This window comes from Oryctolagus cuniculus, chromosome X (genome assembly GCF_051225735.1).
Source record: "Oryctolagus cuniculus isolate XC-2025 breed Fujian yellow rabbit chromosome X, ASM5122573v1, whole genome shotgun sequence".
In the NCBI taxonomy this organism is placed as follows: domain Eukaryota; kingdom Metazoa; phylum Chordata; class Mammalia; order Lagomorpha; family Leporidae; genus Oryctolagus; species Oryctolagus cuniculus.
In genome coordinates this window covers 123,673,576-123,817,754 of record NC_142888.1, presented here as the reverse complement: position 1 = coordinate 123,817,754, position 144,179 = coordinate 123,673,576, and the positions used below count along the sequence as shown (strand labels likewise).

Sequence of the window (144,179 nt, the reverse complement as noted above, 5' to 3'; positions counted from 1 at the left end):
ATGTACATGGATTAATTGCTGGGCTTTCTATTATGTTGCAGTATTCTATATGTCAGCTTTTATAGCAGTACCATGCTATTTTAATTACTATAGCTTTGCACATATAAATTTTAGAATAATTTTCACTAGATCTATAAAAATCTTGGTGGAATTTGACAGATATTGTGATCAATATGTATGTCACATTTCTTAGAATTGTCTTCTTTACTGTTCAGTCTTCCAATCATTGAACATGCATGTCTTCTATATATTTAGATATTTGTCCATTAATGTTACACAACTTTAAAACGATAGACTGTGTGCATGATTTATTATACTTATACCTACAGATTTCACTTTGGACTGCTGTAACTGCTGCACCAAAAGCCTGACCTTGGAAATAATTACTCAGCAAAATACAGTTAGTTTTTTTTAAGAGTCTACATCTTTATAGCATAGTCTGTTCCACCCCCAACAGTACTTACATATGATGGTTTTTTGCATTACACTTTGTTCGTAAGTTTATTCTCATATTTACATTTTGAGTAAGTTTTTTTCCCATGTATTCACCAACTGATTTTGCTCATAATTAGGAAAGATTTTTAATTTCACATTATTTGTGACTAGCCACTTTGCTTCATATTTTCAAATACTAGAAATATCTCTTGGTTGATAGAATATTTTACTTATGTATGTGTTATAATTTTAGGTGAAGCTACACACAGTGTCATTACACGCTGTACAATAAGATAGTAAACATGGTAGAATGCATTCTTTTTTTTTTTTTTTTACTTTTTAAAAAAATTTATTTGACAGGTAGTGTCATAGACAGTGTGAGCAAGAGACAGAGAGAAAGGTCTTCTGTTGGTTCACCCCCCAAATGGCCACCACAGCCAATGCCACGCCAATCTGAAGCCAGGAGCCAGGAGCTTCTTCCGGGCTACAGCAGAGAGCGGGACTGGAAAAGGAACAACCGGGACTAGAACCAGCACCCGTATAGGATGCTGGCAGTGCAGGTGGAGGATTAACCAAGTGAGCCATGGCTCTGGCCTCAAGTAGAACACATTCTTATTTTGTATTGATAAACCAGAACCTCCTACCTCTTTTTCATTGATCTTTCAAATCTTAAGTACTCATCACTATTCAAAAATCTTGAGTTCTCAAAGTATGTTTAGAGGTACTTTGCTACCAGGTGATCCAAGATTGCCAGCACATCCACTGAAACACAGGGAATGAAGAGCATAGTTTTATGTTACTTCATAAGAATAGTTACACTTCTTGGTAGGGATGTAAAAATGTTGCAAATAAAAAATTAATCTTGTCATAAGTCAATTTTTGTTAAATTATATGAAGTATAATTTTATGGGGCCACTGCTGTGGCACAGTAGGTTAATCCTCCACCTGTGCTGCCAGCATCCCATATGGGTGCTGGTTCTAGTCCTGGCTGCCCCTCTTCCAACCCATCTCTGCTATGGCCTGGGAAATCAGTGGAAGATGGCCCAAGTCCTTGGGCCCCTACATCCACATGGCAGACCAGGAAGAGGCTCCAGGCTCCTGGCTTTGGATTGGCACAGCTCTGGCCATTGTGGCCATCTGGCCATCTGGACTGTGAACCAGTGGATGGAAGACCTTCCTCTCTGTCTCTCCCTCTCACTGTCTGTAACTTTACCTCTCAAATAAATAAACAAAATCTTTTTTAAAAAAGGGAGTATAATTTTAGTTGTTTCTGTTACTTAATGGTAAAATTATGTTCATGTATTGCCTTATCTGATCCTCATGGCAAATCTGTGAGGTTAAATTAGTAATTTTTATGCCATAGGTTTGCTTCAAAGGTCATATGAGGAAGCTCTTATGAAAGTACACCACTTGGCTAGCTAAGCATGTAAATGCTTGTTGTTATTTTCATCATTATTATTGAGATTGATAATGCTAATTGGAAGTCTTATTAACATTTTAACAGCGACTTTATATTACATGACTTTGCTAATATTCTACAGTAAATCACTATTTGAAAATTTATTTTTCTGTTGATTTTTAAATAACTAAAATGTAATTTCTCAGCCTATCTAATGAGATGAGGCTTAGTTTTTTAATGACAAATTTATTATCTTGTGCAAATGCTCCACTCTGCATCTCATCTATATACTATTAACTGCTTTTCATGCATATCATTTGCAGATTTTTTATGTTCAAATGAGCACATAAACACATTCAAGTGTATTACCACGTTTGTTTATGTTTTATAGAAATGTAGGATCATACTGTTTGCATTACTATGCTCACTCTGTATTCTAAACTCCTATCAGGAACTTCATTAAAGAAAATATGTATAGATACATATGTGAATATTTTCATTTTCTCCTCTAAAAGTATAAAATCTTGGCTACAATACTATGGAACTTAAATGGCCTTTTTGAGAACCTTTATGGTTTCTCAAGTTTAGTGTATATAAGAATTTTCTGGAAACCTTATCAAACTAAGTACTCTCTCTAGTGAACTTTTTTGTGAAGAATTTTTAAAGATCTATTTATTTATTTGAAAGTCAGGAATGCATAGAGAGATGGTAAGACAGGGGTGGGGGGAGGTATCTTTGATCTGCTAGTTCACTGTCAAGATAACTATAACAACATGGAATGTACAAGGCCAAAGCCAAGGATCAGGATCTTCATCTGGGTCTTCCACATGAGTGTGGGGAGCCAAGCACCTTGGCCATCTTTGGCTGCTTTCCCTGGCCATTAGCAGGGTGCTGGATGGGAAGTGCAACAGCCAGGACATGAACTGACACCCATATGGGATGCCTATGTTGCAGGTAGCAACTTTACCCACTATGCCACAGTGCTGGCCCCTGTTGTAAACATTTTTAACATTTCCTTTTTCATCTACTTGAAAAGTGGAAAGGAAAGGAGAGAGAGAATTCCATATGCTGTGACATCTGCACATCGGATGTAATAATCCCTTCTTTTTATAATAATATTTTTTGAAAAAAATATTGCTTATATGGAATACAGGGTATCACTTGGCTTATTGCTTTGATTTTGGTTCTAGGTAAACCAAGAAATGTAACCTTTGAGTGGTTTCTTTTGCTTTAATCAGTGTCAGCCATATCTATAAAGTGATACAGTGGTCTAGTGTGCTGCAATTCATAGGGGTAGAATTGTGACTTTGTGGTGAATGTGTGCTTTCTAGGGTGTGTATCTTGAGTCCTGAGAGAATTGAGTGCTGTTAACACTAGGAATTGTGTTAGGGTCATGTCCTTGGCACTCAGGGACACAAAAGGGCACTGCTTGTCCCTCTGGCAAGCCTGAGTCTTACTGCTCCTTGGGGAACCAATAACTGTGGTTCTTGGGCTTTGTGATGTTGGTGACCTTTCCACAGTGCTGCGGGGAGAGCAGTGGGGAATTCTAGTCACTCCAATATAGGATGTGGTGGTCCCAAGCAGCAGCTTTACCTGCTGTGCCACACACCTGCCCTAGGATTCATTTCTTCTTAATTTTTTTTAAAAAATATATTCACCTGATAAGAATATTTCTACAATTTTTAAATCAATAACATATCATGATATTATGATTCTTTAATTGAAAATATGTGTTATAACCTCTGAGTAGTGAAATTAGTCATTTTGTTAACAACTTTTAAAAATGAAATGTTATGAGCATTTTGCACAGCGGTACAGATGCAGCTTGAGACAGCCATATCCTGTATTGAAGTGCCTGATTTTGAGTTCTGGCTCCATTTCTGATCCGTTTCCTGCTGATGTCATCCTTAAGAGGCAGCAGGTGATGGCTTAAGTACTTGGGACCGAGTCACCCATATGGAAGACTCAGATTGAGTTTTTAGCTTGTGGATTCAGCTTTGCCCAGTATTGGCTGTTGCAGACATTTAATGAATCCCATGATTTTATATCTTTTGAAAATAAGTAATCAAATCATTGTCTTGTTCATTGTTATATTTAGGATACTTACCAAAGCAAATGCAATGAATTTGGGGGGAGAAACCATCTTTATAAAATGTGGATACACATATTCCTTCTTCTATGATCTAGGTAATGTTTAGATGTGTTTCCCAAAGTCTCATGTGTTTGAAACTTAGTCCTCAGAGTGAAAATGTTGGGGCGTGCTTTAAGAGATGGGGCCCATGGCTGGCGCCACGGCTCACTAGGCTAATCCTCTGCCTGCGGCACTGGCACCTGGGTTCTAGTCCAGGTTGGGGTGCCGGTTCTGTCCCAGTTGCACCTCTTCCAGTCCAGCTCTCTGCTGTGGCCTGGGAAGGCAGTAGAGGATCACCTAAGTCCTTGGGCCCTGCACCTGCATGGGAGACCAGGAGGAAGCACCTGGCTCCTGGCTTCGGATCAGTGCAGCGCACCGGCCGTGGCGGCCATTTGGGGTATGAACCAATGGAAGGAAGACCTTTCTCTCTGTGTGTGTCTCTCTCTCACTGTCTAACTCTGCCTGTCAAAAAAGAGAGAGAGAGAGATGGGGCCCATTCATTAAGATCCTTTTAAGAGATGGGACCTAGTCATGAGGTCCTTAGGTTATTCAGGAAGCTGACCTTGTAAAGGATTAGGGTGACTAGCGATACCACTGAATTCTTTTTTTTTTTTTTTTTGACAGGCAGAGTTAGACAGTCAGTGAGAGAGAGAGACAGAGAGAAAGGTCTTCCTTCCATTGGTTCACCCCACAAATGGCCGCTATGGCCAGCCCACTGCGCCAATCTGACGCCAGGAGCCAGGTGCTTCCTCCTGGTCTACCATGCAGTTGCAGAGCCCAAGCGCTTGGGCAATCCTCAACCGCCTTCCCAGACCACAGCAGAGAGCTAGACTGGAAGAGGAACAACCAGGACAGAATCCGGCGCCCCGACCAGGACTAGAACCCAGGGTACCAGCTCCACGGGTGGAGGATTAGCCTAGTGAGCCGTGGCCCTGGCCCCATTGAATTCTTAAGAGAACAGGTCATTTATAAGCGCTGTGCCATAGCGGGTAAAGCCACTGCCTGCAATGCTGGCATCCCTTTGAGACCCGGCTGCTCCACTTTTGATTCAGCTCTCCTCTGTGGCCCAGAAAAGCACTAGAAGATGGTTAGAGTCCTTGGGCCTCTGCAACCACGTTCGAGACAAGGAAGAGACTCCTGCTTCCTGGCTTCAGATCGGTTCAGCTCCTGCCATTGTGGCTATCTGGAGAGTGAATGAGCAGATGGAAGACTCTCTGCCGCTGCCTCACTGTAACTTCTCTCTCTCTTTCTCTCTCTCTGCTCTGTAACTCTGCCTTTCAAATAAATAAGTAAATCTTTAAAAAACAGTGAATATGATTGCTGGGTTACCCTATGTCTCCCTGTTTGACAATGTGATCTCTCTCTCTTGCACATTTTCCTGCCATGTGCCATGGGTTCCTTATGAGTGCCAAGCTGATGCCAGTATCCTACACTTGAATCTCTAGAACTGTGAGCTAAATATACCTCTGGAAACCAGATTAATAAGACTTTTCAATTTATTCAAAGTACTAGTATTTTTATAGACAAATAATTTGATTCCAAATATGGTATGTCAATAATTGAATAAATAAAAGTGCACTAGATGTGGAATTACATTTTGTGTTGATATTACTGGTTTTCTTTCATTGCTGTTCCTCAGGTTAGAAAGCAGTACCATATATGTGGATTATTGAGCCTTCTCAACAGTCATAAAATTAGTAGTACTTGTTATGATAGGATTGTATGAGGATCAACCAAAAAAAACAAGTAGATTAAGCTCTGTATAAAATATGTCAGTGAACATTAACTAAATGTAAGTCATTTACCACCTTTTTTAAAAGGCACAGAGATGTGTGACTTGTAAACATAAGAGACTTGTTTACAATCTCATATTGAAAGACTAGTCATATTAGTTCATTTAAGCTGATACAAAACACTATGACCTGCATGGCTTCATAACAAATTTATTTCTCATTATTCTGAAGACTGAGAATTTCAAGATCCAAGTGCCAGAACCTTAGGAGGATTCTGATTCCAGGTTCATTGACAGTATTGACATAAACTCACATAGTAGAAATGAGAAATCCCTCTGTGTTGTCCTTTATAATGACATAAATGCCAATCATAGGTTTCTGTGCTCATGACCTAATCACATCCCAAAGGCTCCACCTCATAATACCCTTGCCTTGGTGGCTAGGATTCAACTTGAGAATCCTAGGAGGACCAACATTCAGACCAACACACTGGCATGATTTAAAAAAACACACACAGAAAATGTTTTCTTCGTACTAATTTGTCTTTTAAGGTAAAGGTAATTTGTTCTCAATCTTGACAGTGGAACTATACACAGATGCATAATAAAAATAATTCATTTAGAGGTTCACTTCACTCTTAATGCTAACTGCATTTAATGATTTTAAATGTATAAATAAGCATAGTAGCAACCAATTTTTCTTATGTATAAAATAATGCAATATATATACTAAGAAGTCATCATAGGATATATATTCAAATGCATTGTTTTACAGTTTTTCATTTATTTTGCTTATTTGAAAGAGTAGGGGAGAGAGAATACATGTGTGAGATAGAAATGTTCTGTCTTAAAAGAATTCTAGGTAGATGTTATTTTTGTTTATGTATTAGATTCAGATTTTTTCCCCCAGTTTTTTAAAAGTGTTTGATTGGCATCAATTGTGGGTTTAGGTTTTCCCTGAAGATAGGAAAGGTATCCCATGACAGCAGCCTGATGAGTTTCCTGTGCACAGGTAAGTAATCTAGACAGCCCCTTTGTGAGAGTTATACTTTCCTCCTATTCTAAAGATCCTTTGCTTCTATCTCTGGGACTACTTTTCAATATGATAATATTGAGAATAAGCATTTTCTTACAATCTGCTTAAATTTTGAACTAAGTATGCGTACTTTAATAAGTCTGTATAAGGATGTAAATATTATGCAATTCCCACTAGAAAGAACAATGTGGGGATCATGAGCGATCTGTATAACCAAGACCCTTCTTTATGAATAGTCATGCACCACACCCATATGTTCACATGTAGATATTTTTTATTTCCTTTATGAACATAGCTGCAGAGTGCACACATATTTTCTAAATTGTTATTCGTAAGAAAAATATTATTCTGGCCATCCCTCTAGGTCAATTTGTGTATCTGATTTAAACTGAGAATATACTTTGATTTAATTTTTCAACTATTAAATTTACCCAAGAGTGTATTGTTTGTATTTTTGAATCTCTGAAGTTTCTGGAGTAATTTAGCTGATACTATATGATGATTTCCATCTTACTGTTGCTTTTTTAAAACTTATATTTAATGAATATAAATTTCCAAAGTACAGCTTATGGATTACAATGGCTCGCCCCCCATAACGTCCATCCCACCGGCAACCCTCCCCTTTCCCGCTCCCTCTCCCCTTCCATTCACATCAAGATTCATTTGCAATTCTCTTTATATACAAAAGATCAGTTTAGCATACATTAAGTAAATATTTCAATAGTTTGCACCCACCAGAAACACAAAGTGAAAAATACTGTTTGAGTACTAGTTACAGCATTAAACCACAATGTACAGCACGTTAAGGACAGAGATCCTACATGAGGAGTAAGTGCACAGTGACTCCTGTTGTTGACTTAACAAATTGACACTCTTGTTTATGGCATCAGTAATCACCCTAGGCTCTTGCCATGAGCTGCCAAGGCTATGGAAGCCCCCTGAGTTCACTGACTCTGATCATATTTAGACAAGGCCATGGTCAAAGTGGAAGTTCTCTGCTCCCTTCAGAGAAAGATACCTCCTTTGATGACCTGTTCTTTTCACTGGGATCTCACTCGTGGAGATCTTTCATTTAGGTCATTTTTTTGTTTTTGCCAGAGGGTCTTGGCTTTCCATGCGTGAAATACTCTCATGGGCTTTTCAGCTGGATCTGCATGTCTTAAGGGCTGATTCTGAGGCCAGAGTGCTGTTTAAGACATCTGCCATTCTATGAGTCTGCGGTGTATCTTGCTTCCCATGTTGGATCGTTCTCTCCCTTTTGGATTCTATCAGTTACTATTAGCAGACACTACTCTTGTTTATGTGATCCCTTTGGCTCTTAGTCCTATCATTATGATCAATTGTGAACAGAAATTGATCACTTGGACTAGTAAGATGGCACTGGTACATGCCACTTTGATCGGATTGAATTGGAATCCCCTGGTATGTATCTAACTCTACCGTTTGGGGCAAGTCAGCTTGAGCATGTCCCAAATTGCGCATCTCTTCCCTCTCTTATTCCTGCTCTTATATTTAACAGCGATCACTTTTCAGTTAAGTTTCAACACTTAAGAATAACTGTGTATTGATTACAGTATTCAACCAAAAGTATTAAGTAGAACAAACAAACAAAAATACTAAGAGGGATAACGTATTATTTTGTTCAACAGGGCAATGGCCGATCAAGTCACCATTTCTCATAGTATTCATTTCACTTTAACAGGTTTCCTTTTTGGTGCTCAGTTAGTTGTCACCGATCAGGGAGAACATATGGTATTTGTCCCTTTGGGACTGGCTTATTTCACTCAGCATAATGTTTTCCAAATTCCTAACAGGGATCACTTTTCAGTTAAAATTTAAACACCTAAGAATAATTGTGTGTTAATTATAGAGTTCAACCAATGGTACTAGAACAAAAAAAATACTAAAATGGATAAAGTATTACATTGTACATCAACAGTCAGGACAAGAGCTGATCAAGTCACTGTTTCTCATAGTGTCCATTTCACTTCAACAGGTTTCCCCTTTGGTGCTCTGTTGTCACCAATCAGGGAGAATATATGATATTTGTCCCTTTGGGACTGGCTTATTTCACTCAGCGTAATGTTTTCCAGATTCCTCCATCTTGTTGCAAATGACCAGGTTTCACTGTTTTTGACTGCTGTATAGTATTCAATAGAGTCCATGTCCCATAATTTCTTTATCCAGTCTACTGTTGATGGGCATTTAGTTTGATTCCATATCTTAGCTATTGTAAATTGAGCTGCAGTAAACATTAATGTGCAGACAGCACTTTTGTTTGCCAATTTAATTTCCTTTGGGTAAATTCCAAGGAGTAGTATAGCTGGGTTGTATGGTAGGATTATATTCAGGTTTCTGAGGAATATGCAGGCTGACTTCCATAGTGACTTTACCAGTTTGCATTCCCACCAACAGTGGGTTAGTTTCCCTTTTTCCCCACATCCTCTCCAGCTCTATTGTTGGTGGATTTCTGAATGTGAGCCATTCTAACCAGGGTGAGGTGAAACCTCATTGTGGTTTTGATTTGCATTTCCCTGATTGCTAGTGATCTTGAACATTTTTTCATGTGCCTGTTGGCCATTTGGATTTCCTCTTTTGAAAAATGTCTATTGAGGTCCTTGGCTCATCTCTTAAGTGGGATGTTTGTTTTGATGTTGTGGAGTTTCTTGATTTATTTGTAGATTCTGGTTATTAGACCTTTATCTGTTGCATAATTTGCAAATATTTTTTCCCATTCTGTTGGTTGCCTCTTCACTTTCCTGACTGTTTATTTTGCAGTACAGAAACTTCTCAATTTGATGCAATCCCAAATGTTAATTTTGGCTTTGACTGCCTGTGCTTCTGGGGTCTTTTCCAGGAAGTCTTTGCCGGTATCTATATGCAGGGTTTCTCAAATGCTCTCTAATAATTTGATGGTGTCGGGTTGTAGATTTAAGTCCTTAATCCATGTTGAATGAATTTTTTTGTAAGGTAAAAGGTAGGGGTCTTGCTTCATGATTCTGCACTTGGAAATCCAGTTTCCCAGCACCATTTATTGAATAGACTGTCCTTACTCCAGGGATTCGTTTTGGATCCTTGATCACATATAAGAAGGCTGTAGATGTTTGGATTGATTTCTGGTGTTTCAGTTCTGTTCCATTGGTCTATCCATCTGTTTCTGTACCAGTATCATGCTGTTTTGATAACAACTGCCCTGTGGTATGTCCTGAAATCTGGTATTGTGATGCCTCCGGCTTTGTTTTTGTGGTGCAAGATTGCTTTAGCTATTCGAGGTCTCCTGTGTCTCCATATGAATTTCAGCATCATTTTTTCCAGATCTGAGAAAAAGCTCTTCGGTATCTTGATTGGTATTGCATTGAATGTATAAATTGCTTTTTGGAGAATGGACATTTTGATGACATTCATCCTTCCAATCCATGAGCATGGAAGATTTTTCCATTTCTTGGTATCCTCTTCTATTTCTTTCTTTAAGGTTTTGTAATTTTCATCGTAGAGATCTTTAACTTCCTTGGTTAAGTTTATTCCAAGGTATTTGATTATTTTTGTAGCTATTGTGAATGGTATGGATCTTAGAAGTTCTTCCTCAGCCATGGCATTGCCTGTGTATACAAAGGCTGTTGATTTTTGTGCATTGATTTTATATCCTGCTACTTTGCCAAACTCTTCTATGAGTTCCAATAGTCTCTTAGTAGAGTTCTTTGGGTCCCCTAAATAAAGAATCATATCATCTGCAAAGAGGGATAGTTTGAGTTCTTCCTTCCCAATTTGTATCCCTTTAATTTCTTTTTCTTGCCTAATAGCTCTGGCTAGAACTTCCAGAACTATATTGAATAGCAGAGGTGAGAGTGGGCATCCCTGTCTGGTAGCAGATCTCAGTGGAAATGCTTCCAACTTTTCCCCATTCAATAGGATGTTGGCTGTGGGTTTTTCATAGATTGCTTTGATTGTATTGAGGAATGTTCCTTCCAAACCCAGTTTGCTTAGAGTTTTCATCATGAATGGGTGTTGTGTTTTATCAAATGTTTTCTCTGCATCTATTGAGATAATCATATGGTTTTTCTTCTGCAGTCTATTAAGGTGGTGTATCACATTGATTGTTTTGCGCACATTGAACCATCCCTGCATACCAAGGATAAATCCCACTTGGTCTGGGTTTTTTTTTTTTTTTTGACAGGCAGAGTGGACAGTGAGAGAGAGAGACAGAGAGAAAGGTTTTCCTTTTGCTGTTGGTTCACCCTCCAATGGCCGCCATGGCTGGCATGCTGCGGCCAGCGCTCCGCGCTGATCCAAAGGCAGGAGCCAGGTGCTTCTCCTGTTCTCCCATGGGGTGCAGGGTCCAAGCACTTGGGGCATCCTAAAAATTTCTGATACAGGTTGTTTTCATGTGTAGTTCAGAGACAGTTCAGACGCCTAACATTCTATGAAAGCCCAACTTTTCTTCCTTTCCACCCACCAAATTATTCTTCTCAGAAGTGTTGAAAGATATTTTCTTTATTGGCTTCTCCATGTCCATTAATGTGGTGTTTCACATTGATTGTTTTGTGCACATTGAACCATCCATGCATACCAGGGATAAATCCCAGCTAGTCTGGATGGATGATCTTTCTCATGTGTTGTTGCATTCTATTGGCCAGAATTTTATTGAGGATTTTTGCACCTATGTTCATCAGGGATATTGGTCTGTAATTCTCTTTCAATGCTGCATCTTTTTCCCGCTTAGGAATTAAAGTGATACTGGCTTCATTTGGGAGGACTCCCTCTTTTTCGATTGTTCTGAATAGTTTGAGAAGAATTGGAGTTAGTTCTTTTTTAAATGTCTCGTAGAATTTAGCAGTGAATCCATCTGGCCCTGGGTTTTTCTTCATTTGGAGGGCCTTTATTACTGTTTCAATTTCTGTCTCAGTTATGGGTCTGTGTAGGTTTTTTATGTCTTCCTGGTTCAATTTATGTAGGTTGCATGTGTCCAGGAATCTATCCATTTCTGATAGGTTTCCCTGTTTGCTGGTATACTAGTCCTTGTAGTAATTTCTGATGATTCTTTTTATTTCTGTGGTGTCTGTTGTTACGTTTACTTTGCCATCTCTGATTTTATTGATTTGGGTCTTTTCTTTTTTCAGTTAGTTGGGCCAATGGCGTGTCAATTTTGTTTATTTTTTCAAAAAACCAGCTCCTCATTTGGCTGATTTTTTGTAACTTTTTTTTGATTCAATCCTGTTGATTTCTTCTCTGATTTTAATTATTTCTCTTCTCCTACTAGATTTGGGTCTGGTTTGGTGCTGATTTTCTAGATCCTTGAGATGCATTGAAAGCTCATTTATTTGGTGCCTTTCCAATTTCTTGATGTAGGCACCTATTGATATAAACTTTCCTCTTAACACTGCTTTTGCTGTATCCCATAAGTTTTGGTATGTTGTGCTGCTATCCTCATTTACTTCCAGAAAGTTTTTATTTCTCTTTTAATTTCTTCTATTACCCATTGTTCATTCAGGAGCATGTTGTTCAATCTCCATGTGTTTGCATATTCTCTAGGGATTCCTGAGTTGCTAATTTCCAACTTCATTCCTTTATGGTCTGAGAAGCTGCATGGTATGATTCTAATTCTTTTGAATTTGCTGAGGCTTGCTTTATGGCCTAGTATGTGGTCAATCTTAGAGAAGGTTCCATGTACTGCTGAGAAGAATGTGAAGTCTTTAGCTGTAGGATATAAAGTTCTGTATATATCTGTTAGATCCATTTGGGCTATAGTGTCATTTAAATCTACTGTCTCCTTGTTGATCTTCTGTCCTGTTGATCTGTCTATTTCTGAGAGTGGAGTATTGACGTCCCCCAGTACTATTGTATTGGTGTCTAAGTCTCCTTTTAAGTCCCTTATCAAGTCTTTTAAATAAACCGGTTCCCTGTAATTAGGTGCATATACATTGATAATCATTATATCTTCCTATTGAATTGATCCCTTAATCATTTTATAGCGTCCTTCTGTCTCTCCTCACAGTTTTTGTGGTAAAGTTTATGTTGTCCGATATTAAGATGGCTACACCTGCTCTTTTTTCATTTCTGTTGGCATGGTATATCTTTTTCCAGCCTTTCACTTTCAGTCTGTATGGATCTTTGTTGGAAATTTGTGTTTCTTGTAAGTAGTAAATAAATGGGTTTTGTTCCTTAACCCAATCAGCCAATCGGTGTCTTTTAACTGGACAGTTCAGGCCATTAACATTCAATGTGATTATTGATAAGTAATAACTTTGCCCTGCCATTTGCCAAAGATATTTTCTAATATATGTTTTGAACTTCCTGTGATCTTTTGCTCTGAGTTTTCCTTCCTTTACCTTCTCTCATACTGATGGCTGTGTTTCTGTTTCTGTGTGCAACACTTCTTTAAGCATCTTTTGCAGGGCTGGACAAGTGGCAACAAATGCTTTCAATTTCTGTTTGCTGTGAAAGGTCTTTATTTCACCTTCATTCACAAATGATAGCTTTGCAGGATAGAATATTCTGGGCTGGCAGTTTTTCTCTCTTAGTACCTGGGCTATATCTCGCCATTCCCTCCTAGCTTGTAGGGTTTCTGATGAGAAGTCAGCTGTGAGTCTGATTGGAGATCCTCTGAGAGTAATCTGACATTTCTCTCTTGCACATTTTAGGATATTTTCTTTATGTTTCACTGTGGTGAGTTTAATTACAACGTGTCATGGTGAGGATCTCTTTTGGTCATGTTTACTAGGGGTTCTATGAGCTTCCTGTACTAGGATGTCTCTGTCCTTCTCCAAACCTGGGAAATTTTCTGTTAGTATCTCACTAAAAAGGCCTTCTAATCCTTTCTCTCTCTCCACGCCTTCAGGAACTCCTAGAATCCGAATGTTGGTTTTTTTAATAGTATCCTTTAGATTCCCAATAATATTTTTTAGATTTCTAATTTCCTCTTTTCTTTGGTTTGACTGTATATTTCCCTGTTCTCTGTTATCTAAGTCTGATATTCTCTATTCTGCTTCACCCATTCTGTTTTTAAGGCTCTCTAATGTGTTTGTCATTTGATCTATTGAATTCTTCATTTCATTACGATTTCTCATCACTATCACAGTTTCATGTTCTACTAGTTGTTTCATTTCATTTTGATTCCTCCTTAATATTTCATTTTTGCGAGAGAGATTTTCTATCTTGTCCATTAAGGATTTCTGTAGTTCCAGAATTTGTTTTTGAGTACTTCTTAAATTTCTTATCAGTTTTTTGAGATCCGCTTCTTGCATTTCTTCTGTCTCATCATCTTCATAATCTTGAATTGGGGTGTCTGTTTCATTTGGGTGCATCATAGTGTCTTCCTTGTTCTTGTTGCCTTGGTTTCTGCATTTGTTTGGCATATTGGAGATATTCTTTGCTTTCTTCGGTGTGGTGTTTTTTCTCATTATACTGTGACTCTAGATTAAGTGGACTGTCTGCTTTTGATGGATCCTTAGAGGCTGTGATGGGTGTGGCCAGAGAGCTCTGTTTGGTTCTTCAGGGTTAAGGTTGTGCCAAAGGTGACTCACCCAGATTGTTCTCTCGCTCACACTCTCTCTTTTTTTTTTTTGGACTCAGAAGGGAAGTAATTCCTCACAGCTGAGTGGAATTGAGGGTAGTTGATATATGAAATCTGGCCCCTGTGGGTATTTGTCTGCTTACCCCTGGGACCACACAAAGAGTTTATGCAGCCCTCAGTGTGGTCTCAAATTTCTCTGCAGTCTCACCAGGTTGCCCAGGTTACCGAGTTTGTGTACTTGGTGAGTTCTCTGGCCCCCCCCTCATATTTTCACAGTCTTAGTTCGTTAGCTCCGCACTTTCACTAGGTCTTAACCTCCTGTTATTTCTCCCCACCAGAGTCAGGTTTTTCTGCTTGGCTAATGGCGGGCACTGCTTTACATATGTAAAATGGTGCCTGCTCTTTGTGTTGCTTGGCTTTCTAAGGTGAGTGGAGAGAGAGGCTAATGTCCGTGCCAGTTCCTCTTATTTATTCGTTTTTCTCTCTCCTTCAGTCAGCCTGGTGAACTTTCCACAGCGGGGCTTCAGGCCTCAGTTCCCTGTAGGCTCTTTCTGCCTTTCCCCGCCAATGTCTCGGGTTACCGAGGTTTTTGTCTCACCTCCCCTTCCAGCGCTGTTGCGCAGACTCTGCAGCTCGGCTCCCGCGGCTTGGCTCCCGTGGTGGGTGACCTTGCTCTCCCTGTAGGTCCTCTGTGTCACAGCCACTAGATCCGGAAGAGTTTCCTCTGCAATTTTTTCCTGAGCCTTTTCCTGAGGCTACAGTAACTCCACTTTTATTAAACTATCTTTTCCCGGACTATCGGTGCGTGCCCTCACTATTCCGCCATCTTGGCTCTGCCCTTACTGTTGCTTTTGACCATTATTCTTTCTATTTTTTTATTTTTTTATACTTTACCTTGATAACCCTTGCCACAGTGTGCTTATATGTAAGTTGCACAGCAATACCTCATTTGATGCAATAACGTTACTTCAGTTGTATCCATGTTATTTAAAGATACTTTGTAAAGACTTTTTTTTTTTCAATATTCGTTGTTACCATACAGGAAGATGAGCATGAAGCATTGATTAGATTATTTTTATTCTATTGAAAATTTTTATGTTCATAATTAGATTCAAACTAGTCTTATGTAAGCAATATTTTCTATTTCATAGGATTCTTACCCAAATCACACAGATAATATGTGAAGGAAAATTTTTTCTTAAAACACTAACTTCTCTGCCTTAGTAGGAAATAAGCTTTAAATCAATAGGTATAATCATTATGATCATTGTTATTTTGCATAATCAAAGTACATTTTTCTTCAGGTCTATGTATGAGGCAAATTGTAGAGAACTGTTAGAGTCAGATACAAATGCTTAAATGTTTAAATGTTTAAATCTTTCATAAACAGTTAAAGCTTATAAGCCTAAATAGTCAAATGAGGAAAAATATATATTAAATAATGCAATGGACTCTTCTCACAAATTCCCATTCCATGCTTCGAAGACTTAAAAAATGTTAAACCTCTCTCATGCCTAAGAATACACATCATCATACAGTGGCACACAGAGAAAACTTTCAATAAGCATTTGTAGACTTCATTAATATGTACTTATATACATTTACATATTTTCATATATACAAATTTGATTGAATTTTGATTCTTTTTGTCACCAAGCAACCATCAAAACATGTATGTTGTTCTACAAATGTGTAGTTAAATAATGGGTAGTAAGAATTACTCAAAGTGACCCCCTTTTTCTTCACTTTCACTTTCTGTCATTTACCATGGACAATAATCATATGAAAATATCAATTTGTGTGGCTGGACTGTGGCATTGCGGGTTAAGCCTTGGCTTGTAGCACATGCATCCTATGTGGGTGTTGATTCAATTCTGGCTGTTCCACTTCCTATCCAGCTTCCTGCTAGTGAGCCTAGAAAAGCAGCAGAGAATGACCCAAGGGCCTGGGTCCCTGCACTCATGTGGGAAAGCCAGAGGAAGCTTCTGGCTCCTGGATTCAGCCTGGCCCAGCCCTGGTCCATGTGGCCATTTGGGGAGTGAACCAGCAAATGAAAGGTCTCTCCTTTCTCTGTAATTGTTCCTTTAGAATAAATAAATAAATAAATCTTTAAAAAAGGGGGGGAAAATAGGAGATGGAGGAGGAAGAAGTGTAGGAGTGTGGGCAGGAGGGAGGGTAGGGTGGGAAGAATCATTGTGTTCCTAATGCACTATTTGTATACCTTAAATAAAAGGTTTCTAGGTAAAAAAAAATAACTAAATAAATATCAATTTGCAGTTCTAAATTGTTCCCTGTTCTGAGTACCATGGTGGAATCTCACGCTATCCCACTGAAAAGCTGGATTATCCCTTTATCGAGCATATCCACACCATACTCATAATCACTGTCCTCCGTTTGGTCTCCAAGTTTCTGTTTTGATTATCAGATGACTTTCCTTTTATTGCAATAACCTTTATTCCATTTAATAATGGACCCAAAGCACCAGAGTAGTGTTGCTGGACATTTGTTTATTCCAAAAAGAAGCTAAAAGTGGTTTCTTTAAGGATTATCTCCCATCATCTCATCACAGGTGAATACAGCACAGCAAGACATTTTAAGAGACTGTATTCATACACTTTCTATGAGTATGTTTTTATATTTTTCATTATTACTGTTGCTGATATCTTACTGTGCCTGACTTGTGAGCTAAATTTTATCATAGATTTGTTTTTGTAGGGAAAATATAGTATATATAGAGAGAATTTGGTACTCTCCATGGTTTCAGGCATCCACTGGAGGAGTTGGAATTTATCCCTTGTAGGTAGGGTTAACAACTATATTTGTGTGATGGTAGGTAGGTAAATAGGCTCTAAGTAGGAAATCAGTGCTTTGTAAATGGAAGTGATTTACTAACAAGTAGATGTAATGCTTGTTTCTCTCTAGTTTGAATTCCTGAAGTATTTTTAAGTGTGCTTCCTCATTTCAATCTTTATGCCTAAACCGAAAGGTAGAATAAAAAGTTGTATCCAATTATTGAATTTATTGTTATTGTTAAATTAGATTGCATAAAAACTGGAAGCATCCCACCTGACAGGTAAGTCAGCCATAAATAGATCCTTGTTGATATTGATGGTAATCTTAAGTATGTTTTCTCTTATAGTAAAGAAGAATGGGAAGTAATATATTCTTGTTTTATACACATTTTCTATTTGGCTAAAACAGTCTTAAAGTACATATTAATATTTCAGCAGAGATAATAACATGGTTAAGGTATCTAATGAAATGTAATAACATTTGTCACACATTACACTTTTAACTGCCTGTGTGGTTGTCTTTCAACAGTACTTTTTGTGCCAGTAAATCTTGTTTACTACAACCAGCTTATATTTTCAGATGACCTTTAACAGAACATTGTCAAGTGAAAAAGGAAAAAATGTCATTGAGATGGCTAAGGAAGTGAAATATAAGTGAAATAGAGTGAAATAGAGAAGAACCATATTTCCCCTTTTTGATATATATTTTTTAAAGGTTTATTTATTTATTTGAAAGAGTTACACAGAGAGAGGAGAGAGAGACAGAGAGCGAGAGAGAGTGTCTGTCTTCCATCCGCTGGTTTACTCCCCATTTGGCCACAATGGCCGGAGCTGCGCCGATCCAAAGCCAAGAGCCAGGAGCTTCTTCTAGGTCTCCCACGTGGGTTAAGGGGCCCAAGGACTTGGGCCATCTTCAACTGCTTTCCTAGGCCATAGCAGAGAGCTGTATTGAAAATGGAGCAGCTGGGTCTCAAACTGGTGCCCATATAGGATGCTAGTGCTTCAGGTCAGGGCGTTAACCTGCATTGCCACAGCGCCAGCCCCCTTTCTGATATAGTGATATATGCCTGTTCATTGAAACCTATTTCATATTCCTCAAATAAGGGCTTTAATATTTTATTCATTTAATTAATGCTGCCAAGTACATTTAATTTGTGGCAATACAGTTTTTCTTGATGTGAATGGTTGCATTTTATTTTGCTATTGCATATGATTATTACTATTTATAAGAAAATTGAAAACTGTTGTGTATTTTTAGTCTTCCTACATCAATAAAATAGATGAGTTGCAAATTCTTTTTCTATTACTATTTTTATAGAAAAGAAACAAGCAATCACTTCTAGGCCTTTTGGCTAAGATCAAGTGTAATATTCATTCTTCTCATGGTTCCGGTGCTGTGGTGTAGCTGGTGAAGCTGCTGCCTGCAGTGTCGGCATCCCATATGGGCGCTGGTTTGAGTCCCGGCTGCTCCACTTCCAATCCAGCTCTCTGCTATGGCCTGAGAAAACAGTAGAAGATGGTCCAAGTCCTTGGCCCCTTCACCTGTGTGAGAGCTCTGCAAGAACCAGTGGATAGAAGACCTCTCTCTCTCTCTTTGCCTCTCTTCTCTCTGTGTGTAACTCTGACTTTCAAGTAAAGTAAATATTTGTTCTTCTCAGAAAATAAACCAGGATTTTTTTTTGGTGGAAAAGAAACCAGCATATTTTTGGTAATGTGATTGTTTAGAAATAGAATATCATTTTTTAAAGATTTATTTATTTATTTGAAAGTCAGAGTTATACAGAGAGAAGAGAGGCAGAGAGAGAGAGAGAGGTCTTCCATCCAATGGTTCACTCTCCAGATGGCCGCAACAGCCGGAGCTGCGCCGATCCAAAGCCAGGAGCCAGGAGCTTCTTCCGGGTCTCCCACGTGGGTACAGGAGCCCAAGCACTTGGGCATCTTCTACTGCTATCCCGGGCCATAGCAGAGAGCTGGACAGGAAGTGGAGCAGCCGGATCTCGAACGGGTGCCCATATAGGATGCCGGTGCTTCAGGCCAGGGCGTTAACCCACTTCGCCACAGCGCCGGCCCCAAATCTTTACTTAATATATACTGAATTGATCTTCTGTATATAAAGATAATTGAAAATGAATCTTGATGTGAATGGAATGGGAGAGGGAGCGGGAGATGGGAGGGATGTGAGTGGGAGGGAAATTATGGGGAGGTGTCGCTCCCCCTCTTCGTGGAGGAACGACACAGGACCCTGCGCTGTTCTTTTGTCTGCTCGGCCCTCCCCGGGTTTGCTGCTGGTTCTTCCCGGGTGGGCTACCGTCCCTCCACCTCCGTGGAAGTGCGGTTCCCCCTAGCCACTTTCCCCACTTCCGCGGGGGAGCGGCACACCACCGGCCGGCTCTCTCGGGGGCTGCTCAGATGTTCCTCAGGTGTTCCTGGTGCATGTTGTCTCTCTCCTCCTTTATAGTCCTCTTCCACCAATCCCAACTCTGCTACCCACACGCCGAGTATGCTGCTCTCCTCCAATCAGGAGCAGGTCCTGCTGTTTATTGGTTGAACTGGAGGCAGCTGTGTAGAAGCTGTTTCCTCCTCTCCCAGCGCCATATTGTGGGAGAGCAGATGCATAGAATAAGTCTTAATTCCAGTAACTTAGTCTAGTCCGAGTTGCTCCCAGTTGCTCCCCACAGGGAGGGGGAAGCCATTGTAATTCATTAACTGTACTTTGAAAATTTATATTTACTAAATAAAAAAGAAACAAAAAAAAAAGAAAAAAATGTTGCAAAGTTTTTAACCCCCCCCAAAAAAGAAATAGAATATCATGATGTAACATATATTGTCTATATTACTAGGAAGCTATTCAAAATATGAAAAAATTCTCCTAATTTTGGTCCTTTTATCTTCAGGCAAATTGTAGGTAATGACAAAATAATTATATAGATTTTTGGTGTTTTAAAAAGGTTACATGGCATATTCCTTTCAAAAGCATTTAACACAGTGCCTTGAATATAAATAATAATGCATAAATTTTCACGTTTACTATTGTCATTAAAATGGTTCTTAACATTAATAGCTAGTATTAACTTCTTATCACTGACTGGGAAACTCAGGGCTAGTGCTTTTAAGAGCCCACCACATAGTAGTACGCATAGTTTAAGTTTCTTTAAATAAAATTTCTCTTTCTTATGGTGAGTATAAGGCATTATTAGGTACCTTTGGACAGTGGCAACTTTTTAAAAATTGTAATGTTTTACTTTTTTTGACTTTTATTAAGAAGTACATTTTCTGAGGTACATTGTTTTAATGTATTTTTTCTCCCAATTTAAAAATGGAAAATATTAGTAGTTTATTCTAAGAAACAAATACTTTGTATACTAATTACCTCAAAACCCACTTGAAAGTAATATTGTCAAAATAGTGCTATATTTTCCTACAGATTATTTTCAGTGAATAAAGAGCCCCCAAAATGGTGGGTGTCATTCTGACTTTTGTGCACATATTGAATCATGGTTCACATGCAGCTTCCTGTCACGTCATATCAATACCCTCTAGGTAATCCCTAAATACATAAGAGCACTCAGTTTCTGGGCTGAATGTTTTGAAATATAATACTTAAAAATCAGATGGAAATTATTTACTTTATAATAAGAAGTTTTTTTTCTAAAACAATTTATTTTTTGTCTAGTACCACCAAATTACCTGTTCTCTTATTTTGTCTTCTGTTGTTGAACTGATGTCAAACCTTCTGTATTATTTTTAATCTTTAAAATTTAACTTTTAACTGGCAAGTAGTTATAAGTATTCATTGGGCACAATGTGATGTTTTGACATATATGTACACTGTGGAAACATTAAATCTAATTAACATATCCATTATCTCATACACTTACTTGTTGGGTTGAGAACATTTGCAATTTACCTTCTTAACAATTTTGATATACACAGGACAGTATTGTTAATTGTGGTCAACATGCTGTGCACTACATCTCAAAGCTACTCCTTCTGTGTAGTTGAAATTTTGTACCCCTTGACCAAAATCTTTTCATCACCTGCCCTCTTTTGGTCAAGCCCCCAGTAACCACATCCTATTCTCTACTTCTGTGAGGTTAAGTTTTTAAAATTTCATATATAAGGGAGATCATGTGGTATTTTCCTTCTGTGTCTGGCTTACTTTGCTCCTCCAGGTCCCCAATGTTGTCACAAATGAAAGAGTTTCCTTCATTTTAAAGACTGAATAGTACTCCAGTTTGCACATACACAATATTTTATTTATTCATTTATTCCTGGTGGACATTTAAGTTGATTCTGTGTCTTCACTGTAGTGAATAGTGCTGCAATGAACATGGGAGTATATATGTCTCTTTGACATACTAATTTCAGTTACTTTAGATATAGACCCCAAAATGGGTTTATATATAATTGAAGTTAAGTGTTGAAATTATGTGCTTACAAAATGGGATCATACAGAATAGTTTTGTAATATTCCATGGATATCTCCTCTGAGACACAGGACTTTTGAAGTTTCTGTTAGATTCCTATACTTTTTTTCCATTCAGAATTCATTATGTTGAAGGGAACAAAGTAGGGATGTTATTTAATTTCTCTGTCAAAAAAGGATTAACAGCATTTTAATTAGCCATTTACTCAGTTATCTCTGATTCTTTGAACTTATCTCTTACTATCTCAATATTATCTGTTTAGAACTACTTTATCGTGTTTCAAAATTTTTCAGTTAATCATTTGGGTTAATTATATTATGATGTTTGGCTTTTATGTATTGATTTTCTACATTGGCTTTTTTTTACAACAAAGAAAGCTTTCTTAGTGCACAAAAACAATATACTTGAACACTGGAAACAGTACTCAACATATACCTTCTATTCTGAAATTTTTCATTTCGCACTTTTTACAAATATGGAGATTTCTAATCATTCTCCATGCTGAAATGTATGTACATACACATGGGTAAAAACGCATGTTTAAAATGCATTTTGAACTGAAAGATTTGGCTCTGAAATAAAGGATATTGAATAGTATCTATAATAACTACAGTATAAATCACCTAAAAATTATCATTACTCATATATGTTATAAGGAAAAGTGTAATATATCTGTCCTCAAGAAGCAAGAGTGTCAACTTGTTAAGTCAACAACAAGAGTCACTGTGCACTTATTCCTCATGTAGGATCTCTGTCCTTAGTGTGTTGTTCAATGTGAATTAATGCTATAACTAGTATCCAAGCAGTATTTTTTTTTGACCAGCAGAGTGGACAGTGAGAGAGAGAGAGAGAAAGGTCTTCCTTTTGCTGTTGGTTCACCCTGCAATGGCCGCCGCGGCCAGTGCACTGCGGCCGGCGCACCGCGCTGATCCGATGGCAGGAGCCAGGTACTTATCCTGGTCTCCCATGGGGTGCAGGGCCCAAGGACTTGGGCCATCCTCCACTGCAGAGAGCTGGCCTGGAAGAGGGGCAACCGGGACAGAATCTAGCGCCCCGACCGGGACTAGAACCCGGTGTGCTGGCGCCGCAAGGTGGAGGATTAGCCTAGTGAGAAGCGGCGCTGGCTATCCAAGCAGTATTTTACACTTTATGTTCTGTGTGGGTGCAAACTGTTGAAATCTTTACTTAATATATACTAAATTGATCTTCTGTATATAAAGATAATTGAAAATGAATCTTGATGTGAATGGAAGGGGAGAGGGAGCAGGAGATGGGAGGGTTGCGGGTGGGAGGAAAGTTATTGGGGGGGGGAAGCCATTGTAATCCATAAGCTGTACTTTGGAAATTCATATTTGCTAAATAAAAGTAAAAAAAATAAAATACACTTTGTGTGTGTGTGTCACAGAATGTTTAAAAATCACTGCTGAAGTTCAAAACACATGGAGACAGTTCTCTTTATTTCATATATCACTCATTGAGATTTATTTTCATAAAGGAAGATTTATTTTTCATCTATTTTAACATTTTGTCTCATTTTAATTATTGTTTGTTTCCTCAAGGTCAAAAGCACATATTTGTATTCACAATACTTAAGTATTTATTTATTTGAAAGGTAAAATGACAGAGGGAAAGAGGAAGGGAGGGAGATGGGGAAAGAGAGAGAACTAGAGAGAGAGAATCTGGCATTCAATGGTTCAGTCCCCAAATGCCTCCAACAGCTGGGGTGGTCCAAGCTGAAGCCAGACACTAAGAACTCATCCAGGTCTCCCATGTGGGAAAAACCCAAAGTACTTGAATCACCATCTGCTGCCTCCTGTGTGCATTAACTGCATTAACACTGTATCTACCCTCAAAATATCCACCCTCAAAATAAGAAGTGTACTTTCACTGAGTACCTAATCAATACCTGTGTCACCCCTCCCCTATCAAACTATAAAATAATCCTCACAAAATTTCTCATAACTCCTCACTCAATTCTTACTCCAACTCCAGAAGTAATCATTGTTTTAATTTTTTCCTATCAGATTAGTTCTTATTGGTCTAGAATTTCATGTAAATGGGATAATGTGTATGTGCTGTTTTGTGGAAGGCTTTTTTCATCCATTAGCATAGTGCTTTTGAGATCTATCCAGTTATATCCAGTTGCTGAATCAAATTTCCTTATATTATTTAATCCATTCTCCTATAGAGAAATTACTGGATTATTCCTGGATTGGAAATATTAAATATAAAGCTATTATTGATGATAATAAGCAAATATGTTTGTGGATTTAGATTTTCATTTCTCTTGGGTAAATGTTTTTGGGATGGAAAGGTTTACTTAGAGGACAGTATATGTTTAGTTTAATGAAAAATTGACAAATTTTTCCAAAGTACTAGAACTCTTTACAATGACAGTAGCAATGTGTGCTAGTTCACCAACATTGGTAATTTTTTCCAGATGTCTAATGATATTTACTTATCAATATCCTCCTTTTTTTACTGAAGTATGTTACATATAATAAAATTCATCAATTTAGGTGTACTTAGATGAACGTTGGTAATCACATAGAGCATGGATAGTCAAGATATGGAAGAGTTCTTTCATTCTAAAAGCTTCATTGTGTTTCCTTGCACTCAATCTGCTGTCCCAGACAATCAGTGAAATTTGCCACAGTAATTTTACCTTTCATAGCATTTCAGGTAAATGGAATCGGTTCTGTCTTACCTTTGACAGTTAGCATGAGACATTTGACATTCATTATTGTTCTCACATTTATCAATTGTTTGTTACTTTCTATTGCTGAATTGTGCTCTATGGTGTGATATACTACAAATTGTTTATTCAGTTAGTGACATTCTGCTTGCCTGAACTTTGGAGCTACTGTAAATAATATTACCATGATAATTAAGATATACATTTTGGTATGGGTATATATTTTCATTTCTCCTGTCCAAACATATAAGACTAGAATTGCTGGATATATTATATATGTAGGTATAACTTAAAAGATATTACTTTACTGGTTTCAGTGTTGCTAGACAATTTTGCCTTCACACCAATGATGAATGAGAGATTTATTTTGCCCACAAATTCACCAACATTGGTAAAGTTAGACCAGTTTTCCTATTTTATTGTTTAAACAGTGATAACACATTGCAATTTTCACTTATCCTTGTTTACTAGTAGTGTTAAACAGCTTCTAATTTTGACAGATATATTTTTTTTCTTTTTTGAAGTGCCTGAAGTTGCTTTGCTAATCCATTTATTGAGTTGTCTGTCTTATTATTATTAACTTCCATGAGTTTATTATACTCATAAAATCCATGACTGTATATGCATTTTGGAAAATTTTTCCCAAATTTGTGGCTTGCAATTTTGTTTCCTTAATGTTATGGTTTTTATTTTTATTTTTTTTGGCAGGCAGAGTGGACAGTGAGAGAGAGAGACAGAAAGGTCTTCCTTTTCCGTTGGTTCACCCCCCAATGGCCGCTGTGGCCGGCACACCGCGCTGATCTGAAGCCAGGAGCCAGGTGCTTCCTCCTGGTCTCCCATGCGGGTGCAGGGCCCAAACACTTGGGCCATCCTCCACTGCACTCCCGGGCCACAGCAGAGAGCTGGCCTGGAAGAGGAGCAACCGGGACAGAATCCAGCGCCCCGACCAGGACTAGGACCCTGGGTGCCAGCACCGCAGGTTGAGGATTAGCCTATTGAGCTGCAGCGCCAGCCCTTAATGTTATCTTTTAAATATCAGTTTTTATCTTCAAAAAGTCTGTGTCTTCAAAATTTTCCTTTTGTTTCTAACTATAGGTATTCGATTTAAGAAATCTTTCAGTATCACAAAGAATTTGGAGTCTTATTTTTTTTAAAATTTAATAATGATCCTTCTTACAGTTAGCTTCATCATCCATTTTTTGTTAACTGTTCAGTGGCTATAATATGAGCTAAATATAAGAGACTATGTAATTTCCATTGAATTTTCCTGACAAAGGTCAATTGGTGTAATGGTTTTATTTTGAAACTCTTTTAATTCCAATTATCAGTATTTCTATCCTTTCAACAATACCACTTTTTTTTTTTTTTTGACAGGCAGAGTGGACAGTGAGAGAGACAGAGAGAAAGGTCTTCTTTTTGCCATTGGTTCACCCTCCAATGGCCGCCGCGGCTGGCGCACCGCGCTGATCCGATGGCAGGTCTCCCATGGGGTGCAGGGCCCAAGCACTTGGGCCATCCTCCACTGCACTCCCTGGCCACAGCAGAGAGCTGGCCTGGAAGAGGGGCAACCGGGACTAGAACCCAGTGTGCTGGCGCCGCAAGGTGGAGGATTAGCCTAGTGAGCCGCAGCGCCGGCTCCACATTGTTTTTTTATCCTGTTGCTTTATGGTAAGTCTTAATAGTAATTTTTATAGTATGTAATATAGATTTTTAAAGTTTTATTTTTTTGGATATTTTAGGTAATCTGAGTCCTCTATCTAGATGACATTTGTTTTCTTTCTTTTTTATATATTCAAAGTGTGCAATATGTTTTGTTATACATAGTGTAATAGTTGCCACATTCAAGTTAATTAACATCTAATCATTTATCAGTACCATTTGTGTGTGTGGTAAAAACACCTAAGTCTATTTTCTTAGCAAATTTTGAGTATACAAACAAAATTATAACTGCAGTCCTCATTTTTTATGTTAGAACTCTGGACTTATTTATCCTATATATCTGCAGCTTTATACACTTAGACCTACATCTCTCCATCGCTCACCCAACTCCCAAGTTTGAGTAACAACCATATTGTTCTCTTTCTACATATTCAACTTTTTAACGATTCCACTATAAATGAAAGCACACAGTATTTGTGTGTGTGTGTGTGGCTTATTTCACCTAGCATATTGTCACAAACAGCTGTACCTCCTTTTTTAGACTGAATGGTATTCCTGTGGGAGTGTGTGGGTGTGTGTTTATTTCAGTTTCGTTATTCATTCTTCTATAGACAGACACTTCAACTGTTTTCATATCTTGGCTCTTGTAAAGAATGCAATAAACATGAGAATGTAGACATCTCTATGAAGTTCTGATTTAACTTACTTCCAATAGATAGCCAAGAAGAGGGATTGCTAAGTTGTATCCACAGAACTCAATTCAACCTGAAAATTTATTCCAAAAAGCTTGTTAGGAATTTGATTGGGTTACATTAAATCTATATGGCAATTGAAATGAATTGGCACAGCCTACACCAGGAACATGCATTTGACTCCCAAGTGTTTCAAAAATAAAACTTAAAAAAAAAATCAGATGATGAAGCAAATAGAATATAATGAAAAATACAAAAGTCAATTTGGGTAAAGAGTATATGGTTTGGGGGCCAGTGCTGAGGCATAGCGGGGTAAATTAGCCCTGGCCCACAGTGCTGGCATCCCATATGGGCAACGGTTCAAGTCCCGGCTGCTCCATTTCCAATCCAGCTCTCTGCTATGGCCTGGGAAAGCAGTAGAAGATGGCCCAAGTCCTTGGGCTTCTGCACCAGCATGGGAGACCCAGATGAAGCTCCTGGGTCCTGGCTTCAGATGGATCCAGCTCTAGCCATTGTGGCCATCTGGGGAGTGAATCAGCAGGTGGAAGATTCTCTCTCTCTCTCTCTCTCTCTCTCTCTGCCTCTTCCTCTCTGTAACTCTGCCTTTTAAATAAATAAAAATCTATGAAAAGATATAAAATGAATGAATTGGCCTCTTAACAATATTGAGTCTTCCAATTCAAGAATATGACATTTTTTTTTTTAACAGGCAGAGTGGACAGTGAGAGAGAGAGACAGAGAGAAAGGTCTTCCTTTGCCGTTGGTTCACCCTCCAATGGCCACCGCGGCTGGTGCGATATGGCCGGCGCACTGCGCTGATCCGATGGCAGGAGCCAGGAGCCAGGTGCTTTTCCTGGTCTCCCATGGGGTGCAGGGCCCAAGGACTTGGGCCATCCTTCACTGCACTTCCCTGGCCACAGCAGAGAGCTGGCCTGGAAGAGGGGCAACCGGGACAGAATCCGGCGCCCCGACCGGGACTAGAACCCGGTGTGCTGGCGCCGCAAGGCGGAGGATTAGCCTAGTGAGCTGCGGCGCCAGCCTGAATATGACATATTCTTTCAGTAATGTAATGTTATCTTTCCTTTGAAGTATTTTGTAGTCTTCAGTTTTAAGTATTTCACATTTTAATTTAATCCACTCCTTAATACTTTAATTATTGTGCTATTGTGAAAGAAGTTTAATTTCATATTGTAATTATTTTATATTATATAGTAATACAGTTGATTTTAGTGAACATGTATTTTGCCACCTTGCTATATTCATTTATTAATCCTAGTAACCTTATAGTCACCTAGATCTAACATAATGCCATCTATGAATAGTTTTACTTCTGTTTTCTGGATATGTTTTCTTTTATTCTTTCTTTTTCCTTTATATATTATTTAGGATCTCCAATGCAATAATAAATATTCTTGATAGTCAATATTCTAGATTCATTCTCCGTCTTAAGTAGGAAAAAATTAACACTATACAATTGAATATAATTATAGGTTTTTCATGGATATCCTTAACAATACTGAAAATATATTGTAATATTTGTAGTGTTCTGTTTATTTTAATCATGAAAAATTCTGCAATTTGCTCAAGTGCTTTTTCAACATCTGTTGAAATGTTCCTATTTACTTTTCCCTTTCCGTTAATTTCATAATATGATATAATAAGCTGATTGACTTTTGCAATTTTAAACCAATCTTGTGAATTAGAGAAATAATACTCTGTATAATACTATTTCCTCCTCCTCTTTTTGTTGTTATATGGGTTATATATACATTACAAACTCAACAGTGGATTGCCATAATGAATATATAATTTTATATCTATAATAACCTTTAAAAAATAAGTATAAAAAAGATACACTTACTGAGTTACCATATGCTGTAACTGACTTATTCATAAAAGTTTGCTTTCACTAATCTCCTTTTTGCTTTATTTCCAATTATTAATTTTTTATGTTCTATGCTTTTTAATATAAATTCTAAAGATAAAATTTTGTAGAATTTTAGAAATGTTTATATATTTGAAATGGAGAGATGGAAGGAGGGAAGAGATACTGAAAGAGACAGACAGATCAAATGCCCACAATAGCCAGGACTGACAGAGGATGAAGCCAGGGTCCAGGAAGTACATCTAGGTCTCCCTTATAGGTAGCAGAGACCCAATTTTAAAAATAAATTTAGAGAAGGAAAAAGAGGAAATACGTGTTTTTAATCTATGATTGAAAAATTGCTTTTATCAATACTCTTTTCTTTCATGTAAATTTGAATGAGCATCAGAGGCCCATTCTTTCAATTTGAAAAACTTTTACAGGGTTTCTTGTAAGGTGGGTTAGTTAGCAACAAGTTCAATTTAAAAAGAAATATTGCACAGATGATGAGATAATGTCTCCAAACTCCATCTCTCCACTAAGGGCAGCGGGGGGCGGGGGAGTCTTTACAATTTGGTTTGCAATTCAACCCCGAGACACCTAGTTACCAAGATCTTCCTACAAATAAAATTATTAAAGACAGAGAATTTCACGCTTTAGTGCACACCCTCTAACTGTCCCATGAACTTTTCTTGTGTTTGAATGACTCTGGACAGCAAAACAATCAACTGTCTTACCCCTTTATATGAGTAATTTTTTGTACATTTTATTGGGAAGTTGTTTTGATCTCTGGATAAGCAAACTGAGGAATTTCTTGGGGTTCTGAGTTGTCATGAGGATAATTTGAGGGTACTTTTGGGAGAAAAGGCCTTATAGGGCACAAAATTCACTGTACGTTGATATATGTAGCTTATTTTTTTACTAAAATGTCATCTTAAAAATATCTATAAAAGTCAGATTTTTTAGCTGTGTGGAAATGGCCCTTTTTTAAAAAAAATTATTTAAGTTGTATGAGTTTCATATATTACATATATACAGATTTAGGAACAGTGATACTTCCCATCCTACCCTCCCTCCCACCCATGCTCCAACCTTTCTTCCTCCTCCATCTCTCATTCTCACTCTTAATTTTTGCAGGATCTACTTTCAGTTTATTTAATAATCATAAAGTTAACCCTTTATACTAAGAGTTCAGTAAACGGTATGAAGAAAAAGAAACTGTTCCTCAACAGAAGAGGCAAGGGCTGTAAATGATCAATGAATTAACAATTTATTCATTTCACTCCAATACATTACAGTTTAGGCATTCAATTAGTTACCTTGGATCAGGGAAAACACGGTATCTGTCTTTTTGGCAGTGGCTTTTTTCACAAAGTATAATGGTTTTCATTTACATCTATTTTGTTGTAAAAGACAGGATTTTGTTTTTTTTATAGCCCAGTAGTATTCCATAGTACATATACACTATAATTTCTTTATCCACTTAATAGCTAATGGACATCTGTATTGATTCCATATCTGAGCTATTATGAATTGAGCTGCAATGAACATGTCAGTACAGATAACTTTTTCATATACTGATTTTATTTCCTTTGGGTAAATTCACAGGAATGGAATGGCCAGATCATATGGTAGGTCTATATTCAGATTTCTAGGGTATCTTCCGACTATCTTTCACAGTGGCTACACTAGTTTACATACCTACCAACAGTGGAATTAGCATAAATTTTCCCCACATCCTCACCAGCATTTGTTGTTTGTTGATTTCTGTATGAGAGCCATTCTGACTGGGGTGTGGTGAAACACTGTGGTTTTGAATTGCATTTCCCTGGTGGCTAGTGCTCCTGAGCATTTTTTTCAAGTGTCTGTTGGCCATTTGAATTTCCTCTTTTGAAAAATGCCTGTTCAAGGCCTTTGCCCATCTCTTAACTGTTTTGTTGTTGTTGTTGTTGTTGAAGTTAAATTTCTTGATCTCTTTATACATTCTGGATATTAACCATTTATCACTTGCATAGTTTCAAATATTTTCTCCCCTACTAGCAGTTGCCTCTTCACTTTGCTGAGTGTTTCTTTTGCTGTGCAGAAGCTTCTCAGCTTGAAGTAATCTCATTTGTCAACTTTTGTTTTGATTGAATGTGCTTTTGGTGTTTTCCAAGAAGTTTTTGCTTATGCCAATGTCTTGCAGAGTTTCTCCAATATTTTCTAGTAATTTTATGATATCAGGTCATAGATTTAGGTCTTTGATCCATTTTGAGTGGATTGTTGTGTAAGGGGCAAGGTAAGGGACTAGATTTATACTTCTACATGCAGAAATCCACTATTCCCAGCACCATTTGTTGAAGACTGTCCTTGCTCTAGGAATTGATTTTTTTAACTTTTATTTAATTAATATAAATTTCCAAAGTACAGCTTATGGATTACAATGGCTTCCCCCCCATAACGTCCCTCCCACCCACAACCCTCCCCTTTCCCGCTCCCTCTCCCATTCCATTCACATCAAGATTCATTTTCAATTATCTTTATATACAGAAGATCAGTTTAGCATATATTAAGTACAGATTTCAACAGTTTGCGCCCACATAGAAACACAAAAGTGAAAAATACTGTTTGAGTACTAGTTATAGCATTGAATCACAATGTACAGCACATTAAGCACAGAGATCCTACATGAGGAGTAAGTACACAGTGACTCCTGGTGTTGACTTAACAAATTGACACTCTTGTTTATGGCATCAGTAATCACCCTAGGCTCTTGTCATGCGTTGCCAAGGCTATGGAAGCCTTTTGAGTTCACCGACTCTGATCATATTTAGACAAGGTTGTAGTCAGAGTGGAAGTTCTCTCCTCCCTTCAGAGAAAGATACCTCCTTCTTTGATGACCTGTTCTTTCCACTGGGATCTCACTCGCGGAGATCTTTCATTTATTTGTTGTTGTTGTTGTTTTTTTTTTTTTTTTTTTTTTTTTTTTTTTTTTTTTTGCCAGAGTGTCTTGGCTTTCCATGCCTGAAATACTCTCATGGGCTTTTCAGCCAGATCCACATGCCTTAAGGGCTGATTCTGAGGCCAGAATGCTGTTTAGGACATCTGCCATTCTATGAGTCTGCTATGTATCTCACTTCCCATGTTGGATCGTTCTCTCCCTTTTGGATTCTATTAGTTAGTATTAGCAGACACTAGTCTTGTTTATGTGATCCCTTTGGTTCTTAGTCCTATCATTATGATCAATTGTGAACAGAAATTGATCACTGGGACTAGTGAGATGGCATTGGTACATGCCACTTTGATGGGATTGAATTGGAATCCCCTGGTATGTTTCTAACTCTACTGTTTGGGGCAAGTCAGCTTGAGCATGTCCCGAATTGCACATCTCTTCCCTCTCTTATTCCCACTCATATTTAACAGCGATCACTTTTCAGTTAAGTTTCAACGCTTAAGAATAACTGTGTATTGATTACAGTATTAAACCCAAAGTACTAAGTAGAACAAACAAACAAAAATACTAAGAGGGATAATGTATTAAGTTGTTCATCAACATTCAGGGCAAGGGCTGATCAAGTCACCGTTTCTCATAGTGCTCATTTCACTTTAACAGGTTTCCTTTTTGGTGCTTGGTTAGTTGTCACTGATCAGGGAGAACATATGATATTTGTCCCTTTGGGACTGGCTTATTTCACTCAGCATAATGTTTTAGGAATTGATTTTATCACCTTTGTCAGAGATAAGTTGGTTGTAGATACATGGATTGATTTTGGAGTTTATCTTCTGTTCCTTTGGTCTACAAGTCTGTTTTTGTGCCAGAACCAGTGCTGCACAGTATGTCTTGAAATCTAGTATTATGATGACTAATGTTGCCCTCTCCCCACCACTGACACCATTACTGCTGAAAAGATGGCATTCTGAATCAGCCAGTTGCTGGCACATGCACAAAGGCTTTTGTAGCTGCCACCCAAGCCCAAAATTGTACGCACCCTTTCTCAGCCGGGCAGCAGTTGCCATTGTGGGGAAGATGGGGTGAGATGAACATGCCCCTTTCACTTCCACTGTGCCTGCGGGTAACTGCTAACCCCTAGGGCTCCAGACTGGACTCACACCATGCTCTCCCTGTGGCTATATCACCACTGGTTGCTGCAGTTTGGTCTCACCGCTGTCTCCAAGCTGTTGCCTGCTTTGGCTCTCATCTGCTTTAATTTTGTGTTGTCTTCATGTTTGTTTTGTATGTCCACACTTTTCACACAGTTCCGTGGCATTTCTCTTCCTTATGTAGAATTTCAAGTGTGGTTGTCCCTCTAATTCTCACCCTGAGAGTGCATTTCCCACACATTTTTGTTTGTTTGTTTTTTAGTTTTTATTCTTTATCTGTAGCCTAGGGGAGTACCTTTTTCTCTATTCTGCCATCTTGGAATCCCCAGCCTTAAGTTTTTTAGGTCATGGCTCTTATTAGGAGTTGACTTTTGCAAACACAGTTGAGCTGTTTGGAAAGGGAGAAGTGTGATTTGGAACAATTGTGTAGGTCTTAGGTACACAGCCCTGAGACATACAGAAGATGCAACATGCAAGATCTAGGCTTGGAGGGTTCCTAGATGCACTGTTTGAAGGCAAAGCATCCTGGAAATTATTCTAGGATTCTCCCAGGTTACAGGTGTTGCTAAATTTAAAATAAAACTTAATATCAGCTTTTACAGTGCCTTCTATTTCATTGTTTTCTTTTTTAAACTTACTACAATGGTAGAGAAGTCTTTTGTTGAAATGATTTTGATGACTTCTTTTCTATTTTGTTTATAAAAGGAAAAATATACAAACTTCTGATATTGTGAGCCTGGGAAAGTTGCATTAAGATGTGCATTCCCTTGCTTGGTCTCTAGTAAATGTTTAATTACTGGGAAAATATTCTTATTGTGATGTTAGTATAAAGAGAACAGATTTGATATAATTCATAGCTGCAATTCTAATAATAAAGTGATAGTTGATTCTACCTTCCCTCCATCCACCTTAGTTTGTTCATTTTTAGAAAAAAGATGAGATAACATTTTTAAAATTTACATTATATTCAAAGGCATAATGCTATACAAAATAGAGTTCAACAGGTAAAAAATAAAAAGACCATACTTCTGCAGGAATATAAATATTCAAATAAAAAGATGACCATTTCATTCATACAGTAATTTTAGGATAGTAACAGATCATTATAACTATAGTGCTGTAAAATTCTTAACAATTTGGCAAAACGTATGGCAAAGCTTGAAGAAACACTGTATTTGCAGCACAAACACATGCATGTTTTCTTTTTGATTTTTAAAAAAACTTACTCCCAGATATAAGGGAGATCCTGTGGAATTTGTCTTTGTTTGTCTAGCTTATTTCACTTAGAATGATATCTTCTAGTTGCAACCACTTTAAAATGCAAATAGTTGAATTTCATTCTTTTTTATATATATGTACAATATACATATCACATGTATTCTTTATCCATTCATACAATGGTGGACATTAGGATTGGTTCCATATTTTGGCTATTTGAACAGTGTTGCTATAAACACAGTTGTGCAGGTATGTCTTTGATGCAGTGTGTTCACAGATCATATGGCAAGTCTATTTATAATTTTCTAAGAAATCCCCAGTCTGTTTTCCACAGTGACTGCACTAATTTATAGTCCCAGCAACAGTGTGTAAGTGTTCTCCTTTGTACACATCCTCCGCAGCATTTGTTACTCTCCGTGTTTTGAATTTTAGCCGTTTTGACAGCTATGAAGTGATATCTTATTGTGGTTTTGATTTGCATTTCCCTGAAGGCTAGTGATCCTGAGCATTTTTTTCATATATTTGTTGGTCATGTGTATTTTTTTCAACCTGAAAATATTTATTTTACTAAGAAATACGAACAGGACAAAACACTTTACAAATCTTACAAATTTCTGAAAATTTAACAATCCTCAAAAATTTTTTAACTATTATTTAGTAAATATAAATTTCCAAAGTACAGTTTATGGATTACAATGGCTCCCCCCCCCATAAATTCCCTCCCACTCTCACCCCTCCCATCTCCCGCTCCCTCTCCCATTCCATTTACATCAAGATTCATTTTCAATTCTCTTTATATACAGAAGATTGATTTAGTATATATTAAGTAAAGATTTCATCAGTTTGCACCCATACAGAAACACAAAGTGTAAAATACTGTTTCAGTACTAGTTATAGCATTACTTCACATTGGACAACACATTAAGGACAGATCCCACATGAGGAGTAAGTACACAGTGACTCCTGTTGTTGTCTTAACAATTTGACACTCTTGTTTATGGCGTCAGTAATCTCCCTAGGCTCTAGTCATGTGTTGCCAAGGCTATGGAAGCCTTTTGAGTTCGCCGACTTCAGTCTTATTCTGACAGGGTCATAGTCAAAGTAGATGTTCTCTCCTCCCTTCAGAGAAAGGTACCTCCTTCGTTGATGGCCCTGTTCTTTCAACTGCGATCTCACTTGCAGAGATCTTTCATTTAGGTTTTTTCTTTCTTGCCAGAGTGTCTTGAATTTCCATGCCTAAAATACTCTCATGGGCTCTTCGGCCACATCCGAATGCCTTAAGGGCTGATTCTGAGGCCAGAGTGCTCTTTAGGACATCTGCCATTCTATGAGTCTACTGTGTATCTCGCTTCCCATGTTGGATAGTTCTCTCCCTTTTGGATTCTATCAGTTAGTATTAGCAGACACTAGTCTTGTTTGTGTGATCCCTTTGACTCTTAGACCTATCAGTGTGATCAATTGTGAACTGAAACTGATCACTTGGACTAGTTAGATGGCATTGGTACATGCCACCTTGATGGGATTGTATTGGAATCCCCTAGCACATTTCTAACTCCACCATTTGGGGCAAGTCCAATTGAGCATGTCCCAAATTGTACATCTCCTCCCTCTCTTATTCCCACTCTTATATTTAACAGGGATCACTTTTCAGTTAAATTTAAACAGCTAAGAATAATTGTGTGTTAATTACAGAGTTCAACCAATAGTACTAGAACAAAAAATACTAAAAGGGACAAAGTATAACATTATACATCAACAGTCAGGACAATGTCTGATCAAGTCATCGTTTCTCATAGTGTCCATTTCACTTCAACAGGTTTCCCCTTTGGTGCTCTGTTAGTTGTCACCGATCAGGGAGAACATATGATATTTGTCCCTTTGGGACTGGCTTAATTCACTCAGCTGCTGTACAGTATTCTATAGAGTCCGTATCACATAATTTCTTTATCCAGTCTACTGTTGATGGGCATTTGGGTTGGTTCCAGGTCTTAGCTATTGTGAATTGAGCTGCAATAAACATTAATGTGCAGACAGCTTTTGTGTTTGCCAATTTAATTTCCTTGGGTAAATTCCAAGGAGTGGGATGGCTGGGTTGTATGGTAGGGTTATCTTCAGGTTTCTGAGGAATCTCCAGACTGACTTCCATAGTGGCTTAACCAATTTGCAAATTTGCATTCCCCCCAACAGTGAGTTAGTGTCCCTTTTTCCCCACCCACATCCTCGCCAGCATCTGTTGTTGGTAGATTTCTGAATGTGAACCATTCTAACTGGGGTGAGGTGAATCCTCATTGTGGTTTTGATTTTCATTTCCCTGATTGCTAGTGATATTGAACATTTTTTCATGTGTCTGTTGGCCATTTGGATTTCCTCTTTTGAAATATGTTTACTGAGTTTCTTGGACCATCTCTTAAGTGGATTGTTTGTTTTGATGTTGTGGAGTTTCTTGATTTCTTTGTAGATTCTGGTTATCAGCCCTTTATCCGTTGCATAGTTTGCAAACATTTTTTCCCATTCTGTCGGTTGCATCTTCATTTTCCTGTTTTTTTTTTTTTACTTTTTTTATTTTTTTAATTTTTTGAAAGGCAGAGTGGACAGTGACAGAGAGAAAGACAGAGAGAAAGGTGTTTCACCCTCCAGTGGCCGCCACGGCCGGCGCGCTGCGGCTGGCACACCGCGCTGATCCGATGGCAGGAGCCAGGAGCCAGGTGCTTTTCCTGGTCTCCCATGGGGTGCAGGGCCCAAGCACCTGGGCCATCCTCCACTGCACTCCCTGGCCACAGTAGAGAGCTGGCCTGGAAGAGGGGCAACCGGGACAGAATCCGGCGCCCCAACCGGGACTAGAACCCGGTGGGCCGGCGCCGCTAGGCGGAGGATTAGCCTAGTGAGCCGCGGCGCCGGCCATTTTCCTGACTGTTTTTTTGCAGTATAGAAACTTCTCAATTTGATGCAATCCCAAATGTTAATTTTGGCTTTGACTGCCTGTGCTTCTGGGGTCTTTTCCAAGAAGTCTTTGCCGGTATCTATATCTTGCAGGGTTTCTCCAATGTTCTCTAATAATTTGATGGTGTCGGGTCGTAGATTTAAGTCTTTAATCCATGTTGAATGAATTTTTGTGTAATGTGATAGGTAGGGGTCTTGCTTCATGATTCTGTAGGTGGAAATCCAATTTCCCAGCACCATTTATTGAATAGACTGTCCTTACTCCAGTGATTCGTTTTGGATCCTTGATCATATATAAGTTGGCTGTAGATATTTGGATTGATTTCTGGTGTTTCTATTCTATTCCATTGGTCTATCCATCTGTTTCTGTACCAGTATCATGCTGTTTTGATAACAACTGCCCTGTAGTATGTCCTGAAATCTGGTATTGTGATGCCTCCGGCTTTGTTTTTGTGGTACAAGATTGCTTTAGCTATTCGAGGTCTCCTGTGTCTCCATATGAATTTCAGCATCATTTTTTCCAGATCTGAGAAAAAGCTCTTCGGTATCTTGATTGGTATTGCATTGAATCTGTAAATTGCTTTTGGGAGAATGGACATTTTGATGATATTGATTCTTCCAATCCATGAGCATGGAAGATTTTTCCATTTTTTGGTATCCTCTTCTATTTCTTTCTTTAAGGTTTTGTAATTTTCATCGTAGAGATCTTTAACTTCCTTGGTTAAGTTTATTCCAAGGTATTTGATTGTTTTTGTAGCTATTGTGAATGGGATGGATCTTAGAAGTTCTTCCTCAGCCATGGCATTGCCTGTGTATACAAAGGCTGTTGATTTTTGTGCATTGATTTTATATCCTGCTACTTTGCCAAACTCTTCTATGAGTTCCAATAGTCTCTTAGTAGAGTTCTTTGGGTCCCCTAAATAAAGAATCATATCATCTGCAAAGAGGGATAGTTTGAGTTCTTCCTTCCCAATTTGTATCCCTTTAATTTCTTTTTCTTGCCTAATAGCTCTGGCTAGAACCTCCAGAACTATATTGAATAGCAGTGGTGAGAGTGGACATCCCTGTCTGGTACCAGATATCAGTGGAAATGCTTCCAACTTTTCCCCATTCAATAGTATGTTGGCCGTGGGTTTTTCATAGATTGCTTTGATTGTATTGAGGAATGTTCCTTCCAAACCCAGTTTGCTTAGAGTTTTCATCATGAATGGGTGTTGTATTTTATCAAATGTTTTCTCTGCATCTATTGAGATAATCATATGGTTTTTCTTCTGCAGTCTATTAAGGTGGTGTATCACATTGATTGTTTTGTGCACATTGAGCCATCCCTGCATACCAAGGATAAATCCCACTTGGTCTGTTTTTTTTTTTTTTTTTTTTTGACAGGCAGAGTGGACAGTGAGAGAGAGAGACAGAGAGAAAGGTTTTCCTTTTGCTGTTGGTTCACCCTCCAATGGCCGCCACGGCTGGCATGCTGCAGCCAGCGCACCACGCTGATCCAAAGGCAGGAGCCAGGTGCTTCTCCTGTTCTCCCATGGGGCGCAGGGTCCAAGCACTTGGGGCATCCTAAAAATTTCTGATACAGGTTGTTTTCATGTGTAGTTTAGAGACAGTTCAGATGCCTAACATTCTATGAAAGCCCAACTTTTCTTCCTTTCCACCCTCCAAATTATTCTTCTCAGAAGTGTTGAAAGATATTTTCTTTACTGGCTTCTCCATGTTACTGCTTAATTTGATATATTTCATTTTCTGCTTACACAGTAGCCCATCCAAACTCATAGTCCTTACTGACCAGGAATACCCAGTTTGACTCCATTTCTCTCAATTTATATCCAGCTCTGAGCTGCATATTCTTTCACTGCGAGTTTAAAGTTTGAATGTGCTTCCTTAACTTCTGAGCCTCTTTTTGGCCATGTTCAATCATGTGACTTAGACTTTTATTATATACTTCCCAGGAATTGCATCCATGCTGTGACATCATTTCCAGATTCTCAATTTGAATTTTGTGGTGCTCTTAACTGCTCCATAGAATGTTTACACATCCTTGCCACACATTAATGTCAGAGGATGGTGCTGGAAGTTCATATTGTTTCATACTGAGTAGTTCAATGGGTTGACGAGAAGCCTATCTTTCAAACTCATTTCTCAGTATGTCTGTTTCAAAATTACAATAATCCAGGGCTGTCAGATAGTTCAGGTAGTTTTTAGTGAGTCAGTATCAGCTAGTTAACTCCTCCACCAGGGCTGCAGCCGCTTCCCACACACCAGGCACTTCATAATCTTTATCAAAATGTGGTAGCACATCCAACACAGTCTCTCTGGCTACCAAGCCAATGCCTACAATTCTGGGGCACTTGGGTTCACCTTATATTTCTTTTGATAACCGTCTATTGTGGTACTTTGTCAATTTCTTAGCTGCAGTGATTGTTTTATTTCTTGAGTTTTTTGAGTCGCTGTTACATTCTGGATATTAATCATTTGGCAGATAGGTAGCTTGTAAATATTATTTCCATTTATGTTGGAGGTCTGTTCATTCTATTGTTTTTTTTTTCTTTTGCTGTGCATAAACTTTGGAGTTCAGCATAATTACATTTGTGTGGTTTTGCTTTCATTGCCTGTGCTTTGGTGGTCTTATCCTATAAGTCATAACCTACACCAATATCTTGAACTATTTCCCGACATTTTGTTTCAGCAACTTCATAGTCTCAATTCTTAAATTTAAGTCTTTGATCTATCATGAGTTGATTTTTGTGTATGATGAGAGGTAGGAATCTAATTTCATTGTTCTACATGTATACACTCAGTTATGCCAGCAGCATTTATTAGAGATATTACCTTTTCTCCAGTATATGGTCTGGACACTTTCGTCAAGAATCAGTTGCTATATGTATGTGGATCAATTTCTGGACAATCTATCCTGTTCCATTGATTTTTGTGACATTTGCCATTACCATACTGTTTTAATTTCCATAGCTTTGTGGTATGCTTTTAACTTAAGTATTGTGATTCCTCAGGTTTGATTTTTTTGTTGTTGTTGTTGCTCAGGATTGCTTTGGGCCTGTTGTGATTCCATATAAATTTTAGAAATTTTCTAATTCTGTAAAGAATATCATTGATACCTTTATAGCATTTGCATTGAATCTGTGGAGTGCTTTAGATAGTATAGACATTTTAATGATATTAATTCTTCCAATCCATGAGCAAGGAATATTTTTGCATTTTTTGTGTCCTTTATGATTTCTTTCATCAGTGTTTTATCATGTCCAATATGCAGATCTTTCACTTATTTTTTAAATTTATTTCTAAATGTTTGATATTTGTGGGTATTGTGAAAGGAATTTCTATTTTGATTTCTCTTTCAGTGAGTTCATCATTTTTGCAGAAAAAAAAAAAAACCTTTTTTTGTGTATTGATTTTGTAACCTGCAACCTTACTGAATTGGTTTATCAGTTTTAACAGCTTTTTGGTGGAGTGTTTATGTTTTCCACATACAATATCATGTCATCTGCAATCATGGATATTTTGTCTTCCTCCTTTGCAATTTTGATGGCCTTCATTTATTTCTCCTCCCTAATTGTTTTTGCTAATAACAAGTTCACTTTTTGTTTATCTGAGAATATTTTTGTTTTGTCTTCATTGTCACACTCTAGACATAAAGAATCCTGGTTAACACTATTATTGTGATTTTGTTTCTATTAATGCTTTAATATTACCATCCCATTGCCTCTGGTCATCTTTGTTTCTGATTAGAAGAAAGCTCTTACTCTTTTTTTTAAAGATTTTTATTTATTTATTTGATAGGTAGAGAGAGACAGACAGAGAGAAAGGTCTTCCTTCCGTTGGTTCACTCTCCAAATGGCCGCAGCGGCCGGAGCTGCGCCAGTGCAAAGCCAGGAGCCAGGTGCTTCTTCCTGGTCTCCCATGCAGGTGCAGAGGCCCAAGAACTTGGGCCATCCTCCACTGCCCTCCTGGGCCACAGCAGAGAGCTGGACCGGAAGAAGAGCAACCGGGACTAGAACCAGTGCCCATATGGAATGCTGGAGCCACAGGCGGATGATTAACCTAGTGCCCCATGGTACCGGCCCCGAAAGCTCTTACTTTTAAAAGAATTTATGCATGAGGAGTCATTTCTCTGGCGTTTTTTATAATTTTCTTTTTTGTTAATGTATTTTTATATGTTTACTATGATGTCAAAATTTGAATTTCTATGCTTTTATAATATTTATAGTTAAAAAATGGTAGATGGTTAAATGTATTTCACCTGTACATAACAAAGATATGGAATTGAAGTATGTATCCACCAACTGATGACTGGATAAAGAAAATGTGGTGTATATATATGCAATGGAATATTACTAAGTCATAAAACAGAATGAAATTCTGCCATTTAAAAGAAAGTGTATCAAACTGGCGATCATTATGCTAAATGAAGTAGGCCAGACACAGCAAGACAATTCCCACATGTTTTCTATCATATGTAGAAGTTAATAGAGAGAGTATAAAAATTTTTGGGCTAATTTTTGACAGTATTTCTTTGAATAATTTTTTCGCTCTGTGTTTTGTATCTTTTTTTCCAGTATTCTGATTAAATATGTGTTGATATACATGGCAGCCTTCAATTTCGGATTGCAGAATTTGTCTTTTTCAGTGTGGAATGAGAGTAGATGAGAAATGTTCATAGCTTGCCCCTCCCCAGTTATATAATTTATCACTTGAGTGAGAGATAAGAGGAGAGAAGATCCTGTTGCCATGGTCACAGCTGCCAGAAATGGAGTTTTCGTCAAGATGAGCCAGGAAGGAGAGAAAAGTGAGTCAGGGCTCAAGCCACACATACTCTTGCTGTTCTTACCAAGTAAGGTTTCTGGAATAAATTTTCTTCATTTTGTATATTTCCTTAGGACAGCTTCTAGAGATTTTAAAAATAATTTTTACTATAATCATCTCTGAGCAGTGAGTTTGAAAAGCTCCTCGTGCTGTCATTGGCAGAATTGCAACCTTCCCATTACTCCTGGTTTTCTGGGATTCTGGTTATTCTTAGATATGACTCTTGCATTTGGGCATTAACATAACTTCCTTCAATTATCTGGGTTTTATGGGGAATGTTTAAATATAATTCATACATTATATTATTAAAAGAATGTCTAATCTCAATTTATGTTGTTGCTTAAGTGCTATTTTTCCTCCTTTTTGCCATTTCACTGAAGTTAGTTATCACTATGTTGTTTAATATAGTCTGGGATATAAAAAATAAGTAAGTATGTTAATGTTCACATTGGAGCTAACACTTTTACTGTTATGCTTGTAGGCATACCATAGATTCTTTAGGTTTCTCGTTATGTTAAAACATTTATAGCTATACAAAAAAGTAGCCAGTTATTTATCAAGGTGAATTCTAGTGTCCATTTTGTGCTGAGTGAGAATTTAGATTCTAGTAGTAGTCAGTCTTTTTATCAATGTAAATTCTTAGACTTTATTATCTATGTAGTCCATTGAATTTGTCTATTATAATTCATTGTCAGTATCTATCTGCAGGAGATTGGTTCCAGGAAACCCCTTGGATGCAAACATCTGTGGATACTCAAGTCCTTTGTAAAAACATGATGTAGTGTACCTATACACATCTTTTCATGTACTTTAGATCATCACAATAGGGTTTATAATACAAAATAAGATGTAAATGTTGTGTAAATAATTGTTATACTTTAGGAAATGACAACAAGGAAAAAGTTTATACATGTTCAGGATAGTACAGTACTAATTTTTTTCAATCTGTGGTTTGTTGAGTTCATGGATGGAGAAACTATGGATACAAAGGGCCAATGAAATTTGATAGAGTTGTCTTTGTCTTATCTTTCCAACAGCTCTGATGTGATAACAGCAGTCACTATTTCATATCACTATTTTAGATACAGAATTCCAAATCTGATATAAATATGCAGAGCAAAGTGCCTGACCTTTTATGTAAACAGTATGTAATTAGACCTGCGGCTATTATTTCTGTGATTAATACCCATTTCTATTTCTGTTATCGATGAACTTGAAATTCGTGTGATTAAATACTGTTGGTATGTCATGACAAAGGCCTTGCTCAGTTTTTTTTTCTTACTTTGGGCATATATTCTAATAAATATTTTGTTTGAAAAAGAAAACATAATTACTATTGCTAAAATTGATGTTGGGCCTGGCATTGTGGTACAACTGCAACATGCTAGGCTGCTGCTTGCCACACCACCATCCTATATTGGAATGCCCATTTGATTCCGAACTGGATGCTCTGCTCCTGATTGAGCTTCCTGCTATTGTGCCTGGGAAGGCAGTGGATGATGGAACAAGAACTTGGGCTCTGTGAGTCGTAGTTTTTTTTTTATTATTGTTATTATAGGTCTCTTGAAATTGTTTTACCAAATATTTACTATACCCCCATATTCTTGTGAATAACCAAAACTTCAAGATCAAAAAAGATTGTTCTTTCACCTGCATTCCACTTCCTACCATTCCATCCCTTTATTTGAGGCCAGAGTTACTTGGGAATTTCAAATATAATATTTGAAGTTTCAAGTATTTGACTTATTATTGATAACTAACTTCAGGGTTTTAAATGAGAGTGCTGATAGAACTATAATTTGCTGTGAGGTAAGTTCTACCAAGTAAATGCAAACATTACCAATAAATGTAACTAGTCAAGTCTAGATTCTACTGTTCTAATAGTATTATTATGTGTATGGTGGTTGAAAGTTAATGAAAACTGTTTTTTTTTTTTTACTTTTTGACACATTTGAATCATAAATAAATTGAGAATGTAAATATATTCCCTGAGTAATAAATGATTGTGGGGATTGAGGCAATCAAAATAAAAACCCAAAGAAAATGGCTCATACTTTATTCTATTTTACTTACTACTCTTTTAGTAATATAGGGTAATGTTTTATTTATTGAGATAGAATGCCATTTTATTTAAATTACTCAAATATTCTTGTTTGATTTTCTAATGTTGAACTCATCTGTTAGAAACTGTCTGAATATGTTGTAAATTAAGATTGTATGTGCTGGGGCTGGAGGCCAGTGCTGTGGCATAGTGGTTAAAGCCACTGCCTGCAGTGCTGGCATCCCATATGGGCACTGGTTCGAGTCTCTGATGCTCCACGCCTGGGAAAGCAGTAGAAGATGCCCAAGTCCTTGGGCCCCTGCACCCATAAGGGAGAGCCAGAAGAAGCCCCTGGCTCCTGGCTTCGGATTGGCCCACCACTGGCAGTTGCAGTCATTTGGGGAATAAACCAGCGGGTGGAAGACCTCTCTGCCTCTCTGCCTCTGCCTCTCTGTAACTCTACCTTGTAAATAACTAAGTAAATCATAAACAAAAAAGATTGCAGGTGCTAATTATTTCTAATTAATACCAGGTTTATTTGGCAACACCTAACCATCAGTATATTATTTTATTACCACCATCAGTTTAGCTTTAAAATACCATCTCAGCTGAATTCATTTTGAGAAGATTCATGGAACTATACGCATGCTTTCTGCATTTTTTGGTGTGTATGTTACATTTCAACAGAATTAAAACAGCCAAACAAGCAGCTCCCTCACCCACCCCCGCCCTGAAAAAAAAAAGTATCTACTAGAGTTTTGTAGACCCAATATCAATTCTTTTTTTATCTACAGGTTACTTGAGTTATTTCAGTCCTATAAAAATAGAGACTTAAGGGGCTGGGGATGGTGGCGTAGCTGGTGAAGCTGCCACCTGCAGTGCCGGCAGCCCATATGGGTGCTGGTTCAAGACCCAGCTGCTCTACTTCCAATCCAGCTCTGCTATGGCCTGGGAAGGCAGTAGAGGATGGCCCAAGCCCTTGAGCCCCTGCTCCTGCGTGGGAGACCTGGAAGAAGCCCCTGGCTCCTGGCTTCGGATCTGCGCCACTCCGGCCGTTGCGGCCAATTAAGGAGTGAGGCAGTGGATGGAAGACCTCTCTCCCTCTGCCTCTCCTCTCTCTGTGGAACTCTGACTTTCAAATAAAGTAAGTAAATCATTTTTAAAAATAGAGACTGACAATAAATTTACTTTATCAAGTCTACAATAGTATCCTATTGTATTGATTATAGCTTCATTATAAAGTTTAGATAAATCAACCACATTACAATATATGGTCTTATAATCTCCACAGGGATATGAACCAGGTTGAAAAGATATTTTCTTTCACTGGTAAATATTCTTGTTTTTTTAAAATATCGAGAAATCATATATTTCTGTTTAGAAATCATATATTCTTTTTTAGAAATCATATATTCTTTGTTTAAAGGCTTAATTAGATAAATATAGCCATTATAATTATGTATACTGATGATTAATTTTGATGAAAAATATGTGTATTATATTCTTTTGCATATAAATTGACATTTTAGAATCAATTACTTGTTTAAGATCCTATAGTAAATGGTTTTCATTTCTGAAGAAATTCATATTGTCTAATAAAAATTAAAATCAGAAGTAAAGGATTGGTCTAATCATGAAGACACTTGTTGGGACACCCATGCCTCATATCAGAGTGACTATGTTCAAATCTTAGCTGTACTCCCCATTCTAGCTTCCAGCTAATGCAGACTCTAAGAAGCAGCAGTTGATGACTCAAGTAGTTGGGTTCCTGCCATTTATTTGGGAAACCTGAATTGAATTCCTGGTTCCTGGCTTTGGCCTGGCCCAGCCTCAGCCAATGTGTGCTTTGGGGAGTGAACCAGTAAATGAGGGAGCACGCTTTTTCTCTCCTCTCTCTCCTTTTTCTCCCTTCCTCTCTCCTCTCTCATCTTCTCCTCTCTTTCTCTCAAATAAATTTTAAAATTAGCTAGTTGTTTCTAATCCTAAACTAGTTAAGTAAAGATATATAAAAATTAATGAACTCTCAGAAGTGGTTCCTCTTAAAAAACACACACACACACACATCTTTGTTTCAACCAATGTCAAGTCTCCTGTGTGCTTTTTTTTTTTTTTTTTTTTTTTTTACAGGCAGAGTTAGACAGTGAGACAGAGGGGAGACAGAGAGAAAGGTCTTCCTTCTATTGGTTCACCCCCCAAATGGCTGCTACGGCCCGCGCGCTGCACTGATCCGAAGCCAGGAGCTAAGTGCTTCCTCCTGGTCTACCATGCGGTTGCAGGGCCTAAGCACTTGGGCCATCCTCCACTGCCTTCCCGGGCCACAGCAGAGAGCTGGACTGGAAGAGAAACAACTGGGACAGAACCGGTGCCTCTATTGGGACTAGAACCCAGTGTGCCAGCACCACAGGTGGAGGATTAGCCAAGTGAGCCGCGGCGCCGGCCCTCCTGTGTGTTTTTTTTATGCTTAAACATATATACAGATATAGTTCATGGACTCAATAGGTATTTATAGAATGGATGGTATACACACACATATATTGTAGTGATATATAGATAAGCAGAATACTTGGTGTCAGTTTTTTCTTTTTGGTTTTAACTAGCAAAATATTACAATATACAAACATAGAATATTGATAAATGTTAATTTAAGGAACTAAGAATTACTGAAAATACTTATTTCAAAGTGAGTATATGGCATCTAAATAGGAAATCAATATTGTTGTGAATGTTTTGTAAAGAATTGAAGTATTACTAGTAATAGTTTTTCTGTGGATTTTGAATTTCTTAAAGTATTTTCACGTTCAATAACTTGTTTATTCCTCATGACAAATCTGCAAAATGGAATTAAAAATGGTGTGCACACCTTAAATACATTGTAGTGAGTTAATAAGATAAGCCACATGCTGTAAGTAATCTGTCATGTAAACAAGCATCAAATATATCTAAGTCATGATTATTAGAGATATGAAGAATAGCTACTATTCCTAAATGTACGAAATATTGAGGTTTTAACTTACTAGATTACTTTATTAACTGTTCTATACCAAGAGAGTACCCTAAGTTTATTTTTATGTGTTAATTTATTTGATTTCAATTTAATAATTCATATAAATTTTCTCAACCTCATGCATGACAGGACAACTATATGAAAAATTAAAAATTAATATATAAATCCAAAGAAAACATTCATTTAAGCAATTTTAACTGTCTTATTGATATAATTTAACAGCACATTGAAACACAGTAACATTTGCTACTGAAATTTTTTGGAATGCAGTTCTAAATATGTTTTTCATAATAGATTGGCCATAACTTCAGTGGTGTGGTTTGGATACAGTTTATGTTCCCTCAAAAAAATAATGTGTTGGAAATTCCGCCCCCCCCCCCCAACATTTAGAGATGAACAAGTAGTGGAACGTTAAGAGATTGGACATCCTCAAGGTAATTAGATCATTGCGGGAGCTGCCTTCAGCAGGAATTAATGTTCTCATGGGATTCTGGTTAGCTCTCATGAAACTGGATCTATCTATCTATCTATCTATCTAATATATATAGGCTGATCTCTAAATCGCTCTGGCTTCCTGTAGCACCATGTGATCTCTTACATGAACATACCTACTGTTGTGAAGCCATCTGCCATGAGACCCTCACCAGAGCTGAGCAACAGCTAGAACAATGCTGTTGGTGGACCTCCAGAGTCCTGAGGTGAATAAACCTCTCTTCTTTATACATGACCTAGCCTCATGTATTTTGTTAGAGCAAAAGAAATGATCTTAAACACTCAGTGTATCTGTAAAGCAAAAAAAGGATTAAAAACATGTTTGTGCTTTTAAAAATATATACATATATTCTTTTAAAATACAGCTCTAATCCATTCATTAGAGCTTACCCTTATAATGAATTTGAGGTTGGCATTTTCTTCCAGAATACCTGATGTGCATAACAGACCATAGGGATCAATTCTGGGTCACTGATAATGTAATTACTTCCTTTAAGTTGTTCATTAAGTATGACTATCCTAAGGGACCTATGAACTGACAAGCTCACAACTTCATACCAATCCTGTTTTTTTTTTTAATTCTGATTGACAGTTCAGTCATCTACATCACACTTTTCTTTTAAACTAATGAATCTTTTTTTGTTGTCGATCATCTATCTTGTCCGTGCACCCACCCTCACAGAGTGTAAGTTCCAAGAAATGAGTATTATTTTCTGTTTTGTTCACAGATAATGCTACATTTGTAAACTGTAGCACCTGTCACATTAAAGGTTCTCATTAAGTAATTGCTAAATGAAAAAAAAAAAAACAATCTAAACTATAGGCAAACAGTTACATTGCTCACAATTATCTTAGTGGGCACACAGATTCTAAATAAGAATGTATTCTCATAGCCATTGAATTAGTTGTCATAATAATATAACCTTTATGCTTCTAAGTAGCTTTTTATTTACACAAGTATTTCCTATGTGTTAAATAAGGATTTGATCCTTCCATCAAACATCTGGCTTGATAAAATCATTTCCACACTACTTCACCAGGGCATAAACATTTCATAGATGTTAATGTTTTCATTATTGTTCTTATTGCAGCTATCGTTATTACTAAGAATAGTTATTTCCTTCTTTTTTAAAACTAATCATACTACATTTATTCTAGTTATTTCCTTCTTGATCCTAGATGGAAACTATGTGTTTGAAGAGTGGAAATGTTTAGGCACACAAAGCATATGAGCAGATGATGTTTTCTTTCATATTTTAAAATATGGATATTAATACTAAAAAAAATCCTTTCACATCTTACCTGAGGAAATAATTGATGTATAAATTGAAAAATTTAGTCACTTGTTCCAACAATGAATTCATTCCATAATTTTTCCAATATCTGTATTAAACTAGTGTTCTCTCTCTGTGAATAAAACAGATAGTACTCATACATACAAATAAAATCTATATAATGTTCCCATGATTTTTATCAATTTTGCAACAACAGCCTCTTTTTTTTACAAATTATATTAATGCATTCTTATGAAAAGTAGTTACTTCTTGGGCATATTTTCTTGGACATCCCATTAGGTCATATATTTTAGTGTCTTGTGTTTTAAAAATTCAGCTCTCAAATTCATTAGAAGACATGATTAAAAAAACGTTATGATTGATGTCCTTGTAAGGAGAAGGAAATTTTGACACAGACACAAGTAAAAGAGAGCTATGAAAATATAGAGGAAGCCATCTCTTGAGCTTCCTGTACCTGGAAGTCTGTGTCCATTTCAAGACTTGGAAGTTTCAGCTATCTTATTATATACATCCCCAATGCTTTTTTCCTTAAATTTTCCCTCAGTTATCTCTATAATATGAATATATGTTCACTTAATGGTGACTTGTGTCTCAAAGTCTTCATTCTTTTTATTTCATTGTTTTTGGCAGACTGGGTTATTTCAAAAAGCTTGTTCTCAAGATCAGAAATTCTTTCTGCCTGGTCTATTTTGTATTGAAGCTCTCAATTGTACCTTTTCTTTCATTAATTTAAGTTTTCAACTCCTAAATTTCTGATTACTTCTTCATAATATGCATTCTTTTCCTCATTTCCTTGAATTGTTCATCTGTATTCTCCTACATCTAATCGGATTTCCTTGGAATAACTATTTTGAATTAGGTTTCAGGCATTTCATAGATTGCCTTCAAAATCAGGACCGATTTCTTGATAATTATTATGTTCCTTTGGAGGTAAATGTTTCCTTGTTTCATAATGTTTCCTGTGTCCTTCCAATGATGTCTGCACTTCTAGCTAACAGTTGCCATTTCCTTATGGAATATGTTTTCTTGGAAAAGAATTTTTCATTTAGGTGTATTGTGGTGTGCTTGTTAAATAGTTACTTTTCCTTTGGTTCTCATTTAGCCCAGAAATGTAGCCTTCATGTTCTTTCTTCAAGTGTAATCAGTATCAGCCATATCTATGAATGTCATGGATGTCTGGTCTGCAGCAATTCAGGGAAATATTGATATAACCTTATAATGGGGGTGGTCTTCCAAAGGTGTATGTCCTCTGGCTCCAAGTTGAATGTCAATCACATTGGGATTTTTGATGAGAACAGTGATGTTTGTGGTACTGTGGGACACAGGGAACTCCACCAAGTGCGTGAATGTGGGTGACATCAGGGTTTGTGGCAATGACAGCTATGACCAACTCTGGAACTACGGGATGTATATGGGTCCTTCTCCAGGTCCTTCTAGGTGGATATGGGTGGTTCCAGAGCATATACGACAAAAAAACCACAGTCCCAGCAATAGGGGATATGGTGTGGATTTTACCAAGGTCCTATGGAGAAAGCACAGATTATTCTGGGGATTTTGTATGGGCAGGTGCAGTTCCGGAGTAGTCAAATGCAGATAGGGCCTTCTCCAGGGCGTAAGCACAAGTGACTCTGGGACCATCCCCATGTCCCACAGGGTGGGGACAGGTTATCTATGGGATTTTGCAATGACAACTATGGACCTGTAGCAGTGTAATGTAGAAAGAGATATCCCCAGATCCCATGGTGTAATGCGTATTTCCATGTTAATTATAGGTCCTGAACTTTTCTTGAAACAAGTACATAGTGTGAATTCATACAGTTGCATGTTGCCTCCACATCCATTTTGAATACAAATTTACATATTTCATACTGAAGCAGGGCTGTCACCCTTTGCACTTTCCAGTTCTGCACCATACACCCAAGTGTCTCAGGCTGGGGCTGGAGATAAGATAAGCATCTCTCCCACTCCACAGACTGGGCTCCTTATTTTCCTGCTGCTTCCTTTAAAGGGACCATTCAGGCATTTTTCCATAAAGTTAAAGTCCTTCACAACTGCTAGTTGTCCCCCTCCCTCTCCCCCTCCCTCTCCCCCTCCCTCTCCCCTCCCTCTCCCCCTCCCTCTCTCCCTACCTCTCTCTCTCCCTCTCTCCCTCTCCCTCCCTGTCCCTCCCTCCCTCTCCCCACCCCTCCAACCTCAGCATTTTTAATCCTATCAGGCATGACTTGGTGACAGAGGACCTGTCCTCTTGACTCCTTGTACTGTCTTTGCTCAGTATCTGTAAGTAATAATCACTGAATTTAGTTCTATTGTGATGGTATATCAAATTTTTGCCTTCCATATGTGGAACCAGGAGTTAACTCGGGCTGTGTTTTCCCCAGGACAATTGGGGAACACAGCATCAGGCTCATAGTCCCAGAGTGACAGTCAAACAACACAAACTGGACATGTATCAGAACAGTACTGGTAGAGCCACTGCCAGTATAAATAAGCTTTATTTTTGAAGAACCCCTGGTCACAGATTGAACAACTAGATGTTAGGTCATCAGCTAGATAAAAGCAATAACTTGTGAATAGCACACTGTACATATCCATGTCCATCTCCTCTTTATTTCCCATTATGGAAAGGTTGCTTACTGCTTTGGTACTGGAACCCCATTTTAGATAGATAATCTCAAAACAATGCACTGTAATTCATATTTTTTTCTTGTATTTTTATTTCTTTTATCCTTTTACTTTCTACATATTTGTTTTTGTAATGTACGGACTAAATAGTTATTTTCAAATGTATTTTTGTCTATTCTAAAAATATACTCAGTATTCTCAACATTTATCATTTGACTATTTTACCATGTAGATACTGTTTTTACAGTTTGAATATATCTTATCATCACAATGAAGACAGATTCCACAGAAGGGAAATACCCTGATCTCCCAAGAAGCACAGCTCAGTCAACTGCTTTTCCCTTGAGTCCTGCAGTAATTCATTTCTGTTGTGAAATGTAGGTATTCAGTAAGTGTGATTCAAGGAACTTTAACACCAGCTGTTCCAAATTGTCACATGAGAGCATGACTCATTAGAATAACTTTTGGTTTTAAGTAAAGCCATTCAGAAATTAAATTTCAGCCTACCTGTTAGGCAGACTTTCTCACCATCTGCACAAACTTGGGCATGTGCTTATGCACCTGTGTGTAAATATATTAATATTCTAATTTTAAAGTACCAAATACAATTCTTAATTGTGCATTTTATATGAAAATGTACATCATAATTCATTATGTGTCTGTAAAACATACATTAACAACTTGATCATTGTGAGAAACATCTAAATTAGAAATCATAAGAGTCGAGGCTGGCGCTGTGGCACACAGTGGGGTTAACTCCCTGGCCTGAAGCACCAGCATCTCATATGGGCACCGGTTCTAGTCCCAGCTGCTCCTCTTCCAATCCAGCTCTCTGCTATGGCCTGAGAAAGCAGTAGAAGATGTCCCGCATCCATGGGCCCCTGCACCCACGTGGAAGACCTGGAAGAATCTCCTGGCTCCTAGCTTCGGATCAGCACAGCTCCAACCATTGTGGCCATCTGAGGAGTGAACCAGCAGATGGAAGACCTCTCTGTCTCTACCTCTCTAACTCTGTCTTTCAAATAAATAAAATAAATCTTTTTTTAAAAAAAGAAATAATAAGAGAATCTCCCAAACCAAATGTCTGACAATTCTCATGCAGAAACCTGAAGCTGAGGTTTCATTAACTTTGCAGAAGACATAAATAACTGTTCCATGTTTTTAAAAAATATTCACATAGGCATATATTTACATAGTGTTTGGACCAGAATTTAAAAATTGGATCTTGCAATATACTCACACATTCTTCAATTTCCTTTTATCACATAGCAATACATCAGATATTTATAGACTTTTTCATATCTTAGTTTATATTCATGCATTCTAAAATCCTGACTTTTAACTCCTAAGGGAAGAGTTTTAGTATATGTTCTGAGTTCTGTATTTTTATGTTTTCCTTCTGCCTAATATAAACATGGCCTAATGCTATTAACCCGATCAGTTTTTTTAAAAGATTTCATTTATTTCTTTGAGAGGTGGAGTTACAGAGAGAGAGAGAGACAGAGAGAAAGGTCTTCCATCCACTGGCACATGACACAAATGGCCACAATGGCTGGAGCTGGGCAATCTGAAGCCAGGAGCCAGGAGCTTCTTCCAAGTCTCCTATGTGGGTGCAGGGCCCAAGCCTTCTTCTATTACTTTCCCAGGCCACAAACAGAGAGCTGGATGAGAAAAGAAGCAGCCTGGACACAAATGGGTGTCCATATGGGATGCAGGTGCCACAGGCAGAGGCTTAGCCTACTATGCCCCAGCGCTGGCCCCAACCCAATTAGTTTTGTTACTTACATCTTTGGAAACTCAATGCAGAGGATCCTATGGTATTTTAATTGTTACAGCTTGAAAATGCAAAATTTAGAATTATTCCTGCAAAAAGTTTTATTTCTTCAATTCGGTCATCTCATTATTCTTTGAGATCATTATCAGCGTTCATTCCTGAAATTTACTTAAGTATCCCATTGTGATTGCTATCATCAATATTAAAATTTGAATAAAATATTTATTTTTACAAGAAATTTCTGCACATATATATATATGACTCCGATTATGTAAGCTTTTTATAGTGCTCAGAAAGATGTTTTGGTCTTTCCCTCTATATTGAACATTGTTTGATCAATGTGTGCAAGGTTTTTACACATTTTCTCTTTCTACTGTAAATGGAATCATGTAAAATTGGTCTTTTGGCTATCACTGGCATAGCATAGATTTCTTATGTTTATGTTTATGTTTTCTGTCTGCTGAAACTGCTTTTTCTAATTCTTTTCATTTTCCAAATGCTTTTTCAATTGTCTTGAAATGAGCAATATCTACTTTTAGTATATTTAAATATAAAAATTAAAACATATAATTTCATTATAATCAGTTAAGTGCTTTCTATTGCAGACCCAAACCAACCAATCAACACTGGTTTGGGGTGTTTTAGGCACTGTGCCCTATCCCTCCAATTGGCACTTGGTCTTTTAGACCTATGATGTTCCTGTATTTTCAGGTGCATTAGTGCCCCATAAGGTGTTTAAATAGACTATGCTGAAACTTCTTCAGCCATGGATTTCAGTAGTATCCACCACAAGTCCAAACATATATTGTGCTATCAAGAGCAGTAAATTAATACTGTGGGTTAATCTTGTATCTTAAAAATGTTTATTCAAGTCCTTTTATACTACTTCATAATTACTTTCAAGTTGCTTTTGAATAGGAAACCAGCATGCTATATTCATTCAAAGCAAATCTTGTGATATAAGTTATCACTTAGGATTTTATGTTGGTTTTCATTACAAAGGTATTTTCATGTACAATTATTTCTCTTAGTCCACAATAAACTGTAACATGAAACTTAAATGCTATAAATCAAAAATTGCCTAGCCTGTCTTGTTTGAAATAAAATAGCAATAAATTGCCAATATTTATTTTTCTCTATGAAAAATTTGTAATTTATGTATTGCATATGAAAAGTATTTAAATATTCCTTTTTTAAGTCATCACTAGATATTTTATGGTACTTATTTGGCTGATATGTTTTTATGGAATATCATTTCATGATAATATATCTGTAAGTAGTTCTACATTTTAGTAACTTTTTTCATATATTATAAACTAATTTTATCTTTGAAATAAATTGGATGTGATTAGGAAAGAAGTCTGCCAACACATGTTTTTCCTAAGAATTGGAAGCTTGGAAACTTAAAAAAATTGTTTCTTTAGAAAATATCCAAATCGTTAAGAGCAGCAGATGTACTGTAGGACTGAAAATATTTTAATGCAGTTGACTTGAAAGAAGTAAATATTATAATATACAGAGAGCTCTTACAAAAGGATAAGAAACAAACCTTCTCCCCCAGATGAAAAATATGCCAAGATTCTTTGACTAAACTCAAAGAGGAGTAAAAACAAATTTCTGATAAGAAAAATTTGAAAATCAGATTCTCTAGGAGTTAGGGGAATTCAAATGGATTAACAGGGAAATATCACTTTTCACTCATTTTCGTGACTCTAGTAACTATAACCACAACACCAACTGCTGCTGAGGATGAAAGGAAAATTGTCTTGTTAAAATACTGTTGCTATAAAAGTGAAGTTTTTATATATTTAACTTTTTTACAGTTTATGTTTACAAAACAGTTGAGACAATCATACAAGTTTCTTTTGCACATAGTTTCAGTTGTTAATACCATCTAAAATTGGCTGGTGAGTGTTAAAATTAATGAAATAATATTGATATATTATGCTTTACTAATGTCTATAATTTACTTGGATTTCCTTAGATTGAAGTTAATGTTATTTTCCTTTTCCAGAACCCCAACCAAAAAAATTACATTTAGTGTCAATATCTCGTTTAGTTCCTCTTGATGTTCCAGTTCCTCACACTTTTGTTATTTCTGGCAACCTTGATAGTCTTGAGTAATAATGATAATTTATTTTGTAGAATGATGCTTGACTGTCATTTCTGTGTTTTTTCCCCAAGTTTACACTACTGTCTTAGGCCATTCAAACTGTTACAAGCATAAACAGACTACCTGTCTTCTCTCAAAGTTCTGGAGGCTGGACATCAAAGATCAGGGTGCTGGAATATTTGGAATCTCACCAGGGCTTGCTTCCTTGATCATAGTCTGCCATCTTCTCTGTTTTAATTCACGTGAAGGAAGGAACAAGGGAGTTCTCTGGGGTCTCTCTTGTAAGGTCACTAATCCTATCCTAATCTCCCAAAGGCCTTCCTCCTTATACTATCAAATTGGCAATTAATATTTCTTTCTTTTCTTTTCTTTTCTTTTTCTTTTTTTTTTTTTTTTTTGACAGGCAGAGTTAGATAGCGAGAGAGAGAGACAGAGAGAAAGGTCTTCCCTCTGTTGGTTCACCCCCCAAATGGCTGATATGGTCGGCGCTGCGCCGATCCGAAGCCAGGAACCAGGTGCTTCCTCCTGGTCTCCCATGCAGTTGTAGGGCCCAAGCACTTGGGCCATCCTCCACTGCCCTCCCGGGCCACAGCAGAGAGCTGGACTGGAAGCGGAGCAACTGGGACAGAACTGGCTCCCCAACCGGGACTAGAACCCGGTGTGCCGGTGCCTAGTGAGCTGCAGTGCCGGCCGGCAATTAATGTTTCAACATATGAAGTGGGAGTAGAGCAAACTGGGTTTATAGCTTTTGAGATGGATCACAAAGAGTGCCATTTTCACCATATATTACAAGTACAATACTATCAACTGGATTCATGACTAACCACCTGATTGAAAGAAATTATGCAGCTCCTTTTTAAAGAAACATTAATTATTTGGAATTGTTCTGGGACAATAAGCTTTTTCTCCTTTATTAATTTATTCATTCAGTTATTTGTGTCTGTGTGGACACCTGGATAATTATTTTATACACTGGTTTATAATATAATGCTATATAATTTAGTTGCCTAGAGTGTTTAAAATTTGGTCATTGGAAAGTCTCAGTTGTCTCCTGTTCCCTTTTGGCACACCTTGTTAATATGGAATTTGGCACTGTAAGATGCTCTAGATTCATCTTGTTATTTCATGCCCTAGTCCTACAATGAGCTATGTTTTTCAGAGAACACTGAGTCCTTTATTTTAGAATGATATCAGAAACCAAATCTCAATGCTAGTTGTGCTTGTTGCTACTGAGGCGTCTTTTCTTTTAGACATTCTACACTGACAGATTAAAGAAATATGGGTGTATATACTAATGCATATATGTACACTTGCCAATAAATATTTTAAATGTAACCAGTCATATCATTATTAAGCAAAACATTGATTCTTTTTTTTTTTGACAGGCAGAGTGGACAGTGAGAGAGAGAGACAGAGAGAAAGGTCTTCCTTTTGCCGTTGGTTCACCCTCCAATGGCCGCCACGGCTGGCACGCTACGGCTGGCGCACCACGCTGATCCAAAGGCAGGAGCCAGGTGCTTCTCCTGGTCTCCTGTGGGGTGCACGGCCCAAGCACTTGGGCCATCCTCCACTGCTTCCCGGGCCACAGCAGAGAGCTGGCCTGGAAGAGGGGCAACCGGGAAAGAATCCAGCACCCCGACAGGGACTAGAACCCGGTGTGCCGGTGCCGCTAGGTGGAGGATTAGCCTAGTGAGCCGCGCGCCGGCCAGAACGTTAATTCTTTTTTTTTTTTAACTTTTATTTAATGAATATAAATTTCCAAAGTACGATTTATGGATTACAATGGCTTCCCCCCCATACCGTCCCTCCCACCCACAACCCTCCCCTTTCCCACTCCCTCTCCCCTTCCATTCACATCAAGATTCATTTTCGATTATCTTAATATACAGAAGATCAGCTTAGTATATATTAAGTAAGGATTTCAACAGTTTGCTCCCACACAGAAACATAAAGTGAAAAATAATAGATGATTTTTTTTAATGATGATGAAATCAGATCAGACCTATTGTCATGTTTAATCCCAGTGAGAGTCAAGTTGGGAGTTGATAATTTCTTTCTTTCTTTCTTTTTTTTTTTTTTTTTTTTTTTTACAGAGGATCAGTTTAGTATACATTAAGTAGAGATTTCAACAGTTTGCACCCCCATAGAAACACAAAGTGAAATATATTGTTTGAGTACTCGTTATAGCATTAAATCTCAATGCACAGCACATTAAGGACAGTGATCCTACATGAGGGGTAAGTGCACAGTGACTCCTGTTGTTGACTTTACCAATTGACACTCCTGTCTATGGCATCAGTAATCTCCCTATGCTCCAGTCATGAGTTTCCAAGGCTATGGAAGCCCTCTGAGTTCTCCGATTCTTATCTTGTTTAGACAAGGTCATAGTCAAAGTGGAGGTTCTCTCCTCCCTTCAGAGAAAGGTACCTCCTTCTTTGAAGACCTGCAGAACGTTAATTCTTACTGAGGTCTCAAACCCTATTAACTACATGGGTCACATTAGTCCTTCTCCTCACTTACCTGTTAGTTTTCCCTATAGCAGTGAGAAACCTGGTTTGATTCTAATATGTATGTATAGCAGTATCAGGATTGTCTGACCATTCTCCCAAAGAAAATAACATTATCAACCATATCAGGTTTATGTGTAATTCCTTTCACTGGTAGTCATTTAATTCCATTTTTTAAAGGCAGGAACTTTTACCATGAGGCCTTCAGTGAAGTCTTTTCCAAAAAATAATATAGAGAGATCCAGTAGTCACAGTCTAGATTCTTTCCTAGTATCTTTAACCTCATAAATGGTTAAGAAAATTTCAAATAGAAATTAATATGATTTATGCAAATGCATTTATAGAACATGAAATCATGTTGTCCTTACCTAAACAATTATGTTCCCATGTGGTATTCATTTGATAAAATTATCTTCACAGCTTTTGTTTCACTGGACAATTTGAAATAGCAGTATAAATCTTAATTAGAATTTCAGGAGATAATTCACACAATGATTTTCTTAAAAGTAAGGTAACATTCCATAAATGTTTATAATTGCTTCTGGTTGTTAATAAGACCCAATGCAGGGGTTATATCCTTTTGATAGAATTGATGTTTGGTGATACTAATTGATTTGCTTACTCTGCATGACATTTGATTCTGTTTCTTAAAATTATATTGTTTGTTAAATTTGTTTCATTGTAAAATATGCCAGCGTATTAACATGAAACAGTTCAAATACACATGATGGAACCTGCTTTGAACAGCATATGAAACAGTGTATGCAGTTTTTACTTCCCTACCCTGTTTCATGATCAGTTATTGAAAGATTAACCAGACATGCATTATAAGGTCTTTTAGTAACTGTACAAAAATGGTAGGGTGGGATTTTTTTTTCCTGGAGAGACGGATAGGTTTCAGAAACTTTTCTAGTTTTCTTCAAGCAGGACCTGGAGAATTCCTCATAAGATCACTCACTTGTACAAAGGTCAGTGCTGTGGCATTTGACACATAACGGTTACCTTTACATCTCATTTATTCCAGAAACAACTCTCAATTCTGGAACACCTACGTATTATTTTTATAATAGTAGCTGCATAATAGTTAACCTCTAGTACATCAATTATTCATCATTCTTCTTTATTTTCAGAGATTCTCCTGAATTTCTCCTCTAAACATTTTACAAATTTAATTTGTCATCACCTTTTAAAACTACCCTAAAATATTCATTGATAATAAATTTCATTTCTATAAAAACTTAAATTTACCATAAGGATTTAGCATGTGGTCAAATTAGGATCTTCCCTGGGCCGGCGCCATGGCTCATTTGGCTAATCCTCCACCTGCAGCACCGGCACCCCAGGGTTCTCAGTCCCGGTTGCTCCTCTTCCAGTCCAGCTCTCTGCTGTGGCCCGGGAGAGCAGAGGAGGATGGCCCAAGTGCTTGGGTCCCTGCACCTGCATGGGAGACCAGGAGGAAGTACTCAGCTCCTGGCTTTGAATTGGCACAGCGCCGGCTGTAGCGGCCATTGGGGGAGTGAACCAATGGAAGGAAGACCTTTCTCTCTGTGTCTCTCTGTCTATAACTCTCACTCTCTGCACTAACTCTGCCTGGCCAAAAAAAAAAAAAAATAGGATCTTCCCTGGCCCAAGTCCATGGGCCCTTGCACCCATGTGGGAGCCCCAGAAGAAACTCTTGGCTCCTGGCTTTGGATCAGCACAGCTTTGGCCATTGCGGCCAAATGGGGAGTGAATCAGCAGATGGAAGAAATCTTTCTCTGCCTTTCCTTCTCTGTGTAACTCTGACTTTCAAATAAATAAATCTTAAAAGAAGAAACAAATTAGGATCTTCCCATTCAGGATCAGATCATGTGTTACAATCCTTTATTCAGATTGGTTTTCTATATGTAGGGTCTTTTTAGTCCTGTAAAGTTTATTCCCAGGTACTGTATTTTTTTTCTCCTGTTTGTTGACTGTTCAGAATACAGTTGCTATTTCTGTTGTATTTTTTTTGTTGCTATTGAATTGGTGATACCCCATTATTAACACCATTTGCAGGATTCTGATGTCTATACTTGCTCATGTGCTGGTATTTTGGAATGATAAATATAAAATTGTGAGTAACCAACATACCTCCTGCTTTAAAAATTATTTGCTAATTATAAAATAAGCTATTATGTGATATCTCTCTCTTCTCTGACCACCATACTAAATATCTTACGATTATCATCTTTCGGTGATTTTTTTCTTGAATTATTTAGGTTAGCAAAAACAATGGCAGAGTTTAAATATTATAAAGCTAAAACCAGGACTCATGAAATATCATTGTCAGATTCAACGTGTGCTACACAAAGCATAAAAATTAGACAACGAAGACCTTGCTTTTAGCTCTGTGATCTATTCTCACTTGGCTTTTCCTATGTATTTGATTCAGCTCTAGGATTTCAGCTGTTAGAGTCACTGTTTTGAGTGTTTTGCTGTGAGCTTCTGCCTGGTGCCCAAGCAGCCTTTCGATGCCTAAACACACTAGCAGCCTTTTAGTACAAAGTACAGCAGTTTAACAATAGGAATTAAGCTAATTAGAAGAGTTAACTTGTATCCTGTTAGATAAGAGTTTAGGTTTTAAATAGGAAAGCAATATGCTATCTAGAAGTGTATTCTGTTGGAGGAAGTGAATATTGTGTGAAGATAGCTGTGAGTATTTCTATGCTGATTTTCAATTTCATGCATGCTGCCTTTTTCAAAACACCAAATGAACTTGGCAGCAGTAACACTAATATTGATGTCTCAGGTCTGTTAGGATTAAGAGAGATAATTCACCTAAAAATATTTAGCACTCTACCTCAGAGCTAAGTGTATTCCAGCCCTTGGTAACCACAACTCTACTCTATTTCTATGAGTTCTTATTGTTTTTTTTTAGATTCCACATATCAATGACATCATGCAGCACTTATCTTTCTGTGCATGACTGATTTCGTTTAACATAATCCTTGAGGTTCATCTTTGTTGTGGCAAGTGACAGGGTTTCCTTCTTTTTATGGCAAAATAGTAGTCTATATGTATATACAGGAGTACTTCAAAATGATCATGGAGGGGCCGGTGCTGGAGCGTAGTGGGTAAAGCTGCTGTTGGCAGTGCCAGCATCCCATATGGGCACTGGTTCAAGTCCTGGATGCTCTACTTCTGATCCAGCTCTCGGCTATGGCCTGGGAAAGCAGTAGAAGATGGTCCAAGTCCTTGGGCCCCTACACCCCACATGGGAGACCTGAAAGAAGCTCCTGGATACTGGCTTGGGATTGGCACAGCTCCAGCCATTGTAGCCATCTGGGGAGTGAACAGCAAATGGAAGACCTCTCTCTCTCTGCCTCTGCCTCTCTGTAACTTTGCCTTTCAAACAAGTAAATAAATCTTTAAAAAAAGTTCATGAAAAGTTGAAATAAAAAATAAATTTATTGGAGAGAAAGCATAAGTACTATTTGAATGGCAAATTAGATACTGTAAGAGATTATGTGAGTTGTTTAATGATCATGCAACAAGTATCTGAACTTCCCTTTCCTTAAAAATAATTTTCTTCATTGGTTATGTTAAATGATAAAGTAACAGTGTCTTATCTCAGCCTAAGTAGTTGATGGATGCAAAAAAGTAAAGCGAAAAATATTAATGATTGTAGCCCTTAGTAGCTCCTTTCTGTCACCTTTCCTTCACCATAGCAGGCAACCTCATTAATCCCTTTCCAGAACATGTTTCCTTCTTTTCAACATACATATTTACTTAACAGCTTCACAGTATCCTTTCAAATATAGTCTCTTGTAGCTTTAAACTGCACATTAATTTTCTATATGATTCTTACTGGTGTATTGCCAATGTATTAATTTTTTAGGTTTTCAAGGTTTTTCATTATTTCAAATTGATTTTTTGTGTTATGTGGTTCTGTGCATTTTATCACAGGTTCAGAAGCATGTGATTCCCATCATATTCAAGATATAGAGTAGTATTCCATCATGTATATAAACCACATATTTATCCAGTCATCTGTTGATGGACATCTAGGTTGATTATCAGCTATAAAAGGAGCAAAATGCTGACTTTTGTGACAAAGTGAATTCAATTGGAAATCATTATGCTAAGTGAAATAAGCATTAAGACTCCAAAAGACATCATGTTTACTCTGATTTGTGGTAACTAAGATGTACAGTACAGAAAATTTAATGCATATGAGTAACATTGATATCTTGGGATTTGATTATTGTTTATAGCCCTTATCTATACTCCTCCTGAACAGTGGTCTTTATGCATTTGACTTGTTGAATTATTTATTTAGCAGATCATTAAGCCTTTGACTATAAAGTAAATTTAAAGTATATCTTTTAAAAGAAAGAAAGATGGAAGAAGTGAGCCAAACAGGAAGGGATGGAGGTAAGTATTATATTCTTAGAATCGAATCTATGGACTACATGAAATCTGTTTTCTTTGTAATAATAGAAAAGAAAAACATACAGATTAGTTCTATCATTGCAATGATACTTCATGCTGCCCTATAATAGCCATAGCCAACTCCCTCCATCACTACCTCTACCACCTGTAAGCCACTAATCTGTTCTCCCCCTCTATAATTTTGCCATTTCAGTGATGTTATCTCAATAAAATGATATATAATATAACCTTATAAGATTAGCTTCTACCAAGTGTCTGCTAATAATAGTAGATAAAATTAAAAAGGAGAGAATGATCCAACATGGGAAGCAGGCCACACAGCAGACTTATAGAATGACAAATGTGCTAAACAGCACTCTGGCCTCAGAATCAGCCCTTAAGTCATTCAAATCTGGCTAAAAAGCCCATGAGAGCATTTTAGTCATGGAAAGCCAAGACACTGTAGCAAAAAATGACTTACATGAAAGATCTCTGCGAGTGAGATCCCGGTGGAAAGAATGGGCCACCAAAGAAAGAGGTGCCTTTCTCTGAAGGCAGGAGAGAACTTCCACTTTGATTATGAATTTGTCTAAATAATGTCAGAGTTTGTGGACTCAAGAGGCTTCCATAGCCTTAGCAGCTCATGACAAAAGCCTTGGGTGATCACTGACATCATAAATAAGAGTGTCAGTTGTTAAACCAACAGGAGTCAGTGTGCATTTGCTCCCCATGTAGGACCTCTGTCCTTAATGTATTGTATTATGAGAATTAACAGTAAAATTAGTCTTCAAATAGTACTTTATACTTTGTGTTTCTGTGTGGGTGCAAACTGTTGAAATCTTAGTATAAAGTTGATCTGTATATAAAGATAATTAAAAATGAACATTAAGAATAGGATGGGAGAGGGAGTAGGAGGTGGGATGGTTTGGGGGTAGTAGAGCGGATATGGGGAGAAGAACCATTATAATTTAAAAGTTGTGCTTATGAAATTTTATTTATTAAATAAAAGCTTTCTATTAAAAAAAGAGATTAGCTTCTTCACACTGCACAATTACCTCCATATCCACCAAAGTTGTTGTATCAGTATTTTGTTCATTTTTTAAAAAGTTAATGGACAAAAAGCATGTATTTGTGTATAGCATGACATTTTAAAAAAATGTGTCCAGGTACACACATTTGGCATTGTAGTTAAGACATTGTTTAGGACACCTATTTCCCACATCAGAGTTCCTATGTTTGAACTCTCTGCTCTGTCTAATGATTCCAGCTTCCTGCTAATGCAAATTGTGTGAGGCAGCAATAATGGCTACAGTGATTTTGGTCCCTACCACCTGTATGAAAGATTGGATTGAGTTCCTGGCATCTGGCCACAGTCTGGCCTCCAATTCCGCCATTGCAGTCATTTGGGAAGTCAATCAGTGGATGGGACAGCCCTCTCTCTTGCTCTCTTTCTGTCTTCCACCCTCCCTCCTTTTCCCTCCTTCCCTCCCTTACTCCCTCCCTCTCAAAAAATAAATATGTATCCACTGTGGAAAGACTAAATAAAGCTATATAGCATATGTGTTATCAAACATATTTTTGTGGTGAGAGCACTTTAACTCTTATTGATGATCAAGAATCCGGTAGGTTGGCATTAGCTATAGTCATCATGTTTACACAATAGTTCTTTTAAACTTATTCTTCCTACCTAATTGATATTTCATATCCTTTGACCAACATCTCCCTCTCCCTGACCCCAGCCCCAGTAACTACCTTTATATTCTATTTCTGTGAGTTCAACATTTTAAATTCCATATGTCAATGAGATCATGAAGCTTATGTCTTAAAAGCTAAGCTAATTTTGTGGCCAAAAAAATTGAAATAAATGTATATATGTAGTATTTGATATGCTTGTAAAAATGTATGTTATGAAAAAACTGCATGGATTTTAAATATTTTTCACCAAAATAAATCATTTCTTTTTTAAAAAAATTTATTTTATTTATTTGAAAAGCAGAACATCAGAGAGATAAGGAGACAAGAGAAAGCAATCTTCACATCATCCATGGATTCACTCCCCAAATGGCTGCGATGGCCAGAGCTGGACCAAGGCAAAGCCAGGAGCCTGGAACTCCGACTGGGTCTTCTACTTGGGTAGCAGGGACCAAAATTCTTGAGCCAGCTTCCACTGCTTTTCCAGACACATTAGCAAGGAATTGGATCAGAAGTAATTGGGGCTCATACTGGTGCTCTGATATGGGATGCTGGCATCAGAAGTGGCAACTTAACCCAGTACACCACAGCATTGGCCTCTTTTATTTAATTAATCAATTATTTTTAAATCAATCTTCTAATTCCATTTTTCTATGAGCTTTTTAAGGTATCTGAATATTTCATATATTCTTCATCCATTCATGTATTAATATACTCTTAGGTTGACTTCACATGTTAACTGTTATGAATAGTGCTACTGATTAGTTTGAGTTTTCTTATGTCTTTCGATGTTAACCTCATATTGAATGAGCATGGGAATGCGAATAGCTACTTGACATGCTGATTTCATTTTATGTGAATATATACATAGTAGGGGGATTGCTAGATAATATTGTAGTTCTATTTTTTTTATTTTTTGAGGTACTGCCATAGAATTTTCCATAATTTACATTTCCACTAACAGTTTACAAGAGATCCCTTTTCCCAATATCTTTCCCAACACTACTGTATTTTTTCATTTTTAAATAGCACCCTAACAATTATGGGACAATATCTCATTGTTGTTTCAATTTTCATTTCTCTGATTATTTGTGATGTTGAGTATTTTTTCATAAACATTATGGCCATTTATATGTCTTCTTTTGAGAACTAATTTATTTTTTATTTAAAAATTTAAAGATGTAGTTATTTATTGGAAAAGCGAAGTGACGGGGTTGGGGACAGACAGAAAGTTGTCTTTATCTGCTGGCTCACTTCCCAAATGACTACAAAGGCCAGGACTGGAACTCTATCTGCATCTCCCATGCAAGTGACAGTGGCCCATGCACTGGCACCTTCACGTTGTCTCCCAGGATGCATTAGCTGGAAGTTAGCAGATTGTAAGTGAAGTAGCTGGGATATGAACTAGCACTCAAATATGGGATGCAGGCATCCCAAGCAACGGCTTAACTTGCTGCACCATAATAGAGCATCTTTTTGCCCAGTTTTAAATTGAGTTATTTGACTTCTTGCTGTTGATTATTTTGAGTTCCTTATGCATTCTGGATTTTACTCCCTTTCAAATGCATAAAGGTACTGCAAAATGTTCGTGGAACAAAGAATAAAAATAAGTTTACCTTTGAAAAAAATTTGAAATCCATGCATATGGGGGATTTTCAAAATGTTCTTGAAAAAACTACACATAGATTTCAAATTTTGTACCAATATAAGTTTTTTTTTTCAAATCCCATTTTACATAAGCATTTGAAGTGCCTTCATGTGGTTTTTACATTTTCTCCCATTTCTTATATTGTCTTCTCACTCTGTTGAGTGTTTACTTTGCAATATAGAAGCTCTTCAGTTTGATGTAATCTTACTAGTCTTTTTATTATAATAGTGAGCTTTGGTGATCATATGCAAAACATCATTGCACAGCAAAATAGCATCACATTTTCCCCCTGTGTTTTCCTCTAGTTTTACCGTTTCAGATCTTATCTTTTAGTCTTTAATCCACTTTGAGTTGATTCTTATACATAGTGTTATTTCCATTTTGTTTCTGGGTAATGTCCCATGGAATTAATAGATCAGTTATTTATTCATTAACCTGTTGAAGGACATTTTGGTTATTTACAGTTTGAGATTGATATAAATAACACTGCTAAGTACATTCATGTCCAGGTCTTTGTGTGAATATGTTTTTGACTTGTTGGGAAAGGGATAAGAATGCAATTGGTTGGTCACATAGTTGGTACCTGTTCAGTTGTGTTAAGAAATTACCTTTATGTTTTACAGAGTGGCTATGGCCTTTTACATTATTTTAACCTTTTAAAAATATAATTGACCATTTAAAGGAAAAAATGGTAACAATGTTTAAAGTATATAAAATCCGTAGCACAAGGCTAAAAGAGAAGAAATAGAAGTACACTGTTTTAAGATTCTTATACTGTATTAAAGTAATATTATATTATTTAAATATAGATTGTGATTAAAGCTCTTTATTATAAACCTTAATAACTCACCCTATATCAATATAGAAATACAAGAGAAAAATTTTTACAAATTTTTGAGAACAATTTATAAGCATTTACAAAACTTTTTAACATTTTACTGAAGTATAGTATACATATCAAGAAATGCACATAAGTGTTCAGATAAGCTGTTTTTGTCCTCTCATCACACTCACAACCAACACCTAAATTAGGAACAAAACATTACTGGTAGTCCAAGAGTCCTCACTATTCTGCCCTCCAATTCCATAAATTTTGATATATTATGTTTTCATTTATAGGAATATTTTATTTTCTTTTTGATTTATGCTCTAATCCACTATTTGTTCAGGAGCATGTCATTCAGTTTTCCATATATTTGTATAATTTCTAGAGTTTCTTTTGTTGTTAATTTTCAGCTTCATTCTACTGTGGTCAGAAAAGGCACATGATAGGATTTCAATGTTTTTGAATTTGTTGAAAATTGTTTTATGGCCTACTGTACAGTTCCATGCACTAATAAAAAGAATGTGTATTCTGCAACTGTGAGATAAAATGTTCTGTAAATTTCTATTAGATCCGTTTGGTCTTTAGTATAGATTTGATCTGTTAATTTTTTGTTGATTATTTTGGTATTGTTTGTCCATTGATGAAAGTGGGGTGTTGAGGTTCCCCATTATTATCTATTTGGAGAATATGTCTTTTTCTTTAGAATCATTAACATTTGTTTTATGAAACACAACCTTGACATTTGATGTATATACATTTCCTATAGTCACATCTTATTGAATTGATCTCTTAATCATTACATACTGACATACTGACCTTCTTTATCTCTTTAGCTGTTTTTGTCTTAAAGTCTTATTTTGTCTTATATGAGTAAACTACTCCTGCTCACTTTTTATTTCCATTTGCATGGAATATCTTTATCAATCCCTTCATTTTCAATCAGTGTATTTATTTTTGTGAAATGTGTTTCTTTTTTAAAAAGAGTGTTAATTGTTAAATTAAGAACAAGAGTCACTGTGTGAACTCCCCATGCAAGACCTCTGTCCATAATGAGTTGTATTATAAGAGTTAACTGTAAAACTAGTTCTCAAATAGTTTTTGTGTGTGTGCATGTGTGTGCAAATTGTTGAAATCTCTACTTAGTATAGAGTTGTTCTTCTGTGTACAAAATTAATTGAAAATGAATCTTAATGGAGACTGGGACTGGGAAGGGGAGAGGGAGGAGAAGAGGTGGGAGTGTGGGTGGGAGGGCAGATATGTTGTGAAGAATAACTATATTCCTAAAGTTGTACTTAAGAAATTTGTATTCATTAAAATAAATAAATTAATTAACAGGAAAAGAATTATTTATGCTATTTGAAAGGCAAAGTTACAGACAAGGGGAGAGAGGGAGGGAGAGAGAAGGCGAGAGAGAAAGAGATCTTCTGTTTGCTGGTTCACTCCCCAAATGGCTTCTATGGCTGTGGCTGGGCCAGGCTGAAGCAAGGAGCCAGTAGCTTCTTCCAGATCTCCATCATGGTTGCAGGGGTCCAAGTACTTGCACCATCCTCCACTTCTTTCCCAGGCACATTAGCAGGGAGCTGGATCACAAGTGAAGCAGGCAAGGCTCTAACCAGTGCCCATATGGGATGCCGGAGTCACAGGCGGCAGTTTAATCCACTGCACCACAGCGCCAGCCCTGAAATGTGTTTCTTATAGGCAGCATACATATAGATCCTCTTTTTTATCCATTCAGCCAGTCTGTATGTTTTAATTGGAGAATTTAGTCCATTTACATTCAAGGTTATTATTGGTTAAGTAATGACTTGGTTCTGCCATTTTTTCATAAATATTTTTATTGTTTAATTTGAGTCTCCTTTGTTCTTCTTCTGAGAGATTTTTTGCCATTACAATCTTTGAGGATGCTTATTGTGTCTCTATGTTTCTGTGTGTAGCACACCCTTATGTATCATATGTAAGACTGGCCAGTTCATGACAAATTCTTTTAATTTTTGCTTATCTTGGAAGATATTTATTGCATCTTCATTTATGAATGAGCACTTCACTGGGTAAACTATGCTGGATTGGCAGGTTTATTTTCTTTTTTCAGTATTTCATCTATATTGCTCCATTCTCTCCTAACCTGTGGGCTTTCTATTGAGAAATATGCTGTCAATTTGATGTCAGTTCTTTTAAAGTTGATCTGGCATTTCTTTCATCAAATTTTAGGATATTCTTTTTGTGTTTTACTTGTGAAATTTTGACTATAATGCATCAATACTGAGAAACTTTTCTGATAATGCCTATTTGGCTTTCCATGTGCTTCCTGTATTTGGTTACCTTTCTCCAAATTGGGGAAATTTTATGCTATTATTTCACTGAATAGATTTTCTAAGCCATTCTTTTTTCCATGCCTTCAGGAACTCCTAAACTTGTATATTTGGTCATGTGATGGTATTCCTTAGATTCCAAACACTGTTTTAATTCTTTCTAATTTCTTCTTCTGCTCTTCCTCCTCCTCCCTCCTCCTTCCTTCCTCCTTCCTCCTTTCTCCTTCCTCCTCCTCCTCTTCCTTCCTCTTCCTTCCTGACTGAGATAGTTCAAAAGACCTGGCTTCTAGATCAGATATTCTTTCTCCTGCCTCAGCAAATCTATTGGTAAGACTTTCCACTGTATTTTTTATTGGACTTATATTTCTATTTATTTTTTTTTCAGTATCTGTATCTCTTTGGAGAATTTCTCCTCCATGTCATGTATTGGTTTCCTTATTTCATTTAACAGTTCCTCTGTTTTTTAAGTAGGCCATATAGAAATCAGTGTAGTTTTACTTCTTCCTTTCTAATTTGTGTGCCTTTTCCCCTGCATTATTGTGCTGGCTACAGCTCCCAGAACTACATCAAATATAATAGGTGGAATTGAATTGCCTTTCCCTATTCCTGATTTCAGAGGGAGAAAATTCTTTTCCAATTAAGTATGATGTTAGCTACTTTTTAAAAATGTATTTGTTTAAAAGGCGAAGCAACAGAGAAAGAGGAAAAAACAGAGATATCTTAAAACTATTGGTCCACTCCCCAAATGGACACAACAGCCAGGGCTGGGCCAGGCTGAAGACAGGAGCCAGGAATTCCATACTTGTAACTCACATAGGTAACAGGGTCCCAGCAATTGAGCCTACATCCATTATCTTCCCAGGCACATAAGCAGGAAGCTGGATCAGAAATGGAGTAGCCAGGACTTGAACCAGAACTCTGATATGGCATGCCAATTAATGTAGGATGCAGCAGCTTAGCCTGCTGTGCCACAATGTTGGCTCCAGCATCAGTTTTTTGCAGATAGACTATATCAGTTTGGGAAAGTTTCTCTCCATTTTTAGTTTTTTCCTGAGAGGTTTTCAATGAATGAGTTTTTGAATAATACTAAAATGTTTTTTGCAATAGTTGCTATGAGTATATCAATTATACCATAATTATAAAAATCAGTTTTATCATTAACATGGTGAATTACTTACATTTATTGGCTTTCTATTTTTTAATTTATTTGTCAGGCAAATTCAGAAACAGACAACTAGAAAGAGAGCTCTCATTTGCCTTTTCATTCCCCCAAATGCCTGCAACAACCCAGCAGCTGGGAACTTAATCCATATTTCCTGTATGAGTGACAGGAACCGAATTACCTGAGTCATCACCATAGCCTCTCATGGCCTGTACTAGCAGGAAGCTAGAAACAGTCATGAGTAGAACCCAGGCACTCTGACATGAGTGTCCTAACCAGCATCTTGCCTACTAGGTTAAACACCTCCCCCTATTTATTGATTCTCTAACATTGATCTAGCCTTTCATAGATAGAATAAACACTACTTCTTTAAGATATAGAATTCTGTTTTTACATTTTATTGTGTTTACCAACATTTTGTTGAAGATTTTTGCATCTAACTTCATGAAGGATTTTGGTCTGAAGTTACTTTTTTTGTGTGCTTATTTTTTTTTAATTTAATTTATTCCCATCTTCTTGAAAGACAGAGTGACAGAGATACAGACAGGTGTTCCATCTGCTGGTTCACTTCCCAGTGCCGGCAACATCCTTGAGGCCAGACCAAATCCAGGAACATGAAACTCCATCTAGGTCTCTTTCATGGGTGGGATGGGTTCAAGCACTTGAGCCATCATCCAGTGCCTCCAAGGATCCATTACTAGGAAGTTGCATCAGAGCAGAGTAGGCTGGAGTCGAATCAGCACTCTGGTATGAAATGTGAGTGTCCCAAGTGACACCTTAATTCACTGCGGGACAACAACCACCCACTTCGTATGGTTTCAGTGACAAGGCACTAGGTTTGTATAAAGAATTGGGAAGTAATCCCAATTCTAATTTTTGAAAAAGATAATATAAAATTGGTATCAATTATTTTTTAAATGGTTTGTAGAAATTTTTTAGGGAAACTCTCTGGACTTAACACATTTTGTTTTGAAATCCTTTTAGTTAAAAATCTAATTTTTCTAATATTTATTTAAGGTGTCTAGAGTATTTCATCTTGGTTAGCTTTTGTTTGTGTGTTTTGGTGATATTATCCATTTTGTAAAATTTATGAATTAATATGTTCAGACTATTCTGTTATTATCCTATGGATGCCTGTAAGATCTACAGTGATATCTCTTTTTTTTTTTTAATTTTTTTCCAAACAACATGTTTATAAAGCAGCTATGTACTGAGCATTTACAAGTATCATATCTCATTTCTATATTCACAAGGCATTAAGTTCAATTTAATCTACTCTTCAAATTCAATTTTTTATTCTGGAAAAAAGAGAAAGTTAATCCAAAGCTTAAAGGAATATAGAAGAATGCTAAATGTTCCCTTAGCTTCATGCTTTTGCAGATACAGGTAGGTCAAAACCTCATATATAGGGAGAATTAAGAATTCTTTTGAAAAAAATTACCTTTTCTTAATTTCTATGAATTTTAAAACTCAACTATAAAACATTCAGTCTTTTGGGGTTAATTAATTGCTTACATTTGTTTTCCTTCTTAAAAAGTAAATATTCCCTGGAAGAGTAAGGATGATACCATTTATTTATAGTACAAAAGCTAACTTTCCAGTAGAAGTGTTTAATTGTGTGTGTGTGTGTAGTGGAAGGATACACACACACACACACACACACACACACATAGGGACAAATAATTCACACTGTGATGACTCTGTAATCTGTAGATTTGTGTGGGGAAAAGAGTAGCCAAAGGAGAATGGAGAAGAACAACAGGAGGAGAAGGCGTTTGCTTCATTCTTGACATTGGTAAGTTGTATCTTCTCTCCTTTTTTGCCAATCTTGCTGAAGATTTTCCAATTAAATTGATTTCTCATAGAAAAAGCTTTTTCTTTCACTGATTTTTCCTACTGTTTTCCTACTTTGAATTTCCTTTACATATGTGCCTGTCTTTATTATTTCCTTTTTTAAAATTTGGATTTATATTGCTCTTATTTTTCTAGTTCTTGAGGCAGGAACTTAGGTTTTGTGTATTTATGATCTTTCCTCTTTTGATGCATGTAGTGCTATAAGTTTCCCTCTTGGCACTGTTTTATCTATGTTGCATATATTTTGATGTGTTGTGTTTCCACTTTCATTCAGTTCTATGTATTTTTTTTAACCTTTATTTAATGAATATAAATTTCCAAAGTACATCTTATGGATTACAATGGCTTTCCCTCCCCATAACTTCCCTCCCACCCACAACCCTCCCCTTTCCCACTCCCTCTCCCCTTCCATTCACATCAAGATTCATTTTCGATTCTCTTTATATACAGAAGATCAGTTTAGCATATATTAAGTAAAGATTTCAACAGTTTGCACCCACATAGAGACATAAAGTGAAAACTACTGTTTGAGTACTAGTTATAGCATTAAATCATAATGTACAGCACATTAAGGACAGAGATCCTACATGAGGAGTAAGTGCACCGTGACTCCTGTTGTTGACTTAACAAATTGGCACTCTTGTTTATGGCATCAGTAATCACCCTAGGCTCTATGTATTTTTATAAATTTATTTTGAGACTTTCTTTTTTGTCCATGCATTTTTAGGAGCGTGTTTTTTAATTCCTACACATGTACAAAATGATTTTCTTACTATTTAATTGTAATAGGTTTCTAGTTTGATTCTACTATGACTAGAGAATACAGTATGTACAATTTTAGTTTTTAAAATATATTGAGGTTTATGGCCCAAGATATTGTCCATCCTAGTGAAAGTTCCATATGATGCTGAAAATAAAAATATGTTTTACTATTGTGAGGTGGTATGTTCTATATATGTCAGTTAGATCCTGTTGGCTTATTATAATAAATAATAATCAGTAAATTCATCCAAGCACAGGCCCAAACAAACCACATTTCAGCCACCTTGCTGACAGTGCTCCTTATCCTTCATTCACTGAGTCTTGTCATTTAGACATGGGTTGTTCATCTCTTCATGTATGTGAGTCTCGCATGAGGAATTCTGATGTACTGGACTATGAGCTCAGCCATGGTAGCCCTGTTCTACTTCAGATTCAAATATATAGTTTTCTCTCAAGGACAGTAACCTAATAGTGGGGATTGGTATTGTTTCTATGTGTTTACCAAGATATTTTCATAAATATATGCCCTGGAGAGGCAGATGAAGTAAACAGGTTCTTGCTGTTTTACTTCATTCAATCGCAAGGACATGAAAATGATAATGGCTTCTTGCACATTTAGGGAAGCTTTTGAATTTTGAATATTTTCTTTTTCCCACTATTGCACAAGTTCACAAAATTTAGTGTTTGTGTTCAATTGTTCCAATCTTATCCACTATGGTCTTAGTGCTAAAAATGTCATCACAGTGTTGCATATCCTGCTGCATAATATTCTTGCTGAAATAAATACATACTGATCTCTGTTACATATAGAGAATAGTTTAATAAAAATAGACATCATAATAGAATTTTTAAAATTCACCTATTTTACATAACTGTGCAATGAGTATATCCCAGAATTTTTTAAGGTTGTACATTTTAAAATTTGAACTTTCAATCCATGTGAAATGCATGTAAGTGTACATGATGGAGTAGAAAATGCAACATATTTCCTCACACATACAAGTTATCAAAAGTCAAAAGCTCTTTCAATATTTGACCCAATTCCACATTCTCTTTCAGTGTATAGCTTCCTAATTTATTTAGTGTATTGTGAATAGTCTTGATTAATATTCATTTCAATGACTTGTTTAAAGGTACAAAATAATTTATTAATTTATATGAACTTTCAAATTCTTAAGTTTCCTCAATAAGTTACATTTTTATTTTAATATTTTAGTTAATATTTTTATTTTATTTTTAATTAATTTTAACAGATTCACTATGATTTGTAGATCCAAGTCTAAGAACATAATGATATTCCCTTCTTCCCTCCCTCCTAGCCTCCTTCCTTCCATTTTCACCCTATTTGTCACTGAAATATACTTATAATATTTAATCATGTACATCTCTCAGGATATAAATACTTCTTACCCAAAAGAGCCAATCCACTAAAACTCTTCATAATATTATTTCTAAGTATTTTTTTGATTTTTCAATGTTTTTTCTTACCATTATCTCTTACTGTTATAGCCAATGATCACTTGTGAGTTCTTGATTTTTCTTTATTTCACTAAGCCTATCTTAAAGAACTTTCTTAGGTATTTTCATAAAGTAGAAGTTCCTGAGTTTTCCAGATAACCATATCATTTACATTTAATGCCCTATAGATTAAAATGAATAGAGAGACTATATTGCTACAGTAAGCCATAATATAATTAATTAGCTGACAAGGATCATTAGACAGCCACCCTAGAGTCAACCATCATCCTTATTCTCAATTCCCATTCAACTTTCACTTTCTTCCTTTTCTCTTGCTATATGTAATCTTCTTTGAAACTTCAGTTCATTCACTTTATTATGAAGCTTTACCCTTATTTTTGTGTGTTGCATTTTTTTTAATGTTTGAATACTATTGAACATTTCACTCTGTGTAGTTACCACAGTTTTATCACCTGTGCTCCTGGTGGACATTTGGACTGTTTCCAGGTTTCTACTCTTAGGACAAGTGCTTCTATAAGCAGTCTTATACATGTTGTCTGTTGTACATGCATAAGAGTTTTGCATGGGTCTTTCTTCTGATTGAAATAATAGGCCATATCATTTCCCACTACACTAAGTTACCCTTTCACTAATATTGTGCATTCAAATTTTGGCCACAGTGGGTGTCATAGTGTTTTATATGTTTGCCAACAAATGGAAGTAGTCTGTATCACTTTGAGGTCTTGATTTGTTGTTCTCTGATCACTAATGATGTGGAATAACTCTAATAGTTTTCTTGTTACTGATACAAAGAACAAATGTTTTGCCATTAAAAAATTTGTTATAGGTTTTAGCAGATATGAGTCAGTTTTCTTCTTTTCCTATTTTTTTTGCTTTCAAACTTTTATTTAATGAATATAAATTTCCAAAGTACAGTTTATGGATTACAATGGCTTCCCCCCCATAACATCCCTCCCACCCACAACCCTCCCCTTTCCCACTCCCTCTCCCCTTCCATTCACATCAAGATTCATTTTCAATTCTCTTTATATACAGAAGATCAGTTTAGCATACATTAAGTAAAGATTTCAACAGTTTGCTCCCACACAGAAACATAAAGTGAAAAATACTGTTTGAGTACTAGTTATAGCATTAAATCTCAATGTATAGCACACTAAGGACAAAGATCCTACATGAGGAGTAAGTACACAGTGACTCCTGTTGTTGACTTAACAAATTGACACTCTTGTTTATGGCCTCACTAATCACCCTAGGCTCTTGTCATGAGCTGCCAAGGCTATGGAAGCCCCCTGAGTTCACTGACTCTGATCATTTTTAGACAAGGCCATGGTCAAAGTGGAAGTTCTCTCCTCCCTTCAGAGAAAGGTACCGCCTTCTTTGATGACCCATTCTTTCCACTGGGATCTCACTCGCAGAGATCTTTCATTTAGGTTTTTTTTTTCCCCCAGAGTGTCTTGGCTTTCCATGCCTGAAATACTCTCATGGGCCTCTCAGCCGGATCCGCATGCCTTAAGGGCTGATTCTGAGGCCAGAGTGCTGTTTAGGACATCTGCCATTCTATGGGTCTGCTGTGTATCTCACTTCCCATGTTGGATCATTCTCTCCCTTTTTGATTCTATCAGCTAATATTTGCAGACACTGGTCTTGTTTATGTGATCACTTTGGTTCTTAGTCCTATCATTATGATCAATTGTGAACAGAAATTGATCACTGGGCCTATTGAGATGCCATTGGTACATGCTACCTTGATGGGATTGAATTGGAATCCCCTGGTATGTTTCTAACTCTACCGTTTGAGGTAAGTCAGCTTGAGCATGTCCCGAATTGCACATCTCTTCCCTCTCTTATTCCCACTCTTACATTTAACAGCCATCACTTTTCAGTTAAGTTTCAGCACTTAAGAAGAATTGTGTATTGATTACAGTATTCAACCAAAAGTATTAAGTAGAACAAACAAACAAAAATACTAAGAGGGATAACATATCAAGTTGCTCATCAACAGTCAGGGTGAGGGCTGATCAAGTCACCATTTCTCATAGTGTTCATTTCATTTTAACAGGTTTCCTTTTTGGTGCTCAGTTAGTTGTCACCGACCAGGGAGAACATATGATATTTGTCCCTTTGAGACTGGCTTATTTCACTCAGCATAATGTTTTCCAAATTCCTAACAGGGATCACTTTTCAGTTAAAATTTAAACACGTAAGAATAATTGTGTGTTAATTACAGAGTTCAACCAATGGTACTAGAACAAAAAAAATACTAAAATGGATGAAGTATTACATTGTACATCAACCGTCAGGACAAGAGCTGATCAAGTCACTGTTTCTCATAGTGTCCATTTCATTTCAACAAGTTTCCCCCTTGGTGCTCAGTTAGTAGTCGCGGATCCGGGAGAACATATGATATTTGTCCCTTTGGGACTGGCTCAATTCACTCAGCATGATGTTTTCCAAATTCCTCCATCTTGTTGCAAATGACTGTTTGTTTTGATCTTGTGGAGTTTCTTGATCTCTTTGTAGATTCTGGTTATTAACCCTTTATCTGTTGCATAGTTTGCAAATATTCTTTCCCATTCTGTCGGTTGTCTCTTCACTCTCCTGACTGTTTTCCTATTTTTTAAGAGTGTTAGAAGAAAGGCATCCTTTTATATATATCTTTTATTATAAGAGTTCTATTTTAATTACCTACCTTACCTGGGCTAACAGCCATGCCCTGTCCTGCTCAATATTGCAAAAACTCAAGGCTTTGTCATCAGTTTAAATATTTATTTATTTATTTGGAAGAGCTACAAAGAGGTAGAGAGAGAGAAGAGAGAGAATGAGAATCTTCTATCCACCTGTTCACTCTCCAGATGGCCGCAACAACTGGAACGGTGATAATACGAAGCCGGGAGCCAGGAGTCCCCCCGGGGTCTCCCATGCAGGTGCAGGGGCCCAAAGAGTTGCGCCATCTTCTACTCCTTTCCCATGCCATAGCAGAGAGCTGGAATGGATGTGGAGCATCCGGGACTCGAACTGGCACCCACATGGGATGCCGGCACCGCAGTCAGAAGCTTCACCCACTATGCCACAGCGCTGGTCCTGACTTTATGGTCTTGATCATAGTATGGACCCAGTCACCATCCACTGCTTCATCTCCATTTGCACTCTATTAGTTTTTCCTTCATTATTATAGATCTTTATTAAGAACTCAGCACTACAGTCAAAAAATTTCATTATATTTTATCTCATTTCTAATTGTGTAGAAGAAGAGTAGATTTTTAGGGCATCTCTACTACTTATTCTCAAATTTTTAAAGTTTTTTTAAATTATTTTATTTGAAAGAGTTACATAGAAAGAGGAGAGGCAGAGAGAGAGAGAGAGAGAGAGAGAGAAAGAGAGAGAGAGAGAGAGAGAGAGATCTTTTATCCAATCATTCATTCCCCAATTGGCCGCAACGGCCAGAGCTGAGCTGATCCGAAGCCAGGAGCCAGAAGCTTCCCCCGGGTCTCCCACAAGGATGCAGGGGCCCAAGGACTTTGGCCATCCTCTACTGCTTTTCCAGGCCACAGCAAAGAGCTGGGTAGGAAGTAGAGCAGCCAGGTCTCGAACCAGCACCCATATGGGATGCCGGTGCTTCAGGCCAGGGTGTTAACCCACTGTACCACAGCGCCAGCCCCTATTCTCAAATTTTAATCTGAGTAGAAATCACCTGAGGATCTGGTTAAAAATGCAGATTCTAATTAAATATAGCTGAAATAGAACCCAAAATTATAGATTTTTAGTAAATTCTCGTTGGATGCCTCCGATATTAATCCCTGAATCACACTATAAGCAGCAAGCTCTACCTTAAATATTATAGTACTGGAAACAGGATTCTAACATTTCCCTGGAAGCAGCATGAAACCCAAATTCTTTGAATAGATTTGGAATAAAAAGACAGCAGTTTAACTAACAAGATTTACTCAATGTTGTTACATACTGGCATATTGGTAAGTAATTTTTTAAATAGGAAATTGGCCAGCGCCGCGGCTCACTAGGCTAATCCTCTGCCTAGCGGCGCCGGCACACCGGGTTCTAGTCCTGGTCGGGGTGCCGGATTCTGTCCTGGTTGCCCCTCTTCCAGGCCAGCCCTCTGCTGTGGCCAGGGAGTGCAGTGGAGGATGGCCCAGGTGCTTGGGCCCTGCACCCCATGGGAGACCAGGAAAAGCACCTGGCTCCTGGCTCCTGCCATCGGATCAGCGCGGTGCGCTGGCCGCAGCGCGCCGGCCGTGGCGGCCATTGGAGGGTGAACCAACGGCAAAGGAAGACCTTTCTCTCTGTCTCTCTCTCTCACTGTCCACTCTGCCTGTCAAAAAAAAAAAAAAAGATTAAATAGGAAATTAACATATTATAGGTAAGTATGTATTGTTGGACACAAGATTAAAATTTTGATATATAAATGGCCTACATTGCTCTGATAACTCAATTTGCAAAAATATTTTGATATATGTTGGCTCATAGGATCCCCACAACAAACCTTGGAGGCAGTTAAAACAATGCCCTCCCTTGTCAAGGGATCTTTTGAGGTTTAAATGAGATGATGCTCATAGAAACATTTAGACATTTTCTGACATGGAAGTAATCATTCAGAAAAGGTTATATTTTTTGTGTTCTTGTTATTATACTGTGTGTATATTTGTTTTTCACATCATAAAGTGAACCTTGCTAGAAATTAACTGTCATGCATAATGTGACAGGTCTGAGCTTAATCACTGCCTTAGGATAGCTTGGTTTGCTTTTCTTTTCAAAATATTTTCCACTATTTTTATTTCAAAAGTGGTATTTCCTCATCCTAGTTAGAAAAATTACAAAAATAAAGTACAATTGAGTAATCTCCCTTCATGTTTCATTCCTGTTGCTTGACAAGATTCCCTAAAATACTAATAGCATTCACATAAACATCTGTGGGCAGTTTTTTGGCTCAAGTACAAGGGGTCTTCAATTGGTTCATAGCAAATCAATATTCTGAAAAAAATATTGGTCCTGCCCTCAAAAATTTTTTGAACAAAAGCGCACTTATCTTTTAATTCCATTTTCCATGAACTTTTTTGAAGTACCCACCTACTTATCAACACATGTGCATATTTACATCAGGGACGTTTTTGGGAGTTGCTGCCTTGTATAAAAAACTAGATCTACTAAAGCAGATTGTTGCCATTATAATCCATAAGCTGTACTTTGGAAATTCATATTCATTAAATAAAAGTTAAAATAAAAGAAGCTTCTTATTGTCACATCATGGACATCTAATAGGTCAACAGATATTCTTTGTTTCATGTTTTCATATTCCTCTTTAATTCCAATAGATAATATTTGGCTGGCTTTTTAAAGTGAGGGCTCCATATTCTCAAATGTGCAAATATCTAACTTTATCAGTGAGATTTCTGTAAAATTCGGAGCCAATGCTAGGTTATAATATTACAACAGCACTTAGAATCTGGCATGACAAATACTACTTAATTCTTTTGTGTTGTACTTCTTTAATAATACAACTGTTTTTAAGATCCATGTATTTCTCAAATTATCAAAAAATTCATATTTAATATGATACATGAGATTTGATTTGCATCAAAGCCCAGTGATAGGGGCAAGAGAAGGGCAGTAGATGGGGTATAAAATAAATACTTAATCATGAATTGGTAATCATGATAGCTGGGAGATGAGAAAAATTGTAACTCTGCTTTTATACACTTTGACATTGTCCATGTCATCAAATTAAAACATACAGATTTGGCCTCTATGTACCACTTTAAAAGCTGCTTTGGAGTATTTTTCTTATTTTTTTAAATTTTATTTCAGGTATACAAATTTCATATATACAGATTTAGGAAAATAGTGGTCGTTCCCACTCTATCCTCCATGCTGCCACACTCCCATTCTTCTTCCTCTTTCCTCACCTATTCACTCTCTTAATTTTTATAATGAGATATATTCAGTTTACTTTATACTTATAAGATTAACTCTATACCAAGTAAAGAATTCAGCAAATAGTAAAAAGAAAAAACACTGTTCCTCAAGAGTAGAGACAAGGGATATAAACAATCTTCAAAGCTCAAAATGTCAATTTCATTTCTATACATTGCATTTTTCATACTCTATTAGTTACCACAAATCAGGGAAAACATATAGAATTTGTCTTTTTTGGATTGGCTTATTTCACTAAGTACAATGATTTCCAGTTGCATCCATTTTGTTGCAAAAGAAAGGATTTCAATTTTGTTTATGGCTGATTAGTATTCCATTGTGTATGTGTGTGTGAGTGTGTGTGTGTGTATACTTACAAATATATGTCATAATTTGTCCAGTCATCAGTTGTTGGACAAATGGGTCAATTTCATATCTTAGGTATTATAAATTGACCTGCATTGAACATAGGGATACACATAACCCTTTCATGCTGATTCCATTTCACTTGGGTAAATTTGCAGAAGTAGGATGGTTGGATAATATGGTGGTTCTATATTCAGATTTCTGAGGTATCTGCATACTGTCTTCCACAATGGCTATGCCAGTTTATATTCTCATCAGCAGTGGAATAGGGTACCTTCATCCCCACATCCTCGCCAGTTTTTATTGATATCTGTATGGGAGCCATTTTAACTGGGATGAGATGATATCTCATTGTGGTTTTGATTAGCATTTCCCTGACGGCTAGTGATCCTGAGCATTTTTTTAAGTGTCTGTTGGACATTCGAATTTCCTTCCTAGCAAAAATGCTTGTTCAAGTCCTTTGCCTGTTTCTTAACTGCGTTGTTTGTTTTATTGTTGTTGAGTTTCTTGAACTCTTTATAGATTCTAGATATTAACCCTTTATCAGTTTTCCCATGCTGTCACTGCCTCTTCACTTTGCTGAGTATTTCCTTTGCAGTGCAGAAGCCTCTCAGTTTGATGTAATCCCATTTGTCCATTTTGGCTTTGATTGCCTATGCTTCTGGGGTCTTTTCCAAAGTCTCTGTCTATGCCAGTGTCTTGCAGAGTTTCCCCAAAGTTCTCTAGTAATTTGATGGTATCAGATTGCAGATTTATATCCTTGATACATTTTGAGCTGATTTTAATGTAAGATGGGAGTTTTGTTTCTTACTTCTGCACCCAGAGATCCAATATTCTCAGCATCATTTGTTGAAGAGACTGTCCATTCTCCACGGATTAATTTTAGCTCCTTTGTCAAAGATTAGGTGGTTGTAGATGCATGAACTGATTTCTGGAGTTTCTATTCTGTTCCAATCTGCCTATTTTGGTGCCAGTACCAAGCTATTTTTATTATTATAACTTCCCTGTAGTATATCTTGAAATTTGGTATTGTGATGCCTCTGGCTTTGTTTTTGTTGTACAAAATTGCTTTAGCTATTCAGGGTCACTTGCATTTCTATTAGAGTTTTAGCCTCATTTTTTCTAGATATGTCAAGAATGTCATTGGTATTTTCATTGGGATAACATGGAATTAGTGAATTGTTTTTAGTAGTACAGACATTTTGACATTACTAATTCATCCAATCCATGAACATGGAAGATTTTTTCATCTTTTGTATCTTCTATTTTTTGTGAATATTTTGCAGTTTTCATCATAGAGATTTTAACATCTTTGGTTAAGGGTATCTAAGGTATTTAATTTTTTTCTATAGCTATTTTTTAAAGATTTTTATTTATTTGAGAGGTAGATTTACAGACAGTGAGAGGGAGAGACAGAGCGAAAGGTCTTCCTTCCATTGGTTCACTCCCCAGATGGCCACAACAGCGGGAGCTGCATTGGTCTGAAGCCAAGAGCCAGGTGCTTCCTCCCAGTCTCCCATGTGGATGCATGGGCCCAAGCACTTGGGCCATATTCCACTGCTTTCCCAGGCCAAAGCAGAGAGCTGGACTGGAAGAGGAGCAGCTGAGACTGAACCGACGCCCATTGTGAAATTCACACATGATCAGATTATGCGACAATACAGGACAATGCCAACAAGCTATGTGTCCTGAAGCTTTTTTGCGTATCTGGGTACCAGGTTTGACCTCAAAAGATGGCTGCTGTACACTTTTTGCAACTGGTTTGATATCACATTGCAGCTCCAACTTCTCATCCTGAGAACACTTAAGTGTTTTCTGCAGGTCCATTTTATACAACTTGAAAGACCTAAAACTTTCTGGTTGCCACAAGCATATCTTTCTTTTCTGCTCACCCAATAAACAGCTGTGCCCTACTGTGATAGATTTTCCAAACAAAATACCTGGAGCAGCAGTTTAGCAAAATATGCCTTCAGTGGCACTCGGCAAAAGGAGTTTCCCCAAGCACAGTTCTGTAAGAAGTGTGTGTGCAAGTGTGTGTGTATTTTAATTTATGATTTTTATTGTGCAAACTTTTTTAATATTTGGGATTCTGGCTATATTAAGTAGAACAAACAAAAAAAATACTAAGAGGGATAACATATTAAGTTGCTCATCAACAGTCAGGGTGAGGGCTGATCTAGTCACGGTTTCTCATAGTGTTCATTTCACTTTAACAGGTTTCCTTTTTGGTGCTCAGTTAGTTGTCACCGATCAGGGAGAACATATGGTATTAGTTTTTTTTTTTTTTAATTAGGGCTTAATTTGAAAAATTTTTGCATTTAATTCAAATGTATGCCAGTACCTTCCAAAGTAAGGTCATATTCAGAGACAGTTGTTCTGATTAGATGGCTTAGAGAAATTTCTGGAATATTCACATTCAAAGATTCTTTATTGATGAATGTCTTTGACTTAAATCTAACCAACAACTGCAACCTTATTCTTTGTACATTTTCATTATATAGTGTTAACAAGCTTAGTTGCAAACAAATAAAATACTTAAGCTATTTGAAAAAAAAAAGTTTGACTACAATGTGTCGTGGTGAAGATATTTTCTGGTTATGTCTGTTAGGAGTTCAATGCACTTCCTCTAATTGGATGTCCCCTTTTTCTCCCAAATTGGGGAAGTTCTCTGTAATTATTTCACTGATTAGGCCTTCTAATCCATTCTCTATTTCCAGACTTTAAGGAACTCCTAAGACCCATTTGTGTGCCATTTGATAGTATTCCATAAATCTGAAACACTGTTTTTAATTTTTTCTAATTTCTTCTTTTTTTCATCTGAGAAATTTCCAAAGATTTGTCTTCTAGCTAAAATATTTTTTCTTGTGCCTCACCAAGTCAGTTTTTAAGGCTGTACACTGTATTTTTTATTTGACATATTGAGTTCTCCTTTCTAATATTTCATTTTGATTTCTCTTTAAAATCTCAATCTCATTGGAAAATTTTTCTTCCATGTCATGTATAGATTTAAGAGCAAAAATGCACATGAGCTTGAGAAAACCTCTCATAATTAACAATATTTAGACCTCTTTCCAGAATGAAGGATATACATGCTAATATTCAAGACTTCATTGATTCCCTTTCGAAGAGATATGTAGATAGCTCCATATATTAGTAGAATAATTCTTGATTGTTTTGATGATTTTATTTCTCCACATTTTCCCTTGTTAGTTCTATTTTGAATGCATCATTTTCCAACTCATTAATACTAGCAATAAGAATACTAGAAATAACAATATTTTTCTGTATTCTATTCTTAAACTGTCCATGTACTTTTAGGTAATAATCCCAGTACATATTTGGTACAACATTAAAACCAAGCTTTAAAATGTTTCACTATTCTAGTTGACTAGTGCCATGCCCTGCCAAGTGGATCAAATCAGAAAAAAAGCTGTGTCTGTGTTCCCTATGAAACCCCTACCCATTCACACCATCTTTCAAACACCAGACATTCACCAGTAATATGGAATTTTGGCCTTCAGGTACACAGTTTGGTGAAGCTTAACCAGAAATGAATTACAGCCACATAATACTCAAATCCAGCACTGACCTTGGATATGAAAGTAGTGATTTATGATTGGGGAATTATAAAGGTAGTTAAGTTAGCAACCAGGCAGTTCTACTCATAGAATCAATATTATGCTATATAGGTTTCCACATTCTAAATAAAATACCAGTATCTTGATTTTGGACTCTTTTCTTGAATACAATTCAGATATCATGGTAATATAGTCTCTTTTTTGTGTTTCTCAAGCTAAACTTTACAAAATATGTGCATCTGCATTGCTTCATTTAAAGCTCAGAAGAAATCCTTTGAGAGAAGGAAGAATATTTGTCTGCTAGTCTCATAGTGAAGCCAATGAAACAAATCACTGGAAATGATTTAGCAAAATGTGTGATGCATTATTAAGCACTCAGTATATATTTTTCTTGTTATTAATATTCTTACCAATATTATGCACATATATCCTTGTGAAATGTGAGGAAATTTGTGATTTGAGCGTGTTCAGTGATTTTTTTCAAGATACACGGAATATGAACAGTTCAAATTAAAGTTATTTTTCTTTAGTTGTCTTCTTTAGTGTTTATAAAAGTAATATTTTCTTGAGCTAAATAGGGAAATAATGCAAAGATGAATTTGTATTCCTACATTTTGCTAATGAGTGGCAAATATCTGATGCATCACAATCTATGCACAGTAAAACACGTATAAATATGTATATGAAAGAGTTGATGATTTTCATCTATTTTAAACTGAAATCATTGTACATTTCTCTTTTGCCCAATACATTTTGTGTGTTCCTTTTCTCAATATGGACAAACATAACTATCTGCATCAAAAATGTAATAGCTTAAACTTTAATCCTTTTTTATTATTTTTTTATTTATTTATTTTTTGACAGGCAGAGTGGACAGTGAGAGAGAGAGACAGAGAGAAAGGTCTTCCTTTGCCATTGGTTCACCCTCCAATGGCCGCCGCGGCACACCACGCTGATCCTATGGCAGGAGCCAGGTACTTCTCCTGGTCTCCCATGGGGTGCAGGGCCCAAGTACTTGGGCCATCGTCCACTGTACTCCCTGGCCACAGCAGAGAGCTGGCTTGGAAGAGGGGCAACCGGAACAGAATCTGGCGCCCCGACCGGGGCTAGAACCCGGTGTGCCGGCGCCGCAAGGCAGAGGATTAGCCTAGTGAGCTGCGGCGCCGGCCTAAACTTTAATCCTTTTGTTAACATTGAAAGTGTTTAGTAAAATATGGAAAGTAATTAAATATTTTGTGCATTTTCTGCAAATATGCATATTGAGTGATCTTATTTGAGTTGCTAATTCTATTTCCTTGAATACTCATTCAATTTTTTGAAGTATATACATGGTTTAAATGATCATAATTTGAGTATAATGTCATTGTGTACTATGACAGATATCCTTCCATACTCTCTTTTCTTGAAACTTTGCCTAAATCCTTCTGCAATTGAATCATGCACAGGAACTAGACTGTTAACTATTTGATGTCTCTCCACCCTCAGAAATTTTTAGTATAATTCTTTTTTTATTTATTTTTTATTTTTTTTTTTGACAGGCAGAGTTAGACAGTGAAAGAGAGAGAGACAGAGAGAAAGGTCTTCCTTCTGTAGGTTCACCCCAAATGGCCGCTACGGCTGGTGCGCTGCACCAATCCGAAGCCAGGAGCCAGGTGCTTCCCCCTGGTCTCCCATGCAGGTGCAGGGCCCAAGCACTTGGGTCATCCTCCACTGCCTTCCTGGGCCACAGCAGAGAGTTGGATTGGAAGAGGGGCAACCGGGACAGAATCCGGCGCCCCAACTGGGACTAGAACCCAGGGTGCCGGCGCCTCAGGTGAAGGATTAGCCTAGTGAGCCATGGTGCCAGCCATAGTGTAATTTTTAATATTGAATCTTCCCAGTCAAAATTATAAGAATATATTTATTAATTTAAGTTATTTTTATACCTTTTATGAAATACTTATATTTTTCTTCATAGGTCCAAAATTCTTGCCCAAAAATTCTTGCCAAAAATTTCTAAGGTATTATAAATTTTGTTTATATTACTAATGGGTTTATTACCTAATATATCTTTTTAAAATAAATGCCTTTTAACTATAGAGGGGGTTTAATGTTTTTGTTTGGCCAGTAATTTATCTTTTTTCATCATTTATCATTGAATTCCAGGATAACGATAACATAATGTATGTCTAATAACTCATACATGTAAACTAAAGTCCAAAAGTACTCATTATTAACTGTCGTTACTTATTATTTAAGTGAAGAATATTTACCTTTATTGTCACCTGTGTGAAATCTGTATCCTCATATCATTTATATGGATTATTCTCTCTGCTATTCCAGGGTTTCCTGAGCAACTTCCTGAAAACCGCCTTTGTTTTTCAGGATATTTGTTTCTCATGAACTTTTTGAAAACCCCTTATATGCATGGATTTCCAAAGTTTAGGGGCCAAAATAAACTTATCTTTTAATCATTTTTTCATGCATTTTGGAAGTGTGTGTGTGTAAAGAGAGAAAACAGACCAACAGGGACAGAGAAATATTTATTTTGAAGGAATTGGCCTATGACTATGGAGGTTAATAAATCCAAGTCTTAAATATGTAAAGTGGGCTAAAAGGCTGCTGGAGACCCAGGGAAGAGTTGTTGCAGTCTTGGTTCAAAATATGAAGGGCAGGGAAGGCAGGCTGGAAACTCGGGCAGTATCTCTATGTTGCAGTCTTGAGGCAGAGTTGCCTTTTCAGGAAACAACAGTTCAGTTGAAGGGATGATACCCACCCACATTGTGGAAGGGAATCTGCATTACTTGATATCTACTGATTTAAATATATTAATCACATCTAAAAAGTACTTCAAAGCATACTGTAGACTGGTGTTTGACAAAACAACTAGGCACTGGGTCCTTGTTGTGCCATAACGAGTTAAGCTGCTGCCTGCAAGCCAGCAACCCATATGGGAGCCTTGCTTCTCCCTAATCCTGGGCCTGGGAAAGCAGCAGAGGACGCCAAATTCTTGGGTGTCTGTACCCACGTGGGAGACCCAGAAGAAGTTCTTGGCTCCTGGCTTTGGCCTGGACCAGTCCCTCCTGTTGCACTCTTGCAGCCATTCAGGGAGTGAACCAGTAGATAGAAGATCTTTTTATTTTTCCCTCTCTGTAATCCTACCTTCCAAATAAATAAAATAAAATCTTAAAAAATTAAAAACTTGGCACATAACATTGCCAAGTTGACATATAAAATTAACCATAACACCTAACAAGAAAAGATTGCCCAAAACATGTAAATCCTGCTAAGTAAGGAAGTATTGAATGGTCATTCAACATACATGTTCTAAGGAACTGTTTTGTTATGAATGGAATTTTATCACAAAAAAAACCAGATTATGTTATCTGACCATTTTTGGGTCACTAAAATATTTCCCATTTTGTTGACTTAGTTCACCCTTGGGGCAAATCTCTCATGCAGAAGTAATCATGTTCTCTGTACCGTGTGTCTTTTGTCAGAATTAAATGGAACACTTTACATGAAAGCAAATAGCAACCTGCTCGACATGAAAATAAGAACACAGTGGAAGTTAATGGTTCTTTCACTTTCATTATTACTAACCACAGATTGTTTTCTCTTTTAACAAGAATGAAAATTTGATATTGTGACTATTATTTAAGTGATGAGGCAAAGTCAGAAAATAATTGCTCTATATTTTATTTGAATAAAAATGTTGGAATGTTTTTAACCTCAAAGATAATATAGAAAATAGTGAAAAGGGACAGATAGGTAAAAAAAGAAGAATTATTGCTCTAACACAACAATGTGAATATCACACTCATTAATAGTGGAAATTAGTCTTAGAAATAAATTGGTACTCAATATACTTAAATATTTAAGGTCTGTAAGTGTCAAAGTAATTCTCCATATTATAAAATATACATACATGCCAAATGTAAAACTATTTATAAGTAATATTATTTTTCATCATGTACAGCTTTCAGTTTTGTAAATATTTTCACATATACTTGTCCACTTGATCTGCAGAAGTCATACTCTGTAATGCATGCCTTGGTTTTTTCTTAAAGTTAAATAAACTGATCCATGCTTAGGCATTCAATACACAAATGCAAGCACTCAATAAATGTCATTTTCCCTGTTGGTCTTGTTTATTATAAAAGCAAATGTTTTTTGTATGTTTTATATAGATCAAGATACCATTGGCTTGGAAAATTAAAATGAGTTCAAGTCATAGGATATTTTCTTTGTTACAAACATGATACTTGCTTATAAAAATATAAAAGTCTAACTGCTCCCCCATGACTCCCTATTTCCACTGCCATTCATTAACATGAAGTGTACTAATAGCATACTTCTACAATTTCCTATAGTCAAACAAATGCATATTCAACATCTGACAATCAGAGAAGTGTTTGATATTGCTTATTTCTAGGAAAATGCTAGTATGCCATGTGGATTTCTCTGTAAGATTTTTTTCTTACCTAATTATGTGTAAGAGCCCTGTCTATCTCTCTTTTAAGATCCATCATTTCTACAATGCAGGATGCGATTTCATTTTTCTAAGTCCATAAATGTTGAATTCTCCAAACATCCATGAGCTATCAATTTATATCTATGATTTGGTATCTGCACCAAATTTTTTCATTATTGTATCTTTAACAATGATTTTTAGTATTTGTTGTGGAAACTATTCCTTGGGGCCAGCATTGTGGCACAGCAGGTTAACCTATAGCCTTCAACACTGTCATCCCATATCAGAGTGCCTGTTCGAGACTCAGCTACCCTGTTTCCAATCCAGCTCCCCAGTAATGCACCTGGGAAGGCAGCAGAAGATGGCCCCAGTGCTTGAGCACCTGCTGCCCAGACAGGAGGCCAGGAGAGAGTTACCAGCTCCTGGCTTTGGCTTGTCCCAGCACCAGCCACAGTGATCATCCTAGGGAGAGTAAGCCAGTGGGTAGACGATTCTCTCTCTCTCTCTCTCTGCATGTGTGTCACCATCTTGCTGTCACTATGCCTATAAAATAAATAAAAATCTTTTTTTTTTTTTAAAGAAAGATGTCACTCCTGGCTCCTCTCAATCGAGGTTTTCATTAAATATTGAAATTCATTTATAACTTCTAAATGAACTTTAATATCACTTCATTGTGATGGCCTAAAAATACTACATTAGTGCTTAATTAACAAGAAAAGTCAAATGAATTTGAGGAAAACTAACAATTTTTAAGTAGTTAGTATGACTGTCTGAGATCAAGAGAGTTTATTTACTTTTCTTTGTTGTCTCTGTGGATACTTTATTTGTAGTTACCAGAAAAGGAACAAAATTCTTGGTAGATTTTTTTTCTTTCTAATGTGAATTAACTTTTCACATGGTGTATTCAAACTGATTGTTATATTGGGTAGCTGTTAATTTTAAAGCCTTTTTTTCCGTCTAATCAAAATTTCTCATGTAACACATAATTTTCATTTTATTTTACTGAGGTTGAAGTATCTGCAGTTAAGTCCACCTACACATTTGCTATGTTGCTACATTAAAACAAAGTCATAAACCACCATCTTTCCTGCCACATCCTTCCATCCCTGTATCCCCAGAATGACGAATATTAATAGTCTGGATTTACTTTCCATATATATAAAGTAAATAGGAGTTAGTATTAAAATGCAATTTTTTAACTTTTATTTAATGAATATAAATTTCCAAAAAATTTCCAAAGTACAGAATATTGATTACAATGACTTCCCCCCCATAATGTCCCTCCAACCCGCAACCATCCCCTTATCCACTCCCTCTCCCCTTCCATTCACATCAAGATTCATTTTCGATTCTCTTTATATACGGAAGATCAGTTTAGCATACATTAAGTAACGATTTCAACAGTTTGCTCCCACACAGAAACATAAAGTGAAAAATACTGTTTGAGTACTAGTTATAGCATTAAATCTCAATGTACAGCACACTAAGGACAAAGATCCTACATGAGGAGTAAGTGCACAGTGACTCCTGTTGTTGACTTAACAAATTGACACTCTTCTTTATGACATCAGTAAACACCCTAGGCTCTTGTCATGAGCTGCCAAGGCTATGGAAGCCCCCTGGGTTCACTGACTCTGATCATTTTTAGACAAGGCCATGGTCAAAGTGGAAGTTCTCTCCTCCCTTCAGAGAAAGGTACCTCCTTCTTTGATGACCCATTCTTTCCACTGGGATCTCACTCGTGGAGATCTTTCATTTAGGTTTTTTTTTCCCCCCAGAGTGTCTTGGCTTTCCATGCCTGAAATACTCTCATGGGCATTTCAGCCGGATCCGCATGCCTTAAGGGCTGATTCTGAGGCCAGAGTGCTGTTTAGGACATCTGCCATTCTATGGGTCTGCTGTGTATCTCACTTCCCATGTTGGATCATTCTCTCCCTTTTTTATTCTATCAGCTAGTATTTGCAGACACTATTCTTGTTTATGTGATCCCTTTGGTTCTTAGTCCTATCATTACGATCAATTGTGAACAGAAATTGATCACTGGGCCTAGTGAGATGGCATTGGTACATGCCACCTCGATGGGATTGAATTGGAATCCCCTGGTATGTTTCTAACTCTACTGTTTGGGGCAAGTCAGCTTGAGCATGTCCCGAATTGCACATCTCTTCCCTCTCTTATTCCCACTCTTATATTTAACAGCGATCACTTTTCAGTTAGTATTTTTTTGTTTGTTCTACTTAATACTTTTGGTTGAATACTGTAATCAATACACAATTCTTCTTAAGTGCTGAAACTTAACTGAAAATGCAATTATAAGAGTATTTTGAGTGAATTAAGCCAGTCCCAAAGGGGCAAATATCATATGTTCTCCCTGATTGGTGACAAGTAACCGAGCACCAAAGGGGAAACCTGTTGAAGTGAAATGGACACTATGAGAAACAGTGAATCGATCAGCCCTTGTCCTGACTGTCGAGGAATAACTTAATACTTTATTCCTTTTAGTATTTTTTTGTTCTACTTAATACTATTGGTTGAACTCTTTAATTAACACACAATTATTCTTAGGTGTTTAAATTTAACTGAAAAGTGATCCCTGTTAAATATAAGAGTGGGAATAAGAGAGGGAAGAGATGTACAATTTGGGACATGCTCAATCGGACTTATCCCAAACGGTAGAGTTAGAAATGTGCCAGGGGATTCCAATTCAATCCCATCAAGGTGGCATATACCAATGCCATCTCACTAGTCCCAGTGATCAGTTTCAGTTCATAATAGATCATAATAATAGGATTAAGAGTCAAAGGGATCACATAAACAAGACTAGTGTATTTGATATATTTTTCAGAGTATTCTGTCATACTCTTAGCTCACTGTATACTGCGGATGATCCTGTATGTATTTATATGTTAATGTGTTATGCTTTAAAATTTAATTCTACAGCATAAAAGCCTTCATGTATGTGCTATGAATAAGGTTTAAACATTTTCCCCAGGAACTATAAAGTTAGCTGATCTGTTAATCTTATTGCATTGTCCTGTCTCACAGTTCTTGAGCCAATAATCACAATTGTATTATTTTAGCTTTAGAATAATATTTGCAGACAAATGTCCTTTTGCAATTTTCAGACATTTTCCTTTAATTTTTTTACCATTTTTCCAGATGAATATCAATTTTGAAAATTAATAAAAAATGTAATCACTTTGGAATTAAGTATTTAATATAATTAACTGCTTTATGATGCCAGTTCTCCCCCATCATAAATATATACATGGATTAGCTGGTTCCTAGAACAATTGGGAAGATGTTTTAAATTTATTTGAGGGGCATATAGATAGTGATAGACAGAGCTCCCACCTGCTTGTTCCCTCCCCAAATGCCCACAATGATCAGGGCTGTACAGGCTGAAGCCAGGAGACAGGAATCCATCTGGATCTTCCTTGTGAGTAGCAGGGATGCAACTACTTTTACCATCACCTCCTGCCCCTAGGATCTGTAGTAGCACGAAGCTAAAGTTGCGCAATGCAGGCGGGCTTTTTAACAAGAATCTTAACTGCTAGACTAAATGCCCATCCATAGAAGTTTTTAAAAAATGAATCCTGAATAATTTTTGCCAGTTTGATTCCTTGTTATTTTTATATTTTCTTCTGAATTTTTATTCAATTTTCTTTTTAAAAAATATTGTTAATATATATGAGTAGAAGCTCTGAAGTATTCTTTTTTTATTTTTATTTATTTATTTGACAGGCAGAGTGGACAGTGAGAGAGAGAGACAGAGAGAAAGGTCTTCCTTTGCCGTTGGTTCACCCTCCAATGGCCACCGTGGCCGGCGCGCTGCGACCGGCGCACCGCGCTGATCCGAAGGCAGGATCCAGATGCTTCTCCTGGTCTCCTATGGGGTGCTGGGCCCAAGCACTCGGGCCATCCTCCACTGCCTTCCCTGGCCACAGCAGAGAGCTGGCCTGGAAGAGGGGCAACCGGGACAGAATCCGGTGCCCCGACCAGGACTAGAACCTGGTGTGCCGGCACCGCAAGGCGGAGGATTAGCCTATTGAGCCACGGCGCCGGCTGCTGAAGTATTCTTATTTTGTTTTCTGTCCATTAAAATGTGAATGTCATCTCACTTGATAGAGTTATCTGTATTACTCATTGTCTACATATTATTATTAATAAATGTAAGACTTGATGCAATGAAACATTACACATCCTCCTAGTGGATAAGGGCTCTATGGTGCTGTACAGAGAGGGTCAAACAACATCTCTGCTTTTGGGGTTCCCTCTCACCCTTGTCAGTATCTCTTGGAACTCTGTAATACATTCACATCCTCGGGTAAGTATTTAGGACAGATTTGTTGCCGTTTATCCACAGTCCCACAGAACATCCAAGCTCATAAGAGGCTGTTTCTATAAAATAACATTTTAACAATAGAACTTAAAGTCAACTAGAAATATGAATATTTTAACTTTTTATATTGTAACAAGTACAATATAGATTCTAAGTAGGAAAACAAGAATCTTTAAAGTTTTATGTTAGCCATGGAATCAAACGTTTGAATAACATATATGCTTATACAGTTGTCCCTCAGTATACATTGAGCATTGGTTCCAAGATTTCCTATCGGTACTAAAATCCGAGGATGCTGATGTTTCTTAAACAAAATGGAATATTATTAGCATGTGACCTACACACAACTCTAGTCATCTCTGCATTACTTATAATATGTAATGCAAGGTAAGATCCATGTAAACAGTTAAAGTGTATTTTGAGGGAATGATGACAAGAAAAACAGTCTGTATATGTCCAGTACAGATGAAAATTTGTATCCAAATCTGCAATTAGCTTAATCCAAAGAAGTGGAAGTCATCGATTCAGGGGGCCAACTGTATTTCCATGTTGATTTTCACTCTAAAAATTTCAAAGAAGGAATTCTTTTCATTTGCAACAACATGAATTAACCTGGAAACCATTATGCTAAGTGAAATGAGCTGGGAAGAAAAAGGTGAGTATCATAGTATTTTCCCATATGTGGAATTTAAAATTTGAGAAGGGCTGGCCGGCGCCGTGGCTCAATAGGCTAATCCTCCACCTTGCGGCGCCGGCACACCGGGTTCTAGTCCCGGTTGGGGCGCCGGATTCTGTCCCGGTTGCCCCTCTTCCAGGCCAGCTCTCTGCTATGGCCAGGGAGTGCAGTGGAGGATGGCCCAGGTGCTTGGGCCCTGCACCCCATGGGAGACCAGGAAAAGCACCTGGATCCTGGCTCCTGCCATCGGATCAGCACGGTGCACCGGCTGCAGCGGCGGCCATTGGAGGGTGAACCAACGGCAAAAGGAAGACCTTTCTCTCTCTGTCTCTCTCTCTCACTGTCCACTCTGCCTGTCAAAAAAAAAAAAAAAATTGAGAAGGGCTGGCTCTGTGGTGCAGCAGGTTAACGCCCTGGCATGAAGCACTGGCATCCCATATGGGCACTGGTTCAAGACCCGGCTGCTCCGCTTCTGATCCAGCTCTCTGCTATGGCCTGGGAAAGAAGTGGAAGGTGGCCCAAATCCTTGGGCCCCTGCACCCATGTGGGAGACCCAGAGGAAGCTCCTGGCTCCTGGCTTCAGATCGGCACAGCTCTCGCCGTTGCAGCCATCTGGGGAGTGAACCAGCGGATGGAAGACCCCCCTCCCCTCTCTCTCTGCCTCTCCTCTCTCTGTGTAACTCTGACTTTTAAATAAATAAATATTTTTAAAAAGTTGATATCATAGAAGTAGAGAGTAGAATAGTTACCAAGGGAAGGTTGGTAGTAAGGGGATACTACTGGCATTTAATGAGTGAGGCATAAGTAAAAGGATACAAACTACATTTGGATAGGAGTAATGAGTTCAAGAGATTTATTATATAACATGGAAACTATGGCTAATGACAACACATTATTTCACAGAAACGTTAATATATTTAACTGTAGTCACCACAAAAAGAACTGTTATGTAATGTATATGTTAATTAGCTTGTTTTATCCATCCTACACTGCATATGTATTTTAAAACATTATGATTTATATTATATAAAATTTTATGTGTCAATTTAAATATTTTCAGAATTATTTCTTCTTTCAATCCTCAGACAATAAGATAGAGCTGAACATAGGATCTATAGTATGGATATGTTACGAAGGTTGAGACAATATGTATAAATAGAGACTGCCACAAAGAAAGAACTGAATACATAACAGTAACTATTAAGAGTGCAGGCTAACAACAATACAAAAGATGCATTTTATATTCTACTTAAAACTATTGGTTGAACTCTGTAATTAATACACAATTACTCTTAGGTGTTTAATTAATGCTATAACTAGTACTCAAATAGTATTTTACACTTTGTGTTTCTGTGTGGGAGCAAAATGTGGAAATCTTTACTTAACATATGCTAAATTGATCTTCTGTATATAAAGATAATTAAAAATTAATCGTGATGTGAAGGGGAAGGGGAGAGGGAGTGGGAGAGGGGAGCATTGTGGGTGGGAGGGAAGTTACGGGGGGGAGGAAGCTATTGTAATCCATAAGCTGTACTTTGGAAATTTATGCTCATTTAATAAAATAAAAAAAAGAGTGCAGGCTGATAGTGAGGACTGAAGCTATATAGCATATAGATTATAATTTTCTTAATACTTAGTGGTTAAGTGAATATATTCTAAATAGAAACCCAACATTTTAGATATAACTGTGCTTTGTTAATTATATGATCTAGCATATATTTGTATTTTCATCCATGTTGATTTGTATTATAACTATTTTAACATTTTTAATGAAAACCAAATTTATTCATTTACATTTGACAAGAATTCTAATAAACTTTACAGTGTGAAAGATGCAATGTACATTAATTTTTAAAATTTTATTTAAGTTATACAACTTTAATATATTTCATATAGATAGATTTAGGAACATAGTGACAGTCCCTTCCATCCTCCCTCCCACCAATAGTCCAACCCTTCCCATTCTTCCTCTCACATTCCCACTCTTAATTTTTACAAAGCTCAATTTTCAATATATTTAATGATCACAAAATTAACACTACTTTAAGTAAATGAGTTCAAAAAATAGTATTAAGACAAAAGAAAAAAAAACTGTTCCTCATTGGAAGAGACAGGGGCTATAAACAATCATCGAATATCAAAATGTCTATTTAATTCCAATATATTACATTTCAAGTACCTCAATTTGTTGCCTTGGATCAGGGAAAACATATGATACCTGTATTTTGGGGACTGGCTTAATTCACTAAGTACAATGGTTTATAGTTTACATCCATCTTGTTGCAAAAGACAGGATTTCATTTTTTAACAGTTGAGTAGTACTCTATAGTGTATATATACCATAATGTCTTTATCCAGTCAACAGTTGATGGACATCTGGGTTCATAACATGTTTTAATTATTGTGAATTGTGCTGCAGTGAACATGGGATACAGATTATTCGTTCATGTGCTGATTTCTTTTGGTTTGATTAAATTCCCAGAAGTGGGATGGGTGCATTATATGGTAGCTCTATATTCAGATTTCTGGGGTATCTCAATACTGTCTTCCACACTGGCTATACCAGTTTACATTCCCACCAACAGTGGACCAGGGTACTTTTTCCCCACATCCTCACCAACGTTTGTCATTTGTTGATTTCTGTATGAAAGCCATTCTAACTGGAGTGAGATGAAACCTCATTGCAGTTTTGATTTGCATTTCTCTGATGGCTAGTGATACTCAACATGTTTTCAAGTGTTGATTGGCCATTTGAATTTCCTCCCTTAAAAAATGCCTGTTCAAGTCCTTTTCCCACTTCTTAACTGGATTGTTTGTTCTGTTGTTGTTAAATTTCTTGAGCTCTTAATAGATTCTGAATGTTAACCCATTATCATTTACATAGTTTGTAAATATTTTCTCCCATTCTGTCAATTGCCTCTTCACTTTGCTGAGACTTTCCTTTGCAGTACAGAGGTTGCTCAGCTTGATGTTATCCCATATGTCAATTTTGGTTTTGATTGCCTCTGCCTCTGGAGTTTTTCCCAAGAAGTCTTTGCTTATGCCAATGTCTTGCAGAATTTCCCCAATATTCTCTAGTAATTTGAAGCTATTTGGTTTCTGATCCATCTTGAGTGGATTTTTCTGTAAGGTGTAAAGTAGGGGTCGAGTTTCATATTTCTTCACATGGAGATCCAGTTTCCCCAGCACCATTTGTTACAGAGATTGTCCTTGTTCCAGGGATTGATTTTAGATCTCGTGTCAAAGATTAGGTGATTGTACATGTATGGATTGATTTCTGGAATTTCTATCCTGTTCCCTTGATCTACACGTCTGTTTTTGTACCAATACCAGGCTGTTTTGATTATAACTGCCTTGTAATGTGTCTTGAAATCAGGTATTGTGATGCCTCTGGCTTTGTTTTTGTTGTATAAGATTGATTTGGCTATTCAGGGTCCCTTGTGTTTCCATATAAATTTTAGAATCATTTATTCTAGATCTGCAAAGAATGTCATTGGTATTTTCATTGGGGTTGCATTTAATATGTAAATTGCTTTTGGTAGTATGGTAGTATGATGATGTTGATTCTTCTAATCCATGCACATGGAAGACTTTTCCATTTTTAAATGTCTTCTTCTATTTCATGCTTTAGTGTTTCATAATTTTCATTGTAGAGATCTTTGACATCCTTGATTAAATTTATCCCAAGGTATTTAATTCTTTTTGGAGCTATTGTGAATGAGATTGATCTGCATCTATTGAGATAATCATATAGTTTTTGTTCTTCAATTTGTTAATGTGATGTATCACATTGATTGATATGCACATGTTGAAACATCCCTGCATAACAGCGATAAATCCCACATGGTCTGGGTGATGATCTTTCTGATGTTTTGTTGGATCTGATTAGCTAGTATTTTATTGAGAATATTTGCGTCTATGTTCATCAAGATTTTGGTCTGCAGTCCTCTTTTTCTATTGTATATTTTTCAGTTCTAGGAATTAAGGTGATGCTGGCTTCATAGAAAGAATTTGGGAGGATCCCTTCCCTTTCAATTGTTTAGAACAGCTTGAGAAGAATTGGAGTTAGTTCTTTAAATGTCTGGTAGAATTCTGCAGTAAATCCATGGAGTCCTGAAATTTTATTTGTTGGGAGGGTCTTTATTCCTGATTTGATTTCTGTCTGGGTTATTGGTCTGTTTAGATTTTCTATGTCTTCATGGCTCATTTTAGGTAGGCCATATTTGTCTAGAAATCTATCCATTTCTTCTGTTTCATGTTTTGTGACATATAGCTCTTTGCATTAATTTCTAATGATTCTTTTTATTTCTGTAGTGTCTGTTACAGTCATTTTTTCATCTCTAATTTTATTAAATTGGGTCTTCTCCCTCCTTTTTTTTGGTTAGTTGAGCCAATTATATGGCTTTTTTTTTTCAAAAAACAACTTTTTTTTTTTTTGCTGATCTTTTGTATTGTTTTATTGAGTTCAATTTTGTGTGTTTCTTCTCTAATTTAATTATTTTTCTCCTGCTAGTTTTTGGTTGTGTTTCCTGTTGTTTTTCTAGGTCTTTGAGATGCACTGATAGCTCATTTACTTGGTGCCTTTCCAATTTCTTGATGTAAGCACTAATTACTATAAACTTTCCTCTTAACACTGCTTATGCTGTATCCCATAAGTTTTGATATGTTGTATTGTCATGTTCATTTGTTTTAAGAATTTTTTTTATTTCTCTTTCAATTTCTTCTATGACCCACTGTTCATTCAGGAGCATGATATTCAGTCTCCATGTGTTTGAATATGTTCTAGGGCTTCCTGAGTTGTTGACTACTGACTTCATTCCACTGTGGTCAGAAAAGATGTGCAGTATGATTTCAATTTTTTGAATTTGCTGAGACTTGCTTTATTGCCTAACATGTGGTCTATCCTAGAGAAAGTTCCAGGCACTAGTGAGAAGAATGTATATTCTGTGGCTGTAGGATGGAAAGCTCCATAGATATCTGTTAGGTCCATTTGGTCTACAGTGTCAATTAATTCTGTTGTTTCCTTGCTGATTTTCTGTCTGGTTGATCATTCCATTGCTGAAAGTGATGTATTGAAATCCCTCGTTACTATTGTATTTGAGTCAATGTCTCCCTTTAGATCCCTTAACATTTCTTTTTAATAGCCAGGTACCCTGTAATTCAGTGCATATATGTTTATGAGTCACATTTTCCTGTTGAATTGATCCCTTAATCATTATGTAGTGTCCTTTTCTATCTTTTTAAACAGTTTTTGTGTTAAAATCTGTTTTGTGGCCAGCGCCATGGCTCAATAGGCTAATCCTCCGACTAGCGGCGCCGGCACACCGAGTTCTAGTCCCGGTTGGGGCGCCGGATCCTGTCCTGGTTGCCCCTCTTCCAGGCCAGCTCTCTGCTATGGCCCAGGAGTGCAGTAGAAGATGGCGAAGTGCTTAGGCCCTGCACCCCATGGGAGACCAGGAGAAGCACCTGGCTCCTGCCTTCGGATCAGCACGGTGCGCCGGCCACAGCGCACCAGCCACGGTGGCCATTGGAGGGTGAACCAACAGCAAAGGAAGACCTTTTTCTCTGTCTCTCTCTATCTCACTGTCCACTCTGCCTGTAAAAAAATAAATCTGTTTTGTATGATAAGTAGGATAGTTATATCAGCTCTTTTTCGAGTTTCTGTTAGCATGGATAATCTTTTTCCATCATTTCACTTTCAGTCTGCAAGTATTGTTGTTGATGATATGTGCTTCTTGTAGGAAGCAATTAGATTGACTTTCTTTTTTAACCCATTTTTACTCTATTCAACCACTCTGTGTCTTTTACCTGGAGGGTTTAGGCCATTTACATTCAGGTTGACTATTGTTAAGTAATGACTTTACCCTGCCTTTTTTCCATAAATATTTCTATTTTTTAATTGGGATTCCCCTCATACTTAGAGATTTTCTGCCTTCACCTTTTTTAGTGGTGACCCTGTTTCCGTGTTTCTGTGTGTAGCACATCCTCAAACAACTTTTTTAAGGCTGGGCAGGTGGTAACAAATTCTTTCAATTTCTGTTTGCTGTGGAAGGTATTTATTCCACATTAATTTACAAATGAGAGCTTTACAAGGTATACTATTCTGGGCTGACAGTTTTTTTTTTCTTAAGACTGGAATATATCTTGCCATTCTGCCCTAGCCTATAGGGTTTCTGATGAGAAGTCCACTGTGAGTCTAATTGGGGTTCCTTTGAAAGTAATCTTCCCTTTCTCTTGTGCACATTTTGGAATCTTTTTTATGTTTTGCTGTGGAGAGTTTTACTACAATTTGTCATGGTGAGGATATTTTCTGGTCATGTCTACTGGAAGTTCTATTTGCTTCCTGTACTTGGATGTCCCTTTTTCAAATTAGGGAAATTTTTTGTTATTATTTCAATAAAAAGGTCTTCAAATTCTTTCTTTCTTTCCATACATTTAGGGACTCCTAAGAGCCATATGCTGGGTTGTTTGTTAGTATCTTGTATACCTTCAACAGTGTTTTTTAGTTTTCTGATTTCTTCTTCATGTTTTTGGTCTGACTGTAAAATTTCCAGAGATTTGTCATCTAGCTCAGATATTCTTTCTTTTTTTAAAGATTTACGTATTTACTTGAAAGTCAGAGTTACACAGAAAAAAGGAGAGTCAGAGAGAGAGAGAGAGGTCTTCCATCACTGGTTCACTCCCCAATTGGCCACAATCGCCAGAGCTGTGCTGATTCGAAGCCAGGAACCAGGACCTTCTTCTGGGTCTCCCACATGGGTGCCTCAGGGGCCTAAAGCAATGGGCCATCTTCTACTGCCTTCCCAGGCCATAGCAGAGAGCTGTATCTGAAGTGCAGCAGCTGGGTCTTGAACCAGTGCCCATATGGGATGCCGGCACTGCAGGTAATGGCTTTACTCACTATGCCACAGTGACGGCCCCAAGCTCAAATATTCCTTCATCTGCTTTACCAACTCTGTTATGACTTTCCATTGCATTTTTATTTGATCTATTGAATTCTTCATTTCTAGTATTTCATTTTGATTTCTCTTTAAGATTTCAATTTCATGGGAAAAATTTTCATTCTTATCATATATAGTTTTCTATACTTCATGAATTTGCTTCTGATGGCTTGTATGTAAAATGATGATTAGTTTTTTGAATTCCATTATTGGCATTTCCTCAATCTCTTCATCTTCTGAAATGTTTTTGCGTTCCTTTAAGGGGCTCATAATGTCTTCCTTAGTTTTATTTCTTAACATTTTTCCTTGGTTTTCAGCATTTGTAGATTTTTTTTTGGTCTGGTGGCTTTTATCTTTGGTCTGTTTCTCTGTGGCTCAGGGGGACATCTGTACTTTCAGTGAACACCGAGAGGTACGTGCTGGGTGTGACCAGTGTGCTTGGTTCATCATTCCAGGGTGGCCAAGTATGCAAGGTAAGACCTCCGCCGGGCATGGTAGCTCTCCTCTGGTTGACTGGATGAAGAAGAATGGTCACCTCTCTAGGTGCAACCCACTCTTCTCATAGCTGTGGGACACCCCAGTGTTAGACCCAGTTGTGCTCAGAACTCATCCACACTGCTTAATGAACTGCACATTCTTACCTGTGGTGTCTTTCTTGTGAGCAAGGTTCCCTGTGTTATGAGCTGCTATCAGTAAGTGGGTAAGTGAGGAGCTTGGAGAGTGTGGAGGGTGCTTTGTGGCTGCCGGGACCTAGCCACACTCTGTCTGCTCATATGCAGTCACTGTTTTCTTAGACTCAGCTCCCAAGGCTCTCTGGTTCATGGATTGTCAGTGGGGCCACTCTGCCGGGCTAGCCGGTCCTGCTTATAAGGAAACTAAAGTGTTCCCAGAGCTGCTGTCTGTGTGTGGTCCTCCCAACCAGTTTCAGTGTCAGTGGGTGTGGTCCTCTGGTTAGGTCTGAGGTTCGCATGCTCACAAAATATAAGCCCACTGCATCCCCACTCCCTTCTTGATGGTGCTGGGTGTGTAGGAGAATCCAGTAGGTAGTGCTTCCCCTCTGTAGGGGCAGCTCCCCCTCCTCTCCTGTTGCTAGGCAACTGGCATGATACAGCTGGCTCAGAAGGGGAAGAAATTCTTCTGAATTGTTGTGGCTCTCCCTGTTTGGCTGGGTGCGTGCACTGGAGGTGGGGCTGCAACTACCCACCTAGCTTGCCAGGGCAGAAGTCTTCCTCACTGGATCCAAGCTTTTGTTGTTTTTTGTTGTGTATTTGCTCTTTCAGTGCTGGTCTGGATTGTTTCTATTGTTTTTCTGGGTATCCTACTGGGTTCTCCTGTTACATTACCATAGGAGTGTACTTTCTCCCCTTTTTAAATATTAATTTCACCCTGTATAAGTTGGACCATCCTGTCATTATTCTGCCATCTTGGAACCTCCTGCAGATTTTCTATTTAAAATAATTTGTAGGGGCTGGTGTTGTGGTTTGTTGGGTTAAGCTGTTTGCTTGCAACACCAGCCTCCCATATCAGAGTCCTGGTTGCTTTGCTTCTGATCCAACTTCCTGTTCGTGTGCCTGAGAAAGCAATAGATGATAGATCAAATTATCAAATTTTTGTGTCCTGACACCCATGTGGGAGACCCAGATAGAGTTCCTGGCTTCTGGCTTTGTCCTGGCCCAGCCCTGGCTATTGGGGAATGTGAGGAGTAAACCAGCTGTGTCCTTCTCTCCCTCTCTATGTCACTCTGCCTTCTGAACAATATATTTGAATTTCTCATTATATGTTATCATAATTTTAATTTATTGTTTGTTTTTTTTTCTTATTTAACAGTATCCTCCATTCCAAATTTGAATAAATATTGTTTTCTTTAAAAGATTTAGTTATTTATTTGAAAGTCAGAATTATACAGAGAGGGCCGGTGCTGTGGCTCACTGGGTTAATCCTCCGCCTGTGGTACTGGCATCCCAAATGGGTGCCGGGTTCTAGTCCTGGTTGCTCCTCTTCCAGGCCAGCTCTCTGCTGTGGCCCAGGAGGGCAGTGGAGGATGGCCCAAGTGCTTGGGCTCTGCACCCGCATGGGAGACCAGGAAGAATCACCTGGTTCCTGGCCTCAGATCAGCACAGTGCTGACTGTAGCTGCCATTTGGGGAGTGAACCAACAGAAGGAAGACCTTTCTCTGTCTCTCTCATGTCTTCAACTCTACCTGTCAAATAAAAAAAAAGAATTACACAGAGAGAAAAGGAGAGGAAGAGAGAGAGGTCTTCTATTTGCTGCTTCACTCTCCAGACGGCTGCGATGGCTGGAGCCTGAACCAATCTGAAGCCAAGAGCCAGGAGCCAGGAGCTTATGCCGGGTCTTCCACACAGGTGCAGGGGCCAAGCACTTTGGCCATCTTCTACTGCTTTCCCAGGCCATAGAAGAGAGCTGTATAAGAAGTGGAGCAGCCAGGACCTGAACCGGTGCCCCTATGGGATGCTGGCACTGTAGCTGGCAGCTTTACTCACTATGCCACAGCACCAGCCCCCGAAATATTGCTCTAAATATTACTTAACCTTTAGTTTACATTTTATGCTTAGATCTTTAAACCATCTGAAATTCATTTTTTATTTGTTGGAAGATAAGTGTCTAAATTAGTTTTCTACTTGATTAGGATTATTTTCATATTGTTAATTTCATAACATTTTCATATCATTAATTAATAAATTTTACTGAAGTAAAATTTTGATCCTATGTATTCTTTTTTCTGGTTATTTATTTACTTATTAATATAAAGAGAACAGGTTTATTGTAGTTCACAGGCTGGCGCCATGGCTCAATAGGCTAATCCTCCACCTAGCGGCGCCGGCACACTGGGTTCTAGTCCCAGTCGGGGCTCCGGATTCTGTCCCGGTTGCCCCTCTTCCAGTCCAGCTCTCTGCTGTGGCCAGGGAGTGCAGTGGAGGAATAGCCCAAGTGCTTGGGCCCTGCACCCCATGGGAGACCAGGAGAAGCACCTGGCTCCTGCCTTCGGATCAGCGCAGTGCGCCGGCTGCAGCGCGCTGGCAGCAGCGGCCATTGGAGGGTGAACCAACGGCAAAAAGGAAGACCTTTCTCTCTGTCTCTCTCTCTCACTGTCCACTCTGCCTGTAAAAAAAATATAAAGAGAACAGGTTTATTGTAGTTCACAGATACAATTTAATATAATGATACTTTCCTTCCTTCCTTCCTCACTCCCTATGTATTCTTGAACATTTTATTTTCAATTTTCAATTCTGTGTTGGTTATCTATTTGTCATTTCTATGTCAGTAGCAAAGTATTGTAATTTTATTCTGTTTTTGTATCTGATTAGGCAAATCTCAATTATTCACTGTTATTTTTCACAAAGATCTTAGCTAATCTTGAACAGTTATTTTCTATAAACATTAAAATAATTATATCCAGTTCCAAAGATAAATCTGTATCTGTCAATATCCTGGTTGAAAACAAATAACACATCACCTAGATAAGTAGGAAGAGTTCAATAAAAGGACAGATGTGGATAAGACCAGGGGTGCTGAAATGGGATGTCAAAACACCTTCAGGCTAGCTATAGCAAGGAACAAAAACCAGCTGCAAATCTGAAGGCTGAAGGGACGGCACATATCTCCTGAGTCCCAAGAGAGGGTTACCAGCAGGACTAGTTATGTATTATTATTTGTGAGGACTGAGATTTCATCAGCATAAAATTTTGAAGTGGCAAAGATTTTTTTTCCAGAATGTCATATAAATCTAGCATTTTGAGTCTGGCTTCTTTCACTTACCATCATATCTTTGAGATTCATCCATGTGGTTATATGAGTCAATAGTTTGTACCTTTTTCTATATATTTATTTATTTGAGAGAAAGGAGAGAGAGAGAGAGAGAGCACTCCCATCTGCTGGTTCACTCCCCAGATGCCCTCAGTGGATAGTTGGGTGGAGCCAGAGCTGGGTTGGGCCAGCTGAAGCCAGGAACTGGCTGAGCAACACTTCATTGTATGCATGTCATCTTCCCCAGTCGGAGGACATTCAGGTTTTTCCAGTTTTCAGCCATTACAGATAAAACTGCCATAATCATTTGCATTTAAAAAAAGACTCTGAGTGGGATAGAAATTAGGAAATTTGAAGAACTGAAAGAGAACTGGTGAACTGATCATGTGGGTGAAGTCATCAGTGGGAGGGTTTTGATAGAAAAGGCCAGATCATGGAAGGCCTCATGGAATGTGGGTAGGAGTTTTGAGGTGTTTTTTTAGGTACCCTGGTGTGTCATTGAGTGTTTTTATCAGGACAATAACATAACTCTACATACATTTGTATTTAGCTTTGCTATTTAAATGGATTATGGTACATGAGCTAATGCATATATATCCAAATTGCGTTCCAAAATGTGCCAACTTGTTCTGAAGACTGTGTGGTATGTCTATACACTGTATCCCTGATACATTGATTAGGTTATTTGGAAATTATTGCTAATTAGTTGGTTAAATAAGATGTCTTAGTGCTACTGTAACAGAAATTTATTTTCTCACAATTCTGGAGACTGGGAAGTCCAAGACCCAGGTTCTAGCAGGTTTGTTGGGCTAGTGATGGCTGCATCTTTTGGAGAAGAGAAATGCTGTGTTCCCAGATGAGAAGGCTGAAGGACAGAAGGGTTAAACACTATGTGAAGCCTCTTTTATGGGGGCCTTTATTTTATTCATGAGAAATGAACCCTCATGGCCTAATCACCTCTCAAAAGCCCCACCTTTTATTACTACATTGAGAACACCTGAAATTTTTAAGAGACCTATTCAATTCATAAAGTAATCCTGTCTTAAATTCATATCCTTAAGTTACCACTTATTTTTCACTTTTGCTGATCATATGCATTTTCTAAAACCTATTTATGTATTTGAAAGGCAGAGTTATAGAAAGACAGAGACAGAGTCAGAGAGAGAGAGGTCTTCCATCTACTGGTCCACTCCCCAAGCAGCCACAATGGTCAGAGCTGGGCCGAACCAAAGCCAGGAGCTTCTCCTGGGTCTCCCATGTGGGTGCAGGGGCCCAAGCACTTGAGTCATCTCCTGCTGCTTTCCCAGGCACACCAGCAGGGATGCTGGCACTGCAGGCAGCAGCCTTCCCCACTACACCATAGCGTCAGCCTGGTCATATGCATTTAATTTTGAGAACATAGTCTGTTCCTATCCTCCATCTATTTTTTTCCCATTATAATATCTAAATGAGTTTCATGGCGTGCCACACACATCCCCTTTTCAGGACCAAGACACATTCCCCACACTTACCAAGAATGTCAGTGTCTGATAACTTAGTTGAGTGCCTCACCAAAATCATGCTTTTTCCCAGAAATCAGTCTTCATCCAATGACTGGTCAATGCAGGGTTAAAGTCCTGGCCCTCTGTCTTAAAGAAGTATCTCAACTCTACACCTCTCCTGGGAGAGAAGAGAAGCCATAGAACTCCTATGTCTGTTATTGCTTTCTTTGCACCATACAGATATTGATCCCAAGAGCACGCCCTCATAAACTTAGTACATGAAAAGTCCTGATTTAGAATTTGTTTCCCTGGGAACCAAGCTTGGAACAGGATGTTAGTAATTTAGTGTTTAATCAGTAATAGGTCTTTAATACTTACCCTGGTACCTATCATGTTTTAAAACCATTTTTTCCTGGTCTATTTGTCATTTTTGTTTATAGTGCTTTAAAGTTCATCTAATTAAAAGATAACTGTATGTTAACTTCAGGGTAAATAAATAACCTCTCCCATTTGAATATTTTTTCTTATACCTAAAGTCTTGTTCTGTTTGTCCTCCCCAAATGCTAGCTTCTTGGTGCAATGCATCTTTATTTATGGGATATTTAAACTTCTATTTAGTCAAATACAATTATTTTTAGAATAGTCGGCTTCTATCATCAGATTCTTAAAGTAGTAATATTTTTTCCTAGTTTTTACAGTGATCCCATGTGATGGTTAATTTTAGGTGCCAACATGGCTGAATTAAGGAACATAGAAACCTGGGAAAGTGTTAATTGGGATGTGTCAGTGAGGGTGTTTTCAAATGAAATTAGCATGTGAGTCTGTGTGGACTAGTTGGGAAGATCTGCTCAGTGTTGGTAGACACCATCAATAGGATGCAGAGCTAGAGAATAAATTTGGAAGGCTAAATGATCTCTTGCTTTCAAAGCTGGTACATACTTGGACTTCTGCCTTGAACTCCACACTTATGGGCCTTTAGATTTCAGAGTTTAAACCAGAAGCCTTCTTGCCTTGAACTGAGAGTTATACCCTTGGGTTTCCTGGTCCTGAGGCCCTTAGAGTTCAATTGAGCCATGCTACCAGTTTCCCAGAGTCTCCAACCTGCAGAAGACCTATCATAGAACTTTCTCAGCTATTACCTCATGTGAGCCTATCCCCTAAGATATCTCCCTTAATATACCTATATACATAGCCTATCAATTCTATCTCTCTATAGAATCCTAATACAAGATGTTTTAAATTTCCATTCTTTAACCTGTGCGGAAATTGGGAGTTCAAGATGAAATGAATATCGGACTTTATGCCTTCCTAAATATTCAACTTACTCTTGATTTCAGCTATTTACTCTACTCCATTGTTCTCTTTAGCTATCCTAAAGCCACTAACACAATATTTTAATTATTTTAGCTTTATCACACATATATAATATTTGGTATAACAAATGTAACCTCACTTTTTTTTCATTTTTTTCTTTCTCCAAAATAATTGAACTTCCTATAGATGGAATATAACATGTTGAAAATTGTTAAATTTGTAAAAAAAAAAGTCGCATTGAGATTCTAGCAATTACTTCAGATAAAAATTAATTGCAGGGGGCTGGTGCTGTGGCATAGGGGTTAAGCTACAGCCTGTAGCACCAGCATCCTAAATGAGTGCAGGTTCTAGTCCCGGCTGCTCCACTTCTGATGCGCTCTCTGCTAATGCACCTGGGAAAGCAAATGCTTGGGCCCTTGCATCCACATGGGAGACATGGAAGAAGCTGCTGTCTCCTGGCTTCAGCCTGGCCCAACCCCAGCCATTATGGCCATTTGTGTAGTGAACCAGTGGATGGAAGACTCTCTCTCTCTCTCTTTCTGTAACTCTGCCTTTCAAATAGAAAAAAAGTTAATTGAAGAGCCGGCGATGTGGCATAGTATGTTAATCCTCCACCTGGGCCGGCATCCTATATGGGTGCTGGTTTAGTCCCAGCTGCTCCTCTTCCAATCCAGCTCTCTGTTATGGCCTGGGAAAGCAGTAGAAGACGGCCCAAGTGTTTGGGTCCCTGCATCCATGTGGGAGACTGGGAAGAAGCTCCTGACTGCTGGCTTCGGATAGGTGCAGCTCTGGCCATTGAGTCCATTTGAGGAGTGAACCAGCGGAAGGAAGACCTTTCTCTCTGTCTCCCCCTCTCACTGTCTGTAACTCTACCTCTCAGATAAGTAAATAAAATCTTTTAAAATTTTTTTAAAAAGTTAACTGAAGTTAGGCCGGCGCCGCGGCTCACTAGGCTAATCCTCTGCCTTGCAGCGCCGGCACACCGGGTTCTAGTCCCAGTTGGGGCACCGGATTCTGTTCCGGTTGCCCCTCTTCCAGGCCAGCTCTCTGCTGTGGCCAGGGAGTGCAGTGGAGGATGGCCCAAGTCCTTGGGCCCTGCACCCCATGGGAGACCAGGAGAAGTACCTGGCTCCTGCCTTTGGATCAGCATGCGTCATGGAGAGGCAGTGTAATTTCAAGCATAATTTCAGGATTAAACATAGGTGATGTTGAATCTCAACTACTTGCCACTTTGTCTAGACAATGGGCAAGTTCATCTCTGTGAGCCTAGTTTCCCGTAATGTAAAGTGGCATCAGTAACCAACAATTCTACTTATAGGGATGAGGATTATAAGGTAATATATGCAATGTGTTGTTAGTATAAATCTTACTACAGAGAAAACAGTGAGTGTTATCTTTTCTTATACATTCAGGATTTTTCATGTTGTTTTGACAATGTCTCATTATATCTGATTCCCTTAGTACAAAGCTCTTTCAGATAGAAAAAGTATGTCTTTGCTTTCTTAACAAAAAGTTTACCATAGTAATAACATAGACTGTTGAATGCCAACTATGTGGCAACACCCCAGTCATTATTTTTACACATCGATTCTTAACATCTGTAAGGTAGAAATTGATATTCTTATTTTAAAGATGTGAAACCAAAGTGCAGAGGAGTTAATGGTATATAACCAATGCTACACCATTAGTAAGTGGCTGAGCCATGAATTTAAAAGAGGGCATGTGGTTTTCCTTTTATAAAGTTTGAAAAACATCTGAATTATACCCATTTTTGACATCTGATCCTACTTCAAACTTTCTGTCAAGTTGTCTATGCTGCTGCTATTATTTGTTTATTTTTTGTCTTCACTTCTGTAAGACTTAGGGTTTGGTACCATTTTCTTGTCTTACTATGGCTTCTTTTGATGGTGAATCTGATGCTCCACCTAAGCTATACAGTTGAAGATAGTATTGGGCAAGCACCCTTTAGTTGTGTCCAAATTTAAAAATTTTTCTACCTTAGGGTCAACCCTGTGAGTGAAGTTCCCATAGGACTTGCTCCAAACCAAGGGATAGGAACTATACAATATCTGTTCTGCTTGCCTTGACCTTTACATCAATAAAAAGCATGTTTGAGTCCCAGCATTAATATAATTTCCAGCTCCAAATACCCTGCACTGTGTTAATTTATTAAAAAAAAACTTTGAAAATTAAGAGCAAAGAGCCTTGGTTTTGAACAAATTAATGTCATGCCAATTCAAATAGCTCATGTATATTATTACTAAACCTAGCACATTGTCAGAATTGCCAGCCTTGAAATTAAACAGCACATTATTCAAGACACATCTTAATTCAACTGTCTGGTAGCTTTATGAGTAGAGGAAACCCAGGTGACATTTTATATCCAAAATTTCTTTTGAGGCATTCCAGTCATTTAGAAATGCCCTCCCAAAAATTAAATAAGAAAGAAAAGGCTTTTCATACAGATTACTCAGGGTCCCGAAAGTAAAATGTTCAGTCTCGATTCAAGTCTCATCTTTACAAAAAACAGTTGGTGCTTTGTAGAACAAGAATCATAATTGTTTCCACTAATTTCCACATAGCCCATAATGATAACAAATGATTCTCAACTAACAGAACTTAGAGTAAATTAAAATTGTGGGTCTTAGCAAAGGACATTATTCAGTGTGATGCTTTCAGTTTTCTTGGTAATGGAGTTCTTTGAAATATTACACAGAAGACCGCTATGTGAAAAGGATAGAAAGCTGCTTCGAGGGGCTAAGGAAGACAGTGTCTCCCTTTCTGGGGTGCCTCTCCAGGGCAGTGGCCAATGAGGGCTTCAACTGATCAGTTTAGAAACTACTACCTTAAGTGACTTCAAAATGTGTTTTCATAGTTAAAAAGGAAAGAAATGAAATATATAGCAAAACAAACTTTTCGTGAAATATGTCCAGATTTTCTCTTTCTATTTGAAGTTCTGTTTTCCTTTGCACAGCTTGGAGCTCCTCTTCAATCATTAATCTCATTTAGGAAAACTCTCAATGCCAGAAATGATTAAGCACACTTTTAGTTCATGGTAACAACCTAAGTTGAACAAATAAAACTAGCTCATGTCTTACTCATTTCTACATATTAACCTTAGAATTTTTAGCTAGCATTCTTCATAGTGAAGCAGACAATATCTGACCTTATGGAAAATTTTACAGTTTCTTTTAGGAGATCTTTTGAAAGAGGAAACACCTCCACTGGGAAGCCAGTTCAGGATACCAAGCAAAACTGTACCATCTCGCTTGTTCTTCCAGTGGTTTTATAAACATTTTATACAAAAGTCTGTAGCATGGATTTGAGAATAATTCTGCAGCTGTATATTTTTAATGACTAGAAGAGACATATGATTGTTACTCCAGACTTGCAAATAATTTAAGCTGGATAATAAATACATGGTCACATTTTGCCCGAGAAACAGGGAAAAAAAAGTTTAGTGCAACAGTGAAAGAAGTGTATTGCTAATGATTACTATATTTTTATATTTTAGTAGATAGCTTAATTTGCATCATCTGTATTTATTATGCTGAGCTCATCTGAATGAATGTCCTCAGAACATAAATAAAACAAGGCAGCTGAGTTTTCTAGAAATATCAGTATTCATCAAGAAATCACTGTACTTTTTGGCCTATATCAAAGAGGGACCAATTAAGAGCTGTGCTTTATTGGAAAAATCTCCTAGCTGATTTATCAAATAAGTAATTATTTGGCAATAGGATAAATAGTTTTTCTATAGACCTCAGTGAATTCCTGTGCTTTCTTAACCAACAAGAAATGACTTAGGCAAGGGAAGACCATACTCAAACAATAAGTTCTTTAAGCAACCCATGCATTTGACTTGACAAATCTTTTTATGGCTATATAAAAAGTTCACATTTTCTAACATCAGTACAACTGAAGAATGTTCTAATTGAAGATTATTAAAAGGATAGTTAATGGCCTGCTCTATAAATTTACTTCAAAGAGAAAAGAAGTACACTTGAAATAATGGAGTGTACACACACACTTCACTATCTGTCTGTACTTCACTGTCTATCAGGGGACTAACCAAAAGATAAACGATGAAGTCTTCTGGTGAACTCTTAGTGAGAAACAATAGTTTAGGATTCATTTGCACAAAAGAACAATGTTTACAAAACTGAGTATCTTATCATATTGCCCCAAATTTTATCTGTATATATAACTATATATAACTCTAGATATATTCATAACAGTCTTGCTTTTTGAAATATTTATTCATCTATTTAAAAGCAGAGTGGAAGAAATATAGATAGACAGAGAGCGAGAGAGCTTCCATCCGCTGGTTCACTCCCTAAATGAATGCAACAACCAGCTGTAGGCCAGGCTGAAATCAGGATCCAGGAACTCCATCTAGGTCTTCCACATGGGTCGCAGGGGACCAAGTACTTGGGCCATTTCCCACTGCCTTCCCAGGTGCATGAGCAGGAAGCTGGGAGGGAAGCAGAGCAGTTGAGACTCAAACGGGCACTCCAAATACTGGCATTGCAAACAGTGGCTTAACCCATGGTCCCATATCACTGGCCCCATCTATATAACTATTTTAATATATTTCTTGTTAAAGCATGAGGACCAGCATCGTGGTGCAGTGAGTTAAGCCACTACCGTTGTTGCCAGCATTCAATATGAGCACCAGTTCAAGTCCTGGCTGCTCCACTTCCAATCTGGCTCTCCACTAATGTGCCTGGGTAAGCAACAAAAGATGGTCCAAGTGCTTGCACCAAACAGCCATGAGATAGACTTGGATGGAGATTCAGGCACTTGGTTTCTCCTGGCCCAGCCCCAGACATTGTGGCTATTTGGGGTGTGAATCAGCAGACAGAAGCTCTCTCTCTCTCTCTTTCTCTGTCTCTCCTTCTCTCTAATTCTGCATTTCAAGTAAATCATTTAAAAATATGAACCATGGCCATATATAACCACACATGTATGTATATCTACTATATATAATAACTATTCATACATATGTGACTATAGTTATAGTTAGCCACACTCTGTATTTTAACAATTCACACTCTGTAAGTTAATTACATAAACTTTGATCTCATAACTGCACTTTGCTGACTGTTGCTAGACATCTGGACATCATGTTGTGTGCACATGTGAACATGTGTGTATTTATCCAAATACTGTTCATAAATTCAGATAACTATAATTATTAGACAAAGTTAAGGGGAAAAAGCAATGTAATTAACTCAGAATGAAGTAACTAAGATAACAAGTTGTTTCTCATAATGTACAGAGTTATATCTTACCTGACTGAGTCGTATTAAATTTTCCCCCTTCTGTACAGCTAGAACTAGTATCATTAGAATCATCCCTGGGGCTCTGGAACATGGAGTTAAGGGGGTAGCCACATTGAGAGTTCAGAAGTGAGTTTTGTAAGTTAAAGAAATTACACACTCTGCGTTGGCAAATTGAACACTTCAGATGGGTTTGAAGAGATGAAATATAAAGCCAAGGGCTGGAGTCCTACGATCAAGGGAAAGAATAATACGTCAAAAATGCATGAGTATGAGGGCCTAACAATCTGGAGGAATACAAGTGAAAAGATGCCTTTAACCTTGAATGAACTTTTCCTTTCCACTCAGCAGGTGCACAGTGCTTTATTCAACACTGACTGCCTCTATTATTGTGGATAATAGAAATTTATCTGTATTGGGTTTCTTTATTTCACATTATAGCCAAAACATCTATGCAGAAAATGCCTAGCTTTAGAAGAGACTCAAACTATTCAGCAATTGTTAGGTAAGATCTCTCAAGATCTACTTCTGCATAATCATATCAGGTGGTCCAGAATAGAGCCCTTATAAAGCATATTCTGAAAATCCCCAAAGACTCGTAATATTGAAATTACAAATCTCTGCACTGTTTTATCTTAGAAAGAACATATCAGAGTTTTAAAAATATATATATATCCCAAATGAGTTTTCAAAGTCCTAAGGACAGAATAGGATTTCCAGAACTAAGGTACAAAAATTATTAAAGATTTTTTATAAATCTGACTTAGTGGAGTATGCAAACTTTTAGTTCTGAAAAATTAAACATATTGCAGAAGACTCTTTCTTCGAATCCAGATGTTATCAAAAATGTTCTATAAAAGAGCTTTAGTAATTATATGTCAGTCTGAATAAAATCAGGGGCCGGGTGCTGTGGCGCAGTGGGTTAAAGCCCTGGCCTGAAGCGCCAGCATCCCATATGGGTGCCGGTTCCAGTCCCAGCTGCTCCACTTCCTATCCAGCTCTCTGTTATGGCCTGGGAAAGCAGTAGAAGATGGCCCAAGTTGTTGGACCCCAGCACCCACATGGGAGACCCAGAGGAAGCTCCTGGCTCCTGGCTTCGGATCGGCTCAGCTCCGGCCATTGTGCACAATTGGGAAATGAACCATCAGATGGGAAGACCTCTTTCTCTCTCTGCCTCACCTCTCTCTGTGTAATTCTGACTTTCAAATAAATAAATAAATCTTTAAAAAATTATTATGAAGAAAATCAATTCTATCAGTCTTGAGAGCATTCTATATCAGAATTTAATGATCTCCATTATTATAAGATTTTTCATTATTTAAACTTTAGTCTTTCAAGTTACAGCTTAGGCCCTATATTTTTCAATCCTACTATATCATTTCAGTTTCTTTATGAATTGTCAAAAGTGGCAGCCAATGTTAAAACATTTGTAAAATTTGTGGGTCAGTGTCGTTGTGTAGCAGGTAGAAGCTGCTGCCTGAGATATTGGCATCCCACATAGGCGCTGCTTCATGTCCTGACTGCTCCACTTCCAAACCAGCTCCCTGTCAACAGCTTGGGAAAAGCAGCAGAAAATGGCCCATGTGCTTGGGCCCTTGCCACCCATGTGGGAGACCTGGATGAAGCTCCTGGCTCCTGGCTTCAGCCTGCCTAGCACTGGCCACTGTGGCCATCTGAAGAGTAAACCAGCAGATGGAAGGTTCTCTCTCTCTCCCCCTCACCCATAACTCTGACTTTCAAATAAATAAATCTTTTAAAAAGCAAGATTGGTAAAGCATTAACACATTTATCATTAAATCCTAACAATTCTATGATATAAGTGCTGGTATCATCCCTGATTTATGAAACAGGGAACTGATGATGATGCACTTCATCCAAAGCCACATATCTATTAAGTAGTGGAGCCACTTGCTAAAATATTCTGGTATTCACACTGAGATGTGCAGTGACAAACTATTTCGGCAGTGATGTCATCTCAAATCATTAGGTCCCAGTGTTTCATGATGATGGGGAACTTCCTGTGAGATAACAATAGCCACTACCACTATTTACCAGGCATTAATCTAAGCACTTAATACGCATTTCAACTCATTGAATCCTTTCAAAAGCTAAATGTATTATTACATTGTTTCCATTTTATATATAAAGAACCTAAAGCCCAAAGGTTAATTATCTTTTCCATGTTTTAGCAGAGAAGCAGACAGCATTAGGATTCCAATCGAGCTAATCAGGCTCCAGAATCTGCACTCTTTATCATAGCACCGTAACAGCAGCCTGTGGAACAGAAGGAAAAGCCCTGGATTCAGACCTGGGTTAGCAAACTAATTTCTGCAATGATGCCCTTAATTTTGGTTAACTAATCTCACTAGTTACCACCCCATATGTCCACACGGCATATAGTTAAAAGATTCAATTAAATGTTCTTTCACTGTCAAGGAGGACAAAAGTGAAAAGTAGTGTTCATACCGTCATTTACACTTTCAAATGCTCAGAGGACTTAAGGCTTCTTCAGGTCTAGGTCTAGGTGAATGCCTGTGGTGTTAAGCAGTTAACAGCTGCTAATTCATTATAGTGTCATGACTAAACCCTTCAATTGCTTAAATGGTTCCAATTTGGCAAAAAAAAAAAAATTCTTGAAATGACAGTAAAAAGTTAAGGGAAAAGTTAAGAGTTAACTGCTGTGGAATACCTCTTAAATTTGCTGATTCTACATGTATTCCCCATTCTGTTCATAAGACAATCACATTATTTTCTCTTCTTCCTCCTCTGGCTCCTTCTCCTCCCTCTCCCAATTCTCTGCTCTGTCCCTAAAATACATGTGTGAGTGTGTGTGCAGAAAGACAGACAGAGAGAGAGAGAGAGAGAGAGAGAGAGAGAGATTAGTATATTCCAAAATGCAGAAGTGAATAAATTAAGTGAGGGAAAGCAGCAGCAAGTCTAAAATTAAATTAGCCTTGGAAATTCCTTAAATCGTCTCCAAGAGTAGAGTTCAGAACCCCTTGAATTCAGTACAATATATCTAGTTTTCCCTCCAATGCTGATGAGGATTGTTTCTTCCATTGGCTTTAATATAAATTAGTTGGCTTGACTTTAGGGGCTGTATTAGTAGTCAGCACTCTCCAGAAAAGCAGAAACAATAGGAAACACGCACACACACACACACACACACACGACACTCCAAAATATTCATGGAAAATAATTAAAAGATAAGTTTATTTTGGTGAAAAATTTTTTAAATTCGTGCATAAGGGTGATCTTCAAAAAATTTGTAAAATGCATAGTATGAAAAGCTATTCATTAATTTTTGCTTCAAAATGAACTTATCTACTAATTCTATACTTACATGAACTTTTTGAAGTATCATTGTGTATGTGTTTGTGTATGTGTGTCTGTGTCTGTGTGTATGTGGAGAGAAGGAAAGAGAGAGATTATAAGGACTTGTCAATTATAGAGGCAGGTAAGTCCCAAGACCTGCAGTCAGAAAACTAGGGACCTGGAAGATCCAAATGGTATAGAATCAGGAGAGCTGATGAAGGTTAAGTTCCACTGTGAGCACCAGTAGGCTAAAGACTCAGCAAGAGCTCATGGTTTTGTTTAAGTTTGAAGGTAGGACAATAAATGTCCCAACTCAAGGTAGGGTGAGTTTCCTCTTGCTCAAAGGAGAGTTTTTTTGGTTGTTGTTCTATTGAGGCCTTTAGCCAATCAAATGAGGCTCACCCACATTAGGGTGGCTATTTGTCTACCAGTGCAAATATCATTCTGCTCCAATGCACTCTCACAGACACATCCAGAATCTTTGACCAAGTACCTGGGTACCCTGTGGCCCAGACAAGTTGACACACAAACTTAAACATCACAGGCGCTGCATATTGAATGAAAATAAGATATCTTTAAATGCTAGAATCACATTCTACACACAGATTATGAGAATATTTGAGCTATATTTGTGCTGTATTTTGAGTTCAATATGGATACATAGGCCTGACTAGTTTACTTATTGAGTACAATGGTGTGGAGATTTACCCTCATCATTTCAATTTTTCTTTTTCTCATCTTTTCATCCCCCCCCCCCCACCATCCTCTTACCACTCTTAATCTTTCTTTCTCCTTCTCTCTGTTCCTGTTTCTTTCTCTGTTCCAAGCCAAAGGGTTTACAGTTTAAGTTGAATGCATATATGAGGCAGCCATTGTGGCATAGTGAGTAAAGCCGCCAACTGCGGTGCCAGTATCACATATAGGCGCCAGTTTGAGTCCTGGCTGCTCCACTTCTGATCCAGCTCTCTGCTGTGGCCCAGGGAAAGCAGTGGAAGATGATCCAAGTCTTTGGGCCCCTGCACCCTCATGGGAGACCCAGAGGAAGCTCCTGGCTTCTGACTTTGGATTGGCCTGGCTCTGGTCGTTGCGGTCATTTGGGGAATGAGTTATTTGGGGAGTGAGAAGATTTTCTCTCTCTCTCTCTCTCTCTCTCTCTGTCTCTGCCTCTTTGTAACTCTGCCTTTCAAATAAATAAATAAATAAATCTTTACAAAAGTGTATTTAAAAAATGCATATATGATGCATCCTCATCATGTATGCCCTTTTCTTGCTGTTGCGAGAGGATACTGATAGGATGGTTTCTATGGGACTGTGGAGATTATGTTTTGGTTAGTGCCCCAAATCTGATTTCACTGGTTTGTAAATACCCCACGTTCCATAGAATATTTGCTAGACACATCCAAGTAAGACTTACCGAAGTGTAGTTAAATTAGTCCTACAAGCATCATCATTGCTACCTGCCTTAGAAAGAGAAGACAAGAAATTCCTCAATTCATTGAACTAGGTGCATTCATTTAAGGGTGGAATTTTTAGCAGGAGAAGATATGCCTTCCCTTCCTCAGCTTGGGGAAAAGGTTCTAAGACAACAACTTAGAGCACGTGGAGCTGTCTGCATCAGCTAGGGAGGCTTGTTCTTGATTCCCAGGCTAGATACTTGTTAAGGTACAAAAAAGCATCAACTCTCCTTGCGTTGACACCGAAGTGGAACATTTTGAGACAGTTTTGGTGAAACTTGATATGTATCTCTTATGCAGGGGCGGGGGGGGGGGAGTAGGAGTGAACATAGACACTTGGTTTTGCTTTCACCGGGAAAGTTGCAAAGGCTGTTTCCATTACCTGTAATGTCAGGGCAGGAAAAGAGAGCAGCAATAGGACAGCCTGCACGTTCACAAACTGGCTTGGTCAGTCTCCCTAAAGGACTATATGCCATAGGAAGTAAGCAGGCTTGAGCCATCTGGCTCCTAGGTGATAGTCTTCTAAAGAAATAGGACCTGGGATTTACTTTCAGGTTAAAGAAAAGAGGAGAGTGGATGGTGGGCATTGTGGCATAGTAGGCAAAGCCACTGCCTACAATGCTATCATCCCATATGGGTGCCAGTTCATGTCCCAGCTGCTCCACATCCAATCCAACTCCCCATTAACGTCCTGGAAAATGCAGTGAAAGATGGCCCAAATACTTGGGCCCTTGCCCCCAACATGGGAGATCCAGACAAATCTCTTAGCTCCTGGCTTTGGCGTGGCCCAGCCCTGGCTGTCACAACCATCAGTGGAGTGAAACAATGTGTGGAAGATCTCTCTCTCTCTCTCTCTCTCTGTGTCTCTCTCTGTCTCTCTCTAACTCTGACTTTCCAAATAAATAAGTGCGTTTAAAAGAAAAGAAAGAGACAGTTCAGCAAACTTTAACCAGAAAGCACTTTGTCTATATTTTAATAACTTGTAGTGCTGAAGTCCCTTTAGGCAAATTTCTGAAGAGCCTATAAATACGCTCCCCAAATAAGCTAGCATTTGGTCACCATTCACACACAGCATTTGCCACTAAGAGAAAACAAAAATTTCTACTACTAAACAAACAGTTTTCCCTCCTTTCTTTAAAGCACCTCTCCCACTTTGAAACTGAGTTACAATGGAAAAGAATAGATGAAAAGCAAAGCACACATGCCACAAATCCTCTAAACTTCTAGTTATTAATCTAATGGTGGAGCTTGAACTTGGAGAGAGGAATGAGTGTAGGTGAGGTGAGAAGCTTTGTATTGAGTATTAAATTGAAGTTTTCATTTGAACTAGGCTTCACTTCAAAATATCTGAAAATGAAACAAGAAACACTTTCTTTGGTATAAGTATGTGACCAAATCTCTGGAATCTTCACTTTCAATGATAGGGCAAGGAGGTCCATCAGAGCAAGAAAGGGAACTGTGCTCGGAGGAAATTAAAATCGAGTCTTTTTTGTGCCTTATCAACTTCAATCTATTCAATAAACCATTCACTTTTGTGGAAGTAAGAGTATGCTGAGGAAGGGGAGAGGTTTGGAAGAGGAACTGAATATATCCTGTCAGTCTGATTTACTAGGAGGACAACATTCAGAGTCAGAATCCATGGCAGCCAGCCTGGAGAGTAAGATTCATCATTTAGACACAACCTTGAGGAAACTATTTTTCCATCTCTAGAAGACACAATTATCCAAACTTGAGCTAACTTTTGGGGAATGTTGTAGGGTCATGGTCTCTGAACCATACCTATGACACATGTTCTTAGAATTGCTGTGAACTTATGGAATGCCTGAGATGTCTAACCTTGGAGATAATTGGTGCTATTCAATTAAACAGTCTCAGAATCCAAGACAGAATTCTTGGGAGACGGGAGGAGAGAGAGAGAGAGAGCGAGCGAGTGAGCACACTGGAGAACAGTGGTTAGTTGGTTGGAGTGCAGGATCACTTTCAGCCTCCAAAGTAGCCTAGTTGAGATTCTCAGTGCATGTGGATTATTGATAAAACTCCAAATACAAGGAGGAAACAGTGATTTTTCTGGTACTGAAGTGAGAGCCAAAGCAACTGGACTCAGTAAGTAAGGGTGTGAGGGGAATGCTGTGGTTTTGTATCTATAAGAAAAGTTCAACAAGTTCATGGAGAATGAAGAGGTATATTTATTTTGGTGTAAAAAAATTGACATCTCTGCATAGTTTTTGCATAATACACAGTTTCCATGAACTTTTTAAAGTACCTTCACATACACGTTACACAAGACAGGGAAATAATTTCCAGATTAAGGTAAATAGGATAGTAAGAATGCTTATATATTTGGGTCTTGCTGAAGCACCAGGTGTGGACAACATTGGCAAAGCTGTTATCGCAGCTGCACCAGCAACTATCAGCTGAGCAGGCCTTAAGAGGAATGAGAATGAATTTCTATAGAGTTTCTGCCAGTGAGATGCATTTTAGAGAAGGCATATTGGTTTTAATTCCTGTTAAACATTGTAAGCACATAGCTAACACACAATTAGACATCTAATAGAAGCCTTATATTGGGAGAAGAGAGGGTAAGAAAGGCAATTCTAAGTGGATAAAAGTAACAATTTTAAAATCTAAATAAATAAAAGAAGACATTCATCTCAGCTCAGAAACTACACCATACATTGGCTGTAGATCTAATTTAAAACAACAACAACAACAACAACAATGAATAAACCCTCAAAATTCAAGATCTCTGTTACTTCTTGTACGGATAAGGACTACATAAGAATAAATCAAAGCTCCTTAGCTCTTCAAATGTATTAAACACCAAGTATTAAAATAGACATGAGAATTATTGTTTCATTTAAGTAATATTTATGGAAATCAAGGAAACCTGGCTGCTGAAGGCAAATACTTCTTTGCACACCTGGGCAGCAGAATTGGGCTAATGGAAGACCCCTGGCAGTCTCACCCTCTCGTGCTATGACTGCCTCTTCCACAGGAGAGAAGTGCTTTAAGTCAGTAAGTGTGTTCTTGTGAGCCTGGATCTGGAAGGCCAAATCCCTTTCTCCTGGAAGATGATGCAGTAGATAGTGTAAGCCTAGGTCTCACCAGTGTCTTTTTAAGAGATGAGGCTAGATTCCCTATGTGTTGTCACTGTGTCTTCAGTGACTGTCCCTGTGAGACTGAGGCACCCCATTAACTGGTCTAATATAGCAGGATCTGGGAAACTGTGGTCACCATGAGAACTGGAAATACCCCCCCCCCCACACACACACACTGTCTTCTACTCAAACCCGTAATACTGAAAACAATAAAATTCTTGGGAAAATCTTGGACATTGACAGGATGTAGAAGGAGATTTTAAGCCAATTTTATCCAGTTCTTTAATGAGAACCCTCTTTGGTCTCTGTGGTGTATATATTATTTTCTGCAAAATCATACCTTCAAGTGGAATATTTTAAGATGGTTTTCATCACTTTAATGGGAAAGGATTTAGAGTGACTGTTTAAATCTCTTTCGTGGGAATGAGAACTAATTTGCTCCCCTTTTGGTAATCAGAGTAAAATGATCTGATTTCATGCTGGCATTTGATGACACTTTGCACACTCCTGAGACCAGGCTGTCATTGATTTCCACCTGTAAAAAGAGCATGAAGCACAGAAATTGTATGCCTGTTTTCCACGTGTAAGTATACCATTAATAAATGTTTTGAAGTTATTACATGACAAACAGTATATAACCCACAAAGGCATATGCCTTCAATTAAGCATTGTATGGAAGATTTTGGTTCATTGCTTATGATTATCCCAGATATCATCAATGGATAGATAGAGATAGAAATTCTGTGGCATTTGTCTTCAGTCTATTGGATTGGCCAAGAAAACATGTGTAGGACTGTTTATTCCTTAGTAGGAACCTATCATTCAAGTAGTCCGCCTGGAGGTGAACGGTAATCCTTAGACACATTTACCTTTGGCAGGAAACCAGCAAGCTTCCATTCATGCTTTCATCCTCTTTCAGATCCTTCTTTATCTGCCTTCCTACACCTCATCCAAGGAATCACTATATTTGTCTTTCCAAGTGCCAGCTGATATTTTCAGCTTCCTGTCTCTTTGCCCAAGGGAAAAATGCTGATTTCCTCTTTGCTGTTTGGCAAATGTCAAAAGAAAAAGACTGGCTACACTATGTATTCCTTTCAGCAGCATGAATGAACATCCTGTATTTTTTCCCCAATCAAGGAGAAGATTTAACTAGCTAAAACTTAATTAGCCTAAGCTGAGAGATTTTTCCTATTATTACGCTATTGCTTCTCCTTCATTTGGTCCATTTTCTCTTTCAGGAATTCCAGTACTACATATTTAAGAATTCCATGACCTTCATATCTTCGTTTACCATGTTATTCCTAACTGTTTTTTTCTCCGTTTTAAGAGACTTTTCAGACTTATTCTACTTTATAGATTCGGTTTTGATACAGGGGTGGTTATTTAACATCCTTGTCCTTTAACTTTCTCTGAGTGTTCTATCGCAGGCAATTCCTCACAGCCACCTTTCCTCAAAGATGCCGTTCTGTTAGCAGGCTCCTCGACATTTCAGTTCTCTCTCCCTCTCTTCCTTCCTCTCTCCTTATTTTAAATCTCAGTCCTTTTCCTTTTCCCCCTGGAAAAGTTGATGTATTTGATTTCATTCCTTCTTCTAATCACATGTGCAGGCCCTCACCTTTGCATCCCCCGGTGCTTATAAGGTGTTCACCTAATCAGATTCACTCCCTGTCCACACAGCATGCATTTGTGGAGCTCCAAAAATATGGAGATAAAGATATACAAAGAATGATAATTATCTCAGGGCTGAGGGATTGGAGATGATTTTATTATTCATTTCGTTACTGATAATATGCATTTTCTATTTTATCAAACAAATGTATATTACTCAATAATCCTTAAAAGTAAGCAAACAGCTCTAGTAAAACTCTCAATCTCTATGGTGTATGTAATTGAAGATAGACTATGACTGGTGTCAAGTTTTTAGATTCTTTTTTTTTTCTTTTTGACAGGCAGAATTAGACAGTGAGAGACAGAGAGAAAGTTCTACCTTCCATTGGTTTACCGCCCAAATGGCTGCTACAGCTGGCACGCTGCGCCAATCCAAAGCCAGGAGCCAGGTGCTTCTTCCTGGTCTCCCATGGGGTGCAGGGACCAAGGACTTGGGCCATCCTCCACTGCCCTCCTGGGCCACAGCAGAGAACTGGACTGGAAGAAGAGCAACTGGGACAGAACAGGCGCCCCAACCGGGACTAGAACCCGGGGTGCCGGCACCGCAGGTGGAGGATTAGCCTAGTAAGCCACGGTGCCAGCCAAATTTTTAGATTCTTAAAGCTTCCTGGCATGAACCTTATTTGTAAGTTGAAGTCCCTGAAAAAAGGACTATATTTAAACTATATTCTAAAACTACATTTTACAGGGGGCATACTATATATTTATAGTTAATTTTAGATGCCAGCATTGTTGTATAGCAGCTAAAGCTTGCAATGCTAGTATCCCATATGGGTGCCAGTTTGTATCCCAACTGCTCCATTTCTGATCCAGCTCCCTGCTAATGGCCTGGAAAAGCAGCAGGAAATGGCCCAAGCACTTGGGCCCCTGACATCCATGTGGGACACCCAGATGAAACTCCTGGCCCCTGGATTCGGACTGGCCCAGCCTGGGCCCTTGTGGCCATCTAGGGAGTGAAGCAGTGGATGGAAAATTCTCTCTCTCTCTCTTTCTCTCTCTCTCTCTCTCTCCTTCTCTCTGTAACCCTGACTCTAAATAAATAAATAAATAAATAAATCACATTAGAAATTAATTTTAACAAAATAAACTCAATTTAAAATACACACAATGACAGGAACTGTTGTGTGGCACAGCAGGTTAAGCCTCTGCCTGCAATGACAAATATCCCACATTGGAGCACTGTTTTGAGTCCCAGCTGCTCTGATTCCAATCCAGCTACCTGCCAATAAGCCTGGGAAAGAAGAAAAAGATGGTCTAAGAATTGGGCCGTTGGCCAGCGCTGTGGCTCACTTGGCTAATCCTCCACCTGCGGCGCTGGCACACCGGGTTCTACTCCAGGTCGGGGCGCCGGATTCTGTCCCGGTTGCCCCTCTTCCAGGCCAGCTCTCTGCTGTGGCCCGGGAAGGCAGTGGAGGATGGCCCAAGTGCTTGGGCCCTGCACCCACAAGGGAGACCGGGAGGAAGCACCTGGCTCCTGGCTTCGGATCAGCGCAGTGCGCCAGCTGTAGTGGCCATTTGGGGGGTGAACCAATGGAACGAAGACCTTTCTCTCTGTCTCTCTCTCTCTCACTGTCTAACTCTGCGTGTCCAAAAAAAAAAAAAAAAAAAAAAGAATTGGGCCCTTGTCACCCATGTGGAAAACCGAGATGGAGCTCCTGGCTCGTGGCTTCGACCTGGCCCAGCCCTGGACATTGCAGCCATTTGTGGAGTGAACCAGTGGATGGAAGACCTTTCTCCCTCTGTCTCTCACTCTGTCTAGATCACTCTGCCTTTTAAATAAATAAAGTAAATCTTCAACACAAAGAATTAGAATAGATAGATATAAACCCTAGGGAAAAGGTAGACTAAAATATTGAAGTGGTTTAGTTTTGAGGAAGAACAGCGTATATTTCTGTTTGCCTTTGAATGTTTATAATCAGATATACATATTACTATTATTTTAACAGTTGAGAAGAAATATACACAAGTAATGCAGCAAAGAGCATCTCCCGTGCCTTGTAAGTTTATTTTCTACTCTTCATGACGATTTTGAGAAAAAATGTATTTGACTGTTCTATACCTTAATGCCTTAGCACAACTCAATTAATCATGGTATAAGCAAAAAAGATTCTTCTACTAACTAGTTACATCACCTCAGGCAAGTTATTTCATCTAATACATATTGGATCTCGAAAACAAAGGACTTGCACTATGTTGTGATGTGTAATTCCAAGATGGAACACTTTTGTTAGTCCATTGAACATTAATTGCAATATCCAGAGTAAAAGATTAAGACTATGCTTTAGTGGGTAGAGGTAAAAAGATCTGGTTTTATAGTAGGAAATAAGGCTTTATAACACTGAGATTTTTTTAAGATTCACTACTGCTTTGAAACCCCTGAAAATAGGTATCACAGGGCCAGCGTTGTGGTATAGCAGGTTAAGCCCTGCCTACAACACCAGCATCCCATATGGGCACTTGACTTCTGATACAGCTCCCTGCTAATGTGCCTGGGAAAGCAGCAGAAGATGGCCCAAGTGCTTGGGCCCCGGCCACACACATGGAAGACCTGAATGAAGCTCCCAGCTTCTGACTTCAGCTTGGCCCAGCCCTGGCCATTATGGCCATCTGGGGAATACACCAGCAGATGGAAGATATTCTCTCTCTTTCTGCCTTTCAAATTAATAAAATAAATATTTTAAAATAAATAAAAATAGAGTATCACTATCCTGTTCTTCATCAAATATTTTGTAATCACTTTGTAATTTCTTTCCTGTGCCAAAAAGATAGCCTTTTTGGGGCCAGTGCTGTGGTGTAGAGCCTATGCCTCTGCCTGCTGTGTCTGCATCCTGTATGGGCGCTGGTTCCTGTCCCAACTGCTCCTCTTCTGATACAGCTCTCTGCTATGGCGGGGGAAAGAAGTAGAAGATGGTCCAAGTGCTTGTGTTTCTGCACCCACATGGCTGACCCGTAAGAAGCTCCTGACACCCGGCTTCAGATTGATCCAGCTCCATCAGTTGTGGTCATTTGGGGAGTGAACCAGTGGACGGAAGACCTCTCTCTCTGTGTCTCCCTCTCAAATAAATAAATAATTAAAATCCTTAAAACAAAAATATCGGGGCCAGTGCTGTGGCACAGCAGGTTAAAGCCCTGGCTTAAAGCGCTGGCATCCCATATGGGCGTCAGTTCTAGTCCTGGCTGCTCCTCTTCCCTTCCAGCTCTCTGCTGTGGCCTGGGAAAGCAGTAGAAGATGGCCCAAGTCCTCGGGCCCCTGCACCCGCGTGGGAGACCTGGAAGAAGCTCTTGGCTCCTGGCTACAAATTGGCGCAGCTCTGGCCATTGCAGCCATTTGGGGAGCAAACCAGCGGATGGAAGACCTCTCTCTCTCTCTCTCTTTCTCTCTGTAACTCTGTCTTTAATAAATAAAAATAAAGATTTTATAAACTATCTCATTTGGTAGAATATGTAAGTAGTTTATTTCCAACCAGCTGTACTAGGCTGCACCTGCCATATCAGAGAGAAGGATACAAGAAGCAAGATGTAGAAGGCCTTAGGTTCTGGATATCCCCTAATAGTGACAGGGTTTCATCTCAACGCTATCAGCAGGAGACTTCAGGCACTTTGCAAAGCCACACCTCTTCCTTCAGTTTCAATTTGAAAATTACCACATTGCCTTACTCCTCAAAAGAATGGTCCTAGTAGCATGAAAGGGTGCCAGTAATCCAAATATGTGCCTTTGACACTAAAATATCTTCCCTCTCTTGTGCCTAACTATATGCTAATGTTTAGATGGGTCTGTCTCTTTTATGACCATAACACCAGACAGGCTGCTCAGCTTCAGTACAAATGTACAGAACTCTAATCTGTAATGAAAAATAAGACTATACATTCTATTCTCCTTGCATAAAATCAAAGAAAACTTCAAAAACAGTTAAGATGACCATTCTATAATAATCATCACTCACCATTCTGGACAAGTAAAATTCAAAAGGCTTGCCCCTGTGCAGGAGAGCTGAGCGAACCCTTACTAAACAGTATGAGAGACCTTTGTTGGGCCGAGTTGTGTTGCTTTCACTTTACTCTGAGTTCGTTAAGCCAGGTGCCTCTTCCATGATTCTCACTGTGAGATCTTCTGCTCATTTTTTAATGTCTGTGAAATTTATTGTTCCAAGTATGCTCAAAGTATCTAAATCATAATGCCCTCATTCTGTCATGTTTGTTTAAAATTCATATTGGTATGTAGGCTTATTTTATTGTTTAAAAAAAAAAAAAAACAAATAACCTCTCCTTCTGCTGTGCCTAATCTAAACAATCCTTAACTGTGTCAAATCAGGAATTAATTAGTTTTTTTATTTCTTATGTTAATTTCTCTGGCTTTCCCAGTTAGTTTCAATGGATATCTGCTTTATTAGCTTAATAATACTTGTATCCTTCTGTGTTAATTTCCATTAAAAATTCAAGGATTTCATATAAGGCTTAATAAATAGGAAATAATTAAATGACAAGCTGATAAATGGGACCTCTCCAGATACCTGGCTGCTGTAAGTCCATCAAGTTCATGATCAGTAGGAGCTCTGCCCTATGTGCCCTGGCCCCTCAGCAATGGATAGATCTAGTAGCAAGACAGTCATCTGTGCATGACCTCAGGGTCAGAGCAGAATGCAGGCAAATTGACTATTTCTTTAAAGGCAAAACTTCAAGGGGCTGACCTACTGAATCGGGGACAATGACTAATGTGTTCTGCAGACAGAAACAAAGCAGATGAACAATTCTTCTCAAAGGTTAGATGCCATCCATTGAGCTCCATTAAGCAATCAAATACCAGATGATTCAGAGTCACACTGTTTCTTATGTTGCAAAAACTTCCACTCCACCCACTCCATCCATTAACGCCTGAACCCCTCAGCAAGGAAGTTCTCTATCCTGGAAGAATATGTAATTATAAGGTGGATGCTAATTGAGAGAAGTCCAACTTGAGTAGGGCTCTAATAGGCTCAATTAATAATTACCCGCCAGGGAAGAACACATTCTACAAAGAGAGCTCTGAAAGCGACAGTGAGTGCGTACTTGTGGCTGAGAGGTTCGGAGGATGTTCTTTAACATTCACAACATCTTAAAGGGGCTGTGAAGTGCTCAGGAAAACAGATGTGAGGTCATGGGTCCTACATATCTCATGCTACAGTCAAGTGCTACCATGGCCTGTTTCTTGTTTTTTACTTTTAACAAGCACTTGGGCCATCTTTTGCTGCTTTCTCAGGTGCCTTAGCAGAGAGCTGGACTGGAAGGGGAGTAGCCAGGACTCAAACTGGTGCCCATATGGGATGCCGGCATGGCAAGCACCAGCTTAAGCCAATATGCCACAAAACTGAGCCCTATTTAAACATTTCATTAAAATAGGTTATACATAACAAGAAATGCACATAAGTGTACAGATAAATGAGTGTTTTACCCTCTCATAATCAACACCCATTTTAAGAACAAAATATTATTAATGTCCCAAGAGTCCTCAGACCTTTTGGAAACTTTGGGAATGGCAAATGCATACATATTTACATACATGCATACATAAAAACAACTTCCTAATTGGCTGGTGTAAGAATTGTAAGCTTCCTATAACAAAAGGACCTGGCATCTGATGCCATTTTTAAATCCTCTTGTTATTTTCTCTTTCATCCATATTTATCATTGTTCCATCAAAGTCAATTTCCCAGTTTTCCCTTCTTCCTTACTCACCCCTTCCTTAGCCTTGTCCACACCCCAGCCTGCTCTAGCAAGTGGATGTCTTTAGAAGCATTGTTCAGTCCTGCTGATGACTTTAAGAAAGAGTAGATGTGAGCAGAATGTGTCAGCTAAAAGATCTTTAGACTCCCTCATCCATGTAAATGAGTGTATCACAATTACCCTAAAACACATTAGGTCAATGAAATATTAGAGACAAAAAGCACACAGATGGAATGTTCTTGCTAAAAAAGCAAATTTCAAATAGTTATTTTGTTCTTAAGATTAATTGCTAGTTGGATCTTTAAAACATTTAACGAACTAAATAATGCAGTTAGTGGTGATATAAATTCCACCATATTAAAGATAAATGTCTGAAAAGACAAATGTTTTCAATGAGGGTTTTTCTTGGTTTCTTTCCTCACTGGAGTCTCAGAGATCTTTGGAGTTCTCCATGATTTAATTGCAGTTCATCCTTAAATTTGAATCATTCCACATTCATGTAGATGTTGGTAGGAAAATGAATATAAATAGAATGACAACATTTCCCCACATTGTCAGTAGCTGCTGACTTTGGCTACAGTCAAATAGATTTGGCTATATTCATTGAGCTCTAAGTGATCAAAACACTAGCTGCTCAGTTGAAAGGGCTACTGCCAGGGCCAGAACTGTGTCACAATGGGTTAAAGCCACAACCTGCATCACTGGCACCCCATACAGACACTGATTCAAGGCCTGGTGGCTCCACTTCCAATCCAGCTGCCGGAAAGCAGCAGAGGATGGCCTAATTGTTTATATCGCTGCCCCCACGTGGGAGACTTGGAAGAAGCTCCTGGCTCCTGATTTTGGTATGGCCCAGCCCCAGCCTTTGTGGCCATTTGGGGACTGAACCAGCAGGTGGTTCACTTTCTGTCTCTCTTTCTCTCTCTCTGTAACTCTGCCTTTCAAATAAAGAAAATAAATACTGAAAAGAAAAATAAAAAAAGAAGGGGCTGCTGCCAGTCCTATAAAGAAGTCATGGTTTAATGTATCTTTCCCTCCCACTATCTCTCTCTCTCTCCCCCTCCCTCCCTTTCCCTCTCTCTCTCCTCCCTCCCTCTCCCTCTCCCTCTCCCTCTCCCTCTCCCTCTTCCTGTCTCTCCCTCTCTCAACCACCAACCTCCTGCACACAGCTTCTTTCCACTTAAGCTGGGCAATCTTATGCAAATGCATTTCCCTCTCTTGCCCTCACTTTACCTCTAAATAAAAAGTTACACTAAATGGAATCTAAAACTTTTTCTGGCCCTAAATATCTTTTCTGTAGAGTCTATGAATAACCATGACACTAATATCTACATTGCTACTACCCCTTTAAAATGACCTATACTTCAGGAAAGAGAGTTTGATGAATGTCATAAAAATCACTTCCTGGAAATATGATGAGCCATATTCATAATGAATATGATTCCATGTGCGTAGCTTTTAAAGGAGCAATTTACTTGCCTGGTTGCTAAATTGAAGATTATAGTGGTGATGAGGAAATCAATGGCTAACATTTATGGCCATTTACAAAATCCACTTCACATTGATAAGTTCTGAAGCATAGCCTAGAGAATTCCATTAATGGGTTAGATTTCTATTGTACAGATGAAAATCTTAAAGGTAAATTATAAGCAAATTGGGATATAGAACTATAACTAATGCATTTAAATTTAACTTTGTTATATGTCAGTATATACTGATAGTATACTGAACACACCATAAAGCTAGCTACAAGTGTTTCACTTACTTTTAAGGCGTGACACAGAAACTATGTTTCTGAGAAAAACGGCTTATTTAAATGATTGATAATGATGCATCCATAAAATAAAGCACAATAAATGTGAGAGAGTTTTCATTATTATCCCAAAAAACATATTTTCATTTTTTTTTTGGGGGGGGGGGGACAGGCAGAGTGGACAGTGAGAGAGAGAGACAGAGAGAAAGGTCTTCCTTTTGCCGTTGGTTCACCCTCCAATGCCTGCTGTGGCCGGCGCACCGCACTGATCCAAAGCCAGGAGCCAGGTGCTTCTCCTGGTCTCCCATAGGGTGCAGGGCCCAAGCACTTGGGCCATCCTCTACTGCACTCCCTGGCCACAGCAGAGAGCTGGCCTGGAAGAGGGGCAACCGGGACAGAATCTGGCGCCCCGACCAGGACTAGAACCCGGTGTGCCGGCGCCGCAAGGTGGAGGATCAGCCTATTGAGCCGCGGCGCCGGCCCAAAAACATATTTTCAAAAGTAGAAAAGGGCCACCACACAGCAGAGAATTTCAAAAAGACAGTTCAGGTATGAAGCTAACCCTAGATTTCCCAGGTAGAACAATGTGAGAATTACCAAAGTCCTGAATCCACTTTGGCCTGGCAGGCAGGGGAAAGAGAACTACATTTTGAAACAAGAAACCTGGCCTTGAGTTCTTCTGATGCAATCTTGAGTAAGTTTCTATTCCACTTTGACTCAATTATACAACTATACAGTGAAATTTTCTTAATTAAAATCTAGGGATTAAAATTTTTTTGAATTTTTATTAATATAAGAGTAGATTTTATGAATTTCATAGGTACAGTTCCAAGAAGACAATCTCACTTCTGTCACTCCCCCTGCTCTTCCTGAATCTCCCTTACTCGTCTCATCTGTTTTTTGCAAAGACAGAACTTTAATTTAATCTATCCTGCAGGCTTAATTTGACACTAATCATAATAGTCAACAAATAAAAATAGGAACATCACAGTTACACAGAAGTATACACAAGGGCTAACAACAATTATATCCCAAAATGAATATTTCATTTCTATACATTTTTTGTTATTCCTTATTAACTGCCACATATCAGAGAAAAGATATGATATTTGTATTTTTGAAGCTGCCTAACTTGACTAAGCTTAATGGTTTCCAGATGCATCTATTTGGTTTCAAAAGATAGTATTTCATTCTTTTTATGGCTGAGTAATATTCCATTGTGTATATATTATACATTTTCTTTATCCAGTCATCAGTTGATGGACATCTGGGTTGATTCCATATCTCAGCAATTGTGAATTGAGCTGCAATAAACTAGGGGGTACAAATAGCACTTTTTATATGCTGATTTCATTTTGTCTGGGTAAATTACCAAGAGTGGGATAGCTGGGTAATGTGGTATATCTATTTTAAGATCTCTGAGGAATTGCCATAATGGTTGCATTACTATACCACCAACAGCGGACCAGGTGTCTTTTTCCCCACATCCTCACCAACATTTATTTATTTATTTATTTGGATGATAACCACTCTAACTGCAGTGAGATGATAACTCATTGTGATTTTTATTAGCATTTCCCTGATAGCTAGTGATTCTGAGCTTTTTTTCAAGTGTCTATTGGCCATTTGAATTTCATCCTTCGAAAAACGCCTGCTCATGTTCCTTTGCCCATTTCTTAACTGGATTGTTTATTTTGTTGTTGTTGAGTTTCTTGGGCTCTTTTGTAGATCCTGGATGTTAATCCTCTATCAGTTGCATAGTTTGCAAGTATTTTCTTCCATTCTATAGGTTGCTTCTTCACTTTGTTAGTGTTTCTTTGTAGTACATAAGCTTCATAGCTTGATGTAATCACATTTCTCTATTTTTGTCTTTATTTCCTGTGCATCTGGGGTCTTTCAAGAAGTCTTTGGCTACGCCAATTCTTGAAGAATTTCCCCAGTGTTCTCCTCTAGTAATTTGATGATATCAGATCATAGATTTAAGTACTTGATCCATTTGAAGTTATGTTTTGTATAGGGTGTAAGGTAGGGGTCTTGTTTTATAATTGTGCTTATGTAGATCCACTTTTCCCAGCACCATTTTTTGAAGAGACTATCCTTTCTCCAGAGATTGATTTCAGTTCAATTATCAAAGATTAGTTAGTTGTAGATGTGTGGATTAATTTCCAGGGTTTCTATTCTGTTCCATTTGTCTGCGTGTCTAGTTTTGTGCAAGTTCCAGGTGGTTTTGATTATAACTGCCATGTAGTATGTCCTGAAGTCTGTAATTGTGATGCGTCCAACTTTGTTTTTGCTGTTTAATATTGATTTAGCTATTTGGGGCCTCTTGTGTTTTCATAAGAATTTTAGCACTGCTTTATTCTATACTGAGAAGAATGTCATTGGTATTTCAATTGGGATTGCATTGAATCTGTAAATTGCTTTCAGCAATATGAACCTTTTGATGGTACTCTTCCAATGAATCAATGTGAAATATTTTTCCATTTTCTTGTGTCGTTGTCTATTTCTTAAATGTTTTGTAATTTTCATTGCAGAGATATTTCACATCCTTGGTTAAATTTACTGCAAGGTATTTAAGGTTTTTTGTAGGTATTTTGAATGGAGCTGATCTTCCAAGTTTTTCTCAGACATGGAATTGCTTGTGTATACAAAGGCTGGTGATTTTTCTGTATTGATTAATTGTATATCCTGTACTTTACCAAACTCTCTTATGAGTTCCAATAGTAATCTCTTAGTGGAGTCTTTTGGTTCCCATATATAGAATCATGTCATCTTCAAATAGGGATAATTTGACTTCCTCCTTTCTAATTTGCATCCTTTTTATTTCTTTTTCTTGCCTAATGGCTTGGGCTAAAAATTCCAGAACTAAATAGAAATGGTGTAAGTGGGCATCTTTATCTAGTTCCAGACCAGAGTGGAAATTATTCCAATGTTTCCCCATTCAATGTGATGCTGCATATGGTTTGTCATATTTCCTTATTTTGTTGAAAAATGTTCCTTCTGTATCATATTTGCTTAAAGTTTTTATCATGAAAAATTATTGTAGTTTATCAAATTCTTTCTTTGCATATATTAAGATAATCATATGATTGTTGTTCTTCAATTTGTTAATGTGCTGTATCACATTTATTGATTTGCATAATTTGCTTATGTTGAACCATCCCTGCACACCAGGGAACAAAATCCCACTGGGTGTAGGTGAATGATCTTTCTGGTGTGTTGTTGGATTCAATTAGCTAGTGTTTTGTTGAGGAGTTTTCATCTGTGTTCATCAGGAATATTCATCTATAGTTCTGTTTCTCTGTTGTAATATTTCTGGCTTTAGAATTAAGGTGATGCTGGGGGCCGGTTCTACTGCTTAGCAGGTAAAAGCCACTACCTGCAGTGCCAGCATCCCATATGGGTGCCAGTTTTAGTCCCAGCTGCTACACTTCCAATTCAGCTCTCTGCTATGGCCTGGGAAAGCTATGGAAGATGGCCCAAGTCCTTGGGCCCTTGCACCTGCATGGGAAACCTGAAGGAAGCTCCTGGCTCTGGCTTTGGATCAAGACAGCTCTGGCCTTTGCAGCCATCTGGGGAGTGAAGCAGTAGATGGAAGACCTTTCTCTCTCTTTCTCTCTCTCTCTCTCTCTCTCTCTCTCTCTCTCTGCCTCTGTCTCTCTGTAAATCTACCTTTCAAATAGAATAAGTCAATTATATAAAAAAGAATTAAGGTGATGCTAGCCTCATAGAAGGAGTTTGGGAGGATACACTCCCTTTCATTTGTTTGAATAGTTTGGGAAGAATTGCAATTAATTATTTAAAAGTCCAGTAGAATTCATTATTGAAGCTATCTGGTCCTGGGCTTTTCTTTCTTTGGAAGGTCTTTATTACTGATTCAATTTTCATCTTGGTTATTGGTCCCTTCAGGTTTGCTGTATCTTCATGACACAATTTTGATAGATTGTGTCCAGGAATCTATCCATTTCTTCTAGATTTTCCAATTTGTTGGCATATAGTTGTTCATTATAATTCCTGGTTATTCTTTTTTGTTTCTATGATATTTATGTTTACATCCCTTACTTCACCTCTGATTTTATTGATGTGGGTCTTCTCATTCTTTTTCTGGTTAGTTAGGCCAATGGTGTACCAATTTTGTTTATTGTTTCAAAAAACTAGCTCTTCATTTCACTGATCTTTTGAACCTTTTTTTATTTCAAATTTGTTTATTTCTTTTCTAGTTTTAATTATTTCTTTCTTCATAATTCGGGGTCTTGTTTGTTCTTGTTTTTCTAAGACCTTGAGATGCATTGATAGATCATTTATTTGATTCTTTTCTAATATCTTTTTGCAGACACTAATTGCTATAAACATTTAACACTGTTAGCACTGCTTTTGCTATATACCACAAGTTTTTTTATTTGTTTGTTTGTTTGTTTTAATATTTTGTATTGTCATCTTCATTTGTCCCCAGGAATTTTTTTTTTTGACAGGCAGAGTGGACAGTAAGAGAGAGAGACAGAGAGAAAGGTCTTCCTTTGCTGTTGGTTCACCCTCCAATGGCCGCCACGGCTGGCACGCTGCAGCCGGCGCACCGCGCTAATCCAAAGGCAGGAGCCAGGTGCTTCTCCTGGTCTCCCATGCGGGTGCAGGGCCCAAGCACTTGGGCCATCCTCCACTGCACTCCCTGGCCACAGCAGAGAGCTGGCCTGGAAGAGGGGCAACCGGGACAGAATCTGGCGCCCCGACCAGGACTAGAACCCGGTGTGCCGTCGTCGCAGGCAGAGGATTAGCCTATTGAGCTGTGGTGCCGGCCTCCAGGAATTTTTTTATTCCTTCTATGATCCACTGTTGATTCAGGTGAGCTATGTTCAGTCTCCATGTGTTTTCATATCTTCTATAGTTTTTTAAGTTGTTAAATTCTAGGTTCATTCTTATGGGGTCAGAAAAGGTACATGGTTATGATTTCAATTTTTTTTGAATTTGCTTCAGACTTGCTTTATGTCCTAGCATATGGTCTATCCTAGAGAAAGTTCCATGCTGTGATGAAAAGGGTGGGTGTTCTGCAATGTGGGATGAAATGTTCTGTAGATATCAATCAGGTTCATTTGGTCCATAGTGTAGATTAGCTATGGTATTTCTTTATTGATTGTTGTTGATTATCAATTTGATGTGTCTGTTGATGAAAGTGGGGTGTTGAAATCTCCCATTATCAATGTATTAAAGTCTATATCTACATTTAGATCCATTAACATTTGTTCTAAATAACCAGGTGCCCTGGCATTGAGTGCATATACATCCATGATAGTCACATCTTCCTGGTGAATGGATCCCTTAACAATTACATAATGCTCTTTATGTCTCTTTACAGTTTTTGTGTTAAAAATCTATTTTGTCTGATATTAAGACAGCTACATCAGCTCTTTTTTGTTTGTTAGCATGGAATATCTTTTCCCATCCTTTCACTTTCAGTCGTGTATATCTTTATTGGTGAGATGTGCTTCTTGTAGGCAGCAAATAGATTCTTTTTTGTAACTGAAGGCCAGTCTGTATATTTTAATTGGAGAATTTAGGTCATTTACAATCAACATTATTATTGATAAGTATTGAGTTGATCCTACCATTTTCCCATAAATATCACTACCAGTTGCTTTGGATTTTATTTGTACTTTCACTAGGAAATTTCTTGCCTTCACATTCTTTCATAATGATGACAATCATTCTGTATTTCTGTGTATAGCACATCCTTAAGCATCTTTTGTAAGGCTGCTGAGGGGTGACAAATTTGTTTAATTTTTCTTTGTTATTGAAGGTCTTTATTTCACCTCCATTCATAAATAAGAGCTTTGCAGGGTACAGTATCTGGGTTGACAGGTTTTTTTCTCTAAAAAAAAGACTTAAGACTTGGACTATATCTTTCCATTCTCCTTCCATTCTCTCCTGGCATGTAGGGTTTCTGATGAGTCAGTTGTGAGTCTAATTGGAGATCCTCTGAAGGTAATCTGGCATTTCTCTCATATACATTTTAGAATCTTTTCTTGATATTTTACTGTTTAAAGTTTGACTATAGCATGTTTTGGTAAAGATCTTTTCTGGTCATGTCTATAAGGATACTGTACTCGGATGTCCCTTTGTTTCTCCAAGTAGGAAAGTTTTCTGTAATCATTTCACTATAAAGGCCTTCTAATCCATTCTCTCTTTCCACACCTTCTGGAACTCTTAAGACTGGTATGTTGGGTCATTTTATAGTATCCCATAAATCTCCAACACTTTTTTTTTATTTTTTTTTTCTAGTCTGACTATAAAATTTCCAGATATTTGTCTTCTAACTTGAATATTCTTTCTTCTGCCTCACCAAGTCTGTGGTTAAGGCTTCCCATTGCATTTTTTATTTGATCTATTGAATTCTCATTTCCAATATTTCATTTTGATTTCTCTTTAAAATCTCTATTCCATAGGAAAAATTTTATTCATATTGTATGGATTTTTTAATTTGTGGATTGCTTCTGGTTACCTCTAAGTAATCACATCATCATTTTTTATAATTCTTCTTCTGGCATCTCTTCAGTCTCTTCATCTTCACATTCTAGTATTGAAGTATTGTTGTCTTCCTTTGGGGGCATCATGTTGTCTTCCTTATTCTTGTTTCTGGAATTTCTGCATTTATTTTTAGGCATTTGTGGATATGCTTGTTGGTTTTATTTTTACCTCCTGTTATGGCTTCTATGTTTAGACTATGCCTCTGTGGCTTAGTGGAGTACCCACTCTTTTAGTAAATTCCCAGAAGTATGTGCTGGGTGTGGCCAAGAAGTTCTGTTCTTTGCTCTAGGGTTTGGGAGTATAAAAGGTGACACTCAAGTTGGGTGTGGCAAATCTCTCTTTTTTTTTTTTTAATAAGAGGGGATGTTTGATCAGCTCTGTTGTAGTCTCACGCTTACCTCCTCTTCTCCAAGGAGACGGATGCCTGGACTCTAGCCCTAGTTGGTATGATATTCACCTGTGCTGCCACAAGAACCACACAAAGGATCTGTACAGTCCTCAGTGTGAGCATGGGTCGTGCAGCAATGACCTTCTCCAGGGAATCAGGGAGTTCTGAGTATATGGACCCACTCACAGTGAAAGCCCAAAGATACTGCCACACCCTGTGCCCTGCCATGCAACCATAGTGTTTGCACAGTCCCAGCACACAAGGCTCCCACAGTCATGAGCACCCAGTTCCCTGTCAATTCTTCCAGCCAGACTCAGGCATCTCTTCTCTACTGGTTGCCGCACACGTGGACACAAGCTGGCACAGATGTTATATACTTCCAAAATGGCACCTGCTCTCTCTTGGTTAGTTACAGGATGCCTTGCTGGGTGGTCAAGGAGAGAGAAACATGCCCCCCTTTTTTCCTCTAGGTTGGCAGGTGTACTATCACATACAGGTCTCCAAGCCAGACTCACACCCACAGCTTTATTGCTGGTGGCTTGGGCCACTGCAGTCTAGACTCACCTCACTCTCCAAAGCTGTTGCTGAGCCTCTTGGCTGCTGGGGTCTTGAGTTGTGCACATCCGCACCCTCCACATAGATCCACAGTGTCCCTCTAATTTACGTGGAGTTTCCTCTGCTGTTTTCTCCCTAACTCTTCCCTGAGATTTAACTCTCCCCACTTATTTTAAACTATCTTCCTCTAGACTAGAGCAGTAAGCTCCCTACCTATTCCACAATCTTGGAATCCTCTCCATCTTTTTTTTTTGTCTATTTGAGATATTGCCAAGGATTTGTCTTCTTATCTGATATTCTTTCTTGTTGTTGAAGCTTTCCACTGTATTTTCTATTTGATATACTGAATTATTCTTTTCTAATATTTCAGTTTGATTTTTCTTCAGTATCTCAATCTCTCAGGAAAATTTTTCACCCATATCATGTATGGGTTTCTTTATCTCATGAATATGTTTCTCTGTGTTTCTGAGTATTCTTATGATCATTCTTTGGAATTAATTTTCAGGCATTTCATCAATCTCTTCATCTTCACATTCTAATATTAAAGCACTGTTGTGTTCCTTTGGGAGTGTCATATCATCTTGCTTGTTGTTGTTTCTTGTATTTCTGAATTTATTTTTAGGCATTTGTGAAAATACTTGCTGGTTTTCTCCTCTGTTGGCTTTTATTTTTGAACTACTCCTCTGTAGCTTAGTGGAGTGTCTACTCCTTCAGTGGATACCCAGACGCATGTACTGAGTGGGGCCAGAGGAGCTCTGGTTAGTGCTCAAAGGTGGGGTCAGAGTCCAGAGTGACATCAAAGTTGGGTATGTTAGATCTATTATCAGCAGAAGGGAGGGTGTAATCACATTTGCTCCTGTAATCACAACCTTACCTCCTCTCTTCCAAGGTGATCAATGCCTGGGTTTAGTTCACAATAGTTACAACCCCCACTCACACGGATGCGTGAGCCATACCAAGGATCTGTGCATTCCTCAGTGTGAGCACAGAACCCTCTGCAATGGGCCACCCCAGGCATTCATTTAGCTCTGAGCCTTTGAAGCCAGACACGAGATTGCCCAGAGACCCAGCTACACCCCACACCCTACAGTGCAGTGACATGATTCCCACAGTCATAATGCACAAGGCTCCCACAGTCACAAAGAGCAGAAGATCCACTCTCAGCTCGCTAGTCCCATCCATAGAAAGAGCAGAGGCATTCCCAGAGCCAATTGGTTGTAGGTGCTCTGCCTTGGTAGTTTGAGTCTCAGTGCCTGTGGCAGAGTGGGGGCATGGAAGCACCTCACAGTCCATATTTGTGCTCAGCCCCCTGCCAACTCTCCAGACTAGATCCAAAATCAGTGGGGAACACAGACTTAATCCCTCTGATAAAATCCCCTAGTCACATGCATGAGAGCTGCCACAGCCTCTACTGATGTTAAAATGGTGCTTTTTCCCTGCTGGTTGACAGGCACCCTTCTCAGGAGACGGGGAGAAAGAAAGGTGATTTTTTTTTCACCAGTTTAGGTGGGTACCCCACCCCTGCCACAGGGCTCCTGGCCAAACCCAAAGTCAGTGTGATCCCCAAGGTTCTCCCTCATGCAATACCACCAGTGATGCGGGCTGCTGCAGTCTGCTCTCACCTAGCTCTCAGCATCTGGTGTCTCCTCCAGCCCCAGGCTGTGGGAGTCACAGGAATTGTCCCTCTTGCTGCTTCCTGAGGCAATGATAGAGAGTACCCATCTACTAGCTCACTCCCCAAATGCTCGAAGTAGTCCCTGATGAGGCCCCACCACTCACCCTAAGCCTCTCAAGTGCGTGGCAGAAATCTAATCACTGAGTCATCACTCTTTCCCAGGATCTGTATTGACAAGAAGCTGAAGTCAAGAGCTGGAACCACGTATCAAATCCAGGTACTCAGATGTGTGATGTAGTATCTTAACCACCAGGTTAAATGCCCACAAACTCAGGAGAGTCTTACCCAGGAGAGCATAGTAGTATTACCTGGACACCTTGAAAGTACACACGGAAAGTTGGTATGAAAAATAGAATTAAAGATAAGCTTATTCAGAGGCAAAAAAATTTTGAAATATATGCACAGTTTTTTTTTTCATTGTATACATTTTTCCATGAACCTTTTGAAAACTCCTACGTTCAGACCCTGCCCCAGACTTACTGAGTACCCGCTGTGGGAAAGAAGCTATGAAGGATACACAATTGAGTTTGCCAAGATAATCTCTTTTGCAAAAATCTTTATAGTTTGATGCAGGAACAATTCTGCCTATTTAGAAGTTTTCACTATGCTGAAAGTCAGACACACACATCTGAATCTAGCTAGATCTATAAAAGTAGCAATACTGTCACTCTTTGATAGGAAATATCACTTGAAATGGGGTCCCAGGAAAGAGCTGAGAGGTAGCCAAACTAAACCTGTAAGGACCCAGGGAAGACTGCTAAAGTGAGCAAACCCCCAGCACTGACTACTGGAGAGGGCAAAGCATGAATAGCAGTAGGGAGTTTGCAAACAGGCCTAGTCATGCTAGTAATCATCCAATAAAGCAATAAGGAGTAAGGTCAAGACCACTGATTTGCAGTCATACATACGGACTTGAAATCCTATTTTTGCCATCTATTACCTGTGTCACCTTGTGCAAATTTATTGGACTTCCCTGGGCTTTGGTTTCTGCAGTTGAAATATGGAGATAAAGCAGCACTAAAATCATGAAGTTTTATTCAGATTTTGTCTTGTCCTCATCTTTAAAAAAGATTTATTTATTTGAAAGTCGGAGTTACAGAGAGACAGGGAGAGACACACAGAGAGATCTTCTATCTGTTCGTTCATTCCTCGAATGGCTTCAGATGTCTGGGGCTGGGCCAGACCAAAGCCAGGAGCCAGGAGCTTTATCTGGATCTCCCACACCAGTACTTGAACCAGCACCCGTATGTGATGTTGGTACTACAGATATTAGCTTAACCCACTGCACCACAGCACTGATCCCCTTGTTCTCATTTTGTCCTTAACATGTGTTGTATCCTTTCTACTTGTCAGTTACCATCATAAGTGCTTTATTTGTTATCTCATCTTTTCTTGACAAGACTGCAGGAACATGCCCACGTCATCCAGCTAATGAGCAGTCCATATGGATCCAGTTAGTGTGATTCCGGGGGTCATATTCAATCTCTGAGAGATGGTGGGTGACCAAGGATTACTCATCTCCCTTCTTTATTTCTGCTTAGTGCAGACAACAGTTGCAAATGGACAGAAGCTACTAAATTGCCTCTTTACAAGCTAAGTCCATTAAATCCTCTCCATTATGAAAATGGCTTCTGTAGTTCCAGAAAGTGCTTTTTACAAGATTCATTAAACTCCCTCTCCGTGTGTACTTGTCATTTTATGAGGGTGGCAGAAATATAGTTATTAGTACCATGGATTTTATAGGCTCATAGAATGACAATGTTAGAGATATAAAGACCCTTAGGAATCATCTAGTCTATTCCTCTCTTTTTGCACATGGAGAAACTGAGGTTTGGGATGGATAAATTGTTTAAACATGAAAAACCACTAAGCTTGTGACTAAATCATGAGAGAAATCTCTGAGCCCTAAGTCGATACACTTTCCGCTTTATCATGCACTAACAACCTTGAAAACATATAACACTGGTCACTCATTCATTCATTTACTACTGAGATGTTTATTGCACATTTTCTGAATGTAGGTACTGTGAAGAAATAAGCAGGAGGTTGTAGTTGGGTTAGGAAAACCATCATCACAAATACTGGAGGAATCTGGGAGATGGAAGAGAACAAGCGAAATCTGTTGGCAATTCTTGAATTTGGTTTCACAGCACAGTTATCTAAAGAGCACTTTAGAAATGCCAAATGCCAAAAATGTCTAAGGGCCTATCCTAGACAAGTTGCTTTCTCATGTTATTTTAATGTGACCCTAAAATTGGTAACTGCTACTCTAAATGCACATTCTGCTAACAGTAGGCAAGAAGCATAGAGAAAGTACGGTGCCCCTGTGAAACACTAAAACTTAGCAGGAAATTGCTGCTGTAGGTTAACAAAAGCCTGGCTAGAGAGACACTGGCTGTAGGAACAATAAAACATACTAAACTCAAGCTCATAATTTAGCACACTCATGAGTAGGTCACACAGCACTGCATGACATTGGACACTTTCTCATTCCATTGATTGAGAGATTTTGAAAACTTTTATGAATTACCTGTTGTGGGCCAGTCACTGTATGAAGCACTTTGGCATATTTGAATGAACACAACCCTATATCACTGTGAGGTAGGTGCTATTGTTATGTTCACTTTTCAGTCGAGAAAGCTGTAACTCAAGAAGATGAAGTTCCTCAAGATCACCGAAAAATTGCTAGTACCAAGATTCAAACATACATCTGTGCCTTCGAGACCCTTTTTTTAAAATTTATTTATTTATTTATTTGAAAGGCAGAGTTACAGACAGGGAAGGAGAGACTGAGACGGAGTGAGAGATCATCCATTTGCTGGATCACTCACAAAATGACTGCAATAGCCAGCGCTGGACCAGGCCCAAGCCAGGAGTCAGGAGCTTCATCTGGGTTTCCCATAGGGGTGCAAAGGCCCAAGTACTTGGGCCACCTTCTGCTGATTTCCCAGGTGCATCAGGAGGAAGCTGTGTCGGAAGTCCACTCAGGACTCAAACGGCACCCATATGGAATGCCAGGTGGCAGACTAATGTGCTATGCCACAATGCTGGCCACCCTCCAAGACCCTTTTTTTTCAATATGTCATGTTGCAAAGGAAAAAAAAAAACTTATAAAATAAACACGTGACAGGGCCAGCGCTGTGGCATAGTAGGTAAAGCTGCCACCTGCAGTGTCGGCATCCCACATGGGTGCTGGTTTAAGACCTGGCTGCTCCACTTCAGATCCAGCTCTCTGCTATGGCCTGGAAAAGCAGTAGAAGATGGCCCAGGTTCTTGGGCCCCTGCACCCATGTGAGAGACCCAGAAGAAGCTCCTGGTTCCTGGCTTCAGATTGGCTCAATGCTGGCCGTTGTGGCCATCTGGAGAGTGAACTAGAGGATGGAAAACCTCTTTCTCTGCCTGTCTTCTCTCTGTGTAACTCTGACTTTCAAATAAATAAATAATGTTTTTAAAAAATGTGCCAGTAAGCCACATATGATTTAAACTGTGCATACTGTTGATCAATGAACAGGCTGGACTAGTCTTTTTCCATCCTGATTCTGTTCTGTCTCATCATGCCTGCTTTCTTGCAGTATGTCTTCCTACCATCCCAGCCAAAGGTACAGTCATGAAAGATAGAAAAAAGGAAGATATTTGCCAGTCAGCCGTGTCTGTTCTTAGAGGAATGAACATGTCATACCTGACTTTGAAATAACTTCCTATAATGAATTTTGCCAGAGAACAGACACAAGAAATTGTGTCTTATTCTTAGCACATATTCTCAGCATGCCTTTTAATGACTCCTGTGGAACCAGTTCCATGCATGCTGTGTTTCTGTCTATAATGAACATTAGGGAGCACAAAGAAACATTTCTCCACAATGTTTTGAAATTAGCAACACAATGTTGAATACATTTCTGCTTTTTGTTGTTGAAATCTAAAATAAGTATTTACTTTCTTCTGAAATAACCCAACATTTCAGACTATGCTGTGCCTGTATGTTTTGGCTGCATTGAAATCAAGCAGGCCAGTTTACATACAATGTGGATGTGAGCCCTGGCCTGCAAGTATTTTCATCTACTTCTTGGAGGTGGTAGGAGGAGAAATGGAAGTATTTTTATTTCATCTGTCGGCAGTCCATTCCCACATCCAATGTGCTCAAAAAATATCTACAGTGAAAATTCAGCACAGGGCGACAGAAGAAATAAAAGGCAAACCAAAATTAATCTTTGGATTTTTTATGGGTGCCATGAGGGAAAAGTGAATGTCACAATGCTGCCTGCAAGATGCTACCACTTGCATGCCAGCTCCTCTTTCCAGTATGGCTTATCTACAAAGTTTGGTAACCACTGAATGAGTGACTTTTGGAATAGAAACCTGCTCTCATACACAGTACCTCCACAAACATACCCAAACCGAGGCAGACTGAGTACTGTGGTACCCATAGTGTATACCACACTGTTGACTTTGGAGAGCAGGGACACAAGCGAAGTCGTATCTCCCAGTCACTCCTGCTCAGGCAGGGGGTTAGGTTAAGTGGGAAGGGATCATAAATATTAAAAAAAGAACTCATTAGAGCAAATAACTGCTATTCTTTCATGCTACTCCATAGGAAAAGGATAAGGCTTTGGTGCCATGGTTGGCGGAGAAAATGGATCTTTCAAAGCTCTCACTAAAGCTGGAGCACAAGTAAGAGATCCTCAGTATCTCACTAATGTTTTTCTTCTCAATTTCCTGGTGAATAGCCAGATCTGAGTTCAATATTTTGTCTATTGATTTCAAACATCATCAAGCATGTGGGTTTTTACAATTGTCATGTTGCTTTTAAAAAGTGCTTATTAAGGGGTGGGTGTTTGACACAGTGATTAAGACATTGCTTATGAAGCCCATATCCCATGTTAGAGTACCTGGTTAGAGTCCTGATGAGTATACTTCTGATCTGGCTTCATGGTAATGAGCATCCTAGGAGACAGCGCAAGCACTTGGTTCCCTGCCATCCACATGGGATACCTGCATCCAGGATCCTGGCTTTGGCCGTGCCCAGTCCTGGGTGTTGTGGGTATTTGGAGAGTAAAGCGGCAGATAGAAGATTTCTGCCAACAAGATGAAAATTAATAACTTTTTTGGAAACTACTTTGTGGATAGCTAAAATCACTTCCCAGAAAGTTTTAAAAGACAGATATTATACATTATATTATATATTATATATTATATATTAACTAATAGAGTACCTGAAATGTAGCGTATTGGAGTGAGATAGACATTTTGAGAGTCAATGATTATTTACAGCACTTGTCCCTTCTGTTGAGGAACAGTGGTTTTTTTTTTTCTTCATACTATTTGTTGAGAAAGAAAAATAAAGACTTCTTTAGATGTTCAAGAGTCTCAAAAAAACAAAAAAGATTCCTTTGTTCCAGATTCTTACAGTGTCATCTATGCTACCCTTGAGAGCTGTATCGCTGCACAGCTGCCTTCACATACTCTGAAGAAATATGTAGACCGCCACATGGATTTCAGGAAGACCTTGCTATCAGGCTCTTTGGAGGACAGCTCTCCATATCTCCCCCAAAATAAGTCTTTCCCTGGGTCGTGCTCCTTCAGAGAGTGGAAAATGGAAGCAGGAACAGCTTTGTGGCTGTTGACGTCTTCTGGAGCTTATAAATCAGACACACTGGCACTCTGAGAGGCACATGGTGCTTGCTGCTGCTTTTGCACCCAGTAGTGTGGCTGCTTAAACTCTTAGGCCATTTAGTTTAGAGCTAGCAGAAAATTCTGCCGGGCCAAGGCTGAGTGCCATGGCAAGGGAGGAGGCAAATAAACCAATGAGGGGAGTTTCGCTCCTTTCTTCTCAGCACTCAAAATCAAAAATAAAACACAAGACACTCTACTACCAAGTGCAAACCAGCACAGGGGGATGACACCCACAACTCTGCACCTGCGTGCACACATACACACAAGCTGACTTGTAGAGTCATTGTGAATGCAGCGAGAATGAATGCATGTGAAACACTTAGAATATCCTATGGCACAAATGAAGGGCCATATGACTGTTGCTATTATTTACTTGTATTAGGACTGGCTTATGTCCATACTGGATGAATCAAAAGAATAAAACACAGCCAGTCATTCAAGATATTTGCTTGACAGTCAAGACGTAGCAAGAATGAATCAAGTTGTAAGAGGACTCACCTTTGTATATTAAAATTAATACAGGAATGGCAGTGAAAAAAATAATGGAAGCAATTAGGATGATGCTAAGTAAACATTGAAAACAAAGAGAAAGTGTTCTAACAGGATCCTGTGCTGAATCCAGGAAACACACAGATACCAGTTTGCTGAGTCAGGTCACCAAAGATACTTTTCCCAGCTGCCCCCCTCCCCACATAGACACATACACATTTTGAACATTAGAAGTCTTGTGAGGAGCTATGCGATTACAAAAGTGAAAGATGCTAGGGTTATAAGAAACCAAAGACTGAAATTATTTCCTGTCTGGATACCTTCTACTGGAGGCCACTGCACTCCTGCTTTAGTTAGTATGGTGGT

At 38.1% G+C, this 144,179-nt stretch overlaps 1 long non-coding RNA gene and 1 pseudogene across 10 annotated transcripts; one reads left to right on the top strand and one right to left on the bottom strand.

Annotated features, from left to right (window-relative positions):
- Positions 1-38,288: 38,288 nt before the first annotated feature.
- Positions 38,289-40,167, bottom strand: LOC100351860 (pre-mRNA-splicing factor SPF27 pseudogene; annotated as a pseudogene).
- Positions 40,168-44,316: 4,149 nt separating this feature from the next.
- On the top strand, positions 44,317-124,471 carry LOC149119740 (uncharacterized). Of its 10 annotated transcripts, none has more exons than XR_016227630.1 (6): positions 44,317-44,619; positions 71,025-71,106; positions 119,854-119,979; positions 123,011-123,061; positions 123,940-124,013; positions 124,262-124,471. It is a non-coding gene; the product is annotated as an uncharacterized LOC149119740 (long non-coding RNA). The 10 variants fall into 10 exon arrangements; XR_016227625.1 differs by having other exon boundaries at positions 123,830-124,013; XR_016227634.1 differs by lacking the exon at positions 71,025-71,106 and having other exon boundaries at positions 123,830-124,013.
- The last annotated feature ends 19,708 nt before the right edge of the window (positions 124,472-144,179 follow it).